The sequence below is a fragment of the Pinus tabuliformis genome, chromosome 6 (assembly GCF_031772625.1).
Source record: "Pinus tabuliformis cultivar Carrire ecotype Pingquan chromosome 6, CPIR1, whole genome shotgun sequence".
NCBI classification, from domain to species: Eukaryota; Viridiplantae; Streptophyta; class Pinopsida; order Pinales; family Pinaceae; genus Pinus; species Pinus tabuliformis.
In genome coordinates this window covers 1503759827-1503904005 of record NC_142292.1, presented here as the reverse complement: position 1 = coordinate 1503904005, position 144179 = coordinate 1503759827, and the positions used below count along the sequence as shown (strand labels likewise).

Below are 144179 nucleotides of genomic sequence, written 5' to 3'. Positions count from 1 at the left end.
TTATGGCTCGAAGTTAGCTTTAGCCAAAAAACTAGATATTTTAAAAAATGAACCTTGCGGCTCAAAGTTAGCTTTAGCCGAAAAACTAAATATTTTTCTCAATGTTTCTGATTTTCCGAGATCACACTAAGGTGCAGGGAAAAGAGCATACGCATGAGAAAAATCCTTCTTTTCTGTTTCTGATTTGCCCAGATCGCACAGAGTCGCAGGGAAAAGAGCATACGCAGAAATGAAAGGTATAGATCCGGTTAAAAAAAAAGCTAAATAAACCGAAACCGAAATAAGCAGATAGAAAATAACAGTAAACTGCAAATAAAGATTGTATACCTCCAGATCTTAAAAATGACGCAGCTAGGGCTACTGGAAACCTTTTCGCGTGAAACGAAAGGGGTTTCTCACTGGAACAGATGCTCCGAACACAACAGAGCAGTCCTCTCGGCCCGAAAGCAGTCAGAAACAGCAGATCTAGGAAATGGCAGTCGGATGCAGTTCTACCAGCTTCAGATTTGGATCACCAACGGACGCGGCCTTGTATGTCGACTTAAGAAATCTCTTTATGGTCTCAAGCAAGCTCCTCAGGCTTGGTATCCAAAATGGATAGCTTTCTTTTAGAGTCTGGCTTTTCTAGGTGCTATTCTGACAATACTGTCTACACCAAGAAAGTGGGCAACTCTCTTATCATCCTTGTTCTTTATGTTGATGATCTTATTCTTACTGGTAGTGATCCCAACCTTATAAACCATGTGAAGTCCAGAATTAAAAAGAAATTTGAAATGACAGACTTAGGACACTTACACTATTTTCTCGGTCTTCAAGTCTTGCAATCCAAGGAGGGTATTTCCCTTTCCCAGTCCAAGTATGCTTGTGATATTCTTCGTCATTTTCACATGGAAGACTGTAAGCCAGCCCCTTCTCCCTTTCAGTCTGGAGTCAAACTTTTGGTCTCTTGTACTTCTCCTGAAGTTGATGCTACCTTATATCGTCAACTTGTAGGAAAACTCTTGTATTTAACCCATACTCGTCCTGACCTTTCCTTTGCTGTTGGCCTTGTTGCTCGTTTTATGCAAAACCCCCGTGAAAGTCATTGGAAAGAAGCTAAAAGAATACTTCGTTATGTTTGAGGTACAGTACAATTTGGAATTCATTACAGTGCCAAAGCAGCTCCTCTATTAGTTGGTTTCACTGATTCTGATTGGGCTGGTGACCCTGATGATCGGAAGTCTACTGCCGGTTATGTCTTCACTCTTGGTTCAGGACCTATTACATGGGCTTGTAAGAAACAGGCTGCCATTTCTCTTTTGTCAGCAGAAGCAGAGTATCATGGTGCCGTGGAAGCTAGTAAGGAAGCCTTGTGGCTTCGTCAGATCCTATCAGAGTTTGGCTTTGAGCAGCAGCATCCAACCACACTTTGGTGTGATAATCAAAGTGCCATTCAGCTATGCAAAGATCCAGTCCAGCATCAGCGCAGCAAACACATTGAACTACACATGCACTTCATCAGAAAGCTCATTCATGACCATGTTCTTGAAGTGCAATACTGTTCAACAGATGATCAGGTTGCAAACATCTTCACAAAGGCTCTCACAGAGGCGAAGTTCACTAAACTTCGATATATGCTTGGAGTTCAGGAAGTTGTCACTAAGGGGGGATAGGCTCTAGTGCCTCCTTCCTTCTCCTATTGTGTCATATTTGTAAATCCTTCAATCCTATCCCAAGTTGTTCTTAAGGGGGGATGTTAGGATATTCCGACACATAGGAAATAGTTAAGTCCAACTTGGTCTAGTATAGAGTTAGGTATAGAGTTAGGTAAAGTGTGTTTCTTTACCGTTGTACATTTTGTAACTTACAATCCAACGGTCACGATATGTAGTGATCCAACGGTTCACTCTCTCCTCGGTATTACCGACACTTGATCCGTGGCTTGACACCCGATTGGTCCATGAGTTCTATTTAAAGCGCATGGAGGGTCATTTTTCGGGTAATCCGTGCATGAGAGAAGCTTATGTAAATTTTCATTCTTTGATTAATAAATTGCCTGTAGTAGCCACGTTGGCGCAGGCCGTGGACTGTTTCACTCTTTGAGGGTTTTAACCACGTCAAAAATACTGGTGTATTGATCTGTGATCTGGTTGTGAGCGGTGTCCTTTTGGTGTTCTTTCTGAGGAACTTACCTTGTAAATTCCTACATTGTGCAGTTGTGGTTCCCTGCTTCCTTTTGCTCAGTTTTATCTCTGTTTTTTGCAGCCTGTTATCAGTGTGTGTACCTATCTGAAACCCCTTTCTTTGCCTCAATTCCGCCTCAGTTGTATAAAGAAACTGTATTTGTTCTTTGTGTATTTGTTACATCATTTGCAATTTCCCATTACAAAAGTAAACTAGTCATACTGTCGCCCTTAGATCTAGACCTGTCATAAGTGTCGTTTTGATCTTAGGAGTGAGTTTGTTTGCTATTCACAGTTGATTTAGCTTTTACTTTTGTCTTTTGGTTTGAATTTATGCATTTCTAGTGTCGAAACAAGTATTTACTTCAAAATCATAAAGTTTCGTAATCGTCTTTTTGATTTCGAAAAATGAGCTTGTTTGTGCTTTTCACTTGAAATCGAATTCAAATTTGTACAACAGCTTTCTTTCTAGGCATCAATATTAAGAAAGTGAAAACAAATACATGCATATGTGCATTTGCATTTTGACAGTTTGTATGTTGATTTAGAGAAAAGTGCATTTACAGTGTGCTCTATGCTCTTTGAGAAAAGATGGTGTCTTTCTTTTCCCCTTGTAGCTAGGATTTTCATTGTTGAAAAGATATAAAAGCTTGCTTATCATCTTTAGACTGCATTTAGGAATTGTATCATACATCTCGTGGTGATCCAAAAAGGCAAACTTCTAAGAAAGATCAACCTAAAATAAATTGAATGAACTTACAACGCTTTGTAACTTAACGCACAACATAGAGGTCTAGGCTAGAGACGTGTTCCGGCGTCGTAAAACCTGGTCTCTGGTCGCCTCGCTGATGGTTGGGTGATTCCTCCTGAGAGACGATAAGTGCCAGTACGGATTGTGCTCCCACGTACTGTCGAGTATATATTGGGAGACCCCTATAGGCATAAAACCTTTATCCATAGGAAGCCGTGTCGGCCGCCCTACTGATCGCAATGCACTGAACACAACATTCGGGAAGATTGACTGCCCGTACCCTAAAAAGTATTCTGCGGTTTTGCGAAAAGTTTGGCACACCCTCTACCTAGAACTCCAGAGTAGTCCCTTTCGTTCCTTTTCAGACTCCTTAACGGAAAAGGTCCATCTGAGCACTTGTCACTTCAGGCTCATTAAAAATCGAAGGAGACTAGAGTCATCTTTTGCTTTTTCTTGACTCTTTAAAATTGAAAAAGCAAGTTGTGTCTAAAGCATCTAAAAATTCATTTAATTCGGAAACACACTTTCCCCTTTTGTATTTTGGTTGATCGAGTAATCCGCAATCGTGGAAGAAAGTCAATTGAAACCCCGTCGTTCACGGAGGCTTACGAGTCAACCGTCTTTGTCTCCAGAATCGAAAACAATACGGACAAAGCGAACTCATTTAACCGGTTCGAAATCTCCTATCAAAGTTAGAACAAGTGTTCCAACAACATCCGAGATTCCAGTTACTCCAAACATTTCTGGAAACCCTGCCTCTACAGAAGAAGTTCAACAGCCACAGAGGGACAGTGATACTGATCCTAGTCTGAGAGCAAAAACTTGTGTTATTGAACCAGTTCCATCCGCAACCGGTTCGGAGAGTCTTGCTCCTCAAACATCTGTCACTGTCGATTCAACCCCTTCTTCGGCACCAGAAATATTTTATGGACCTGACGGTCTTCCCCTTCCACCTGGTTTGATTGCGATAGAGGAAATTGTAGAAGATCCGCAAGCAAGTACTCCAACACATTTTGGAGTCGGGGTCACTCTATTTCCTTCGACATCAGAAGTTAGTCTACCACCAGTGGAAGTTCCTGTAGAATCGCTAGGTAATCTTTTGGATAGACTCAAAATGTCTGAACAACCGTCAACATCCAGGAATGTGTCGAATGACACAGCGACAGCAGAACTCCCTGCCGTCACTCCGACAATGTTTTCCGGCGTACCATCTGTCCCGACTAGCTCACAACCGCTAGGAGTCCATCCAGGGACTATTTCGACAGTATGGTCCGTTCCTGTTTGTTCCTCCGGAATAATATCCGGCAACTCTTATGTTGAGACTCGACAAATTGATCCATTTGGAGGTCAATTTGGGCAATCCAGTCCCCAAGGGCAGACAATCCCCTTGAGTTCCCGATTACCACCGTATGGGGGGCAATATGCCCTTTCATTACCCCCTCCGGGAGGATATCCATATGGGAGTTCTCAACAGTATTCAGGTTATACTGGAGTTATGACAAGTGGTTGGGTACCTATACTACCCCAACAACCAAGAGTTGTGTATTCTATGCAACAATGTGTACCTATGCCGAACATCCCGACGACACCAGCTATTGTAACAGTGTCACAAGTTCAAACGCTGTGTGTCGTATGTCAACCCCAGATTTCTCAGGTTGTAATGCAACACCCCCTTGACCCTGTGACTCAACCACAATCGCCGACTGGTGGGGCGACACAGGTCCAAACGGGTACAATTACCCTACACCTTGGTCCAACGGTTAGTATAGCACAACCGAACATGGCTTCACAACCGTGGCTGGTGCAATACCAACAACCACAATTCCAACAAGTGTACCAAGGTTCTGAGCAGCAGATCTTTGCGAACAGTGGACAACCGTACATTCAAAACGGTCAAAATCAACCACTTTATGGTGGTCATGTCCACCAACCGTATCAGTCATACCAGCATCAACTACATTATGCTGGTATGCAAAGGCCAACTGCTCAGGCAATTCCATCATATCCTGGGTATGCTTCACCTAACCTGAATCAACAGTTACCATTCGTGGCAACTTTAGAGTTACCCGATTTACACCGGTTAACAAACGATCAAATTGCTTATGCCCCTTGGTGGCCAGCGATTCCTCACAAACTTCCATCAGATATTCCTAAATTTAATGGAAATCCAAGTGAAGACCCATCGAATCACGTGATGACATTTCATCTATGGTGTTCATCAAACACCTTAAACGATGATTCGATAAGGCTTCGCCTTTTTCAGAGGACGTTAACCCATTTTCAATTACCGATAAGGTATGAAACGGGAACAGAAACCTTAAACAACTTCAAACAGACAACGGCCACTCACATATCTGATCATATACATGAGTGTCGACTTCGTCGTAAGATGGTAAAAACGTACGTTCCCGATCAGCTATTCGCTGAATGGTTTATCAAGTCGTTACTTCCTGCCATAACGGAATATGTGGTGAAGGGGGGAGTCGTAACGGAAGAGCAAGTTATCGCTCGTGCACAATATCTAGACTTGGTCTATACTGTTGAAAAGTGTGCAACAAGAAATTCTTGTTGAGATTGCAACAAGATGATGGAGCTTAGTGAAAAGAGTCGCCTTCACTAAGTGGGCCCGCAGGCTATTTTTGGTGCAAGTCTATTTTTAGACTATGTCTATTTTTAGACATATGGATCATGTCTATGTTTATGGATGATTGATCAAGTTGGGAAAAATAGATGGACTTCTATTTTTGATGAAAGTGTGAGTGATCAAAGTCTATTTTTAGACTGGCTGTCAAAATAGAAAAGTCAAATATTATTATCTCACAATAATATTTGGACTATAAACTTGATCTTATTCTCTTGGAGCACTTCAGTTTGAGCTACAGAGGTGGCACATGCAGCTGTCAGAAGGAAATACGCTTTTCTTATGAGTCAGTTGAGTTTTTGCATGCATGACTTCAGTTAGAACTCAAGTGAGTTGAGTTTAGGGGACTGGAGGTACAGTTGATGGAGTTGTGTTCAGTTTAGCTTTGTTAAACTAGTTGTATTTAGTCTAACTGATCAATAGACTAGAGATGAGTTGGGTGAATTAGTTATTAATTAATTCACAAGTTATTAACTCATAATACAACTAAAGAATACATCAGTTAACTCAGTTGCATGTCAGTGCATGTTCAGTTCAACAGGGACAAGTGGTAGAGAATCAGATTGCTATCAGTTGTGACTATAGTTGTGCATCAGATCTTGCACAATCAAGGGATTGAGTATGCCAATGAGTTTTCTCACGTATTTGGCCCACATTTTAGCCTTTTCTCACGTCCACAAAGAGTGAGTGACTATTTTGCAGGTGAAAAACGAGTTTGGGAAGCCATTCTCATCAGTTCTTGAGCAGGTATTGAGCAGTGGAGGCAGGCAAGCAGCGGGGGAGATTTGGAGATCAAATCTGAGCTGTATTGTGTGTAACAGGTGGAGATACTTGTGAGAAGTATTATGCTGTGTAATGTTACATGATTCAATCAATATAATATACAGATAGTTGGGGTTTTTAGCGAGATGCTTTCCCCGGGATACATACTTTGTTTATGAGTTTGATTGATGCTTCTATGTGTGCCTGTGGATGTTTCTGCTTCTGTAAATTGATGATCAACGTAGAGGAGATTATGTATTATACATGTTCCGCTTAAATTGTATGATCAGGATAATCTCTGTTGAATATGTGTTAAATTATTCAAAATTTCTACATGGTATCAGAGCTAGATAATTTGTAGAAAAAGTTTCTACATGGTATCGGAGCAGCTTGATTTGTAGAAGAGATTTTTACAGGATATCAAGCGAGGATTGATCATCAGATCTACTATTCAGGAAGTGGTTACATTCTATTTCTTCAGGCAGAGTCTGTAATTGGGCCAGGTAGCCTCTGGATTCATCCTTCCTTTGGAAGGTGAAATATCCGGTAAAAGCCCATACAGTCAATCTCTGTACGAGAAATATTTTGTTCTCACGAATTCTAGATCAGAAGCGGTTGAGTTTTGTGCTGGTGGAATTCGAATTTAATTCCAAAGCAAGAGATAAAACTCAGAAGCATTCAGTTCGAGAATGGAGATAGTATGCCCCAGTATCTCACGAGGTTCACTCAGTGTCGAGATGAGCTGGGAAGTGTGGGGGTTACTGTTGATGATGAGGATGGTGAGTCTAGGACTCCTTGACCTTCCTAAGAGTTGGCATAGCTACCAAGACTCAGTGAATGGAAGGGAGAAACTGCCAAATTGGGAACGAACATGGTCGGATTTGATGCAGGAGGAGATTAGACGGAGCACCAGAGACGGTTCTTCATCCATGCAGGATGAGGAGAACTGTGCCTTAGCGAGTAAGGCGAAGAAGGGGAAGGAGAAGGTTTCTCTTTTCGAATCTTGTTCTTCCAATGATGGGAAGAAGGTTGACAAATCGAAAGTGCGATGCTTTCGTTGTCATGATGGAGACTTGGTAGTTGAGAGGGAGCATACATTACCTCTCAACATGCAGAGCCAGAAGAAGTCTCAGACGATTGTGGAGGAGCCACGATTGGCGCAGCAGCTTCATGAGGTTGTGGAGCAGCCACAACAAGGGAAGCTGAAAGGAGATCGAGTAGAGACATCTACTCATCCAGAGACCTCCAGTAGGGGGAAACTTCAAGCCAGGTGGGCTGAGGGATCGCATGCAGCCATACCTCCAGGTAGGAGGTGGGGTGATATGGATTGATCGTCCCAAGGAGGAGGGGCAGGATCCTTGAGGTATCCAACCTCTTGGATGAGACCTTGCTACGAGAGCCCCGATGTGTAGTAGCAGGAACTGACTGATTGGGTAGAGACAGATGCGGATGGAGCGGCAGAGAGAGCGACAGTGCAGGGAATCCCAGGACAGCGCATAGCTAGCAGGCTGTAGCAATGCGAGAGGCACAAGTGTTTTGCATAGTGCTAGGTGGCACAGAGAGGTGTGCAATGGTGCGAGATGCATGGAGATGTTGCAGTAGCGCAGATGTCAGAGAGGGAGCACTTGTCAGCAGCAGGTAGAGCTTCAGCATCAGAGGATGTTTTTATCCCAACAGGGAGGTCAGTTGGGAGGTGCAGTGCAGATGCAATGCTGGGAGATAGAACCAGTAGCAGCACGGATGCAGTCAGAGATCAAAGTGACAGAGGCTAGAGCAGTCAGATACTGAAGAGGACAGAGATGCAGATTTTCAGTCGACAGAGGCAATAGCAGTCAGAGACTTTGATGACAGAGCAAGTGGACTGGCCAGATGTGTTGCATGGAGAACATTCCAGAGTTACAGGATCGGGTTTGAGAGGAAGCCTTTCTTGTTGAGAGGGAGTGTTGAAAAGTGTGCAACAAGAAATTCTTGTTGAGATTGCAACAAGATGATGGAGCTTAGTGAAAAGAGTCGCCTTCACTAAGTGGGCCCGCAGGCTATTTTTGGCGCAAGTCTATTTTTAGACTATGTCTATTTTTAGACATATGGATCATGTCTATGTTTATGGATGATTGATCAAGTTGGGAAAAATAGATGGACTTCTATTTTTGATGAAAGTGTGAGTGATCACAGTGTGAGTGATCAAAGTCTATTTTTAGACTGGCTGTCAAAAATAGAAAAGTCAAATATTATTATCTCACAATAATATTTGGACTATAAACTTGATCTTATTCTCTTGGAGCACTTCAGTTTGAGCTACAGAGGTGGCACATGCAGCTGTCAGAAGGAAATATGATTTTCTTATGAGTCAGTTGAGTTGTTGCATGCATGACTTCAGTTAGAACTCAAGTGAGTTGAGTTTAGGGGACTGGAGGTACAGTTGATGGAGTTGTGTTCAGTTTAGCTTTGTTAAACTAGTTGTATTTAGTCTAACTGATCAATAGACTAGAGATGAGTTGGGTGAATTAGTTATTAATTAATTCACAAGTTATTAACTCATAATACAACTAAAGAATACATCAGTTAACTCAGTTGCATGTCAGTGCATGTTCAGTTCAACAGGGACAAGTGGTAGAGAATCAGATTGCTATCAGTTGTGACTATAGTTGTGCATCAGATCTTGCACAATCAAGGGATTGAGTATGCCAATGAGTTTTCTCATGTATTTGGCCCACATTTTAGCCTTTGCTCACGTCCACAAAGAGTGAGTGACTATTTTGCAGGTGAAAAACGAGTTTCGGAAGCCATTCTCATCAGTTCTTGAGCAGGTATTGAGCAGTGGAGGCAGGCAAGCAGCGGGGGAGATTTGGAGATCAAATCTGAGCTGTATTGTGTGTAACAGGTGGAGATACTTGTGAGAAGTATTATGCTGTGTAATGTTACATGATTCAATCAATATAATATACAGATAGTTGGGGTTTTTAGCGAGATGCTTTCCCCGGGATACATACTGTGTTTATGAGTTTGATTGATGCTTCTATGTGTGCCTGTGGATGTTTCTGCTTCTGTAAATTGATGATCAACGTACAGGAGATTATGTATTATACATGTTCCACTTAAATTGTATGATCAGGATAATCTCTGTTGAATATGTGTTAAATTATTCAAAATTTCTACATATACTCAGTCTGGCACGCTCTACGACAACATACTCGACGCCCCTAGACCGGAATTCTCAATTCCTCCTCCTCCTAAATCAAACAATGACTCTCACGCCGGCAATGGCGTGATTGGCACGACAAACGCGAAATCGACAAAGGCTGCCTCCAAGAAAGCCCGTAAGATTTCAGATCAAAATGCAAAAGACGAAATTCTTGCTTCGGAAGTAAATGCCGTATCAGCAGATAAGGGCAAAGAAACCAAACAACCAGGAAGCAAGAAGAAGCAAAACAAAGGGAAGAAGAAGAAATAGGGTGAGTCATCTCCTGAAAAAACTTCTTCAAACCCTCCTGGAGATAGGAAACCACCCCCCTTTGGGTGTCAGATATGTGATGAGAATCACTGGACGAAAGAATGTCCATACAAAGCTGAGCTTAAAATATTCTTTAAGAGTTCGCAAACCTCAGCTGTGTTAACTGACCCGTTTCCAAATCCAGGCACAAATCTGGTTGATAGTCGAAATGCTTCCCCGTCGCAAGTGCTAATGTTGTCGATTTCCAAGCAACAAAATGATGCTTTGATTTCGACAAGGAACAAAGATTACGGGAATCCGCAGCTGTCAAACAACAAAGGTAAAGATCAACCAAGTAGTTCGACAACAACTTCGACAGAAGTTGTACCACCCATCATTCCTGAATTAACAATAAAACTGCCAAAGGGAGTAGTACACAAGTCGACATTTAATCCTCGTGCCTGAGCAGCGCAGCATTATAACATAGTGGAAGATTTGGCACAATCGCCGTCCGCTATGTCGACTCTTGAAGTACTGCAAAATTGTCCATCCCAAAGGCAGGCTTTGTTATCAGCCATTGGTGGGGTTGATCCTAAGGATTCCAATCTTGTATCCTTTGACCACAAAGGATACGATCCTCAGTTACCATCTCAACTAGCTTTCCTTATTCAAGTGAAAGCCCTCAACAAAACTGTTCATCGAACAATTATTGATGAGGGGGCATCTACATGTATTATGTCAATGAGTTGCTGGAAAAATTTAGGATCTCCAACCTTGTCGCGATCTTTGACGACATTAAAAGCATTCGACGGAAGGACATATACCCCATATGGTATCCTAAATAACTTGAAGGTTGAACTAGGGGGAAAAACAGTAGAAATAGATGTTGAAGTCATCGATGGGAATCTTGATTACAACATCCCACTAGGAAGACCATGGATCTATGCCATGGCAGCTGTTGTGTCGACCTATTTTAGAAAGATTGCATTTCCCTTTCAAGGAGGGATTACAATCGTCGACCAACAAAACTTCCTCCCCAATGGTTCACAAGTTGCAGGAAGCATTCCCATGATCCATGGAAGCCCCCATTCGCTTCAGAATATCGGAGTAGGCCTACTAAAAGATCCTATACTAATGGGAACTTTCGCTCTTCCACCTCCAATTGATTTGGCGGAAGTAGCGTCGATAGGTACCTGCAATATGATATCTTCCATGAAGATCTCAGAGGACGATATCAACATGGATCATGCAATGGTTTTGCCCCCAAGCCCAATAGAAATATTGTAGCAATCAATGTTTCTAGCATGGGAGTCCAACCCCGGTCAACACTCATCAAGCGTTTGGGTAGATAGGTCTAGAGAATATGGCACCCCTTCAGATCCTTGGTTGCGAGTGCATGGAACCGACGAAGGAATCATACAATCAATGTTGATTGAAGGGGCACCATGGAATGATTGCCACCATCATTCCCTTCTTCCAGAATATGAAGAAGATACTCAAGATGACCTTTATCACCCTTCAGTCTTTGAATTCCTATCAAATACTGTAAATACGGTGGATTCCGAGCGAAACTTATCCAATATTGATGAGACTATAGCCATAAATATCTCGACTAAAACAAATGTTGTAGAGAATATTTATGTCGGCAAAGGTTGTTCTCCTTCAGAACTAGAAATATATAACGCTCTTTTTCACGAGTTCAAAGATGTCTTTGCTTGGTCATATGATGAAATGCCAAGCATTGACTCGAGTATCGTTGAACACGAAATTAAGATGTATCCAGATGTCAAACCGGTACGACAACGGCTCAGGCAGGTGCACCCCAAGAAAGTCGCTACCATTAAGGCAGAAGTTGAAAAACTTCTCCATGCTGGTTTCATCTACCCGGTTCCTCTAACCGATTGGGTATCAAATATTGTCCCTGTTATGAAGAAACAAGGGACAATTAGAGTGTGTGTCGATTATAGGGATGTAAACCAAGCTTGTCCAAAAGACAACTACCCTACACCCTTCATCGACCAGATAATTGATGAATGCGCCGGATGTGAAATCTTTTCATTCATGGATGGATTTTCTGGGTATAATGAAATAAATATCCGCCCACAGGACCAGTCAAAGACTGCATTCATTTGTCTGTGGGGCACATTCGCATATCAAAAATTACCCTTTGGTTTAAAGAACACAGGGGTGACATTTCAGAGGGCAATGAATTATGCCTTCCACGACATCAAGAACATCGTTCAACCATACCTCGACGACCTTCCGGCTCATTCGCGAAAGCGGACTGATCATCCGCATCATTTAAGAGCGATATTTCTACGTTGCCGACACTACAAGATACGACTCAATCTGCACAAATGTGTGTTTTGCGTCAGTTCTGGTCGTTTACTTGGCTTTGTAGTCTCCAAGGATGGGATTCGTCTCGACCCTTGCAAGGTCCAGGCAATCATCAATTTGCCTCCACCTTCGAATTTGCTTCAGATTCAGAAACTCCAAGGGAAAGCAAACTTTCTGAGGAGGTTCATTCCAAATTACGCCGAACTTGCTAAAGGCTATACACGTCTTTTGAAAAAGGAGGTACCCTTCGTCTGGGATCAGGTTGCGCAAGCTTCCTTTGATGCTTTAAAAGAATCCTTAATAAAAGCATCATTAATGTACGCCCCTGATTATCAAAGAGATTTTAACCTGTATCTAGCTGCAGCAGATACAACCATCGCTATGGTTTTAGTTCAAGAAGTCAATGGAATTGAACACCCTATATATTATTTAAGTAGGAACTTAAATGATACAGAAAGCAAATATTCTTATGTTGAAAAACTAGCGCTTGCAGCTGTTCAAGCGATACAAAGATTTCGACACTATGTCCTCTTTCGGAAAAATACCATTCTGTCAGATTGCAACCCCATGACTTATATATTGTCGCGACAGTTGCTGGGGGGAAAATATTCAAAATGGATAGCAACCCTTCAAGAGTTTGATCTGGAATTTGTAAAATCCAAATCAAAGAAAGCTCTAGTTTTCGCAGAATTATTGTGCGATCTCCATCATCGTCCAACGATGAAACATCCAAAAAATCAATCGTGGATGAGAATTTGTTTCTGATATCTACAAGCAATGAGTGGTATGGAGATATAATAATTTATCTCCAAACCCAAAAATTCAGGCCAAATACCTCTCACTCTGAACAAAAACGTATATGATACCAAGCAAAAGACTACATGATCTTCGGTGATACGCTTTACCGTCGTGGTATCGACACAGTTCTGAGAAGGTGCGTCACCCATGAGGAGGCCGAAAAAGCCCTGAATGAGTGTCATTCAGGCGCATGTGGGGGACATCAATCTGGATATGCTACAGCACAAAAAATCTTACGAGAAGGATACTTCTGGCCAACCATGTTCAAAGATTGCATAACCGCAATCAGAAGTTTCCATGCTTGTCAAATTTTTGATAGCAAAACCAGAAGACCACCCGCACCTTTACAGCCGCTAGTTGCTGTTGGGCCTTCGCCAAATGGGGCATCGATTTCATGACATGTAACCCCACCTCGACCGGGGGGCATGGGTATATTATAGTCGTCGTTGACTATTTTACCAAATGGGCCGAGGCGATGCCTACATTAGATAACACTGGTGAAACAGCTGCCCTTTTCTTTTTCAATCATGTAGTCGCCAGATTCGGCGTACCACAGGCTATAGTTACAGATCATGGATCACATTTTCGCAATCACATGATGGTTGAGTTAGCTGCCAAGCTAGGGCTATCTCACGACAACTCTACCCCGTATTATCCACAAGCCAACGGACAAGTTGAAGCGATCAACAAGGTCCTGAAGCGTATGTTGCAAAGGATGATCGGAGTTCACAAAAGAAGGTGGCACCTAATCCTGTACTCAGCCTTGTGGGCTTACCGAACATCGGTAAGGAATGCGACCCCGTTCACACCTTTCCAACTGGTATATGGCCTGGAAGCAGTCTTACCAGTCCAGTGCGAAATCTCGTCTCTTAAACTCGCAATCGATCTCCTCCCCGGAACTTCAGAAGAAGAGGCCCGTTTCTTGGAATTAATCCAATTGGATGAAACCCGTCGTGATGCCGCTTTGGCTAACGAAGCCCATAAGAAACGAGTTAAGGCGCAGTTCGACAAAAATGTCAAACCCCGTGTCTTCTCAGAAGGCGACTTGGTCTTGCTTTACGACCAAGAATCCGATAAATTGGGAGCAGGTAAATTTAAATCTTTATGGATGGGCCCCTATATTGTTAAACGAGTGTTAGCAAAAGGAGCCTACGAGTTAATGGATTATGACGGAATTCCACTGGCGCAACCTCGTAATGGGTTGTACCTTAAGCGTTACTATGCTTAATTAGTACCAATATGCTTTTGTTGTATTTTGTTTTCGCTAAAGTGGTCGTTTTGGTCGAGTAATCCACCTTTTTACATTTATTGCAGATGTCAAATCTTTTGGAGACATGTGTGGGATATGCCGACAGAGCGAGTCGTAGTTCGCAGGAACCTGTCCTCCGCAACCTGGGCCATTTTTTATCCAAGCGGCGAGTTAGTAAGTTTCAGAGGTGTATGTATTGGTCAATCAACGAATAACATCGCTGAGTATAGCGCGTTGATAGAACTGCTCTCTGATGCCATCACCCATGGTATACGCCGACTAATCATCAGGATATACTCACAACTCGTAATACTACAACTCAATGGTATATATTTCGTCCGCAACCCAGCTATTTATCGCATGTTCCTAAGGGTTAAGATTTTGGAAAGAAAATTTGATTTAATTCAATACCAACATATTTCCATAAACTTAAACACATTAACCGACTCATTAGCAAACTATGTGTTAGATAGACATTTGCGACATTTATAAAAAGAAACACATCATCAATGTTGTACATGTGGATCATATAACTCAACCAAAATAAAACCCCGAAAATCATATATATATATATATATATATATATATATATATATATATATATATATATGCTGTTTATGGTTTACATATAATGTTCTGTAACCAAGACAAAATCGGTCACATGACCCAAAAACTCAAAAATGCTAGGGGGCACCCTAGTCTAGTGATGCTCATGATAGCACATCACGGCCTGTCCGATCATGCGTAAGAGACGAGTCCATCGTCTAGGCACACCAGTAGTATGCCGCTGCAACTGTAGAGGTAACTCGTCGATCCTCACATCTGGAATACCGAGAGTAAGGCTCTCAACCTGCTCCTGCACAGCTATGAGGGTCTCGGCCACATCAAGGTCACGAAGGATAAACCTCCCGGCAGCCTCTCCTGCTGGGGCAGCGGCTGGCACTCTCGGGCGAACTACTGGACGAACAAGACCAACATCTGCATGCACACATGAGTTTGATTAAAGTCTTGATAGAATAAAGCACAAGGAAATTATGAATAAAAACAACAAACAGTGATATGGTCGAAGATTTTACCAATAGCGCCCCACTGCTCGCCATCCGGCAGTACTAAATCCGAATCACCCGGAAGTCCATGCCAGCATATGGATACTCGGAATAGACCATCTCCTTACGATCAAACCACCTGAAGAAGGTATCAGAAAAAGAAATCTGAGATTGGCCAACATGCCTAGACATGTGGTCAACCCATCTCTGCATGCGTGGTTCAGTAGGAGAAGGCAAGTCGAGTGCAATGTACTGTGGCTGCATCAATGGTATCTTCTCCAAGGAAAAGGCGGTCAAAATAGAACCGAACCCAAAGTTCTTCAGCCTCCCGTCCTTTACCTTGGTCAACTGACTCTTCATCACAAGAAGTACTGCATCACACCAGTTGAATATTTTTGGTTAAAGGCACCTCCAAAGCTCCAACAAACCAAGTTCAAATGAAATGGTAAAATGAGAGGTAAAAACACTTTTTAATTGCTTTTTACTTAGTTCAAAGTGAAATATTAGTGTTTTAATCCCATTTTCAAGCAAATTTTATTCATTTCTAACTAGTTTGATGCAGCAATTGAGGGTACAGTACTATATTTGAAAAGGTCAAAGCTATATATGGTAAAAAATCAAAATTAGACCATGTTATCGAGCAGTTTTAGCACATAGTTCATGCTCGTTAAAAAATAAACATAATATCGAGCAAGTGTTTCAATCCGCGTTTAAGCTCGTTAAAAAATGAACTATCCTCCGGTAAATAACCACCGTGATTGTAACATTATTAGCCATTAAAGCCTTAGTCGTGTTTGCACCGTCACCTCCACTTTTCCATTGGCGGATCATTCACCTCCATTTGATTGTTTACCCATTTTGAGGAACAGCTGCGAAGAGTGATTTCACTAGCCATCCTTGTGACGCTGCCGTGATTGGAAAATTCCAACCCTTACCTAGAATCAGCTGCTAACCCGTTTTATCACTCGTTCCTCAAAAGACGAGTCTTCTTTAAGCTCTTTTCATCTGACTCGTAAAATATGAAAAGATTGCCGAGTTTTGGCCTTCCATCTCGTTAAAGCGACCGGAAGTGCTATCCCTCCTCTAGATTTTAATCTTTTTTGGACCTGAGGGATTATTGCTCAAAAAGATCGAGCGCTTGTTTTGTTCGGCTCGTTAAAACTATCGAAAATTCATCCCTTCTGTATTGTTTTATAATTTTTCAGACTTAAGGGATTAGATGATGAAAAAGGAACTTTGGAGTTATCTTTACGTACCTTTTCAGACTCTCTAAAAATGAAAAGGACCGAGTTATCTTTGTCGTTAGACTTGTTAAAAAGATTAATAGCGACAAACTTGTCTTTAGACGAGAACGAGTTTCACTATCGCTAGGCTCGTTAAAACATAGCGATGGGTTTGCCCGAAGGGAAAATTATAGAACAAGCATATGTTATCCTCCTCAAGCTTGACAAAAATAAAGAGGTACTGGTCAGAAATGACTGGGGAAAATTGGGAAGAAACTCAAAGAACTTTTATTGGTAGCAAGTCGCTCTTGAACATGACACTTCCACTCCGTGCCTGAGTCGGGATGGGTTGTTTCATTCACCGGTCACATCACCATGGTCTCGCCATACCATCCATCTTTGGGGTAAATGCTACCAATCCATCACATAAGTGTCGGCGATATGTTCAAGAGAAGTCATCCAGAGAAGTCAACCGTGTCCCATCCACTACCATACATTATCCTTCATCCTTTCATGACCGCCACCCTGAACCATATATCATCAGATCGTTTTCACCTCCATCAAAATCATTTGCTCCATTCTGTGTCACTGATGTGGGATACATTAAGGCCCTCCTTTGACGGATCACTTCTTGTCGACATCAGCTCATTATCCAAGAAGTTGATCTAGGAACACCCCCTTCAGTACTTTGAAGCTTGCATGCCTCAATGGCAAGTTTCTCACTTCCGGCGACAGGTATACATCAATGACCTTCGACCGAAAGATTTTGCGTGGTGTTCGACGCCAAGTCCTTTATTCACACCACGTGAATTGTACTGCAGTACCTTGAGGGTCATTATCATTATCGGTGATTCCTCTCGCACTTGTTAACAATTTACATCATTGACTGGTAATCAAGTGATGTCTTTCCATGTTCGACTTCAAAACAGTTCTCACATGGATCGACTTATACTTAGAGTGAAGATCGGACGAGATTGAAGACCCCGGATCTAGTTTCATCCATCCGAGCTGCAATATATATTCAGGAAAAATAAAGACATTGACATGTACAGCATTGCAGCACAGATAATCATCCTACCAAAAGGATGATGATTTCATCAAAATCATCAGTCTACCATCAGACGATTGTCTGTTCTATGTACAGAAAAATGAATTTATAAAGCTGAGCATGGGAATGCCCGCCTCAGCTAGATCATGAAAGTAGTATGAAAAATAATGTATTGTATTGTATCTTATTACAGGTCTCCTCCCAGCATTGGAAGAACTTCGGATCCTCTTAATAAAGCATTTCACCCGATAAACGACCTCATACTTTAGGGGGCAACTGTTATAGACATTTTTGTGCCTTACAGCATTGAGCATGAAATGTCCATAATCCAAGGGATCCAAAGTCCCTAAAAGAGTTGTTCCTACCCCTAAAGGAACAAGGTCAACCAATGACAGCTTCTCCCAGAAGTTCTCCACCAAAAACCACTCAGAAACAGTCAATTCAAGATCAATTCAGAAGCTCTTCTAGCTGCCTGCGTTGCAGTGCACCCCAGTACACTAGCTAGGTGCATTGCAACGCACCTAAATGCACTACCAGGGTGCGCTGAGCGGGGAATGATAAATGGCAAGCTCATTCAACGAGGTGGAAAGACCCTGGAAGCTTCTAGAATCTTCCTCAATGACACTTGCCTCAATGAATTCGACCAAGTGATGAGTAAGAGGCTCTCAGCCTCCAAGTGGAAACAATAACTGACAGAGAGAAGCCACAAGTCAAAACATAAGCTGACTCATCCTCTCTGCTTACATCTATATATGGATCCCTCATCCAAGAGATCCAGAGGCTGGAATTTTGTACTTTGCAGAGAATTGTTGTTGGTTTGAGATTGAGATTAGTACATTGGGTGATTTATGCTTTGTTGGAGGAGAGAAAGGGATTCCTTTGCTGGGAGGTAGATGCTGGATCGAGACTCACTTGGTTGTATCTCCTCTTGGACTTTCTTATCATATCAATAAAACTATTTGAGTTTCTCCTATATGCTTGTATATCAATGATGTTTTGTTGTATTTGCATATTTAGTTTATATCTGATCCTAAACTAGTTATTAATGTAAATTTATGTCTTTTGTATAGTTTTCCTCTCGTGATCTTGCAGGAACTTGGTGAAGCTAGACCAGTGAAGGAGCAGGCAGTGGGAAGCGAACAAAAGAGAGAGTGATTGGATCGACAAACTAGCGGAAGACACCGGTTAGTTACATCCTTCTTTCTCTATTTACATTTCATAAAGAAGAATATGAAGATAGTTTTCCTTGTTTTTTGCTAAGGCACTATCACACCTTAGAGTGGGATAGGGGCATTCCGAATGGATACTTTTCCCAACAACACGCGACAACTCAAACTTTTAGCAGTTTTAAAAAAAATGCTCTGTTAATTTGTCTGCACTGTTGAATTCATTACTGCATGACATTGCTGAGAGGCTGAGATGGTCCTAACACACATAAATAGTAGTTAGCCACCATTGTCTGATCAGGTTAATAGTTAACTATAACCTTGCTCAACGACAATCAACCTAGGATGATCTAATATTGGCCCTCGAAAGAGGTGTAACCCTGCTAGCACCTAACCCTGTTCCAAAAATAAAGAGGACTGCCCTTTTAGGAATCATACCTCACAAACACAGATGATCCACAAGGTAGAGGTCAAAACAGGGAGCGTCTAAAAATCTTCAAGGTAGCGCTAGTCAACCCATAGAATTATCTAGCCCAATAAGTGAACAATACTTGCAGCTAGAGTTAGAAGGACAAAATAATCTTGAATCAGAACTTGAGGAATGAATAGGGAATTCTTAAGATAAACAAAGAAACGAATTGGGACCTCCCCCCACACCAAATATGATCCCCCAAGATGATCTATTGCATGATTTCGAGATGGCCCAGGTCCTAGCCAACATGAATGTCTACATGCATCTCGAAGGACTGCTCAATCTTAACTTAATAGAAACCCAATCTCCTAGGAATTTTGGCTATACCAGAATTATATCTCCCTCAAAAGATGCAAGCCGCGAAGTGAAAACAGATGCAGAGGCCATTCGGGAATTAGAAAACTAATTTGGTGACATGCTCTAAGTGGAAAACAACCACGAAGGTCTAGACCCAGAAAACATAGGCCAAGAAGAAGAAGCAAAGACAAAGGTTATTCGGGAAGCAGATAATAAATCTGGAGACACGGTCTTATTGGTTCAAAGCCAGGGTGAACAACCAGGCTCTTTACAAATAGAATCTATTAATGAGACTATCAGCAGACCGGTTACTACTTCGAAAAGGTATAGAGCTAAATTGAAGAAGCTAAGAAAAGAACAGCAAAAGCTTCTCAAGACGATCAAAAGGCTCCATAGGAAAATAAAAGAAATCACAATGGGAAAGTTTCTGAACAATACCTTGAAGATAGTAAATGTGGTTGTGCAAACAAAATTATATGAAGGTAGGGCTACAGGAACTCAAACTGAGCCCATACCTACTCAAACATAACAACATGCAAGATAGAGGATGTACCCTCTTACAGCATGGCTACTCAAATAGTGGTTTGGACCTCCCATAATAAAGAAATATAAACAAAAGACGCCCCTTCTCATAGCATAAGCACTCAGACAAGCATACAAGCCAAGGACATCATGACACACAATGACCCCATTATATTGAATCTTCAGGAAGAATTGGCACAAGCTTAGCTCGCGGTGGAATGACTTGAACAAGAAACAGTTTCCCAACAGAAATATCAAGAGCTGTAGAGACAACTTTAGGAAATGAATGCAATAGAGAGCGAGAGTTTCGACAGATGTAGAAAGGTAGAAGAGAAAATAGAGAAGATCGAGCTCAAACTAGACATGGTCATAGGTCAAACAAACACCATCTACTCACTATATACAGATGTCTTGGTATGCAGGTCTCCCACCACCAATTATGCCTTGTTTTTGTTATAACGATAACTGTTGTTGAAAATTAAATCGGTAAGAGCTGGAAAACCGATTAAATTAAGAACAATTGAAGATTTTATAAATTGCTACAAAAAACATGGTGTAAGGGTGGAAAAGAACCCGAACCCTTTTGTAGGGGATGTTCAATTCCAGGCTTTTATATCATTTGCAGTTAACCAACTCAAATGGTTTAAATCTCATAATGCATTCCAAAGATAGGAACATGGATTGGATTTTTAGGTAAGAAGCGAACCTAAGCACCCTTTACAAATGCTTGCCAAACATAAGAGTCTGATGACATGAGAAGGGGTGATTAAAATTTTAGGGCCCATTCATAAGGAGATTGTACAGAAAGGAGTATCATATTTTCTCTCCATTCAAGAAAGATCTCTGGATTCATCTAAGCTCAGGTGGATGTTCTCCACTAGTAGTGTGCACGATAGGGAACTATTTAACTATAGAAATTTTAAAGCAGTTGTGACCCATTTTGTCACATATAGCAATCTTATTTTGAGAGGAGCTTATTGGTTAGGTTGTCAGTTTTAGAGCCCCATCAGTTGGTATCCCCCTAAAGGTTATCCAGCTAACTACGAATTGCCTAAAGGAAACGAAGGTCCTGCCTTTGCGCTCCTGGCTCAACGTCATGGTTTTAGACCAATTTTTGACACTCCTCTCCAGCTTACTCTTTAATTGCACTACATAAGAACTACTTACTTTTCATGAGGACATGAAATAGGGTAAGTAGGGGAGTATGTTGAGTTACTAAATGGGTATGTATTTACTCTTATTTTCATCACCTTTTTCCTCTTTTCTTATCTCTTTCATATCTTAATACGCTAACATATTGATGGATTATGATAAGAAATAGATGAACTACTCAAAGTTAAGATTTAGCCATCGTAACTAACTTTTACTCCTCTTTATTCAGAATAATGATGAAAGGAACAATTGTTGTTCCCTAACGATGGAACAACATAAGCCAAAAAAGGAGAAACGGAACGCGTTGATTGCGGACAAGTCAGAGGACGAATCAGGAGGATTAACGCGAAATAGGAAGGGTGTCTCAAGATAGAATTTAGTTGTGAATCCCTGAGGATCAGGAGATCCTGAGGGATCGCATTTATCTTTTACCTCTTTCTGACTATAAAATAAAATGATTGTAGGAGGAAAGGGGATAAATCTCTGTTATTTCAAATTGTAATTTTAATTTATAGACTCGTGCTGTTGGAGAACATGACCATATTATAATGCTACTTAAGTTCAATGATTAATATATAATTGAAGTTGTTGTTCATTCGTATTTCCTAAAGTAACTCAGTAGTTTTTGTTGGTGGCTAAGGGCCCGGCCTCTGGTGGATTAAAATGCTTCCTTGTGTTATATATTTCCGATTCTCGCAAGTTTGATTGGTTTGATAATTTTCCTATTTTCTATGAGTTTATATTATTCGCTATTTACCGTTTTCATGTATTGAGGTAGTACATTTCCTTTACATGTTTTACATCACTGTCATTTGATTTGATTTACGCTTATTCTAGATTCAATTATGTAGATAGTGAGTCGTGTTGATTCAATTAGTTGTAAGAGTTTGGTTATCACTATTGAACTCTCAGATTTACATCATTTCCATTTGTATTTCTTCATAGAGACTGAGTATGATTTAGATTGAATCAGCTAAGAAGAGATGAATTATTGCTATTGTTCTCTCAACTGATGCTATTATTAATTGAATTGCTTATGTGACATTTGATTACAATTTCAATAGAGGATTGAGTCTTGAAGCTTAGATGTCATATTTCCTTTAATGATTGCAATTTGAGTTTATTAGATGCATCTATTTACTCTTGTATCAAAGGTCTATACTTCATTTTAAGAAGCATTACTTTATGGATTTATAGCATGCACATCTTGTGTACACTCTTGGAATAAAAGGACTTGCCCAGGTTAATGATTAATGTGGGCAACTTAGGAGTTTTAAAAGACACCTTTTATCAACCAATAGTAGGTATGGCAAATGGACTCAAACTTTCTCTTTTTAGTCCTTTGTCCAACAATTCTTGGAATTCCTTCCTCACTTTCTCATTCTCTTTGGGTGTCATTCGATATGCAGCCTTGTTCAGAATACTTTCTCCCGATATCAATTCTATTTGATCATTGATGCTTCTTTTGGGTGGCAACTCACTTGGCAATTCATCAACTACAATATCATGAAACTCATGCAATATCTCCTGGACTTCAAGAGGTAAATCTACAATTTTTGTGTGCAGAAGTACTACCTTTGGCTTGAAAAACACTACATAGCTTACCTCTTCTTCTTCTATATGTTGTAGAAATTCCTTTCCAATAATTGGCAGTGCTTTTGGGTTGCTTGTTTCTTCTCTACCTTCCTCTTTCAATGGTACAATTGTGTGCTTGATGCCATCCTTTTCAAACTTATAATAATTTCTCTCTCCATCATGTGTCACCTTCCTATCAAACTACCATGGGCGACCCAAAATAATGTGACAAGAATCCATTGGCATTACGCCACAGAGCACCTTGTATTTATACCTACCTATCTGAAATGCAACTTCACTTTGTTCATGCACCAACAATTGGTGTCCTTTTTTCGACCATGATACCTTATAAAGTGTATGGTTCTTAATCTTTTTCAATCCCATTTTTCCACCATTTCTTGGGAAACTAGATTGTCTGTACTTCCACTGTTAATCACCGATTTGCAACATTTGTATTTTTCCTTACATAATGTCTTAAATAAGGATTTCCTTTGGATTGGTTTAGCAGTCTTCTTTGTTGGTTTTAAAAGGAATTTTTGCATCATCAACACCTCTCTAGTCTCTGGTACATTCTCTACCTCACATACTTGTGCCTCTACTACTTCAGTTTGAGCTACGTATGCACCTCATTGTCCCATATTATCATTTTTAGGACATTCAAAAGATCAGTGACCCAATTTGTTATATTTGTAACACTGATAGGTAGTCCCTTTGCCTTTCCCTCTACCTATACCTCTCTGATAAGGTCTTCCTCCTTTGTTGCCACCTTCTTTCTCTAACTGAACTTGCTGATTTGAGTTGCCTTCATCATTCTTTTGTGCATGAAACTTTCCTCTTCCATTTGTCTATCATTTCCCTTTGGAAAATCCACGTCCTCTACCAGAGCTTTTCTTCCTAGCTATCTTTTCTTCTACCTTCAAATCACACTAGTATGCTTCCTCTATTGTCCTTGGAGAAATTATATTGATTTCATCTTGAATATCTAGCCTCAAACCATTGATATATCTTGTTTTCTTTTTTGGGGTATCTTCTACATTGTCTGCTCTCAAATCCACCTTGTAAAACTCTTCAGTGTATTCTCTTAGTATCATTATCCTTTGTTTAATATTTTTCATCTGTTTGTAAAGAGTTAGTTGGTAATCCTTTGTAACTTACTCTTCATCTTTGCCACAATTCTATCCCAGATTTTGATCAATGGTTTGTCCTTCTTCCTTATTTCAGCCTGTACATTGTCACACCATAGTGCATCATGGCCTTACAACCTTGTCATAGCAAACTTGACTCTCTTATCCTCATCGATTTCCTCATACTCAAAATACCTATCCATCTCACTGATCCAATATGTTAGATTCTCATCTTTTAACCTTCCATCGTAAATAGAGATTTCAGGCTTTTGCCTTGGACTTGAGCCCAATATTGCTCTCAACAACTTAATCTCAATAGCTTCTTCAATAGGTGCTTCTCCTTCTCCTTCAAGTTCCTCTTTTACTTCACTAATACCACAAATTGATGGTTGTTATCTCAACAAACCATAGTGTTGTTACAGGATGAACAACAAATATTTACTCTCACAGCAAACTATAGTGCTATTACAGACTCTCACAGTAAACTACAGTGTTGTTACAGGCTCTCTCAGTAGACTACAACGTTATTACAAACTCTCAGAACAAACTACAGTGTTGTTATAGAATCTCAAAACAAACTACACTGTTGTTATAGGCTCTCTCAGCATACTACAGTGTTTTTACAGACTCTCACAACAAACTACAATGTTGCTACAAGACGAACAACATTGTTTTTTTCAGCCACGTAGTCTATAAAAACACAGTTTAAATATCCCTTTGTAACTCCAAAACAATGGACCTTTTTGGGAAATCATTCATCAATTACCAAATAGACCCTACTTTTCCCAAAACCCAGATTTCAAAATTTTGAAATTTGTCTTCCTTTGATCATAAATTGACTCGCAAAATTGGTGGCAGTTTTCCTTAACGAATGTTCTTTCTTTTGTTTGCTTGATACAAAGTGCTCTATATTCTTGAAAATGAAATGTAAAATGACTCTTTCCAATACAAAATATTGGATGCAAAAGTAATGGATTAAAATATTAAAAAAATTATGATTCTCTAGGTTCTCATTTAAATATAAATAGCAGAGAAAATACAGTGCAAGAATTCCTCATTCAACACAACAGTTTAAATACCAAATCAATTTTAATCTCTAGATATTAGTATTATGGTTCATAAACCTCACAAATACATATGAAAATAACTATCTCTCACACACTTACAGATTCTATTTGCTGATACAAAAAATCATTGATCGAAGAAATGTTGTTCAATTAACTTCAATCTCACACCAAAATTTCCAGCACTCAAAAATGTTCCTCCTCTCTCCTTCAAAACTAAACAGCCACTATCCAAGAAATGAGTTCATGGATGTGAACTAATTTCCCTTAGCCCTAAATACGTACTAACTATAAAAACATTTCTTTCAACTAGATATTCCTAACTAATTTTAACTGAATATCAAAAACCTTTTCAAAAATAAACTTTAAAATGTTCTATCCTTGACATGTAGTCAATCCATCACATTGCTAGGCTCTTGGTCTAACTTTAATAACTTATCATTTTTATGGGCTCGTCCTAATGCAACTGCATCAGTTGATATTATAAACCCAAGGGAATAATAAAACCAGGGGGATACCAGAAAAACCAATGGATTATAAACCGAAAGGAATAATATTCAACCCAAGGGAATAATATAAAACCCTAGGAACATGAATCCTTAAATTAATAAACCCAAGGGATTGATAGTGAGACATGGTTGACCATGTTTGATTTTCATATTGATACAACATTGTTGATCATGATTGATTTTCATATAGAGACAATCCTTGTTACAATGCAACGTTGGACCATGGTTGACCATGGTTGTCCATGATTGGTTTTCATATCAAGACAACCTTTGTCACAATGTCACGTTGGAACATGGTTGACCATGGTTGATTTTCATATTGAGACAATCTTTGTCACAATGTGACATTGGATTATGGCTAACCATGGTTGACCATGATTGAGCATGATTGATATTATAAGCCGAAGGGAATAATAAACCAATGAGATTAATATTAAAAATTCAAGGGATTATAAATCCAAGGGAATAATACTAAACCCAAGGGAATACTATAAACCTAAGGTATATAAACCCAAAGATAAATATTGCAATCCCTTAGATAAACATGGTTGGCCATGGTTGACTTTCATATTGAATCAATCTTTGTCATAATGCAGTGTTGGACCATGATTGACGATTGTTGAACCCTTGAATATTATAAACCCTTAAATAAACATGGTTGACCTCGGTTGACCATGGCTGATTTTGATATCAAGACAATCTCTCTCACAATGCGATGTTGGACCATGCTCGGCCATGATTTTCACATTGAGGCAATCCTTGTCACAATGCAACATTGGGACAACCCAAGGGACTCTAAAACCCAAGGGATTATAAACCCAAAAGAATGCAACAAGAAAGTTTTAACTTAAGACATAAGTAAGGTGAATTAACACATATGAGATTGGACAAAGAAAATTACATGCACATAACATGAGATTGAATATAAATTTAATTTTTAATTGTTTAATTTTTAATTGATATAATTTTATATGTATCAAATAATTTTAGAGGAGATTTATGTTTTTATATGATTTACTTTTATTATATATAAATTATTTTAATATATTAATTAAGAGGTGTAAATTAGTTAGCTTAGATGAAGTTTAATTTTCGTTAAATTTTATGTTTAATAATTAAGTCGATGTCTTTTTCATTCAATTTTAAAAGTATATTTAACCTAAATTTAATTTAATATACAAATAAATAAAAATTAAAAACAATGTAATAAGGAAAATTAATATGAAAAAATCATAAAAATTGTCATTATATTAAATTGTAATGAATAAATTTTATAATTCACAAATTAATAAAATAAAATAAAATTATGAAAATGATTTATATAATGTGGGCAATTTTTATAACTTACAAATTAATAAAAATATAATATATTTTAACTGTGCTTTTCATATATTATTATAAAAAAAAAAATATAATATATCATTTAAATATTTTAAAATAAATAAAAAGAACATATCTAAAAGTATGATGTATGCGGAGATTTTAAATTAATTTTTATTAATTAATTTTTTTAACTATTAAAAAATATTTATTAAAAGCGTAAATTTATATTTATTTTTTTATGGGTAAAGTAAGACTTTAGCAGATTTCAACTTTTAACCATAAATAATTATTCAATTTATTTTAAAAATTATTTAAAAAAATCAAAATTCCATCTATTAAAATGATTATCAAATGTCTCTCTCGCACATTTATATTATAATTTACATATATATAAAATTATAATATTATAATATTAATTATAGTTATTTTTTTAAAAGCACTTGCGTAAACAAATATGTTTCATTAATAATATATCAAGGGATGAAAATGAATTAACCAATTTGGCGAGGCCACGTCTCTCGATACAACGCCTCATGCGCGATGTGTAAAAGACGTTATGTTGAACGACGATCATTTCAAATAAAATATTTTATTTAAAATATTATTTAACCCGCCTTAGGATTATATTTCGGTATTTCCTCCTTAATAATGGTGAGAGGATGTTTTCAGACGCATTGGGACCAATTAGGCACATTTATGGATGCAAACTGACATTATGAAATCAGGGGGAGGATCGCCATTGTGATAATCTTGGTAAATTTGGACACTCTATAAGGTGAGGGCTCACAAATAATAATTAGGCTATGAAGGGGTTCATTTCGGTGTTAGAAGGTGGGTCATGTGCTGGAAGATTTCCTTCTCCCTTTCAGAGGAAGGAAATCTTTGAGACATGTTTGTTGTTTTCATCAGACCAAGAAGGTGGGTCATTAACTCTAGTCCATAATCCAGATTCCCCTTCCAAGGCCCATGAGGTGAAGGAAGCTAGCATAGAGCAAATAGAGGTAGATACATGTTTGAATGTGGGAGGACAACCTCCCATTGAAGTTGGAAATGTGTAGGAATTGACCCATATTTGTGAGGGACTGTAGATCTTGGGTACTACCTCCATTCCTATCTCTATTTCCTCTTTAGAAAACTCTTTATCTTTTTTGGCTATAGATCTGACTTTTCATTCTATTTCTTTAGTGTCTATGAGTGGTTCCCTCCTCTCTAAGAATATGCATATTTCCTATCCCATTCTTTTGTCATCCTTATTTATTCCCTCACATGTCCCTTCTCTTAGTCGATTAAAGGATTTCACCTCCTCTGGTTATTACCTTAGATCATCTGTTAGGAATGGATCTTTGGGTATTGTGGGTTTGGGGCAATCCTTAACTGCTAAGCCTCCAAGTGGTTAGAGGATGGATCTCATGTATCTCTCCAATGAAATTTATAACCCACCTTGAAGTAGCAGTGGGTAATCAACAAACCATCCTAGGGGTTCTTAGAGCATCACAAGCCCCTTCCTTCTCTCACTCATGATGTTTCTATCTTTCAATTTTTGAGATTTGGCTAGTGCCTATAAAAAAATAGAATTAAAGATATTGATAAATTTTGGTAGCCACTTACATTCTTTTCCTACAAGAGGCATAGGGTCCTAGTGAAGACAATGTTTGGGTATTGGAAATCCTTCTATCTAGTTAGATTTTTTGTGCTTCTGATGCAAAAGGTAGGTCTGGAGGTTTGGCATTGGGAATTAATCTAAAAACCATTAAGATTATTAGATATTGGAGCTTGGACTTGGTTTTGGGGTGGAAATTTTTTCATGGGAGTTGGGGATAACTCTGGAACTTTTTAACATTTATGGTTTGCATCAAGAGAAACCTGAGTTATGGAACTCTCTTTTCACCTGATCATTTATGAGGATACAAATGTTGTAATTGGAGGTGACTTAAACTTTTCAATATGTACTTTAGATATTTGGGGTCCTAGATTTCATCATAACCCTATTTATGAGTACTATGTCCATAAACTGTAGGAAAGTAGTTTTCTGATGTATTGATTGTTTTCTATTAGCAGGATCTTTGATGGAGTGAATTCCTTTGTTTCGACAATGTATGGAAGGGAGGGGAGTCGGATCACCATTTGATCTTCTTAGAATTAAAAGGTGATCAAAGCAAGTTGAGTAGTTGTTATAGACATATTTGGGCACTGCAACTCCAATCACATATGTCCATAAACCAAGGGCTTCTAAGTCCCTAAAAGTGTTGTTTCATACCCTAAAGAAGCAAGGTCAGCTGATTACATCATCTCCCAGAAGTTCTCCATGAAAAACTGCTTAGAACTAGTCAAAACTAGACCATACAAACTGCTCAGTGCTAAGGGTGTGATGCATCTCATCTGCCACATGCAAAAAGTGCAATGCATACTGGAAAACCCTTCTGTGGGGTGCGATGAGCGAAAGCAGACAAATGGCAGAGGCAGTTGGCTAGGTGGAAACCTAGAGAATCTTTTAGAACTCGCCCATTTGACACTTGCCTCTCTGAATTCACCCAGGGATGAGTAAGAGATCATGAATCTCCAAGTGGAACCAAGAACTATCATAGAAAGGACACTAATCAAAATCCCAGAAGCTGACTCACCCACATGCAAACATCTATATATGGATCCCTCATCCCAGAGATCCAGAGACTAGAATCTTGTATTTTGTAAGGAAGTGTTGTTGGTTTCTTGTGGAACATCATAGTGTTGGGTGATCTAGCTTTTCATGAGGTGAAGAAGGGCTTTCATGCTAGGAGGACAATGCTGGATCAAATCAATGGGTTGTAATCCTCTCTTCTACTCTTCTATAAATAAAGTTGTTTTAGTTTTCCTCCACATTATTGTATGTCTAAGTTGATATATGCATTTGTGTGGTCAATATATATCTAATACTATATTTCTTATGATTGTAGATCTCTATGCTTTGATGGTGTTATGTTGCTTTGACTCTATAGGTGTTCTTTGAAGCAGGACAAGTGAGGAAAGAGCGGCAAAGATCTGTCAAAGGGGAGAGGAAACAAGCAAGGAGCCAAGCGAAAGACTGAGGTTGGTACTCTCTGCTTCTCCCTCATCTACTTCTCATAGAGGAAAACATAAATAACTTTAGTTTGTTTGTTTCTAAGATAGCTACCCGTCTTAGTGGGACTAGCAGCTCTGAATGGACACTAGATTTCCCGATAAAAAAATGGCAACTCTACTGGGGATCGAATAGCTTGTTTGCTTGTTTATATTTTTTTTCTTTATAAACTACAGACGAAGCCTGAAGTCAAGCCAGCTAGCCTTCGAACTGCTTTTGCTATGCAACTGCAAAGTAGATCAATGCTGCTTTAGTCCATCTCTGGGTTTTGTTTATAAACTGAACAATTGATTTGCAAACATCCTAATTGCCCTGGTGGTGGCTCAAGTAACCTCATTAGATCAGCCCCTATGATTTGTATTTACTGACTATCATTAGCTCAGCCTAAATCCTTGAACTAAGCTGCAAACTGTGACCAAAAACCAAGTTAAAGTCTCATCCCTAGACCATCGCACTGTCTCCTTTAGGCAATCTGGATGCATCGCACCTCCCATGTGCAGTAGGTGAGATGCATCCCTGTTTCCCTGTGTTATAGGTGCGATGATCAGATAAGACTGTTTCTGCCTCCAGATTTTGGTTTTTCTTCACTCTCTTTAGCTTTATTTAGGAGTTTTGTTGTTTGTGATCAGTATACCACTGTTGAAACTCCCTTCCTTTGCATCATTCAACCTCCATTGTACAAAGAACTGTGAATGTTTTTATCTATTTTTCGCCATTTATAGTTCTCCTTTACAAAAGAAGTAGCTTAATCGGACTATCGTCTTTTGATTTGGAGGTGTCGCAATTGTCGTTTTCAGTCAAAGAAAAGAATCCTACTCTTTTTTAAGGTCGATTACACTGTTACTCTTGTATTTGATTTGAATTGATAGTATTTCAAGTGTCGAAAGCAGTTTTCAAATTGAAGTTGAAAGTGTCGTCTTAGTCTTCCTTTCGTTTTTTAGATTCGAAATCGCAAAGTGTCGTCTTAGCCTTCCTTTCATTTTCTGAATTTGAAATCGCAAAGTAGTCTTTCTTTCGTTTTTTGAGTTCGAAATCGCAAAGTGTCATCTTAGTCTTCCTTTCATTTTTTGAATTTGAAATCGCAAAGTGTCGTCTTTGTCTTCCTTTCATATTTTGAAAAGAAAATTGTTAGCACTGTCGCTTTGAGAGAAAAGATAGTTCAGATTTGTACTTAGCATTCTTTGTGCCATTCACACATTAAGAAAGCAGAAAACAAATACATGCATGTGCATTTTCATTTAGACTACTTGTTGATTTTGATTTAGGATAGTGCATCTAGTGTGCGCTCCCTGCTCTATGTTGAAAGAATCTCGCTTCTCTTTCTTTAGTAGCTAGGATTTTCATTGCAAAAAGAAGAGTAAACGACTGTTTATCATCTTAGATTGCATTTTTAGGAATTGTATACCTACATCACATGATGAACCTTAAAGGCAAACTTCTTAAGAAAGATCAACTATAAAATAAATTCAATGAACATAAAAACACTTTGGAACCTAATGCACAACATTTAGAAGTCTAGGCTAGAGACATATTCCAGCGTCGTAAGGCCTGGTAACTATCGCTTTCATCGTAGGTTGGGTGATTCCTCCTCTTTGAGACAAGTGCCAGTACAGACTTGTGCTCCCATGTACCATCGAGTATATATTGGGAGACCACAATAGGCTATATCCTTTATCCTTAGGAAGTTGTCCCGGCCGCCCTATCGATCACAATGCACTAAACACAACATTCGGGGAGATTGACTGCCATACCGTAAAAAGTATTCTGCAGTTTTGCGATTGGTTTGGTAATCCCTCTGTCTAGATTTCTAGAGTAGTCCCTTTTGTTCCTTTTCAGACTCCTTAAAGGAAAAGGTCCATCTGAGCACTTGTCACTTCAGGCTCATTAAAAATAGAAGGTGACTAGAGTCATCTTTAGCTTTTCCACGACGCTTAAAAATTAAAAAAGAAAGTTGTGTCAAAGCGTCTAAAACTCATTTAATTTGGAATTACATTTTCCCCTTTATTTTGAGTTGATCAAGTAATCCACAATCGTGGAAGAAAATCAATCGAAACCCCATCGTTCATAGAGACTAATGAGTCAACCATCTTAGACTCTGGAAACGAAACTATTTCGGACCAAGCAAACTCGTTTAACTGGGTCAAAGTCCCCTGGTTTGCTTGAAACTTGTGTTCCAACATCCTCAAAGACTCCAGTTACTCCAACCATTTTTGGTATCCCTGCCTCTACAGAAGAAGTTCCGCAGTCACAAGAGGACATTAGAACTGATGTAACAGTAAACACTTCTATTCCTGAACCAACTCCATCTAGGACTGATTCAGAAGGTGTCACCCCTCCAACATCTGTCGCTGCAGAGTCTACACCTTCTTCGGCACCAGAAATATTTTACGGACCTGACGGTCTACCTCTCCCACCTGGATTGATTGCTATAGAAGAGATTGTGGAGGATCTTCCATCCAGTACTCCATTGCATTTTGGAACTGGGATCACCCTATATCCTTCTACGTTAGAAGTTAGTCTCCCTTCATCGCAAGTTCCTGTAGAATCACTAGGAAATCTTTTGGATAGACTCGATATGTCTGAACAACCATCGACATCTAGGACTGTGTCATCTGACACAGCAGCAACAGAACCTCCTGCTGCTACTCCAACAATATTCATTGGTGTGCCATCTATCCCAACTAGTTCTCAACCACTAGATGGAGTCAACCCAGGGACTGTTTCGACAGTATGGTCTGTTCCCGTTTGTTCGTTCGGAATAATATCTGGAATCTCTTATGTTGAGTCTCAGCAGATTGATCCTTCACAACAGTATCAATTTCGACAATCCAGTCTCCAGAGTTCAATCATCCCTTTGAACACTGGATTGCCACCATATGGGGGCAATATGCCCTTTCATTTTTCCCTTCGGGAGAAAAACCATATGAGAGTTTACAACAGAATTCGGGTCATGCTGGAATTACATCTAGTGGTTGGGCACCAATATTGCCTCAACAACCAAGAGTTGTATACTCAATGAAACCAAGTCTACCTGTGTCAAATATCCCCACTATACTAGCTATTGTGACGGTGTCGCAAGTACAAGCGTTGACTATTGTATGCCAACCTCAAGTTTCTCAAGTCGTAATACAATAGCCTATTGTCTCCACAACACAACCACAATCACCGATTAGTGGCTCCTTAACCGTAGCGACCCAGGCTCAAACGGGTACTATTACCCCTCATCTTGGTCAGACAGCCAGTATTGGACAACAGCAAATGGCTTCACAACCATGGCTAGTACAATATCAACAACCGCAATTCCAACAAGCTTACCGAGGACTTGAGCAACAAAGCTTTGCAAGTAATGGGCAGCTATATATTCAAAAAAATCAACATCATTCATATCATAATGGTTATGCCCATCAGCCTTACCAAAGTTATCATCATCAAATACATTATGCTGGTATGCAAAGACCCACTGCTCAGGTGATCCCATCTTATCCTGGGTATGCTTCGCCAAACCTGAATCAACAGTTGCCCTTCATGGCAACTTTAGAGTTACCGGATCTAAATCAGCTAACAAACGATCCAATTGCTTATGCCCCTTGGTGGCCAGCAATTCGTCATAAACTTCCATCAGATATTCCTAAATTTAATGGAAATCCGGGTGAAGACCCGTCGAATCATGTGATGAACTTTCATTTGTGGTGTTCGTACAACACTCTCAATGATGATTCGATTAAGCTTCTCCTTTTTCAGTGAACATTAACTGGTCTGGCAGAAAAATGGTACATCGAATTTCCTAGAGCTTCATTCAATAACTTCAGTGCCCTTGCCACAAACTTTCTAACCCATTTTCAGTTACCAATAAGGTACGAAACAGGAACAGAGTTTCTTACCAATTTCAATCAAACGACAGCCACTCACATATATGATCATATTCATGAGTGGCAACATCATCGTAGAATGGTAAAAACATATGTTCCTGATCAGCTGCTAGCTGAATGGTTTATTAAGTCATTGTTACCTTCTATTACAAAAGATGTGGGAAAGGGAGGGGTCGTCACTAAAGAGCAATTCATTGCTCGTGCGTAATATCTAGACTTGATCTATACTCAGTCTGGCATGCTCTACGACAAAATCCCTGATGCTCCTAGACAGGAGCTTTCCATTCCTCCTCCTCCTAAATCAAACAAAGACTCTCATGCTGGCCATGGCGTGATAGGTACGACTAGCACAAAAACCATAAAGGCTACATCAAACAAAGCCTGTACAGTTTCTAGTCAAAATTCAAATGAGGAACTTCTCGCCTCGAAGGTTAATGCCATGTCAACCGACAAAGGCAAAGAACCGAAGCAACCAGGAGGCAAGAAGAAAAAGAAAGGGAAAAAGAAGAAGCAGGATGAGTCGTCTCCTAAAAAATCTTCTGCAAACCCTTTTAGGCAAAGGAAACCCCCTTCGGGGTTTCAGATATGTGATGAGGATCATTGGATGAGAGATTGTCCACATAAAGTTGAAGTTAAGAAACTCTTTAAGAGTTCAAAAACCTCAACGGTATTAACTGATCCGTTTCCAAACCCAGGAACCAATCTAGTTGCTAGTGACCATGCTTCCCCATCCCAAGCGCTTATGTTGTCCATTTCAAAACAACAAAATGATGCTTTGATATCGACAAGGAATAAAGATTACGGGAATCCACAGCTATCGAACAACAAGGCTACTGATCAACCTAGTAGTTCGACAACAACCTCGACCGAAGTTGTGCCACACATCATTCCTGAGCTAATGATAAAGCCACCAAAGGGAGTAGTACACAAATCGACATTTAATCCTTGTGCCAGCACAACACATAATATAATATAGTAAAGGACCTAGCCCAATCACCATCCACTATGTCGACACTTGAGGTGCTGCAAAATTGCCCCTCCCAGAAGCAGGCTCTATTATCAGCAATAGGTGGGATTGACTGAGCGAATTCCAATCTTGTGGCCTTTAGTCATAAAGGATATGACCCTCAGTTACCAGCTCAGCTTGCTTTCCTCATTCAAGTGAAAGCCCTCAACAAAACTGTTCATCGAACAATTATTGATGAGGAGGCATCTACATGTATTATGTCAATGAGTTGCTGGAAAACTTTAGGCTCACCACCCTTGTCGTGATCATCAATGACGTTAACATAATTTGATGGACAAACATACACTCCATATGGGATTTTAAGTACCTTGCAAGTCGAATTGGGGGGAAAAACAATAGAAATTAATGTTGAAGTTATTGATGGAAACCTCAATTACAACATCCTACTAGGAAGGCCCTGGATTTATGCTATGGCTGCTGTTGTGTCGACATACTTCAAAAAGATTGCATTTCCCTTCCAAGGATGAATTACAATTGTCGACCAACAAACATTTCTCCCCAATAGTTCACAGGTTACGGGAAGCATTCCGATGATCCATGGAAGCTCTCAATTTCTTCAAAATATCGGAGTATGCCTATTAAAAGACCCTACATTGATGGGTACTTTTTCCCTACCACCTCCAAACAATCTAGTAGAAGTGGACACAGTGGGGACCTGCAATATGGTATCTTCTATTTAGAAGATTTCTGAACACGATGTTAGCATTGATCATGACCAGGTATTGCCTCCAAGCCCAATAGAAATATTGTAGCAATCAATGTTTTTGACATGGGAGGCAAACCCAAATCAATGCTCATCGAGCGTTTGGAATAGGTTTAAGGAATATGGTACCTCTTCAGATCCTTGGTTGCATGTACATTCTACAGACGAAGGAATTGTTCAGTCAATGATGATAGAGGGGGCGCCATGGGAAGATTACCACCATCGTTCCCATCTTTTGGATTTCAACGAAGATTGCTCCATTGACCTTAATCATCCTTCAGTTTTTGCTTTTCTATCAAATACTATAAATACAGTGGATTCTTAGCAAAACCTGTCAAATATTGAAGAAACTATCACCATAAATATCTCAACCAAACTAGATGTTGTAGAGAATATTCATGTCGGAAAATCTTGTTCTTCTTTAGAACTGGAAGTATATTACACTCTCTTTCGCGAGTTCAGAGATGTCTTTGCCTGGTCATATGAAGAAATTCTAGGCACTGACTCAAGCATAGTTGAACACAAAATTAAGATGTATCTAGATGTCAAACCAGTATGACAACGGCTTCGGCAAGTGCACCTGAAGAAAGCCGCTACCATCAAGGCAGAAGTTGAAAAACTTCTCCATGCTGGTTTCATTTACCTGGTTCCTCTAACCGATTGGGTATCGAACATTTCTCCTGTGATGAAAAAGCAAGGAATGATTAGAGTGTGCATCGATTATAGGGATGTAAATCAAGCTTGTTCAGAGGACAACTACCCTACACCCTTTATCAACCAGATAATTGATGAATGGACTGGATGTGAAATATTTTCGTTTATGGATGGATTTTCCGGGTATAATCAAATAAATATCCGCACACAGGACCAGTCAAAGACTGCATTTATTTGTCCGTGGGGCACATTCACGTACTACAAGCTACCTTTTGGTTTAAAGAATGTAGGGGCAACCTTTCAAAGGGCAATGAATTATGCCTTCCATGACATCAAGAACATCATTCACCCATACCTCAACTATCTTCCGGCTCATTCACGAAATTGAAATGATCATCTGCAACATTTGAGAGCAATATTTCTACGTTTCTGACACTACAAGATACGACTCAATCCGCACAAGTGTGTGTTTTCTATCGGTTCTAGTTGTTTAATTGGCTTTGTAGTCTCAAAGGATGAGATTCACCTCAACCCATGTAAGGTTCAGGTAATCATCGATCTACCTCCACCTTCAAATTTGCTTCAGATTCATAAACTCCAAGGGAAAGAAAACTTTCTAAGGAGGTTCATTCCAAATTACGATGAACTTGCTAAAGGTTATATGCGTCTGTTGAAAAAAGAAGTACCCTTCAACTAGGATTAGGTTGCGCAAGATTCCTTTGATGCTCTAAAGGAATCCCTAATGAAAACATCATTAATGTATGCTCCTAATTATCAAAAAGACTTTAACCTATATCTGGCTTAGCGGATACGACCATCACAATGGTTTTAGTTCAAGAAGACAATGGAATCGATCATCCTATCTATTATTTAAGTCAAAAATTAAATGATATAGAAAGCAAGTACTCCTATGTTGAAAAGTTGTGTTAGGTCCCTATAATACTAGTGATTACCCCATTACTATTGTAGTTGTATCCCTTATTAATATTGTTGTGCCCCTATTGTCCCCATATTTTTATTACTGTGCCCCATAGAATCCCTCTATTATTATTTTTGTGGCTTTATATTATTATTGTTAGGTTGGCTGGGTTATATTGTGACTCCTTAGACTCCTATATATTGAAAGGAGGTTTTGTCATTTGTATGATCCAAGAATTGTTCATTTGTGTAATGAAAAGGAGGTTTCCCCCTTGAAGAGGCTGAATTCTAAGGCGTTGATCTCTCTTTTCTATCTTTTAGTGAGTTGGTTTCATAACATTTGGTATCAAAGATTTGGATTCTAGGTTTTCGCTACTACAAATAGGTCATCATGGAATTTTCGCTATAACTTTTTTTCTGTGATGTTTCAGAAGCTCAAAGAAAAATCCATTTGAAAATAAATCATGCTAAACATTGGGTCCAAATTTCATATCTTTTCGCGCTATATTTGCGGAGATATGATATGAGAAAGTGGTCTTTTTGTAGACACCTAAATTACATTCCAAACAGGTGACCATGGGAAAATCGTCATAACTTTCTCTCTGAGCATCGGATTGAAATTTCATAAGAAGGTATAGAACAGAATGGATTGTAGTTTCTTGTATATATTTTTCAGAGCCAAAGGTTGAAACAGTGACTCATGGCACGTTGTACAAGTTCGCTCTACTGAACTAGTCTATTATTGGGCCATTGTGGGAGATTTTGCATAACTCTTCCTTGGAGAATCCAATTTGAATCAGACTGGTCGCATTGGAAAGAGGACACAAAGGGCTACTGTAGGTCGCAATTTCAAAATTGGATGATCTGAAAGTCAGAGATACATCAGAGGCAATATCAATCTCCTACAAAGTGAAAAAAGGTGTGTAGATTCTTTTAAATTTTTGCTTAAGATTGGTTTGAAAAATTATTTTGAAAGAATTCAAAGGGCTAGTAGAGCATCATTATCAGTAATTGATGCCCCGAGGAAAGAAAATGCAAACACCTAGTAAGCAACCTGAAAGATCTAGCATGACTCATGAAGAAGAGGAAGAAATGCTACATGATATATCAAAATTACAAGAACAAGTGCAACAAGTGTCACTTGCACAAAAAGCAATAGAATCTAAGACGGATGGTTTAAGGAAAGATGTAGAAGCTAAGATGGATGGTTTAAAGAAAGGTGTAGAAGCTAAGATGGATTGTTTAAAGAAAGGTCTAGAAGCTAATATGGATGGCATGGAAGCTAAGATGAATGGCGTGGACACTAAAATTGATAGCATGGATGATAAGATGGAAGAATTGAAGATAAATATGAATAAGTTGCTACAAGAAATGGTCACTAATGGTGAAAGGGTACTAAAGGAAACTCATGATGAGAACAAAAGAAATGTTAATCATGATTCCATAGACTCTAATGTTGGATCGAAGACCCACCATATTCCAAAAATCAATAGGAGAAAGTTTGATGGCAAGGATCACGCAACATGGATATTACAGATGGAGCAATTTTTCGATCTCAATAATGTGAAAAACACACAAAAGGTACGTATTGCAACTTTGTATTTGGAACCAAATTAGTTTGTATGGTATCAATTGCTTTGCTCTCATAAAGAAATTATCACTTGGGCAATTTTTACGGAAGAATTGGCAGCACATTATGAGGATACAAAAAGCAACACTTTTTTTAGCCAATTGATAAGTCTCAAACAAAAGAGTTCAATAATGGAGCACATTGAGGAGTTCCAAAAATTGAACATAAGGGTAAAAGATATTCCAGAGGAGCATAGGATTGATGTGTTCATAGGGACTTTAAAGGATAATATCCAACATGATGTTCGTCTTTGGGAACCTGATTCATTAGAGAAGGCATTCAAGTTAGCAAGAAAAATGGAAAGAAAAATTATGGCAACCAGGAAGCATACCAGTCGCAACTATAAAGATGGAAGTGTTGTTACCCCGAGCCTTCCACAACCTATAATTTTGACACCACAACAATTGGAAGAAAAAAGAGCAAAAGGGCTTTGTTACAGTTGTGATAGCAAATACAATAAAGGTCATAAGTGTGCTGAAAAGAAATTATTCTACATAGATTGTGAAGAGGAAGAAGAAAAGGAGCAAGAAAGGTCAAAAGAAGAGGATATACTCCAAGAACAAAGCCTAGATAAAGAAGCGATGAATCCGACCATATCTTGTAATGCATTGGCTGGAATTACCACTACTCAAACCATCAAGATAGAAGGACAAATCAAGAAGAAAAAGGTAATAGTGTTGATTGATTCAGGAAGCACCCACAATTTTATTCATTCTAAGGTAGCAAAAGAATTGAATTGCTTCCTATATCTAGCACCAGAGTGTCAAGTGATGATTGCAAATGGAGGAACGATAAATTTCTCTAGAAAGTGCCATAATATCAAGCTACCCATGGGAGAATATGTATTGACCAGCCCAATGCTTTCCATTCCAATGGGAGGTGTTGATGTTGTACTAGGAGTCCAATGGCTACAATCCTTGGGTACAATAGCTTTTAATTTTTAAGAACTTTTCATGAAATTTTCTGCGGAAGGAAAGGAATTTGAAAATGGGTATTGCAAGGAAACCAGGAAAAATAATTAGCTCTAACGGTATGACATAAAAAATGAAAAAAGAGGTGTAATTTCACAATTATGATCGCTAGATGTTTCCACATCAGAATAATCTATTTCTCCAGATCTCCAAAAAGTCTTGGACAATAATTCCAAGGTATTTGAGACTCCCAAAGGTCTCCCACCTATTCGTGATCATGATCATGCTATTCATCTGATTCCAGGAAGTGTTCCTTGAAACATCAGGCCATACAGATATCCCTATGCCCAAGAGTGAAATTGAATGTATGGTTCTAGAAATGCTAGAGGCTAGTATAATTCAACCTAGTCAAAGTTCTTTCTCTACTCCAATAGTATTGGTGCACAAGAAGGATGGATCATGACGCATGTGTCTGGATTATAGGGAGCTCAACAAGCTCACTATTAGAGATAAGTTTCCCATTCCTGTCATTGATGAATTGCATGGATCAATTTACTTCACCAAGTTGGATCTTTGTTCAGGATATCATCAAATCAGAATGAAGACTAAAGACATTCTGTTATGAAACCAACTCAAGAAAAGATAGAAAAGATAGATCAACGCCTTAGAATTTAGCCTCTTCGAGGGGGCAACCTCCTTTACATTACATAAATGAACAATTCTTGGATGATACAAATGACAAAACATCATTTCTATATATAGGAGTCTAAGGAGTCACAATATAATCTAGCCGACCTAACAATAATAATATAAAGCCACAAAAATAACAATAGAGGGATTATATGGGGCACAGAAATAACAATATGGGGGTAATAGGGGCACAACAATATAAATAAGGGGTATAACTACAATAGTAATGGGGTAATCACTAGTATTATAGGGACCGAACATGCCCCTCTCCTTCAAAAAAGTGTTGTCCTCAATGCTTGAGTAGTTCTAGATACTTCTGCATAAAATTCTCATCCTCCCATGTGGAATCTTCAACAGATAAGTTCTTCCACTTGATAAGATACTCTGAAGTTGATAGATTTCGTAGTTGTTGAGTTCTTGTTTCTGTGACTGTTGCCGGTTCCAATATAATTTTCCCTTCCTCGTCAAGTTCTGGCAATATTGTTTGAATTGGGAGCTTGTCACCTATAACCTTATTTAAACATGAAACATGGAAAATTGGGTGCAATCGAGAAGCTGCAGGAAGCTCCAATTTGTATGCCATAGTACCAATTTTTTGCAACACCTTGCACGGACCATAATACTTTGGTGATAATTTATTATCCTTCTTAGCTTGATTTAGGGACATTTGCTTATATGGTTGTAGCTGTAGGAATACCCAATCACCTACATCAAAACTTCTTTCACTGCGATGTTGATCTGCCTGTTGTTTCATTCTATTTTGTGTCGACACGAGGTTATCCTTTAAGAGTTGGAGGACTTGTTGTTGATGTTCGATGTGATGTTCCACTGCCTGAACCTTAGAATTTTATCTTAAATATGATGTGATGGATGGTGGTTGATACCCATAAAGTGCCATAAATGGGGTCATTTTTGTTGCTGTATGGAAGGAAGTGTTATACCACCATTCAGCCAGAGGCAACCATTTGACCAATTGTGTTTGTTTATCAAATACAAAGCAATGAAGATATCCTTCCAAACATTTGTTTACTATCTCCGTCTGCCCATCAGATTGAGGATGATAAGATGAGCTATGAGCTAACTGAGTACCAAGACAAGAAAATAATTCTGTCCAAAAATTTCCAGTGAAAATGGGATCTCTGTCACTTACAATAATCTTTGGGTTTCCATGTAGCTTTTGAACTGTTTCCATAAATGCAGTAGAAACTGTACTGGCTTTAAATGGATGTGATAATGCACAATAGTGTGCATACTTGGTAAGTCTATCAACTACCACCATGATGACACTCCTTCCCTCAAACTTGGGTAAACCTGTGATAAAATCCATTGAAACCTCCTCCCAATGTTGGCTTGGAATGGATAAAGGTTTTAATAGACCCGGTGTCGTAATTGTTTCAACTTTATTTTGCTGGCAAACCAAACATTCTGCCACAAACTTTTGAATATCTGATTTAAGGCCATCCCAATAAAATTCCTTCTTAACCCTGTGGTAAGTTTTTAAAAATCCTGAGTGCCCTCCTAAGGGAGAAGTGTGCAATTCCATAAGAATCTTTTGTTTTAGCTGGGAATTCTTACAGAGGTATAAGCGATCTTTGTACCATAATGAATCATTTTTCCATCTAAATTTATCAGAAGTACTGGAATCTTGTTGTAGCTTTCGAATAAGTTCCCACACTTCTTCGTAATTCTTCCATTCCTCCCTTGCTTCGTTTATCCAATTTGGTTGGATAATAGAAATGGCACACAACAATGCTTCCACATCCTCATCCTTTCTTGAGAGTGCATCTGCCACCACATTTTGCTTCCCATTTTTGTAGATGATTTCGAAGTCATAACCCAACATCTTTGTGACCCACTTTTGTTTCTCTTCAGAGGATAATCTTTGTTCTAAAAAGTATTTAAGGATATTATGATCTGTTTTTACCTTGAAGTTTCTTCCCATTAGGTAGGGTTGCCATTTCTTAAGTGCATGGAGTATTGCCAACATTTCCTTCTCATAAATAGCTTTGCTTAAAAACTTTCCCTTGATTGGACGACTTTCAAAAGCAATGGGTCTTTCATCTTGCATTAGAACAACACCAATTCCATTTCCTGAAGCATCACATTCCACAATAAAGGTTTTTGTGAAGTCCGGTGTAGCTAAGACCGGTGCTTGGCACATTGCCTCTTTAAGATGTTCAAAGGCCTTTGTTGCTTCCAGAGTCCATGAAAATGAATCTTTCTTCAATAATGTTGTTAGAGGTGCTGCTATTCTCCCATAATTCTTAAAAAACTTGCGATAATACCCTGTCAACCCAAGAAATCCTCACAGATGCTTTATGGATGTGGGGATTTTCCATTCCTTAATGGCTTTGATTTTGCTAGGGTCTACCTTAACTCCTTCATGAGATACAATATGACCCAAATATTCCACCTCCTGGACTCCAAAGAAACATTTGGATCTTTTTGCATATAATTGTTTCTCCTCCAATAGTTGTAGCACCCTGTCAACATGTTCAACATGATCCTTCCATGACTTGTTGTAGATTAGTATATCATCAAAAAATACTAACACAAATTTTCTAAGGAATGGTTTGAAAATTGAATTCATCAAACCTTGAAATGTTGAAGGTGCATTGGTAAGGCCAAAGGGCATGACCAAAAATTCATAATGACCCTCATGAGTTATAAATGCCATTTTTGGAATGTCTTCAATCTTCATTTTGATTTGATGATATCCCGAACGAAGATCCAACTTGGTGAAGTAAATTGATCCATGCAATTCATCCAGTAATTCATCAATAACAGGAATGGGGAACTTATCTTTAATAGTGAGCTCCCTATAATCTGGACACATGCGCCATGATCCATCCTTCTTGTGCAGCAATACTACTGGAGCTGAGAAAAAACTTTGACTCGGTTGAATTATACCAGCCTCTAGCATTTCTACAACCATACATTCAATTTCACTTTACATAGGGATATCTGTACGGCCTGATGTTTGGAGGAACACTTCCTGGAATCAGATGAATAGCATGATCATGATCACGCATAGGTGGGAGACCCTTGGGAGTCTCAAATACCTTAGAATGATTGTCCAGGACTTTTTGGAGATCTCGAGAAATAGATGATTCCAATGTGGAAACATCTAGCGAGCATAATTGTGCAATTACACCTCTTTGCTCCTTTTTTTAGAAGCTTTGTCATACCATGAGATTTGATTATCTTTCCTGGTTTCCTTGCAATACCCCTTAATTCAACTTCCTTTCCTTTCATAGAAAATTTGATGAAAAGTTCTTGAAAATTAAAAGCTATTGTACCCAAGGATTGTAGCCATTGGACTCCTAGTACAACATCCACACCTCCCATTTGAATGGAAAGCATTGGGCTAGTTGTGGAGCACCTGGAAGGTATGCTTTTTGATAAGCAATCTAGTGGTTTTTCAATACTATTTCTAATCTTTTCTGCATTATGAGTCTAAAAATATAAGGGTTTTGGTGAATTGTGTGAAAATGGACAAACGAAGCTCAATCACTAATAATTGATGTTTTCTATGCAGAAGGATGCGGAAATGGGGAATTATCGAGTAAAAACGAGAAGCGAAAGGAAAGTAACTGCTGTCCCGACAACAGGGAACCGGATGCGGACAAGATCAAGTAAAATTGGAGCCGAATAATCCAGGAAAAGAACGCAGGATACCGTGACGGAGAACGCAAGAAGGAAAGAGAAGACCTGAACGATTAGCGAATCCCTCAGGATCTTCGATCCTGAGGGATCGCTGCTTTAAGCTTATCTTTTGTATCTAGACATCTCCGTCATTGCTGTTATATAAAGGTACCATGCCATCGAGCGTGGGGAGACGACTGTTGTTATAATTATAAACTCAGAACGATTTTGATCACTGAGCTTTTGTAAGATCTGGTTTTGTACACTTTTGTTATGCAATCAATATAAAGGATTTGGTGTTCACTTCGTTTCTGTATCTGAAGTAACTCTAAGCAGTGTACCATCGTAGCCAAGGGCCCAGCTCCGACGGTCACTTGCTGTTGTATCATACGGTGATTTGTGTGGTTTGCTTATTTCTCTTGTTTCAGTAATCCGATACATTTCTTATATGATAGACTATGCTTCTTAATTAATATCTGAATCTGAATAAGTTCTGTAATTCACGTCTCTGTATTACGCAAACTGAATCTATTCGAATTGCATCCATTTCTACAGCAAGTTATTGGTATGAATGTTATCATTATTGGATTCATATGAAATAAGTATTTGTGAGGCTTGAAGATAATATCACTTTGTTCAGAAACATAGTCGCATCATACATTGCTCTCGGATCGCTACAGTAGTATAGACCGTGTACATACTTCGGAGTTTGTTGTTCCATTTGAGTTTGCTGTTCCATTTGAGTTTGCTGTTCCATTTGGGTTTGCTGTTCCATTTGGGTTTGCTGTTCCATTTTATATGATTGACGTTTCCTGTTTATGATAGTTTGTTGTTCCATTTCATTACTGCTGTTCCATTTCATTACTGTTGTTCCATTTTAAGAATTGTTGTTCCATTTTACTTTCATTAATCTGCCTTTATTGCTTTCGCGTGATAGCAGGCCTAAGGCTGTCGTGAGCCCAGCAAGACGCTGCCTAGCTCCCTGACCTATAAGCCCATGCTTTGGTTTCCTTTCTTTATCAGTTTCTAAAGGGAAGGGTTATTGGTTCCGTACCCTTGACTGATCATTTGCCTTGTGTGATTTCATTTTCTGAATTGGTTTAGTTACAGCTTAGTGTTTGTTTCCTTTCAAGTCATTAGAACGCTATACTACCGAGCACTACTTGGACAGAACAGCCTCGGATTGAGTTACTCCTTGAAAGAACAAAACGATCCCGGATTGACTTAATAATGTGGAATAATTGGTGGTGTGAGAGACCCTAGTTATCGCTCTACATTTTGGCGCCGTTGCCGGGGAAGGGGTAATAGCCATTTGTCCTTTATAGAGTAGTGCGCAAATCTGCTAGGAGGGAGTTGGATTTTAAAAACGGAAGGTAAGAACCTGCGTACGGAGCATGTAAAAGCCCTGCTCCACCGTCCGCTCTCTTAGTAGAATTGCTGGTTAAATAGGATTTAGCAGTTTAATTGGAGTGCATGACTAAGCAGAAAAAGTTAGAAAAAGATCAAAAGCCTCCATCCAAAGCTAAGGGGCCGGTGACCCTTGGACGAAAGACCTTCATAGACGAAATCTATAAGAAAGCCGACTCTCAGCCATCAGTAGGTTATAAGAAAGTCAATTCTAAACAGCCTACTAGTTCCCTTCAGGCCTCGGGATCACCATCCGAAGCCTTTGCTGAGGTGCACAGTCGAACAGAGGAGCAGGATTTTCAAGAAATTGAAAATTTGACTCCTGGACCATTGCACGAAGGGACCCAAAGTAACCTTTGTGAAGGAGAAGGAGAAACAGGGGAAGTTGAGGAACCTAGATCTCCTATTGAATTGAACCAGCCTTTGAATAGCCCGGACAAGGGAAGCGCTGTAAAAATCCTTGTTGAAGGAATTCATTCACCGCAGACAGTTGGGGCCATTATCATCCCTGATCAAGGGAGTGGTGTCAAGACAATCCCTGTTAAGACTATCCCTCCTCAACCAAGGAACACTCTCTTGGAAATTCCTGAAGATTACTGGCATATATTCGATCCCATGGCGCAGAACCAGCCAAACACCCAGACCTCCACATTGCAATATCCGATAGTAGATTCTGCAGCAAATGCGCCCATGAAAGCCATCCCTCTCCAGCATATTCCCACATTTCATGGCCTCACATCAGAAGATCCGGACGCCTTCTTGTTCGAATTTGATGTATTATGTAGAGGATACGATTACACCACCGACCCCCAGAAACTGAAATTGTTCCCCTCTACATTAAAAGGGGCTGCGTTGAGATGGTTTATGGGCTTAGGTGGTGGGGTTATTAACAATTGGGATCAAATGAAATAAGCCTTTTTAAAGAAATACCAAGATTACTGTAGATCGAGGGAATTAAAAGATGAAATCTTTCAAATGTCAGCCAGACCAAACGAAACCTTAGAAGAATATGTGGAACGTTTCCAACATAACTTGCAAAGATCCCCTTATGCATCACTACCTCTGCCTGATAACGTGTTGAAAACTGCATTAATTAGAGGTATGAGAGAGCAATGGATCGAAACGTTAAACATCATGGGGAAAGGAGACATTTATCAGGAAAATTTCGCTGATATCATTGACCTGTGTATCAGGAGCTCAAGAGGCAGCACGAGGATAAAACCAGCGGAATATGATCGCTTCCCCAGAGATAACAGAACATTAACAGAGGGAGTAACACGGGTGGAACTTGGAAATTTGCTAGAAAATTTTAAAACTGATATCCTGGGAACATTAACTACACAACTTGACATTGTGCAGGCTAAACAGAAGCAAGCTGAGGCAGAGCAGAATCTAGCCATTTTTTGCCCACGATGCAGGAAGAAACACAGCCATAAGGAATGCCCGCTGGATACAGTCCAAATATGTGCTATCTGCACCAAGGAACACCTGACCGAAAGCTGCCCTTCACTGCCTGGTTTGAAGGCAGTATACAAAGAAGCAGAAGAGGAGTCAGAACCAGCATATTTTGTTAACCAGCGTCGTCAATGGTAGCCTAGGCAACCAGGTATGTTTTCAGATCCCTCCTCTTCTTTTCAACCCCCGCAGTTCAGTACACAGCAACAGAACATGTGGCAAAATCAGTCCCAACCCCCGTTTTCAAATTGGTCGCCTCAAATGTTTCCTACTCCGAATCCTTGGATGTCCCAATTTGGTTGGCCAAACTGCCCTTATCCTCCACCATATTGGCAGAATAGTTCCTATCCTCCACAGTGGACCCCTTCCACTTCGCAAGGCTCATCCTGGCAGACAAGCTGGCCAAGATCGACATATCAGCCAGCAGGATCAATCCCACTCCCTCAACCAACTCTGCCAGCCTTACAACAAAATCCCCAGTCTAATCTGAGACCGCAACTCCCAGCCCAACCCAATCCCAACCCTAATAATAGGCCAGTCCAATCTATCCAAATCATAGACACATCAGAGATTGAGTCTGACCTAAGGGAGTGTAACGATCTTCAGTTAAGATCGGGACGAATAATAGAAACAGAGGGAGACAAAATGATTCATATTGAAAATCAGTTACCAGTAGAACAACCCCCACAACGGGAGGATGAAAACAAAGAGCAAAACAATAAACAAGCAAGTACATCCTCTCCTCCTTTCCCAGAACGATTAGTCATATCTCGACCTATACAACCTCCAGACTTTGACATTTTGGGAGAATTACAAAATTTGTATATAAAGATTCCATTCCTCCAAGCTATACAAGATATTCCTATATATGCGAAAACCATAAAGGAATTATGCATAAAAAAATCAAGGAGGAATACAAATACTAACCCTAGAGTCCAAGTAGTTGGTACTTTATCCGACCTATTATCAGGAAAGGAGACACCTATCAAATATGAAGATCCCGGGAACCTAATTGTAACCGTTCAAATCTATGGCCAAACCCTGACTAACGCTCTAGTCGACCTGGGAGCTGCAATCAACATTTTGACAACCTCCACCTGCCAAAAGCTTGGCATTACGTCAGTAGAACCTACTTCTACTCTGTTAGAATTGGCAGATCGATCTGTAGTTCGACCAGAAGGTACTCTGAATGATGTCATGGTTTCCGTAGATTCATGGGAGTATCCCACAGATTTCCTGGTAATTAATCCTAAAACCCGACTACATGGACATCCGTTAATCCTAGGCAGACCCTGGCTTGCTACTGCCGATGCCTACATTGGCTGCCGGCAGGGAAACATGACTATAGCTAAAGGACCCGATGTTAAAAATTTAATTTTATATCCACCAGCTCAGCCAAGCCTGCCAATGATTAAAACTAACTCTTATCCTATATCATATCTTGCTAACAACATCAGATCTCCATTAACTATACAGAAGGCGTTAGACTTCAAGGATCAAACAGAAGACGACGCCATTAACAATTTTATTAGTCAAACTGAAGCTAGAAAACATATGCAGTGTCTTATGATAGAGGCAGCATTTGACAGTGAGCTAGAAGAAGATCCCTTAAAAGATCCGCATGATCAGACAATACCAGTAACTGTTGTTGCTAATAGTAAAGTAGTGGAAATTGAACCTGGTAAAACTTTGAATATTAACGCCAATCTTACACCAGATCAAGAGACAAAACTTGTTAGTCTGTTACAAAAATACAACGATGCATTTGCGTGGGATTACCCCGACATGAAGGGGATTGATCCTCAATTATGCACCCATCACATCTATATAGAGAAAGATGCAAGACCTGTCCGTCAGCCACAAAGAAGACTCAACCCTCACCTAAAGGAGATAGTGAAAGATGAACTTCAGAAGCTCTTAGATGTTAACTTTATTTACCCTATCTCTGACAGTAAATCGGTCTCTCCCCTTGTGGTGGTACCCAAGAAAAATGGAAAATGGAGGATTTGCGTCGATTACAGGGAGTTAAACAAGGCTACGCAAAAGGATCACTTTCCCCTCCCATTTATAGATCAAGTATTGGACATGTTAGCAGGGAAGAAATTTTTCTCCTTTTTGGATGGCTTCAGTGGATATAACCAAATCCAAATTGCCCCTGAAGACCAGGATAAAACTACCTTTACGTGCCCTTGGGGAACGTTTGCCTATCGTGTATTACCCTTCGGCCTATGTAACGCCCCTGCTACATTTCAAAGGGCTATTCTCAGTATTTTTGCAGATCTAATAAACGATGGACTTGAGGTGTATATGGACGACTTCACACCGTATGGGGATGAATTTGATCCAGCTCTGGATACCCTGGAAAAAGTTCTACAACGCTGCATTGCTACTAGACTCTGCCTGAGCCACGAGAAGTGCTACATGATGATGACGGAAGGGCTCATTCTAGGGCACTACATTTCAGCAGCTGGCATCCAGGTAGACCCTGCTAAAATTCAGATTCTTTTGCTCATCCCTACCCCCACTACTCAAACAGAGGTACGTAGTTTCCTTGGATTTTCTGGATATTACAGACGTTTTATAGAACATTATTCACGAATTGCAGCACCTCTATATGCTCTGACAGGTAATGTCGATTTTTTGTGGACAGATAAATGCGACCAAGCTTTTAAAGAATTGAAAAAGTTGCTGTCAATAGCTCCAGTCCTTCGAGGACCAAACTGGAATCTGCCATTCCAGATCTCATCGGATGCCTCGGATACAGCAATCGGGGCAGTCCTAGGACAAGAAGAGGATAAGAAGCCATACGCTATTTACTATATTAGCAAAAAATATCCTCTGCCGAGCTCAATTATACTGTTACTGAAAAGGAATTTCTCGCTGTAATTCATGCTGTTAATAAATTTAGGCATTATATTACAGGTTACCCTGTTGTGTTATATATAGGTCATTCTGCTATTAAATATCTAGCAAACAAACCTGTCACGAATGCTAGAGTAACTCGATGGTTGATCCTGTTGCAGGAGTTTGACATCACAATTAAGGATCGACCTGGCAAGGAGAACCCTGTAGCTGACTTCCTCTCAAGAATACCCAAATCAATCGAAGCAGCAGCCGTGGAAGATCAATTCCCTGACGAACATCTGTTTGCCGTTGCCACTCGAACACCCTGGTATGCTGACGTCGCCAATTACCTTGCAGTGGGTAAGTTACCAAAACACCTAACCCCTCAGGAACGAAAGCAAATTGTTCAAAAAAGCACACGATTTTCGTGGATTGGAGACCATTTATTCCATACAGGGGCAGACATGCAAATCAGAAGGTGTATTCGAGAGGATGAGATCCTAGACATTTTAAAGGCTTGTCACAGTGGACCATGCGGGGGGCACTTTGCCGACAAGAGAACAGCACATAAAATACTACAGGCAGGGTACTATTGGCCTACAATCTTTAAGGACGCAAAAAAGTTTGTGCAGGCCTGTGATAGCTGCCAGCGAGCAGGAAAGCCTGGTCAAGCTGATGAAATGCCTCTGAGACCACAAGTGGTTATTGAGCCATTTGAACGATGGGCTCTCGATTTCGTCGGGCCCATTAATCCACCATCAAACCAAAGGACATACATCCTGGTAGCAACAGACTATGTTATTAAATGGGTTGAGGCTGAATCATTAGCTAGGGCTATAGAAGATTCGGTAATACAATTTTTGTTCCATTTGTTTGTACGTTATGGACTTCCGAGAGAAGTAATTACAGATGGTGGACCACAATTTTTTGGAAACAAACTAGCTGCAACATTTAACAATTATCATATCCAACACAAGATTACTACCCCCTACCATCCGCAGGCAAATGGACAAGTAGAAAACAGTAACAAGATAATTGAGTCAATCTTAACAAAGACCATCGCATCACACAGGCGTGATTGGGCTGCTCGGCTACCTGAAGCACTGTGGGCTTATAGAACCACATGGAGAAGTACGACAGGCTATTCACCTTATCAATTGGTGTTTTGGAAACAACCAATCTTTCCTATCGAATTCGAGATCCAAACACTACAAACTGCACAAGAGGTTGGCCTAGATCTGAATGAGGCACAGATCAATCGACTACGACAAATCAACGAATTGGATGAGGTTAGGATCTCTGCATTACAAAACACAGCATTAATCCAACAGCAGCGAGCTAAGTGGCACGATGCACTTATAAAGAATAAAGTCTTCCATGAAGGAGACTGGGCTCTGCTATACGATTCTCGGTTCCAGGACTTCCCGGGGAAACTCCAGACTCGCTGGCTAGGACCATATGAGATCCAGAAGGTGCACGACAATGGGACCCTCACTCTGATCACGATTGACGGTTCTGGACATACGTTCAAAGTAAATGGCCACCGAGTTCGTCCCTATCGAAGACCTCTTACTCGGGAATCCTTTTGTCAACAGCTTCAGCAAGATACTGATTTGGAGATCCTAGCAGAGGAAGTGAAATCTTCCTCACCCATAACTTAAGCAATTTGTTTTTCATAATTTGTACATAACATCCTGTATATATGTTCTTTTCATCTTTGTTTTGTAGTATTTTGGTCACCTTATTTTGCACAGCACTCGTTTGATTTCGCTGTTCCTTTTTAAAAGGAACAGCACTCGTGTGATTCTGCTGTTCCTTTTCAAAAGGAACAGCACTTTTGGTGTTTTGTTGTTCCTTTGCAAAAAGGAACAGCACTTGTTGTTTTGCTGTTCCTTTTCGAAAAGGAACAACACTTTTTATTTTGCTGTTCCTTTGCGAAAAGGAACAGCACTTTTGTGTTTTGGAATTTTTGCTGTTCCTTTGCGAAAAGGAACAGCACTTTTGTGTTTTGGAATTTTTGCTGTTCCTTTGCGAAAAGGAGCAGCACGTTTGTGTTTTGGAATTTTTGCTGTTCCTTTGCGAAAAGGAACAGCACTTTGACGTTTTGGAATTTTTGCTGTTCCTTTGGAAAAAGGAACAGCACTTTTTGTTCTGCTGTTCCTTTGCGAAAAGGAACAACACTTTTTGGCTTTGCTGTTCCTTTGCGAAAAGGAACAGCCCGTGTGGATTTTTGTTGTTCCTTTGCGAAAAGGAACAGCCCGTGTGGATTTTTGCTGTTCCTTTGCGAAAAGGAACAGCCCGTGTGGATTTTTTGCTGTTCCTTTGTGAAAAGGAACAGCCCGTGTGGATTTTTGCTGTTCCTTTGCGAAAAGGAACAGCCCGTGTGGATTTTTGCTGTTCCTTTGCGAAAAGGAACAGCACGTGTGGATTTTTGCTGTTCCTTTGCGAAAAGGAACAGCACTCTTTGTGCTTTGTTGTTCCTTTGCGAAAAGGAACAGCACTCGCATATTTCTTTTTTTCAAGATGCAGAATTTGGTTTTTCTTTTCCGCAAGATGAGTCATTCGCATGCTTCGCTCAGAGAAGACACCATCAGAACCTTTCTGCTTCTATTTGGACGTTTTGCGATTATGCTCTCCTAAATCCTTTAGATATAGCAATGACATTATGCAATCAACATAAAAGCATGATATACCGAAACCTGCATATCACAAATCGCTATTATTTTAACAGTCAACATATATAAGAAGACAAGAGGAAGGACATTAACTTTCGTCTTTACTGTCATTACCTTGTTCCCGAACCATGGTTTGGTAATTTTTATCATGTCGATTTCCCTAAAAACTTTCTTGATCATTACTGAGGAATATGAGCAAACAATTTATATCTGTCTGTTGGGATTGTAAGACTTCTTCCACCATTCCCCGCTCTTAAGGAGTGCGGAACCACCCTTATGTGTAATCGAACAAAGAAAAAAGAAGTGTGCTGCAAAAGAAGAATAAAAAAGAAAAAAAATATATAAAAACAAGATATGAAATTGCCAAATGCAGGATAGGGGGTCTCATTCAGAGCCAGCCTACCATGATCATAAGGATGGAAGCGAAGTGGCATTCCCATTACGGCCACCACACCAGGGATATGGTCCAAAGGTAAAATAACAAGCAAACCTTGGAACAGGAGGTCTCATCACGAGCCGGCCTGACCACGTTTCGTGCCTACCTTGTGAATGGCATTATGGCTATCTGGTCACCAAGCCAGCATAATGGCCTGCATCTTGACAAAGCACTCTTCAGTAGATACACAAAGGATAATGATTCTGGAGGGTGAGATAAACAACTTTGCCAAGGTTATGAACACCTGTTGGCAGCAGAGCTCTGTTAATGGCATTGGAGTCGTAATATTTACACCAACATGTATGATAATTAGTCCGTTTGTCTTTTATATCCTTTGCATGTATCATATGTCACACCCTGATATAATTATCGCATGAGCATTATCACCAATCATGGCAACGGAATCGACAATGACTACTGGAGACTTGGTACAGTTGACAGACGTCCAACCCTCGGTTCCTCATTATATCACACTGGCTTATCTTAAAAGCGATCCATTTTTCTGCCTCGGTTTCGGTACTTCATTGTCCTTTTACAACATGGCATAATTTCCACCTGCTGTACTTTATGATTTGACTCCCGACTGGCTGCTGCTCCTCTCTTTGACGGCTGGGGGCAGCCTATCAGATCGCGGGGGGGGAGGTGACCTCATTACTCCAATGGTTACGTGGCTGCACACCATTCGGGCAAAATAATGACACGATTTAACGGTATGATGATCTCATTCTACGGACTGCCACCCACGGTCTTTCTCTTTGCTGCATGCTCTGCGAAAATCCTTCCTAAAAATAGCAGCGAGTACCCTCTCTGTTCGGTAAATACCACGGACAGTTGCTGTGTCATTCCCGAGTTCATTCCTGAGAGTAAGCTATGGGCGGGAAAACAATCCGAAGTGAACCACACAAGCTGACCGCGTCTGCTGCTGCCCGCGAAATTTTGGAAAATGCAGGTTGGTTGAATTACTTCAACCGCCTGCAAGAATCGAACGAGGCTGTAGCATTGGAATTCCTGCAAAATCTGCAGGAAAACCACTCTATAGTCGGAGGAAAGCGGATAGAAGTCACGGAGGACATTATTGCAGAAACCTCAGGATTACCAGCTGTTGGACCCAGATGGGAGCTGAAGAAGGAAAGACTGCAGAAAGCAATAGAAATTTTCCAAAGCGAACGCCAAAGTCTGACAGTCAAAGGGAAAGGAGTTCTGCCGACAACACTGGGGAACCCTGGACCGAGCTGGCAAAGATAGTGCAGAGCTATATCACCTGCGAAGGGAGAAAAGATGTGGTAAGGGCTCGTCACTTAAAACTTCTAGCTGTTTTGAAGGGAAAATGCTCTGTAAATCTCCCTGCCTTTTTAAATTCATTATTACATGATGCGGCCCAAAGTTTGAAGAAGGCTCAGCACACAGAGACGGTTGTTAGCCACCACGGACTGATTCGGCTAATAATAAGCCACAGTCTTGCCCAACAGCAAGACACCTGGGAGGAATTGGTCGAAACAGTTAAAATGGGACTAGCCTTACCTCGAACCTCCAGCACACTGGAACGTTCAGAAGAACACAAGGAGCCAGCAGCAGAAAAGCATGCTGTTTCAAAACGAAAGCAATCCTCTAGCACGCCGGAACAATCAGAGAAACGTAAGAAGCCGGCGGCAGAAAAGCATGCTGTTTCGAAATGGAAGCGATCCTCCGATACGCCGGAACGACCAGAGGAACCTAGAGAACCTGTTGGCACTCCCAACCTGCCTGAAAGACCCAGGAAGTCAGCTCGATTGGTTCGAATACGGGGAAGGTTGGAAAAGATTCAGAAAACTGCGGCCCAACCAATTGAAATCGAGGACGAACCCTCGGAAGAGGAAGGTGAATTACCCGAAGGAAATGCTGAGCAACTAGAGGCTGGAATTAACCAGCCAGAAGAAGAAATTGAGGAAGAAAACGCACAATCCATGGGGAGCCCGTTGCAAGACCATCCAGGAGAATAGGAATTGGCAGCAGTTCTGGCCAATATGGGAGAATACGGCCAAGCCTCTAGTCCAGGAGGCATCCTTGACGGTCCCACAGAAGAAGAATTACCTAAGGAAGGGCATGCAGAAGAGGCAGGGGAAGAAAACCTGCTTGTCTTTGGTAATGAAGCAGAAGACATCAATTCGGGACAATCTGTCCCCAGGGCGCCGGAAGATGTTCCAGGAGAGGAAGAAGAAGTAAGATTGAAGGCCAAACCCTCTGTCGAGGCTAGGGAAATTGAAAAATTGAGAAAGAAGCACCAGAGGATGCTGGGCACGATAGCCAGACTTCGGCAACAAATTAGAATGTTGAAAGCCAGTCTGAGAATACAAAAAACTGCAAGGAAGAGGAAAAGGACCACGGCACCAAGAACCCCGAGGGTTAGGGTTCGTTTTGATGGACGAAACCCCATCAGGAGATCTACTGTGGAGGAACAGTCCGCTGTTCCGAATGATAATGAGGAACAGGGTGCTGTTCCAATAGAAACTGCTGTTCCATCTGGCCCGGAGGAACGAATGGACATTCCAATGGAACAGCAAGAGGCTCCGGTGGTAGGAAGACCGTACCAACCCTTTGTTCGCATCAAAAAGGAGACGGATAGCAAAGAGGTTCAAACGGAAGCACCCCCCTCGGGTGTAATTCGGGTCCAAAATTCCAAACAACGCAATAGGAAGGTCCAGGTTAAACTTCCAGCTTCTACGGCTGCCTGGAAGAAAGACCCGAAAACCAGAACCTTGCATAAAATGATGAAGGAAGCCCAGCAGGAGGCCGAGCAGTTACGAGAACAGACGGTCCCCAAGGAAAAATACGAAGAGCTCCAACAGCAACTTCGAAACATCAGTCAGTCTGAGAGCCAGGCCTTTGAAGGATGGCAGAAGGAGCAGGAAAAGGTTGCTAAGGTAACTCGTCGACTAGATAGTGTTGTTAAGCAGATGGACACCTTGTGTTCCTTGTATACTGATGTTTTGACTTGTAGAGCCCCTGCTAAAAATTATGCTTTGTTTTTGCTTGAACGTTATTTGAGATTAAAAATAAAAGCTGTTAGGGCAGGAGCACCCATCCATATCAACACTGTTAATGATTTTATAGATTGCTGCAAGCACTATGGAGTTAAAGTTCAAAGGTTGTTATGTGAATTCTACTTGCACAATCTTGTCTTAGACCAGGAAACTGATTTGAATCCTGGCCCTTTCGTTGGCGATATACAATTTCAAGCCTTTATCTCATTTGGGGTGAATCAGTTAAAATGGCTTAAAGCTTACAACATCTTCTAGAGGCAAGAAAATAGTTTAGAACTTTGGGTACGAGCTGAACCTAGGGACCCAGCAGCATTATGGAGAGAGCATAGGAGTATGATGAGGATCCCAGGTGTCATGAAGATATTAGGTCCCATGCATGGAGACTTGATCCGAAATGGTCTGGAGTATTTCCTGACTATTAAAGACCAGGCCTTCCATGCTGCAAAGTTTTGCTACCGAACCTCTAACCTAAACATCCAGCTCAGGGAACCCTTTAACTTTGATAATTTTGAATTGGCTGCCAGTCGATTAAGTCTCTATGGGGAACGGATTCTGCGAGCAGGACCATTGTGGTTGGGGTATCGGTTTCGCAGCCCAATTGTTTGGCATCCTGCACCTGGATATCAGGCCCTATATGAGATGCCTGCAGATCAGTTAGACCAGTTCTTTGACCATCTAGTTGCTAATCATGGTTGTCGGCCTCTTCGTGAGATCCCTTCTCTGGCCTACTCTCTCACAGCCTTGCATGTCAATTACAACGTTTTCATGAGGACATGAAACAGGGTAAGCAGGGGGGTGTGTGGAGCACCTGGAAGGTATGCTTTTTGATAAGCAATCTAGTGGTTTTTCAATACTATTTCTAATCTTTTCTGCATTATGAGTCTAAAAATATAAGGGTTTTGGTGAATTGTGTGAAAATGGACAAACGAAGCTCAATCACTAATAATTGATGTTTTCTATGCAGAAGGACGCGGAAATGGGGAATTATCGAGTAAAAACGAGAAGCGAAAGGAAAGTAACTGCTGTCCCGACAACAGGGAACCGGATGCGGACAAGATCAAGTAAAATTGGAGCCGAATAATCCAGGAAAAGAACGCAGGATATCGTGACGGAGAACGCAAGAAGGAAAGAGAAGACCTGAACGATTAGCGAATCCCTTAGGATCTTCGATCCTGAGGGATTGCTGCTTTAAGCTTATCTTTTGTATCTAGACATCTCCGTCATTGCTGTTATATAAAGGTACCACGCCATCGAGCGTGGGGAGACGACTGTTGTTATAATTATAAACTCAGAACGATTTTGATCACTGAGCTTTTGTAAGATCTGATTTTGTACACTTTTGTTATGCAATCAATATAAAGGATTTGGTGTTCACTTCGTTTCTGTATCTGAAGTAACTCTAAGCAGTGTACCATCGTAGCCAAGGGCCTAGCTCCGACGGTCACTTGTTGTTGTATCATACGGTGATTTGTGTGGTTTGCTTATTTCTCTTGTTTCAGTAATCCAATACATTTCTTATATGATAGACTATGCTTCTTAATTAATATCTGAATCTGAATAAGTTCTGTAATTCACGTCTCTGTATTACGCAAACTGAATCTATTCGAATTGCATCCATTTCTACAGCAAGTTATTGGTATGAATGTTATCATTATTGGATTCATATGAAATAAGTATTTGTGAGGCTTGAAGATAATATCACTTTGTTCAGAAACATAGTCGCATCATACATTGCTCTCGGATCGCTACAGTAGTATAGACCGTGTACATACTTCGGAGTTTGCTGTTCCATTTGAGTTTGCTGTTCCATTTGAGTTTGCTGTTCCATTTGGGTTTGCTGTTCCATTTGGGTTTGCTGTTCCATTTTATATGATTGACGTTTCCTGTTTATGATAGTTTGCTGTTCCATTTCATTACTGCTGTTCCATTTTAAGAATTTCTGTTCCATTTTACTTTCATTAATCTGCCTTTATTACTTTCGCGTGATAGCAGGCCTAAGGCTGTCGTGAGCCCAGCAAGACGCTGCCTAGCTCCCTGACCTATAAGCCCATGCTTTGGTTTCCTTTCTTTATCAGTTTCTAAAGGGAAGGGTTATTGGTTCCGTACCCTTGACTGATCATTTGCCTTGTGTGATTTCATTTTATGAATTGGTTTAGTTACAGCTTAGTGTTTGTTTCCTTTCAAGTCATTAGAACGCTATACTACCGAGCACTACTTGGACAGAACAGCCTCGGATTGAGTTACTCCTTGAAAGAACAAAACGATCCCGGATTGACTTAATAATGTGGAATAATTGGTGGTGTGAGAGACCCTAGTTATCGCTCTACACTAGTCAATACATATTCTCCCATGGATAGCTTGATATTATGGAACTTTCCAGAGCAATTTATTGTTCCTCCATTTGCAATCATCACTTGACACTCTGGTGTTGGATATAGGAAGCAATTCAATTCTTTTGCTACCCTACAATGAATAAAATTGTGGGTGCTTCCTGAATCAATCAAAACTATTACCTTTTTCTTCTTGATTTGTCCTTCTATCTTGATGGTTTGAGGAGTGGTAATTCCTGCCAATTCATTACAAGATATGGTCGGATTTATTTGTTCTTCATCTAGGCTTTGTTCCTGGAGTATATCTTCTTCTTTTGACCTTTCTTGCTCCTTTTCTTCTTCCTCTTCACAATCTATGTAGAATAATTTCTTCTCATCACACTTATGACCTTTAGTGTATTTGCTATCACAACTCTAACAAAGCCCTTTTGCTCTTTTTTCTTCCAATTGTTGTGGTGTCAACCTTATAGGTTGTGGAAGACTAGGGGCAACAACACTTCCGTCTTTATAGTTGTGAGTGGTATGCTTCCTGGTTGCCATAATTTTGCTTTCCATTTTTGTTGCTAACCTGAATGCCTTCTCTAATGAATCAGGTTCCCAAAGGCGAACATCATGTTGGATATTATCCTTTAAAGACCCTATGAACACATCAATCATATGCTCCTCTGGAATATCTTTTACCCTTATGTTCAATTTTTGGAACTTCTCAATGTGCTCCATTACTGAACCCTTTTGTTTGACACTTATCAATTGGCTAAAAAAAGTGTTGCTTTTTGTATCTTCATAATGTGCTATCAATTCTTCCGTAAAAATTGCCCAAGTGATAAATTTTTTACGAGAGAAAAGTCATTGATACCATACAAACTGATTTGGTTCCAAATATATAGTTTCCATACGTACCTTTTGTGCGTTTTGCACATTATTGTGATCGAAGAATTGCTCCATCTGTAATATCCATGTAGCGGGATCCTTGCCATCAAAATTCCTCATATCGATTTTTGGAATATGGTGATTCTTGGATCCAACATTAGCGTCTATGGAATCATGATTAACATTTCTTTTGTTCTCATCATGAGTTTCCTTTACTACCTTTTCACCATTAGTGACCCTTTCTTGTAGCAACTTCTTCAATTCTTCCATGTCTGTCTTCAAATCTATCTTCAAATCTGCCATGTCTCTCTTCAAATCTGTCTTCGAATCATCCATCTTAGTTTCCATGCCCTTTATCTTAGATCCCACGCCACTTATCTTAGCTTCTGTTAGCTTTTTTGAGCGTGACATTTGTTGTACTTGTTCTTGTAATTTTGATATATCATGCAGCATTTCTTCCTCTTCTTCATGAGTCATGCTAGAGCTTTCAGGTTCCTTACTAGGTGTTTGCATTTTCTTTCCTCGGGGCATTAGTTACCGATAATAATGCTTTACTATGCCCTTTGAATTCCGTTAAACCAAGCTTACACAAAAAATTAAAAAAAACTACACACCTTTTTTCACTTTATAGAAGCCTGATATTGAATCTGATGTATCTCTGTAATTTCAGATCATCCAGTTCTGAAATTGCTACCTGTAGTAGCCTTCTGCTTCCTCTTTCCAATGCCACAAGTCTGAGCCAAATTAGATTCTCCAAGGAAGAGTTATGTGAAATCTCCCACAATGACTTGCTTTTAGACTGGTTCAGTAGAGCGAACTTGTACGACGTGCCACGAGTCACTGTTTCAACCTTTGAATCTGAAACCCACATAAAAGAAAGTATAGTCCATCCTCTTTCTATACCTTCTTACGAAATTTCAATCCGATCCCCAGAGAGAATGTTATGACGATTTTCCCCAGGTCACCTGTTTTGAATGTAATTCAGGAGTCTGCAAAAAGACCAACTTCCTCAAATCATATCTCCGCAAATATCGCACGAAAAGCTCTGAAATTCGCACCCAAGGTTCAGCGTGTTTTCTTCTCAAATGGGGTTTTTTTTGTGACTTCTGAAACATCACAGAAAAAAAGTTATAGCTAAAATGCCACGATGACCTGTTTGGAGCAGCGAAACCCTAGAATCCAAAGCTCTGATACCAAATGTTATGAAACCAACTCAAGAAAAGATAGAAAAGATAGATCAACGCCTTGGAATTCAGCCTCTTTGAGGGGGCAACCTCTTTTACATTACATAAATGAAAAATTCTTGGATGATACAAATGACAAAAACTCCTTTCTATATATATGAGTCTAAGGAGTCACAATATAATCCAGCCGACCTAACAATAATAATATAAAGCCACAAAAATAACAATAGAGGGATTATATGGGGCACAGAAATAACAATATGGGGGTAATAGGGGCACAACAATATAAATAAGGGGTATAACTACAATAGTAATGGGGTAATCACTAGTATTATAGGGACCAAACACATTCCCAAAACATCATTTAGAACTCATGAGGGTCATTATGAATTTTTGGTCATGCCTTTTGGCCTTACCAATGCACCTTCTACATTTCAAGGTTTGATGAATTCCATTTTCAAACGCTTCCTTCGAAAATTTGCGTTAGTATTTTTTGATGATATACTAATCTACAACAAGTCTTGGAAGGATCATGTTGAACATGTTGATAGGGTGCTACAACTATTGGAGGAGAAACAATTATATGCAAAAAGATCCAAATGTTTCTTTGGAGTACAAGAGGTGGAATATCTGGGTCATATTGTATCTCATGAAGGAGTTAAGGTAGACCATAGCAAAATTAAAGCCATTAAGTAATGGAAAATCCCCATATCCATAAAGCATTTGCGAGGATTTCTCGGGTTGATAGGGTATTATTGCAAGTTTGTTAAGAATTATGGGAGAATAACAGCACCTCTAACAACATTATTGAAGAAAGATGCATTTTCATGGACTCCAGAAGCAACAAAGGCCTTCTAACATCTTAAAGAGGAAATGTGCCAAGCACCGGTCTTAGCTACACCAGACTTCACAAAAATCTTTATTGTGGAATGTGATGCTTCAAGAAATGGAATTGGTGTCATTTTGATGCAAGATGAAAGACCCATTGCTTTTGAAAATCGTCCAATAAAGGGAAAGATTTTACACAAAGCTATTTATGAGAAGGAAATGTTGGCAATACTACACGCACTTAAGAAATGGCGACCCTACCTAATGGGAAGACACTTCAAGGTAAAAATAGATTATGATAGCCTTAAATAATTTTTAGAACAAAGATTATCCTTTGAAGAGCAACAAAGGTGGGTCACAATGATGTTGGGTTATGACTTTGAAATCATCTACAAAAAAGGGAAGCAAAATGTGGTGGCAGATGCACTCTCAAGAAAGGATGAGGATGTGGAAACATTTTTGTGCGCCATTTCTATTACCCAACCAGATTGGATAAATGAAGCAAGGGAGGAATGGAAGAATGATGAAGAAGTGTGGGCACTTATTTGAAAGTTACAACAAGATTCTAGTACATCTGATACATTTAGCTGGCAAAATGATTTGTTATGGTACAAAGATCACTTATACCTCTGTAAGAATCCGCAACTCAAACAAAAGATTCTTATGGAATTGCACACTTCTCCCTTAGGACGGCACTTAGGATTTTTAAAAACTTACTACAGGGTTAAGAAGGAATTTTTTTGGGATGGCCTTAAATTGGATATTCAAAAGTTTGTGGTGGAATGTTTGGTTTTCCAAAAAAATAAAGTTGAAACAATTAAGACCTCGGGTTTATTACAAGCTTTATCCATTCCAATCCAACGTTGGGAGGAGGTTTCAATGGATTTTATCACATGTTTACCCAAGTCTGAGGGAAAGAGTGTCATCATGGTGGTAGTTGATATACTTACCAAGTATGAACACTTTTGTGCATTAACACATCCATTTAAAGCCAGTACAATTTCTACTCCATTTATGGAAACAATTCAAAAGCTACATGGAAACCCAAAGATTATTGTAAGTGATAGAGATCCCATTTTCGCTGGAAATTTTTGGACAGAATTATTTTCTTGTCTTGGTACTCAGTTAGCTCATAGCTCATTTTATCATTCTCAATATGATGGGCAAACTAAGATAGTAAACAAATTTTTGGAAGGATATCTTCGTTGCTTTGTAAATAGACATAATGGATCAAATGGTTTCCTCTCACTAAATGGTGGTATAACACTTCCTTCCATATAACACTTCCTTCCTTTCAGAGAAAATTCTAAGGTTCAAGCAATGGAACATCACATCAAACATCAATAACAAGTCCTCAAACTCTTAAAGGATAACCTCGTGTTGGCATAGAATAGAATGAAACAACAGGCAGATCAACATCGCAACGAAAGAATTTTTGATGTAGCTGATTGGGTATTCCTATGGCTACAACCATATAAAAAATGTCCCTCAAGCATCCTAAGAAGGATAATAAATTATCACCAAAGTATTATGGTCCGTACAAGGTGTTGCAAAAGATTGGTACTATGGCATACAAATTGGAGCTTCCTGCAGCGTCTCGAGTGCACCTAGTTTTCCATGTTTCATGTTTAAAGAAGGTTATAGGCGACAAGCTCCTAGTTCAAACAATATTGCCAGAACTTGACGAGGAAGAAAAATTATATTGGAATCGGAAGCAGTCACAAAAACAAGAACTCGACAGCTACGAAATCGATCAATTTTGGAGTATCTCATCAAGTCAAAGAACTTATCCACTGAAGATTCCACATGGGAGGATGAGAATTTTATACAGAAGCATCCAGAACTACTCAAGCATTGAGGAAACACTTTTTTGAAGGAGAGGGGCATGTTAGGTCCCTATAATACTAGTGATTACCCCATTACTATTGTAGTTGTATCCCTTATTAATATTGTTGTGCCCCTATTGTCCCCATATTTTTATTACTGTGCCCCATAGAATCCCTCTATTACTATTTTTGTGGATTTATATTATTATTGTTAGGTTAGCTGGGTTATATTGTGACTCCTTAGACTCCTATATATAGAAAGGAGGTTTTTTCATTTGTATCATCCAAGAATTTTTCATTTGTGTAATGCAAATGAGGTTGCCCCCTCGAAGAGGCTGAATTCTAAGGCATTGATCCCTCTTTTCTATATTTTTGTGATCTGGTTTCATAACAAGCTGGCTCTCGCAGCTGTTCAAGCAGTACAAATATTTCGACACTATGTCCTCTTTCGAAAAACTACCATTTTGTCACATTGCAACCCCATGACTTACATCTTGTCATGACAATTACTTGGGGGCAAATATTCGAAATGGATAGCAATTTTGCAAGAGTTTGATATGGAATTCGTAAAATCCAAATCAAAGAAAGCCCTGGTTTTGGTGGAGTTACTATGTGACTTCCCATCTTCGTCCAACGATTCAACATCCAAAGCAACAATCGTGTATGAATATTTGTTTCTGATATCTTCAAGTGACCCGTGGTATGGAGATATAATCATCTACCTCTAGACCCAAACATATAGGTCTAATACCTCTCGCTCAAAACAACGACATACTCGATACCAATCAAAAGACTACATGATCGTCGGTGATACACTTTACCGTCGTGGTATTGATACAGTTCTACAAAGGTGCCTCACCCATGAGGAGGCCGAAAAAGTCTTGAATGATTGTCATTCAGGCGCATGTGGGGGGCAACAATCTGGTTATGCTACGACACAAAAGATTTTACGAGTAGGATACTTCTAGCCAACAATGTTCAAGGATTGCATAACCGCAATCAGAAGTTGCCATGCTTGTCAAATCTTCGATCGCAAAACCAGAATACCACCCACACCTCTGTAGCCAGTAGTTACAGTTGGGCCATTCGACAAATGGGGCATAGATTTCATGACATGTAACCCCACCTCGGCCGAGGGGAATGGGTATATCATAGTTGTAGTTGACTATTTTATGAAATGGGCTGAGGCGATGCCTACATTAAACAACAGTGGCGAAAGGGCTGCTCTTTTCTTTTTTAATCATGTAGTCTCCAGATTCGGTGTTCCACAAGCTATAGTCACAGATCATGGATCACATTTCCACAATCACATGATGGTTGAGCTGGCTACCAAATTAGGACTGTCCCATGACAACTCTACTCTGTATTATCTGCAAGCTAACGGGAAAGTTGAGGCAATCAACAAAGTCCTGAAACGCATGCTACAAAGGATGATTGGAGTCCATAAACGGAGTTGGTACCTAATCCTGTACTCAGCCTTATGGGAATATCAGACATTGGTGAGGAATGCGACTGGGTTTACACCCTTCCAACTGGTGTATGGCCTGGACGATATTACGAGTTGAGTGCGAAATCTTGTCCCTCAAGCTCGCAGTCGACCTTCTCCCTGGAACTTCAGAAGAGGAGGCTCGTTTCTTGGAATTAATCCAACTGGATGAAACCCGTCGTGATGTCGCCTTGGCTAACGAAGCACATAAGAAATGAGTCAAGGCACAGTTTGACAAGAATGTCTAACCCCGTGTCTTCTCAGAAGGTGACCTGGTTTTACTTTATGACTAGGAGTCCGATAAATTGGGAGTAGGTAAGTTCCAGTATTTATGGATGGGCCCCTATATTGTTAAATGTGTATTAGCAAAAGGAGTTTACAAGTTAGTGGATTATGATGGGATTCCACTATCGCAACCCCGAAACGGGTTGTACCTTAAGCGTTACTATGCTTGACTCAGTGTACTAACCTCTTCATATGCCTTTGTTACATTTTTATTTTCGCTAAGAGTAATCATTCTGGTTAGGTAATCCACTTTTACATTTGTTGCATAAGTCAAACCTATTGGAGTCGTTTGTTGGATACGCCGACGAAGCGAGTCGTAGTTCGCGGAACCTATTTTCTACGACCTGGGCCATCTTTGATCCAAGTGGCGAGTTAGTGAGTTTCAGATGGGTATGTATTGGTCGATAAACGAACAACATCGTTGAATATAGCGCATTGATAGAGCTCCTCTCTGATGCCATCACACATGGCATACGACGACTTGATGGCAGGCTAGACTCACAACTTGTCATTCTACAGCTTACCGGCATCTATTCCGTGTGGAATCCAGCTATCTATCGTATGTTCCTAAGGGTCAAGATTTTGGAAAGACAGTTTTATTCTATTCAATATCAACAAATTTCCAAAAAATTAAACACATTAACAGATTCATTAGCAAATTATGTGTTAGATAGACATTTGCAACATTTATAAAATAAAATCATTTCATCAATATTTGCATCGGGATCATATAACTTAACCAAAATAAAGCTCCGAAAATCAAAAATATATATAACTGTTTATGGTTTATGCATAGTGTTTTGAGCCCAAGACAAAATCGGTCATATGACCCAAAAACTCAAAATGCTAGGGAGCACCCTAGTCTAATAGTGCTGGTGATAACAAGTCACTGCCTGTGAAATCATGCGTAAAGCCTAGTCCATCAACTCGGCATGCTAGTGGTATGTTGCTGTAATATCAAAGGCAGCTCATTAGTCCTCACATCCGGGATACCAAGGGTGAGACCCTTGATCTGATCTTGCAACACCCCAAGAGTCTTGGCCACATCCAGGTCACGAAGGACAGCCCTCCCTATAACCTCTCCTGCTGGAATGGCAACTGCTACTCTCAAGCGCACTGTTGGTCGCACTGGTCTGATATATGCATGAGCACATGAATTTTGATTAGTCTCGATAAAATAAAGCACACGAACATTATAAAAGCAGTAAACAGGAATATGGTCTGAGATTTTTACCTATGACACCCCACTGCTCGCCAGCTGGCAGCACCAAATCTAGGTCACCCCGAAAATCCATACCGGCATACAGACACTCGGCATAAACCATCTGCTGACGGTTGAACCACTCAAAAAAGGCATCAGAGAAGGAAACCTACGACTGAACAACATGTCGGGCCATAAGGTAAACCCATCTCTACATCCGTGGCTCAATCGGTGGTGGAAAACTGAGTGAAATATACTGTGGTTGCATCAGTGGGATCTTCTCCAAGGTGAAAGCGGTCAAAATAGAACCATAGCCAAAGTTCTTGGATCTTCCGTTTTTCACCTTGGTAAGCTATTCTTTTATCATCGGAAGTACTACATCACACCAGTTGAATACCTTTGGTTCAAGACATCCCAAGGCGTACTGCATATAGGACCTGTTGGCTAAGTGAAGGGCTGCGCTACCAGCCAATCTAGCAAAGGTGAATAAAATAGTCCTCAAGGACTGGTCAGTGACATCTCAGATATTGATCTTTCCATCCCTGCTTGGTTGAGATCCTTCTCTACAGTATCGGCGAATACAATCCCTCATGGATTTGCCCCCATGGGCAGAACCTGATAGTGAGAGAGGGGCATGAGAGAGGGGCACCACGCCTTGATAAACCAATCAAGAGGTATATGTCCTCAATAGTCAAGAGGATGGATTTTCCTTTGATCTGGAACACATGGTTGGTAGGATCCCATGCATCGAGGAAATATTGCAACAAGTTGATTTGTTGCCTCATGCTAGATATGCGGAAGAAATTGAGCAAACCACAATTCCACAATGCAGTTACCGTACCTGGATCATGTAAGGCAACCATGTCCTCTTCTTCATGCTTGCATTATCACCATGTAACAACCATTTTTCTCCGATGAATCTCTGAAAAACAAACAAGAGAAGGATCAGGATCCTCATTTGGCAAAAAAGGGGCAAAATTTCCATGAAAAATCAGTACAAAGTTTTCGTCCTTGCGCCCATCGCACCCTAGCTGTGTAATGGGTGAGATGCATACTAACTAGCCAATGGCCAGCCCAGTATGCATCGCACCTTTCAATGTATACTAGGTACGATGGGGGCAGAACGAATTGTTCAAACTCCAGAGGCTCAGAAAAGCAGGAAAACATGCTCAGAATTAAAAAAGGAAAGAATGCAATTGAAGAGCTCAGGTTTAGCTCCTATTTGGTCCAGACAGCACCGAAAATCCTCTATAGAATCTCCCAGAATTAGCTAGTGAAAATCAAGGGGGAAAACACCTCCAGAGCTCCAACAATCCCAAATTCAAATGAAATGGTAAAATGAGGGGTAAAACTAATTTTAAATTACTTTTCACATAATTTGAGTAGGGTATTAGTGTTTTAACTCATTTTTCAAGCATGTATTCTCATTTATAGTCAGTTTGATGGAGCAATTGAACAAGTAGTACGACCGTCAAAAGAACATAGTGTTAAAGGTGAATCGAATATCAATAACCATTATCACGAGCAATTTTATGCAAAGTTCAAGCTCGTTCAAAATTAAGCCTAGTAATGAGCATATGTTCCACCAGAGTTTAAGCTCATTAAAAAATGAACCCACCTCCAGTAAATAACCATTTCTAATGCATTATCATTAGCTTTTGAGCCTTGGTCATGTTCTTACCATCATCTCCACTCTGTTTTAGCCGATCATACGCCTCCATTTGATTGTTTACCTTTTTGAGGAACAGCTGCGATGAGTGATTCTGTTAGCCATATTCTTTACACTGCCATGAGTAGGGAGTCCCAAACCTTACCTGGACCCAGCTGCTACTTGAAAATATCACTCGTTCCTCGAAAAACGAGTCTCCTTTAATCTCTTTTCATCTGACTCGTAAAATATGAAAAGATTGTCGAGCAATTGGCCTCTCCAACTCGTTAAAATGATCGGAAGTGTTATCCCTCCTCTAGATTTTAATCTTTCTAGACCTGAGGGATCGTTACACAGAAAGATCGAGTGCTTGTCTTGTTCAATTCATTAAACTATCGAAAATCCATTCCTTTCGTATTATTTTATACTTTTTCGAACTTAAGGGATTATATGACGAAAAAGGATTTCTGGAGTTTCCTTTCCATCCCTTTTTCAGACTCTCTAAAATTGAAAAAGGATCGAGTTATCTTTGTCGTTAAACTCATTAAAACCAATCGCGACAAACTTGTCCATGCAAACAAGAACGAGTTTCATTGTCGCTAGGCTCATTAAAACATATCGACGAGATTGCCCAAAGGGAAAATTATAGAACGAGCATGTGTTATCCTCCTCAAGCTTGACAAAAATAAAGAGGTACTGGTCAGCAATGACTGGGGAAAAATTTGGAAGAAAACTTGAAGAAACTTTATTGGTAGCAAGTCACTCTTGAACATGACACATTCACTCCATTACCATGATTGAGTCAGGTTGGGTTATTTCGTTCACTGGTCATATTACCATTGGTCCATCGTACCATCCATTTTTGGGGTTAACGCTACCAATCCACTTCAGTGTCACCGATATGTTCAAGAGAAGTCGCTCAGGGAATTCACCAACCCAGCTTGTGTCTCATCTGCTGCAATACCTTCATGCTTCATTCTTTCATGATCGCCACCCTGAACCTTATATCATCAGATCGTTTTCACCTCCACAAAATCAATTGCTCCATACCGTGTCGTAGATGTGGGATTCATTAATGCCCTCCTACGATGGGTCACTTTTTGTCGACATCAGCTCATTATCCAAGAAGTCGACCAAGGAACAACCCTTTCAGTACTTTGAAGCTTGCATGCCTCAATGGTGAGTTTCTCACTTCCGGTGACAGGTTTACATCAATGGCCTTCGACCGAAATATTTTGCATGGTGTTCGACGCCAAGTCCCTTTTTCACACCATGTAAATTGTACTGTCGTACCTTGAGGGTCATTATCATTATCGGTGATTCCTCTCGTGCCTGTTAATAGCTTTCATCATTGGCTGGTAATCAGGCAATGTCTTTCCATGTTCGACTCCAGAACATCTTTTCACATGGATCGACTTGTACTTCAGGCTAAGATTGAATGAGTTTGAAGACCCCGGATCTAGTTTCATCCATCCGGGCTGCAATATATTTAGGAAAATAAAGACATCAAATGTACATCATTGCTACACAGATAATCATCCAAGTCAAAGGATGATGGCTCTACCAGAATCATCAGTCTGCCACACAGACGGTTGTTTGTCCTATGTACATGAGAATGAATTTATAAAGTTGAGCATGGGAATGACTTCCTCAGCTAGATCATGAAAATATTATGAAGATAATGTATTGTATTGTATCTTATTACAGGTCACCTTCCAGTTCAAAAAAACCTCGGCTCCTCATGATAAAGAATTTCACCCGACATCAAAAGATTTACGACCTCATGCTTTAAGGGCAACTGTTATAGACATATTTGGGAACTGCAACCCCGATCACATATGTCCATAAACCAAGGGCTTATAAGTCCCTAAAAGTGTTGTTTCATACCCTAAAGGAGCAAGGTCAGCTGATTACATCATCTCCTAGAAGTTCTCCATGAAAAACTGGACCATATAGATTGCTTAGTGCTAAGGGTGCGATGCATCTCACCTACCACATTCAAAAAGTGTGATGCATACTGGAAAACCCTTTTGTGGGATGCGATGAGTGAAAGCAGACAAATGGAAAAAGCAGTTGGCTAGGTGGAAACCCAGAGAATCTTCTAGAAACTGCCCATTTGACACTTGCCTCTTTGAATTCACCCAGGGATGAGTAAGAGATCATGAATCTCCAAGTGGAACCAAGAACTATCAGAGAGAGGACACTAATCAAAATCCCAGAAGCTAACTCACCCACATGCAAACATCTATATATTGATCCCTCATCCCAGAGATCCAAAGGCTGGAATCTTGTATTTTGTAAGGAAGTGTTGTTGGTTTTTTGTGGAACATCATAATGTTAGGTGATCTAGCTTTTCATGAGGTGAAGAAGGGCTTTCATGCTGGGAGGATGACACCGGGCCAGATCAATGGGCTGTAATCCTCTCTTCTACTCTTTCTATCAATAACTCTATTTGAGTTTTCCTCCACATTCTTGTATGTCTGAGTTGATATATGCATTTGTGTGGTCAATATATATCTGATCCTATATTTCTTATGATTGTAGATCTCTATGCTTTGATGGTGTTATGCTGCTTTGACTCTACAGGTTTTCTTTGAAGCAGGACAAGCAAGGAAAGAGCGAAAAAGATCTGTCAAAGGGGAGAGGAAACAAGCAAGGAGCCAAGCGAAAGACTGAGGTTGGTACTCTTTGCTTCTCTCTCATCTACTTTTCATAAAGGAAAACATAAGTAACTTTAGTTTGTTTGTTTCTAAGATAGCTACCCGTCTTAGTGGGACTAGCAGCTCTGAATGGACACTATATTTCCCGATAACAATAGTCTTTCAAGTTTAACTCATCATGGCTAAAAGAAGGTTCCTTCCACAATTTAGTAACTGAGAATTGGTCACACTTTGATCCTAATTTTGATGGGGTGGTAGAAATCCAATTCACAAAACAATATTTAAAATATCAAATGAGCGGCCATGGAGTGGACTTCTAAAAAAAGAAGAGGGAAGAATAGGAGTTCATGTGAATCGAAGAGGAGCTAGAAATGTTGGAAGAAGGGGAAGGATGGGAATACTCCTATGATGAATCTAAGAAAAGAGTGATTCAATTGGAAACATCTAAACGAAAAATTTTGGGGGATAGGGAGGAAATGTGGCATCTCAAAAGTAGAGTTATATGGCTCACAAGTAGAGATGAGAACACCAAGTTCTTCCAATAGTATGCAAAGGGAAAGAAAATTCACAATACCATTTGGAAGTTACAAAACCTAGAAGGTGGTAGAGTTGTTTCTTATTTTAGATATCTTGATGAGCTTGGGATAAGTCATTTCAGGTGATTATTTGAATCTACCCTAGGGGCCTCTTTATAAAAATTCTTTGTGCTTTCTAGGGTATTTACCAAATTCGTGGTATAGAAGAAAATAAATCCCCGATGGAACCCATTACTCAGCTGGATTTACTCAAATTCCTCCACAGCTTTCATCGGGACAAAATTCCAGGTCCTTATGGGTGGTAGATTGAATTCTTCATGTAGTTGTATGATATCATTGGCCTAGACCCACTGAAAGTGGTTGATGAATCAAGGTCCAATGGTAGAACACATGAGTAATTCAAGAACACTTTTATTTCTTTGATTCTAAAATCCGATTCCCCAAAATCATTTGATGATTTCTAACCAATGCCATTGTGTAATGTTATCCATAACGTCATAGTGAAAATCATTGCAAACAAGCTCAACCTAATTCTTTCAAGGAATATGTCAAAGGAACAATTTTCTTTTCTGGAGGATCGTCAGATTCATGAGGCCATATGAGTCATGCAAGAAGGTATTCATATTTTAAAAACTTGGAATCTAAAAGGTCTGGAAATTTAATTAGATCTATAAAAATCCTAGACAAGGTTACTTGGATCTACCTATGCATTTTGATGACTCATACTAGCTTTGAGGTACTATTTATTAGCTAGATCATGAGATGCATCACTAATGTCTCATTTTCCATTCTAATTAAGGATGTGTCAACCTCTTTCTTACATGCTCAAAGAGGAATGCATCATGGATGCCCCTTATCCTTATTCCTTTTCTTACTTGTGGTTGAGGGGCTTAACATATTATTAGTTGATGCCAAGAGAAGGGGGGTTTTAAGAGATATTATTGCAGTTGATTTCTATCTCATCACTAATTTATTATTTGTAGATGATGTCTTAATTTTTTGTGATGTGTCTCACCAGATGTGGCATCCATTATAGAGGTGCTCTCTTTATTTCAAGCACTTATTGGTATGTAGATGAATCATTTGAAGTCTTACATTACTTTTATTGGTTTATCCAAGAAAAAACCTTGGAATGAACAACAAGTTTTTCCCTATCAGTTCAAGCCTCTTGGGTAAGGTCTTAAATATTTGGGTTTTAATCTTAATCCACATGATTATCCGAAGGTTAATTAGCCGTAGATTTTGGCTAAGATCAAAAACAGGCTTAAATCCTCGAGTTTCAGATGGATTTTGCTTGCTAGTAAATTAATTCTCACTAAATCGGTGCTTGAAGTGATCCTAGTTTTCTAAACATCTCTCACTTGGATTCCAAACGATACCCTCTCCTTTGTTAAAAAAATATGTTATCGTTATTTGTGGGTTGAAAAGGAGGGAAGATTATTCTCCTTGGTAAAATGGGACTAAATTTCTTTGCCAAAGGAATGGGGTTGATGGGGATTGAAGAAAATTAATTTATTTGCAAAGGCATTGACAACTAAGGTGGGATGTGATTAATATCCACCAACAGTATATGGATAGAATTTTTTTACAATAGGTATATAAGGCCATGTTCTATAATGGAATGGATATGTTCTCCTGAGCATGGATGACCAAAAATCTCCATTATCTGGAAGGAAATTGTCCAATCTTTCTAGGTGATTGAAAATTTATTATCTAGAAAATGGGTAACATTGAACTAGTTTACATTGGCACAAATCCATGGGTTGGGTGTGGACCTAATTATCGCCTCCCACAATGAGACAATCGAGCCTCTCCATGAAAATGGTTATTTCATTTTGACACATATTGTAAATGACACTAGTACAAAATGGCTAATTAGTTACTAAAAAATGACTAAAATTTGCATATAAATAACCATTTTTCAGTCAGTGACAAATAGTAGCTAATTTACAGTATCTTATAACGCTCCAACGTTTAGTCTTTTTAGCTTAGTCATTAATTGGTTATCTCCATTTTAACATTTAGTAGTATATTTAGCCATAGATTTAGTGTTATAGCTCCAAATCTCACTCTTATGGTTTGTGATGCTGCACTCATGGCCTAGGGCAACCCCTCCTTCCAGACCTGGTCCTAAAATTTAAAAAACAGTGTTTTATCCCTTATACGCGACATTTCCTTGAGTTAAACGCGTGTACACGCGGGTCTGTGTATACCCAACCCGCGTGTATGTATTAAAACACTTAAAAAAATAAATAATTCCTTATTTTCGGGCGGAGATCGCGGGTTTTACCTGCTGATCACCTGTTAGTGCCCGTGGCCCAACTGTTCCCAACCAACTCCTAAATAAAAAACTACTATGGAGATGGTATAAAAAGGCATCAAATGGAAGGCCTAAGGGAGAGAGAAGAGAGAGAAGAGAGAGCAAGATTATTATGCTGAGATTTTCCCCTTAGACCAGGTCTGAAGTCCTTGGTGCTTTCTGCACTTCCCCCATTTTGCATAGGAAACCCTTGTTTCCATGTGTATTGGTGATCATTCATCCTTTATATCACCATTGAGTAAGACTTGGAAGGAGCTCTTGTTGGAGGCTTGAGGCTGGAACGAATCCGGGAGGAAGCTTTGCTTGGAGCCTGCTGAAGGTGTTTCAGGTGAAATCTTTCCGTTATATGTACTTTACTTGCCTTTATATAAAGAAACACGTCTTGGTTCCAGAAACAATCTTTCTTTATGCTTATGAGATTCTTGTCTTGAATTCTTATGCAAGTAGTTACTTAAAGATTTTTATAACTAACTTTATAGCATGAAGATGGTCTATGTATAAGTATTTGTCCATGTATTGTTGTGTTCTTTGATTTGTTTATTTTACAGGTCAAAGGAGAAGAAGGGAACTCCAAGAAGGGTTTGGACCCTAAAGGCATTCTCGAACGTAGGACCTTAGGTACGTACCCTCAACATTAGAATTTGCTTACAGTAAAGATAATGGTTGTGTGTGTGTTTCTTTGAATAAGCAATTTTCAGTCTGGTAGAGTCTTAACCCAAAGGACCCTAGGGGTACTTTCCCCTCAACCAAAATTGGCGACTCCGCTGGGGAACAACACTCTTGTTGTTCCTAGTTTGGGTAGTCTTCAAGCCAATCAAGGCTCAGCCTCTCTGTTTGTTGGCTCTGACTGTCTGATCTGTTCTTGAACTCTAAGCTTTTCTAGTTTTTTCAGTCTGTATTTTTTATTTTTCTTGAAAATCTTCAGATACGCTGTTTTTCTGGATTACAAAAGTGTATATACGCAATTTGAACTAAGTGAACCCGCGTATACGCAGGTTTCCTCAGTTACAGTCGCGTGTACACGCATTCTGCACATCACTGCAGGCGCGTATATTACATAATTTTCAAGACTTGTAAATTTTCTTCTTGCTGAATGTTTATCTGGTGGTTTGGGTCAGTTTGAAGCAGTCATTTTCCAGTAACAGTCCTTTGTTTAACAGGGGGCATCTTGTTCTGAACTCTCTCTAGTTATAAGGAGTATTAGTCTTGTTTTCATTGATTGCAAGCATCATTGTTTTTGACACACAAGATTTCTGGTTAAGAATCTTGACTGCTCTGTTTTGGCAGAGTAGGAAGATTGGATTCAATATTTGTGTTCATTTTGTTTCGGTGACCCTTTTGTTTGCTTAACGAAACCATTTTTGTGACCATTTGCTCCTTCGTTTCGGGAAAGTTGCTTGTTACCATTTTCTTGAAACTTGTCTTTTGATCTTTGGACTTTCATTGCTGCTTTTGATTGACAAGCGCGAATTCAAACACATTTATTTTTGTTGGGTTTTCATTCACAAAAGTGTTTGGTTGCTTATTTATCAATCATTGGTGTCAGTATTTTTGAGAGCATTCTTTGAAAAAGACTTCTTGGCTTGATTGAAAGAAAATCTTTTGAAAGTTTTGAGTTTTGCTTTCTTAAACTTGCTTTTATTTGATTTCCTTTTTTGCGAAGTGAAAGTGCTTTGTGTTTATCTTAGAACTTGTTTTTATTGTTTGGACGAAATGATTGGTAACACATCATCTTCTATCTAAGCATCTTAGTGGCAAGACAAATTTGATAAGGCAACAACTTTCCTTCTTTGTTTTTAGAGTAGTCTTTAAATCTTGCATCCACATATAGTTCTTGCATTAGGATAGATTTGCATCTCTTTTTAGGCATATATAGTTTTGTTAGTTTTTGTGAGTGTGGAGTCTGAAAAGAAAAGGAAAATTTGTTTATATTAGAAGTACCTCTGAACCTCATAGAAATTGCTCTTCATCGAAAACAAAAAGTGCATGTGCATGTAGCTAAGTTTTATTAATTTCTTTTGCGTCCATAAAAACACCACAAGTTTCATCTCCATTACCTTGTGACTTAAAGAACAACCTAATAAAATCAAGCACTAATTAAAATCCACTAGAACTTTTTTATTTTAGTCAGTTACACCAACAAGTTTAGGATTTTAGGGCCTTGGATTAGGCGAGTGGAGAGTTAAATCTCCAAGGCCACATAAAACGTCAAACATAAGAGTCTGAATAACGAGAGAAAATCCAATAGCGTTAGGAAGACCAAGAAAGCTCCGGATCTGGGAGTTAAGAACGAGGGTCTGTGAAGACAGGGAAGAGAGATACCCCCTCTCCTACTTGTCCGAACTTACCTCACGACTGTTCTGCCTGGCTTTTGCGACGAGTTGGTACCCATAGTTGCCTCTCCTAGGGATCTACACAGGTGGCTGCGGAGGGGAATCCCATGGCACCTGAGGTTGACGTTGTATCACTCTCGACAATACTACTGGAGGGCACCCTTGCAAAGCTTGGGGGCTTGCACCGGTGCAGGCTGTTGTTAGGAGGTCAGCGTAACTTCCTCTGATACCTTCGCTGATAGGACTGGGACCTCATCATCCCAGACTATCTTCGGAAGGCCCCTTATTTCACTTTCTCGTATTTTGGTGCCCGATCCTAATCACCCGGAGCGGAAATACTTGGAAGTTGTTTGACTGGCTGTATCTTTAGGGACTTTATAGTGTGTGCTCTGTGCTCCTAGTTGGCCTAGCTTTCAATTTTTTGAGTCTTTAGTTAGATCATAACAAAAAATTCAAAGTGGCTGACCGATCTCCAAGATGGTCTCGAAGACTTCGTGGTCTCTCGCCACCAAGTTTAGAGCCTTCTCCTAGAAGGCGCAGAGGCAATACTACCGGTGGGGTTCGTCCCACGCCGGTTGACGCATCGGGGATTGATCCTCCTCTCGGGGACATTAGCGGCCAAGCAAGGCCTGGCACTTCTGAGCAAGAGAGGGACACTCCAGTCCTTTCTCGAGTTCGCTTTCAAGCGGAGAATAACGTAGAGGTAGAAGAATTTTCAGAGTCATTAGTGGCTCCAAATTCTCCACTACCATCTAGTCATCCAGACGTATTGCAATACGTTGGGACTCCGTCACATAGACCATCAAGTCCAGGTTACGCTACGCGCTTACCATTCATGACCACTACTGGAAGCATGGCTTCTACGAGTGCTACGACTATGCAAACCCCTACATCGGTGCAAGGGGGAGGAACCATTTCCATCCCCTCCGCTTCCTTGTTCGGATCTTTTGCTAGCACATCTTTAGTTGGGTCTACCTCCATTCCGTCCACGAGTGGAAATGCCCAAACCAATGCTTTTGGTACTGGACTCTTCCCTTTTGGCACCCAATCACAGGGTATTCCATCGGTTCCGTTTAGTGCCGCTACGTCCATGATGGGCGGATCGGCTTCATTCCAGGGTTTTCCTTTCGGAAGTGGTCATATACCACATTCCAACCCGACGGTAGGATACATGCCTTTTTCTTCTATAGGACAAAGCAGCAATCCTTTCCAGGGTTGGAATAACAACAGGGTTAGTAGCGCGAGAACTGGGAATTCGTTTAACGGCCAACAAGGGAATAGGCCGTACTCCACGGTTAGCATGTTTCAAAGTATTCCTCCCCTTGCTTCGGCTTGGAACCCATATCAGGGGTTATCAACTCCTTACCATTCTTTAGGAGGAAACTTTGCGGGTTATGGAGGTTATACGGCAGGAGTTGGTCAAACTCCGAATTTTGCTGGACCACAAGGCTTGCCTTTTGGTTCAGCCGGTTCTACTGGTCACTTCGGGCAGCCTGGTGCCTCCCAAATTCCAGGACAATCTTTTCAGAGCTTTGGGAGTTCTGCCCAGTCTGGGTGGAATCCCCTAGGTCCTCCTAGGCTTCCGTTTCTGGCAACGTTAAACTTGCCAGATCTCACTAAGTTAACAAATGACCCAATCAGATATAATCCGGCCTGGCCTACAGTCCCAACAAAACTCCCTTCGGACATTCCAAAATTCGAAGGGAAGAGTGGTGAAGACCCAGGCGACCACGTAACCACATTCCATCTGTGGTGCTCATCCAACTCCCTCATCGATGATTCGATTAGGTTGAGACTCTTTCAGCGCACCTTGAATGGTAATGCGGCCAAGTGGTATATAGAGTTTCCAGGGGGCAGCCTCACATCCTTCGCCGACTTAGCCAATATTTTCTTAAATCACTTTCAGTTGCCTATCCGCTATGACGCCGGAACTGAACTTCTGGCCACCTTTCGTCAGGATAAGGCTACTCACATTTCCGATCACATTCAGGAATGGAGACAGAGAAAGAGGCTCATTAAAGCCGAAATTCCTCCGGAATACCGTCTCGAGTGGTTTTTGAAGTCTTTACAACCCGAGATCTCCAAGGATGTCTCCATGTCTGGGGTCTATTCTGAGGAGCAAGCCATTTTTAGGGCCTAGCAATTAGAATTGATCTACTCTCAGTCTGGGATCCTACAAAAGTACTTGCCAGATGCTCCTGGATCTAAGGTTGATTTAGCTAAGCTGAAGCCAGGTCCGCACGCGGATGGTATCGTTGGGTCAGTAGACACAACTACAGTGAACTTGTTGAATCAATTGCAGCAGTTGTCTTTGCAAACTGCTTCCAATAACCAAGTCACATTGTCTAATCCTCCCACTTCCCAAACTTCTTCAATTAATGTCGTCCAATCCGATAACCCCAAAGGAAATCAAAGTTCCAATGGGAAAAAGAAAGGACGTGGTAAGAAGAAGAATTCAGATGGGAAGCCCGATGCAAATAAATCCGGTAACAACGCTGGTGGTGGTAAAGGCGAGTCGAGAAAGAAAGTTAAGTTTCCTTGCAAATTATGCAGTGGAGACCATCTAACTCATCTTTGCCCTAGGATTGAAGATGCTCAGCGCTTGTTAGGACAGCAAGGGACTTCTAGTTCGCAAGCTGTGTTAACTAACCCGTTTCCCCAAGGGCAGCAACTTCTTGCTGGCGCGAGTTCGAACCCTGGGACCTCCTTAGGGGGCAACCAGGAAGGGGAAAAGCATCAAATGTTTTTATGATGGGTTCAAATGTCCATGTGACTACTCGGTCACGTGATTATGGTGAAGCCGAAACATCTAAGGATAAAACTATTCCCGGAGGTACTGACCTTCATATTGAGCGACCCCCTGTTGAGACTATACCTCGGATACCGAAAGGTTCCGCCAAACGCGCGACGATTAACCCTAACGCTAGGGCTGCCCAGAATTACTCCATTGTGGAGGATCTGGCTCAAAGCCCGTGTGCTATGTCTGCTTTAGAGGTTCTCCAGTAGTGTCTGGCTTAGAGAAGTGCTTTACTCTCCGCAATTGGAGTAGTTGATCCGGCTAACTCTTTAGTGCTCACTTTTGACATGTTAAATGTCAAAAAGCGACTCCCTCATCATATGGCTTTTCAGATAAAGTCTACATACCGGAAAATCAATATTTTTCGCACCGTTATAGATGAAGGAGCTTCCACATGTGTCATGTCGATGTCATGTTGGAAGGCTATTGGTTCACCTTCGGCTGTTCCTTCACCAACCGTCTTGACTGCATTTGATGGTCATTCTCACAAGCCGCATGGGATTATCCCGGCCTTTCCTATATGTGTTGGAGGGAAGGTCGTTAATATCGAAGTTGAAGTCGTAGATGCTAACCTAGACTATAATCTCCTATTAGGAAGGAACTGGGTATACGAAATGGAAGCCGTCGTATCGACTCTGTTTCGTGTCATTTGCTTTCCTCATGAGGGGAAAATCGTTAAGGTTGATAAATTGGACTATTCCCCAATCGATCCTCAAGCAAGCTCCGACTCTACTGTTCCTTTGGTGGATAACCCTCGCCCGCCGACTGAGAATTTAGGAGTAGGGATGTATTCCTCATTGATGGGTACGTTTGATCTTCCCTCTCCTTTTGCAAAAATCAATGCTATTTCATCATCCAAGGAGTCTCCTCGAGAAGAGTTCTTCCGAACTCATCATTTTTCCGACCCTTGGACCTTGCCTTCACCTACGACCACATTAGTTGAAGGACAAGTAAATGGAATGGCGTTTCCTATATCTGCAGCTAAGATTAGATATTAGTCTATCGTAGACTCTGCAGATAACCATTCCACTCCTTTTTCTGAAGAAGAGTTGGATGGTCATGTGGCCCCAGCCTGGAGCCTACATTCTATCTCTACCTTGGATTGCTTAGATTCAATTTTACCTTCTGAAGAAGCAATCCTTGAAGCAATGATGGGTATAGATAAACCTTGGGAAGACTTACACCATCGTTCGTACTTTCTTCCTCCTTTGCAGGAAGTGGAATCTAGGTTTTCCGAGCTCTGTACTAGTGAAGTTGATATGGTGTCGAACCCTTTGGCTCCAACACACATTCACGCCGAAGGTAATATGTCGGTAATTTCAAAAACGATACCCATCAACATCTCTAGGGCCCCTAACATCATTGAGAATATCTTCATCGGAATCGAGTATTCCCCTGAAGAAATTCAAATCTACACCGACCTCTTTAAGGAATATCGTGACGTATTTGCTTGGTCTTATGAAGAAATGCCTGACATTGATCCTTCTATAGTTCAACATGAGATCAAGACATATGAAAACGCGAAACCTATTCGTAAAAGACTTCGTCCGGTTAACCCTAGGAAAGCAGCAACTATCAAAGCTGAAGTCCAGAAGCTACTAAAGGTGGGTTTTATATACCCTGTTCCTCTTACCGATTGGGTTTCTAATCCAGTCCCCGTAGATAAAAAGCAAGGAACGATCCGTGTATGCATCGATTTTAGGGATCTAAATAAGGCTTGTCCAAAAGACAATTACCCCACGCCATTTATTGATCAAATTATCGACAAGTGTGCGGGTAACGAGATTTTTTCCTTCATGGATGGTTTTTCAGGTTATAATCAAATTTCCATCCGTCCTGAGGATCAGCATAAGACAGCCTTCATATGTCCCTGGGGTACCTTTGCATATCGAAAGATGCCTTTTGGTCTTAAAAATGCTGGAGCCACTTTTCAGCGGGCCATGTCATACGCTTTCCACGACATCAAACATGTCATTGAAGCATACTTAGATGATCTCGCTGCTCGTTCTCGAAAGAGAACAGATCACCCTAGTCATCTTCGATTAGTCTTTGAGCGATGTCGTTTTTATAAAATCCGGTTGAATCCCAACAAGTGCATTTTCGCGGTTACGTCCGGTTGGCTGTTAGGGTTTATTGTGTCCAATGAAGGGATTCAGGTTGATCCCTTCAAGGTTGAGGCAATAATTCAGTTGCCTCCCCCGTCTTCACTTCGACAACTTCAAAGTCTTCAAGGGAAGGCTAACTTCTTAAGACGGTTTATAGCAAATTACGCCGAGATCACTAAAGGGTTCATGCGTCTACTACAGAAAGGAGTTCCATTTATATGGGATGACTTTGCGCAACGGTCGTTTGATGCTTTGAAAAAAGCATTAGTCTCTGCCCCGCTTTTGAGTCCACCAGATTATGGTAGAGACTTCCTTTTATATCTCGTTGCAGCAGAATCAACCATTGGTATGGTTCTAGTTCAGGAGGATGATGCTCTCGCCGAGCACGTCATTTATTATTTGAGCCGAGGCTTAATAGGCCTTGAGCTTCGCTATTCTCCGGTTGAGAAGTTGGCCTTGGCAGCTGTCCATGCTGTCCAACGGCTCCGTCATTATATTTTGCTACGTAAAACTTTTGTCTTAGCGGCAGTCAATCCATTTCAATTTGTCCTCAGTAGGCGAGTGATTGGGGGCAAATATAATAGATGGATAGTCATTTTGCAAGAATTCGATCTCGAGTTCTTGTCTGCCAAATCTAAGAAATCCATGGTTTTTGCGGAACTTATCTCGGAGCTACCTTGTGGAGATGATATTGTTTATGAGGAAAGTTTACCCGACGAACATATATTCCTCATCTCTGCACAAGACCCTTGGTATGGAGATATCATTGTTTATCTCCAGACTTCGAAGTGCCCCTCTACTTTCTCCAAGGATGAACGTCGCAAATTACGTCACCTGGCAAAACACTATGTTATTGTTGGTGACACATTATATCGTCGAGGGGTTGACTCAATCCTCCGGCGTTGTTTAACCTTAGAGGAAGCAAAGTCCGTGCTCAATGATTGCCACAGTGGAGCTTGTGGTGGTCATCTATCAGGGCTTGCTACAGCCCAACGCATCTTACGTGCCGGCTATTTTTGGCCTTCACTTTTTAAGGACTACATGGAAGCAGTCAAATGCTGCCACCCATGTCAAATTTTTACTCGCAAGATGCGTGCGCATCCAGCTCTTCTTTTCCCCGTTGTCACTGTCGGTCCCTTTACTAAGTGGGGCATTGAATTTACGACTTGTAATCCACCTTCAGCGGCGAATCACAAGTACATTATCGTGGCTGTAGACTACTTCACGAAGTGGGCTGAGGCCATGCCTACTTATAAGAACGATAGTGACACGGCAGCTTTGTTTCTTTTCAATTAGATCACCTCAAGGTTCGGTATCCCAAAAGGAGATTGTCACTGACCATGGCAGTCATTTCCAGAATCAACTGATGTCCGAATTGGCTCGTAAATTAGGCTTCCGTCAAGAGCATTCGTCCCCTTATTATCCTCAGGCCAATGGGCAGGTCGAGGCAGTTAACAAAACTCTTAAGACGATACTCCAATGGACAATCGATAAAAATCAGTCCAATTGGCACATTATGTTGTATCCGGCTCTATGGGCATATCGAACCTCCATCAAAGCGGCTACTGGTTTTACACCTTTTAAGTTGGTTTATGGGATGGAATCCATCTTCCCGGTCGAATGTGAAATTCCATCTCTTAAGTTGGCTGTTGAACTCCTTCCAGAGACTTCAAGTCTCGAAGAGCGCCTAGTTCACTTGGAATATCTCGATGAGCAGCGTCGAGACGCCGCCACGATGAATGAGGCTCATAAGAAAAGGGTTAAAACGCAGTATGATAAGTCTGTCCATCCTCGAGTCTTTTCTGAAGGTGACCTTGTCTTGGTCTACGACCAAGATAAAGACACCTTGGGGGCAGGCAAATTTAGGCCTATGTGGTACGGTCCTTTCATTGTTAAACGAGTTTTAGAAAAAGGGTCGTATGAGTTAATCGACTTTGAAGGGAACAAGCTGGCGGAGCCCCGAAATGGGCTCTACCTGAAGAAGTACTTTGCTTAGTTCAGGTTGGGCAATGACTTCTTTGTACTTTATGTATATATTTATACATATATTGTTGAGCGTTTTCTGATATCAGTGCTTTTTGGTCTGCTGTGGCAGGTGCTGATGGATGATTTGGTCTATTTTGGGTTCGCCGATGGTGCTAGTCGACATACTCGGAATCTTGCTTCCACAGCTTGGGTACTTTATTATCCAACTGGTCAATTGATGGTATCGAGAGGCGTGTGTATCGGTCCTGCTTCAAACAATATGGCCGAGTATACAGCTGTTATCAATTTATTATCCGAGGCAATCTCTTATGGGATCGACTCGTTGGTAGTATATCTTGATTCTCAATTGATAGTGTCTCAATTAAATAACATTTATCGGGTTAGGGATCCATCATTATATCGCCAATATTTAAGGGTGAGGTTGTTGCAAAGATCATTTATTTACATTGATTATTTGCACATTCCAAGATCTCAAAATTGGTTAGCTGATTCTATCGCTAATCAAGCATTAGACTGGCATATCAATCATTCATCATCATAAAATCATGCATCAAAAAGTCAAACTGTATATATATATATATATATATATATATATATATATATATATATATATGTCATAAAGCACCTCGAGTGTACATATGTGTGTCCAAAAATATACAAAATTGGGAATCAAATGCCCATAATCATGTCAGGCATATCTAACGCCTCGGCTTAGGATGAGCACCTAAGTATGTCACTATGGCATTGGCCACGCGCCGAAAGACGCGAACCCAGTCACGTGGCATGCCAACCACATGACGCTGCATATCCGGAGGAAGGTCCTCTATCTCGGCCATCGGTACTCGGCAGCTCAGTCTCGCCAAGTGTCGCTGGACGTTGTTTAGGGTCCGTTCCGTATCGGCAGCCGCCTCTTCAGCTCCTCGGCCACGCCGTCCATGCCGCAGGAATCCATCTGGTCGTACAGGCCCAATGTCTGGAACATGATCATCATATTAGTCATTTGAATCTCATCAAAAAATATTTTTCAAAATTCATCATTATATTTGAAAAATCCAAAAAATCATAAAATCATAAAAAATTCTTACCAATCTCGCCCCATGCTGCATCTGGTGGTAACACTAGATCAGGATCTCCTCGGAAATCCAACCCAGCATAGGGGTAGTCATCCACAACGATGATCTGCTGCTCCCACCAGGCAAAGAAGTCATCGTCAAATGCATTCCTTGGGACTTCCCCACCCCCCAGATGTTTCATCAAGTCAGCCCACCGGCCCATGCGCGGATCACGTGGACTACTGATGACAACTGCTACTCTGGGGCGGAGTGCGGGAACCTTCTCGAAGAAGAAAGTGCACAAGATGGTTCCAAACCCAAAGTTCTTGGTCTGTCCCCTCCTGATAGAAGTGAGTTGTTCCTTCATGTTGGCAAGAAGAGGAGTACACCAGTCAAACACAGTAGTGAGACAGTCCACTGCCACGCTCATGGTTACCCGTGACGCCTGATGTAGTGAGGATGATCCGTTCACTCGAGCTATGGTGAACAAGATTATCCTGAGTGACAAACTCGCCACATGTGGGATAGAGATCTGGCTCCCGACCTTCCGATGACCTGGGCAGTAAATCTGTACATAATCATCTACACTGAGGCTATTCCGTGTCCTGCCCAGGGAATGTACTACCTCTCCCCTTCAGGAAAGGCCTGTGATAAAATATATGTCTTCCACTTCTACCATAAGTGGCATCTGATCAATCACAAATGCTTCCTCATCGACATCCCAATAATCAATGAGCCTCTCGAGCAGACGCGTGTTCGCTTTCATATTTGGCAATTTGAAGAATTTAAGCAACCCGCATCCCCGTAGGGCATATAATGCCTCATCATTTCCCATAACTTCATTATCCACGGCTGAGTGCTCTCTTTCACGCCATGTGAGAGTCATCCTAGAAGAAAAAATCATTTTTATCCGTTAGTTTTGTTTATAAAATTAGTTCGCTGCGCACACGCGGGTTCCTATATACACAGTCGCGTGTAGGGCCGTCGTATACGCGAGTTCAATATTGCTAACCCGCGTGTACACCGCGAAAGAATTTTTTGCAAAAATCCAACGGTAAAACATCAACTAAAATTCCTAAAAACTATCACAATTAATTGCAAGAAAAGTTTGAGGCTTACCTGGAAGTTTTCGGCAAGTTTGAACGGTTGAATTGGTCACAGGGAAGTTTGCTCCTTTTGCTCCACAATTTTTTCTCTCCAAGTCAAACGGTGAAAATGGTGAGTCCAAAATGCCTTTTATAAGTTTTGAAAATGCAAATTTTTTTCAAAATTTTATTTTGTTTGGCCTCATGTGACTTTTAACTTGGGAGCTTGGAATGCCGAGTTTGGTTTGTTTTTCAGGACATTTTGGACATTTTTCGACAGTTCGAGACGGTTCCATGACCGCTGACCCGTCATGGTAGGTATCGTGTTTTCACTGGCATATAGGTTAGGGACACCATTTTTCCGTTGCATTATGCATACTAGCCTCCATATGACCGATACATCTGCCGTAGGGTCCACCCCATCGTGTTATGGTTCGTAAGCCATTTTCACTCGCCGATTCTTTAAATCATGACACGATGGTAGAGCCATCCCTTTACATGGGCATCGTAGTTAGCACCTCACTGACATTTGTTGCCCATGCTGCTTCGTTTTGAGTAGGCTCGGGAGTCCTCTGTAGTCCCGCCATGACTTATGCGTTGAAGACTCATTCCTCTTTGCTTCTTCGCTTCGTTCTGGCCTTATACCCTAGAGGCTCCTATGTGTGTCAAGTTGTACTTCTGCATTGCATGTTGACCATTTACACCTTTTGGCCTAGAGCCGGCTTCACTTGGAATCATGTTTAAGCCAACTTTTGACCATGACGTTTGCAAAATCAACCTTGCATACCTTTGACTTCTGCAGCTTGACATACCCAGATCCGTGGAAGGAACATACCTCTGAGTGTCACTGACCAGTTTTCACCTCCCTGCATTGAGCATAGGAACGTTCCTTTCCTAGGAACTAGATAATCTGTTTCACCGACACTCGTTCTTTCCACTGTACCATAGCATTCTTTTATTCTTTTTCCGGCTTAACAGAAAAAGACAAAAAAATTAAATATTCCAAAAAAGAGTGGGAACAGGGACATTATTTCCATTTATTGTTGGCAGCTAGAGTCAGTCGTGTCGCCCTTGAACAAAGCACTCAAAACAAAGTCTCCTCCGCATGGGTGGGATTTAGTTTGACTTAGGTATGCCATAACCTTTTTCTTGAGTCAGTTCTCCCCTGATTGGTTATCTCTTCCAATCATATGGAGGGTTCGTTCGTGCCTCCTGCATGGCGAACTTATACAGAGTCATCATATGCTGCCACATAGTCACATTGAGTCATGCTTTTGTTCAAGGGAAGTTAGCCTGAGTCGGCCTCTCTGCGGTGTCTCTTGACTCATTTTTCAGTCGACCATCCCTGGTTGTCAGTATCATGTCTATCATCACATCAGTTATATTGGTCCTTTACTCGTGCCGGTTTGAGAAGGTCCCCATTGACTTCTTGCTGGCGGGTCTTGTCCTTATCGACGACGACACCTTGCTCTGAGGACAGGCCTAGAGTCGCACCCTGGCCTTATTTTCATTATTGATAGGTCACCTTGTGCTCAGCATCGATCAGTATCATGGGTCTTTGACTGAGTGGTTTCCCTTGTGTTCGACATCAGCATACATTATCACACATTGGGATTCGTGCAGTACCTTGGTTTCCATTTGACCCTATTGGTGGATACCTCGCCTCTGTGTCAGCTTTCATTATTGGTTGGTTCAGAGGGTTTCTGCCGTGCGCTAGCCACATCTTGTGTACGCCGGAAACATACTTCGGTTGGGTTACTACATCTTTTTCGTCCGATTCCTTCCACATTATTGGCCTACGGGTTACACTCGCGCTAGATTGATGGAGGATGCCTTAATGCCTTCCTTCTAGTGGATCTTTCCCTATCGACTCTGACTCATTGCTATGGGCAAAGATCTAGAGTCCATTTGGCAGTACCTTGGGGTTTGCAGTCATTAGTGGCAGATACTTCGCTATCGACAGTGGGAAACCATCATTGTCTCCTGATTGATAGATTCTTACAGGTGTTCAACTTCAGGTCATCTATTCACACTTGTTAGATTGTACTGGGTACCTTGACGCTCATTATCATTATCGGTGAGTAGTCTCGCGTTTGTTAACGGTATACATCAATGACCGGTAATCAAACGATTTCTCACATGGTCGACTTCAGATCATTTATTCCCATGGTGTAGAAATGTACCACAGTGGTCGGTGAAGACCTCAGGTTGTATCAGCATTCATTGGTTCACTTGACAGTTGCTCCTGTTGCTGCTAGTTGATACCACTCCACTTTATATGTTGCAGTCAGTCATGGCGACATTCTATATGCTGGCACCTGAGTTTGCAGTGTAGTACCATCCTATTCCATCATGTTCAGTTGGTACCTTTTGGGATCAGTCTTTGATATCAGTGATCCGTTGCATCTTTCAGCATCATTGACAGTCTTATATGTGATATTCAGACATGTACTTGCTCCTTATGATCAGATGATCCATTATGTATCTTCCAGTCATTTATACTTGTATACTTAGTGGATCCGCTTGTACTTGATATGCGGACATGCTTTACTTATTCTGAGCATGGGTATGCCCGCCTCAGACAATGTTTCTTTCTGATCTCCTTTTGGTGGCTTGGCAGCCTGAATTCTGGTGCAGTCCTCCTCGGTTTCTCGACAGACTTCCTTTCCATGTACTTACATAATATATTTCGGCCATCATGTTCCCCTTCTGACCTCATATATTAGGGGGCATCTGTTATAGCTCCAAATCTCACTCTTATGGTTTGTGATGCTGCACTCATGGCCTAGGGCAACCCCTCCTTCCAGACCTGGTCCTAAAATTTAAAAAACAGTGTTTTATCCCTTATACGCGACATTGCCCTGAGTTAAACGCGTGTACACGCGGGTCTGTGTATACCCAACCCGCGTGTATGTATTAAAACACTTAAAAAAATAAATAATTCCTTATTTTCGGGCGGAGATCGCAGGTTTTACCTACTGATCACCTGTTAGTGCCCGTGGCCCAACTATTCCCAACCAACTCCTAACTAAAAAACTACTTTGGAGATGGTATAAAAAGACATCAAAGGGAAGGCCTAAGGGAGAGAGAAGAGAGAGCAAGATTATTATGCTGAGATTTTCCCCTTAGACCAGGTCTGAAGTCCTTGGTGCTTTCTGCACTTCCCCCATTTTGCATAGGAAACCCTTGTTTCCATGTGTATTGGTGATCATTCATCCTTTATATCACCATTGAGTAAGACTTGGAAGGAACTCTTGTTGGAGGCTTGAGGCTGGAACGAATCCGGGAGGAAGCTTTGCTTGGAGCCTGCTGAAGGTGTTTCAGGTGAAATCTTTCCGTTATATGTACTTTACTTGCCTTTATATAAAGAAACACGTCTTAGTTCCCGAAACAATCTTTCTTTATGCTTATGAGATTCTTGTCTTGAATTCTTATGCAAGTAGTTACTTAAAGATTTTTATAACTAACTTTATAGCATGAAGATGGTCTATGTATAAGTATTTGTCCATGTATTGTTGTGTTCTTTGATTTGTTTATTTTACAGGTCAAAGGAGAAGAAAGGAACTCCAAGAAGGGTTTGGACCCTAAAGGCCTTCTCGAACGTAGGACCTTAGGTACGTACCCTCAACATTAGAATTTGCTTACAGTAAAGATAATGGCTATGTGTGTGTTTCTTTGAATAAGCAATTTTCAGTCTGGTAGAGTCTTAACCCAAAGGACCCTAGGGGTACTTTCCCCTCAACCATTTAGACATTGATTTACTGATTAATTGTCACAAATAATGACCAAATACACAACAAAATATACTATTATATGATCACCTCATAAAAATAATAATGAACAAATAAATATGACCAAAATTTTGGTTGCGTCATAAGGTACTGTAAATTAGCTACTAATAGGCATATATATGCAAATTTTAGTCATCATTTGAAATCAATTAATGACCAAATAAATATGACTAAATATTGGTCATGTTATAAGATATTATAAATTAGATACTAATAGTCGTATATGCAAAATGTAGTCGTCATTTGTAATAAAAAATTTATCATTTATAGTAATCATTTATCTTTTTTTGGTAGTTTCATATTCAATATATAAACCACTAATTTAGTAATTTATATTCATTTCATTTACTTTCTTTAATAATCATTATAAACGACTAATTTAGTTATATATTCATTTTATTTTTGTTCGTTATTAATCAATATAAACTAATAATTTAGTAGTTTTAAATTGATTTTATGTGTTCATTATTAATCAACATAAATTAACCAATATGATTTTGTGACTAAATTAAAAAAATGACATACAATTTGTAGGTCCATCCAATATGAAAACACAAAGTTACATATGTTGATTACAATACTCAATAGTATCAAGTACAACTATAAATAATTTCAACCACATAAATTATATTATATGAAATGTCAAGTATTGCAATATGAGTTTCTAACTTCATATTGGTTGGACAACAATTTACACATGAAATATTGTTTCATCACTTCAAAACATTATCATTGTTTTTCCAAGGCATTGGAGGTGAATTCACCAACTCTAAAGACTTAACCATCAATTTCTATGTGTGTGTCTCATGTGGTATATTGGCTTTAAGGGTATCACTAGACCAATTCTCTTCTCTCTCTCTTTTTGCATTTATCAGTCCATTGTTAATGTTCTCGTCTTTCTTCAACTCCTGCTTCTTACCATCATACTGAGTTCATCTTTTGAAAACGAAAGAACATAAAATATAGAGTATAATACATGAAAGATGATAAATGCTAGAGTATAAAAATAAAGTAGATTATAAAGGATTTATACGACATATACCTCAACATCAATAATGGCAATGATATTTTTCCCTAGAAAATCAAGAAGCTCGAAGGAGTTTTCTTTAGTTGGGCGATAATGGCTACTATGTGGCCAATTGAACTATATAAACAAATTAAATAAAATTTTACCATAGAAAACAACACCTTAGCAACTTAGTATTCAACCTTGTAGGAAAGCAGCACAACCATGCGAACTAATTTACATGCTTGAAATATAAGACTGTAGATAACTTGTGAAAACAAATAATCTGAGGTCTAATGTTTAATACTTGTCATTTTATTCTCAACAATATTTCATTCTCTAATGCATGAACTTGGTCAATTATATAGACAATTTATGCTCAAATAACAACATGAAAGTAAACTTTTCTAATTGTCATGAAAATATTTTAACACAAAATAGCTAAAAGGATTTCAATAAATATCGTGTAATAATAATTTCATCTTCAAGCTTTCGATGTTGTTTAAATGGACATGATACCAATTATTTTCAAATTCATTATTAAAATAATAAACAAAATCAAGGGAAACGCTCAAATTATGATCAAACAATAAAGAGGGTTATCATGGAATGGAAATTGAATTTATAAAAAAATTGTTTACCTATCCACCGATGTTTGGAATTCCTAAAACATTTTCTTGCCCAAAATAACCATTAGGAGAAAGAATCACAACATTAAAAACCATAAGAATCCCTGCTAGAAACATTTCCAAATTTGATGGATCAGGTGCCTAAAGGATCTCCAATGGAAACAAAATCATATCTAAGGAATGCTCTACATTGTCTCCCCATCCTTTTCCTAATCACATTTCCTATAACCTACCCACACCAAATTCAAGTAACAATCAAGTGAAGACATTGACATTCTTTTTGTCTTTTATATCTATAAACTTTGAATCTGATTTGTTTCAGGAACATATTAATTCAATTTTAAAGCCTTCTTATCATGAAAATGTATCAATCAAATAGGACATCAGAAAAATAGACCTCAAATGAGGTCCTCAAAAAATGCCTACAATATCAATATTTTTCCTTTTATGATATCTTAGGTAGAAAAAATAACATATATGAAAAAGAAAAACCCATATAGTGCTTGTGTTAAAACTTTGTGTATGGTGTATTGTTAAGCAATTTTTAAGATGTTCCTCTTCCTTTAACAAAGGGAATTGTAGCTTGGTTATACTCTCTATCCTTTCATTCAGCATAAATTTATGCAAAATAAATGTCACACATTATTCTTTCACATTTCTCAACATGCTACAACTGATAAATTGAAAGTCACATAAAACCAAGAGAAAACCCTTTTCTAACCAAAACAAATAAACAAATAGTGCCTCAAAATAAACTTCACACCTTAGAAAATACTCTACCATGTTCTTAGGCTAAAGTTGATATTCTCATAATCATTTGTAGGCCATACTTAATGGGATATTAGTATTTTTACCGTGATGTCAATTTGGTGCTAGAAGAAATATGTAAATCGAGGTTATTATCAGTGAAATTCAAGTATAATTCTGAAAAATAACATTGCAAGGTAATGGAGATAGAAACATCTTCATAAGTAGGCTTCTCAATTTTAGTTTTATTTTGTAAAAAATAGAAACAAGAAATTCCAATTTAATTTTTCATTGAATTAAATTGTGAATTAAATCGAAATTCTATTCTCATAGTAACTTGTAATAGTTACTTAAGTTAAATTGACTTAATTGACTTAATTGACTTAGGAAATTTCGAGTTGGAAATATATCTAGAGTCATGTAGAATGATCCCTAGATTTTAGGGGCCTAGGTTGAGTTCTTTTGAGTTGTAATTAGATAACTCAGTCTAAATGTGTTATAATCAATTAAACTAGTTTTAACTATTGGAGGAACTAGTAGGAAGTCTAGTAGTGGGGACAGCCATAATTGCATCCTCAGTGCCATACCAGTTTATTGAATATTCACTCATAAATAACTCATGCATGTCAGTTTAGAGGAAGACCCAATTGAGATTATAGTTTAGGGACAATGTAGTATGAGTTGCATATTTTTCCAAGTTGTATAGATGGTTCATGCAATCAGTTGAGGGCCTATGGATGGATTACACATTTATGGATAGTGGTTTTCCCAATTAAATACAGGCTAATTCTCTCAAGATTTCTGTAATGAAGTAAGGGCTTGGCAGGCAACAAAATTGGCTAAGTGTTTGCTTGAGCTAGTTTGTGAAGGAGTGAGATAGATTGTACTAGTGTAAGAATTTTTTGGGTTGAACAAGCATTATATTTTCTTCTCAAATATTTTGGTTAATGCAATATAGATAGTCTTGGTTTTTAGCAATTGCTTTCCCTAGAGAAATATTGTGTTATGTGTGATTGATATTTTTCCTTTTCTTCTTATTGTTTTCATCGATTAATTTTGGTTTGCACTGAAGAGTAGAGTAGATTCTTGCCTTGTGTTTTAGCATATCACATAAGCTTTTGAATCTGCAAGTGAAAATATACATGGTACTAGAGCTTAAGATAGTATAGAAGAGGAGAATTTGAGTTTGGTGTGCAAGTGAAATCCAACTTGAAAGTTCATACTTCAGAGTTAGCAATATTTCATTCTATGGTTTGAGACTTGAGTATGCCCTGGAGGGCATCTCGAATTACATACCTTGGAAGAATAGGATGGAGGATGTGCTGGAAGAAAATAGACTCAAGGAATTCATAGATATGACATTCCTAAGCCTCCAAGATATGATGCTAAACATATGGTTGAATGGAGAAAGTGTGTGGAAAAATCGTGAAGGATTACCCTAAGAGATCGAGACCACATTTTCTCAAGTCTCCATGGTAAGGACACTCCATACTCATTGTGGAAGGCATTTACAGATCTGTTTCAAAATAGCAGTAACTATAGGAAGTTGGCATTGAAGGACAAGCTCAAAAATATCAAGATGGATAAGGGTGACTCAATTCCAATGTACTTGACCAAGTTCACCCATTGTCGGGATAAGCTTGGAAGTGTCAGGATTACTGTTGTCAAAAAGGATATGGTGATCCTAACTCTTATAGGACTTCCTAAGAGCTAACATAGTTACTAGGACTCAGTTAATGGGAGAGAGAAGCCACCAGATTGGGAGCGGTTGTGGTCCGATTTGGTACAAGAAGAGATTCAGCGGAACACCAGACATGGATCCTCATAAAAGCATGATGGTGATGATAATTATGCCTTAGTAGGTAAGGGAAAGAAAGGGAACTGGAAGTCATCCCATTCCAAATAAGATTCTTGTCAGGACAGAAAGAAGAAGAACATTTCGAAAGTGAAGTGCTTTCACTACTATGATATGGGACATTTTCCCACAAAGTATCCACTGAAGAAGGCCAGTAATAAGCCCTTGGGAGGAGCGGATAATTTAGGCCCTTGCCTTACAATTTGAACTAGACTTTACCTTCATTACTTTTATGGTGTCATCGATAATGGGTAGTGTGTGGTACTGTTGTGGTAAAACACAACCCCCCCATTTTTGACTTGTTCACTTCAAATAATGGGGACCCTTTCTATAAATTTTTGGCTAAACGCCTTTTAGGATTTTTATTTTATTTGATAATCCTATGCGATTGTTAATTTTTCATTTTCTTTGGATTTTTGTTTTGATTTTTTTGTTAGAATCAATTATTTATAAGCTTCTCATTGACGCTTATTTCGCCTCATTTGGTCAATTGGTTTAAAAATGGTACTCCTTTGAAGTCCTATCATTTATCTAGTTTGGGTTAAAAATGCTATTTGTATTCTTTTTATTTATCTTCGGAATAGCCGTAGTTTAGATAGACAAATTAGGTTTTAGAAAATTTCAGAGAAACTAAACATCATTAAAATAAAATAAAAATAAAAAACTGATTTTTAATATTAATTTTTAAAGTTAATTAAATTAGTTATTATAATAAAAATAATTAATTTAATTAAAATTAAAACTTAATATTAAAAAATATATATAATAAACAAAATTTATTACACTGGATCGCAAGATCGCATCGCAAAATTTCACTTGACACATTATAAAAATTGTGATGACCCTTACCTCCCGATGTGCAATTGCGAAAAGTCAAAGACATGTCCTTTTAACCAAAGTCTCATACAAGTTTCGTGGTTTGGTTTTTAGTTATTTGAATATAAAATTTAATTAATTAAATTAAATTAAAACAAAAATTAACAATACATTTCTCGCATCACAATAACATATCGCAAAAAAGCTCATCGCAAAACTCCTCTCACATAAACGACAAACCTTAACATTTTTGCGAAAACGCCGATGCGATAAAAACTTCACCTCGACTTTGGTTTTGTTTTCAAACACATTTGGAACTAATGGAAAATGTAATACGTACATGTTAATTATATTAATATAATTAATATATATTAAGTATTAATACATTAATATTTATTAAATTATTTTATTATAATTAAAATTAGTTAATATTTAAATATATAATTAATTTGATTTAATTAAAATAATTGTGTATATTATACATAATTAATTTAATTAAATTAAAATTGATTATTGGTTAGATTAATAAGCAATTTGTTAAATAGTTAGTTTGTTTATTATTAACCATTAAATTAGTATTAAATATTAGAAATTAGAATGCTAATTCAGGATTATATTTTTAATAAAAAATTTTGATATTTAGCCCAGCAACAGAATTCCCAGATTTAGGCCAGATTTGACTCATCAACTTTGGAAGCTCATAGAATGAATTGTACTTGGCCAAATGAAGTCCAGGACGGATCATTGGAAAGATAAAATCAAGGAGAACATTTCTAAGGAGATTTAACTAATAGATTTGGTCATTAATTGGGTCAAAAATCATGCAGAATATCAAGCTCCGAATTTCTAAAACAAAATCAATTCTCTGAGTTATTTTCTACATTTTTATTTGTTCTAAGTCTCTTCTAATTGCATATTTGCCCATCAATGATATCTTTGGCCAATTAAACCATCCCAGTCATCAATAGAGAGCTTATATTTTATTTTCAATGATTTATTTAAATTAAATTTGATTGGATTTGTTTTAATGTCAGAAATGTTATTTTGATTTTATTGTTACATTTTAATTTGTTTTGATTTCTTTTTGCAGGAAAATAGTAGAAGATATATGGAGAAAAAGATCTCAATCAATGAGAATGATCCAACAATTAAAGATGGAAATTTGAAGCAAATAAAATTGGATTGAACAGATTTCTCTTAAACAAACTTTCATCTCAAGAATTCCTTTGCAAAAATTATAAATAGCAGATTGCATAATGGAATAGGGGCTACTCTCCTCTGCAATTCTGGAATTCTAAAAGCAATTTTGTAATAGGGATTTAGAGTTGTAGGTGGGAGGAATAGAATCTCAGACCTGGAGATTATTGAGGTTTTTCTTTTACATCCTAAGTTATGTATAATGAACAGAGTTTGCAATATTATAGCTTTGCTTTTGAAAGCAGAAGCCCAGGAATTGTAAAGAACCATTAGAGACCGGAGCTAGAGAAATGGATTTAATAAACTGGTATTTTGAATACTATTGTTTTAAATGCTAGTTTCATTTTATGATAACAGGAATGGTGTCAATTTACTTAAATATTTGTGCACTTTTGTCGGTATGGGTAATTTGCTTCTATTTTATGTTGTCATTTATCTCTGCTCTTATGAGCTGAATTCTGATTTCTGAGTAACTATTTACTCATAAGTCTGCCTTTTAGTGTTGGATTAATAAATAGTGATATGTTGTGAACTTCTTTCGCATATTATTGTTTAATTATTCAAGTTACTGATTAAATGATCAATACCATTTTGTGAACTACTTCCTGAGTGTTGTTGATTGATTATTTCAGTTAAAGGGTCTCAATAGGATGTGTTTGGTATCCAAATGTCAGTTAATTGAACTACTTCATTAAATTGATATTCATTATAAACGACGCATTTTAATCCCAATATTATAAATACCTGCTCTTGGTTAGGTTAGATCTATATCTGCCTAATTAAGATAGAATTAAGATAGTTCCTTTTGCTTGCATCTTAGCATAAGTTTGCATTTAGATTAATTCCTGCATACATTTAAGTCATCTTCCCAAAGAGGCAAACTTTAGTAATGGATTGGTTGAGCCCTAAATCAACTTAAGGATCATTTTCTTGCCTGATCAGCAAGAAGGAAGATTTGATGTCTCTTTTCCATTGGTAAATGAAAGTCATATTTTAAAGCCATTGGAGATTGAGAGAAGGTAACTGGACCTAGTTGAACCAGTCGGAACCACCATTCCAAATGGAAAAGGAGCTGCTAACCAAGGTCCGGACCGGGTGGTCTCCCCCATGTTGCTGCAGCGATTTTCGAGGCTTCAACATAATGGCGCTAGAAGGAGGGCCTGAAACTCATTGTCTGTTGGAGTCTTTTCAATGTTAACGTTTTATTTAATTAAAATGGCTCCTCTTAAACTTCCAATTTGGAGTTGTATCCATGGACGTGCATCTTCCAATACTCCTCCCGAAGTGGTAAGACTCTTGTCTCAGGTAAAATTTAACGGTGAGAGAAATTCTTCTACTTTTAATCATGTTCTTCAATTTATTCAAAATGTTTCAAATTATGATTTTGAAGGAATTGATGAAGGCATCTTATGCAGAATTTTTACTCTCACATTTGCGGCAAAAGTTAGGAACTAGTGTAGAACTCTTCCAGTTGCCTCAATTCATAGCTGGGATCAATTTGTTACAATTTTCGTTTGTAAATTTGACTGCTATGATTATGATCAGCTATGTGATGAAATTGAATATCTACGAAATGAAAATGAGACTGTTAGAGATTTTAATATTCGATTTCATATGAATTGTTTAAAATTTAATGTCGAAGATGAACCTATGAAAGATGAATCACTAGATTGGTTTGAACATAATTATTCTCTTCCTCCTATTCCCGATCCATATGAAATTAGTTCAAGCTTTGTTCCATCCCCTTCTAACATAAAGGAGAATCCCAATTTGGATGTGCAAATAAATTGTGATGAAGAGGTTTCACAAAGCTTGGAAAATATTTCTGATCAAATACAAGAAGACAACAACAACAATTTTGGAGAAAGACCTGCATTGGAATCTGAAAGTTTCTCTGCATTAAATTCAAAAAATCAGATTGGAAATCAGCAAATGCAAGTAGCAGTCAAAGTAAATAATAAAATGCAAACAACTGTACAAATTTCTGAATCTTTCCATGATGAACAAATGCCCAAATCAGAGCAGTAAAGAAATCTTCTTCAAAAGAGCATAAGCACACAAAAGAATGATCTGGAATCTGAAATTTGCAATGATCAAGCCTTCATTCCTGTTCATAATCATAATTCTCTTTCTAGTTCACAAGTTGGAATTCAAAATTACTCAAATTCCATAATTCTGGCCAGTGCTTGTGAAAGAGAAATTATTTCAAAACGATCCCAATTGTGCTGTAACATTAGTTGTACAAATAGTGATTTCATTTTATTTTCGTTTCCTCACTTATTTTGTATAAAATCAGATTTATTTTCAGATTTTATTTTTCAGATTTTTGATACATTACGCTGGTATATTGAGCACTTGAATATCAAACATTCAATTGATACATTGCCTGATTGGAAAATCGAAGTTTCATATTATAATCGAGAGCATCAAAAGCTATTTCAATTTCAATTTCAATCAATGCTAATCTTTTATCAAAAGCTTCTATCTTCTAAAAGGAAATATCAACAAGAGAATATATTTTTATAAATCTGCCAGCGATCCAATTTAATTAATAATTTTCCATTTCATTTGAAAGATTTCCATCCATTTCTCATTAATTCATTTGGAAAATATTTGGAAACTTTTCCTTCATGGAAGATTGTTAATAACTTAACATTTACACATAACACTAACAGTTTCTTCTAGGCCTTTGAATTTAAAAGCTCATATCCACAATCTGGCATGTTATCTCTTCCTTTGAACATTTCCCAATCCTTAATAGAAATCCATCCAGATTTCTATGATCCAATTGGTACTCAATTGGAAAGAAAATTTCATGAGAATGAGATTTCAAATAAGCTTCTAACAATAGTTGTACATTCTGATTTCAGATTTAACTTTCTTAGTTCAATAAGATTTTTATTTTTATTACTAACATTTGAATTGTACATACATGCAGGGATTAAAATGAGGAAATGGTTACATTGGAAATATGACTATACCTAGTCATTTTTCATGTATATGGTTAGAATAGGAGTAGAGTTAATGTAGTTAATTTATTTTTAATAGTTCTGCAGATTAAAAATAAAGGAAGCAATTAGCCCTTCTCATATCATATACATGTTCAAGGAAATATTTGCCTCTCATCAGAAAATTTCTAATTCTTCCTTCCCATTTTTAAATCAAAATCTCTTGCAGCAATACCTCTACCCATGAATACATCTCTGCCTATTTCGAATAATGTATTGACAGAATATGCACCTGGCACACATCTAAATCTGTGTTGATATTCTTCCACAATTAGTGGCTTTATCCCATTCGGTCCTTTAGTTTATTATCTGATGTTGTAAAACGCATCATATTTATTTACTAAAGGCATTATTGAACAGTCACTATAACAATACAGATTTTTTTCAAGATTAATTCGGAATGAGCAGAGGTAATAAATCATTGTTTCAAAATGGAAGACTATTTTCATATTTAATTTTGGTAAATTTCAGATTTCCTGAATATGAATAAACAGATTTTATTTAGGCTAATTGCACACTCCGATTTAGAATAAATAATAAGATGATGTTGAACGAAGTCAGAATTTTGATAAATCCAAGGAAAGATTTGAAGATTTGTGAGGTAAGATCTGCAGACAATTTCCTTCAAGGTATGCATTTACAAGCTCATTCTCATCTCTTATTAAATTTTTCTTTTCCTTAGTTTATTTTTTATTCTTGTCTGTTTTATTTACAGATTTTCATTTGTTTTCTCAAAACTTGAAGTAAGCAGCAAACCTATTTTAAATTTGCAATAGGTTCATGGAAATTTTATGTTTGATTCATTAGAATTTGAATGTTTTTAACTTTGCTTTCAACCATCAGAAAACCCAATTGAAATGTCAAGCAATGTCATAGCATTCAACTTGATTTTTGTATTGTTGATACTTCAGTGAAAATGTTTGCAATATTCTCAGCACACTCATCTTCGTCAATCACATCATCCATATCCCATTTCACATATCGAAGGTTTGCAAGTGAAGTATACTTCCATTATCATGAATTGCTAATCTCCGATAAATGACTTTACCAATATTGCAATGACCACATAATTTCAGATCCGATATGAAATTCAAATCAAATTCATAAAAATATCACGTCCGCTCTTTATCGCATATCGACGTATTGAGAATTGTTACATCGTGCGCTTAAGATTGCCGATCGCGATCGCCGATTAGACATGTTATCCATCGCATCTCCGATATCGCAATCGCTTCATCGCATTTATATTTATGCTCACATCACACTTCCAACTTTGCGATGTACGATGTGCAATGTGGGAAGCACAATTTAAACATTCCCCAATTCCCAATAGAATATATCTTTAATGACGCGATCGCTTCATTTCATTTCACATGTTCTCATCGCCTGTTCTTATTAGCAAATTTCCATCGCAGCCTCCGATGCGATAGTTTCCAATGCATTCCTCTAAGCCATTGACATTTAATCGATATATGGCATAGCAACAAAAGTGAATTCTTTCATATTAAACTCGAAGCATGGTGAAGAAACATATGATGCGAATTATCTGATACGGCGATGTGTTATTTTAAAAAACGAGCTTGGGTAACCACTATGGTAAGAGAGCAGTTAATGACCAATTTGCAGCGTATTTAAATCATTTTGATTTCTCATATATTTCAGTTTTAAACAATGTTGCACAAAGCGCGATCGGGATTTAATCGGCGCCGGGAAAAAAGCGGAAAAAATCGACAAAAGCGGGAAAAAAGCGGAAAAAAGCGGGGAAAAAAGCGTTTGGCACAAAAATATTCATTTTTTTTCATTTTTTTTCAATTTTTTTAATATCTAAACCATCTACAACATAAAATAAATACATTGACACATAAATATGATAAAAAAACTAATATATAAGATGTTTAATATCATTTCTAGCGCTAAAATCACACATAACATTGAATCATGTCCTGAATAGTAAGTCCTGAGTCCCAAGTCCAACTCAGCCTCAAAATATCAACAAAAAATATGATAATGTATCTCATCATGTGATAATGTCATATACAATAAAATGAAAGTCTAATCCTATTGATTTCCTCTGCCCCTCTTGCGAGAAAATGGCACAGCTTTCTCTTTCCCTCTAGATGTAGAAGCTGGTGCCTGTGCTGGTGGAAATGGCAGTGGAGTCTGACGTGCTCTAGAAGCTGAAGAACTAGTAGTAGCAGCTACAGGAGGCTTAGGTGGACGGAGACCACGTCCTCTACTGGTGGTAGTGGTAGCCTGGGTAGCCCGGGTAGGCGGTGTCACCTCCTCCTCCTCCTCCTGCTCCTCCAACTCCTCCTCCTCCTGCTCCTGCTCCTGCTCCTCCTCCTCCTCCCCCTCCTCCTCCCCCTCATCCTGCACTAACCAATCCTCAGTGGGATCCATGAGAGGCCTCTCGGTCTCAACCCTCCATTCAGCAGTGGTGTCAATCCCATCCAATGAGATGGCTTCCGTATCAGGTGTCTTACTCTTCTCTAGTTGTCTCACCCACAATCGAAGATTGTAGTAGACATAGACCATGTCATTAAGTCTATGGGACTCCAACCTGTACAAAGTTCATGAAATAATAATTAATAATTAATATTGTAAAAAAAATATTGTTTAAAACTTTAATGAATTCAAAAATTTATTTGGAAATTTGCAATATTTTAAATGTTTAAGTGTTAACCTATTGCGCTTCTTGTTGTGTATTTTTTCAAATACACTCCAATTGCGCTCACATCCCGAGGAGCTGCATGTTTGGCTGAGAATGCGTACGGCAAGATTTTGCAAAAGGGGTACTTTGCCACCATACATCTTCCACCATGCGTCTACAACAAAATTACAAATAAAATTTTAAATAAACATAAGAAAAAAATGGAATTTGAAGAAACAATGAAATTTGAAAGTTGAAACAAAGTTACAAAGTACATACTACAAACTAAAAAATACCTGGCATTTTAATCGTCCTATCAATGACAGCCATCTCAAAGCCAAATGTGCCACCTGACAACTTATATTGCTCAATTTGTCTAGAGATCTCCATACATTCTTCTGGAGATCTCACCATCTTCTGGACACAGGTTAATAATCCTTCCACGACCTCAACATCAAAATTAAACCCACATGCATAAGAAAATGCAGGGTTCAGGAAAAGCCCAGCAGCATGAATGGGACGATGGAGTGTGTTGTTCCATCGCTCATCAATGACTTCCCATAGAAGGAGTTGTCTCTGAAACCCATCATCTCCCTTATCATCATAGTAGGACCGAATGGCTTCTTTGGCCCTGTCCATGGCTTCATACAAATAGCTCATTGCGGGCTTCTCACCATCAACCAACCGAAGAACCTTTACCAAAGGTTCTGTAACAGTGCACACCTCCTGCACTCCCGCCCAGAAGTCTTCCTGGTATGAAACTAGTCTGCAGACGGCCTCTCCTTCTGGTTTGCGGCTCATTGACGAAGCACGCCACTCCTTTGAAAGAAACATTCTCTTCAAATCCCACATAGAATTCAAGAGGGATTGAAGAGATATGAAACTCATCGCAAACCGTGTAATGGCGGGGCGCACCAACTCTTTGTTGTTGGTGCATTTTCTCATCAAGCTAAGCACAGATGTGTGATTGTAAATAAATTTTGTGATGCTTTTTGATGAGTCAACAACCTCTTTGACAAAGGGAATTTTCCCTATGTCCTCTAACATCAAATCAATACAATGGGCAGCACAAGGTGTCCAAAATAAAGCAGGATGCCTGTCCATAAGCATTCTACCAACAGCAACATAATTTGCAGCATTGTCCGTTATGACTTGGACAACATTTTCTGCACCCACCTCCAAAATAAACACATCCAGCAAATCACATAAAGTTCTTGCATCTTTGATTTGATGAGTTGCATCAACAGATTTGATAAACATAGTCCCCTTGGGACAACTAACCAAGAAGTTTATAAGGGTTCTCCCCTTTTGGTCAGTCCAACCATCTGACATAACAGTGCATCCTGTTTGTGCCCATGATGCCCTAAAATCCTCCAATCTTTGGGTGCAGTCACGCTTTTCATCTTGAAGAAGCCGACCTCTGAAATCATGAAGAGAAGGGATTTTGTACCTCGGGCCAACACTGGCAATAGCATCAACAGTAGGTTGGAAAAATGGATTACTCCTTACAATGCTGAAAGGAATATCACTCCAGAGGAGAAATTTTGTCATCAACTTGTCAGCTTGTTCTTTTTCAGTTCTTTTTAGCATTGAACCAATAGTTGGTTGTGAACCAGGTGTGGTTCGAGGAACAAAATATGATGATGCAGCTACCGGATTGACTGACGCTGCAGTAGAACCAGTGCCACTTGGCCCACTTCCTTCAACTGACCTTTTTAGTTGCCTTTTGAGTTCTTCTTTGGCATCTCTAGTGTGCTCTAATTCTCCCAATGCTCTCATGGCTTTTTGGATAATTTCAGCATTTGTATTTAGACAGGGCCCCACATCATGTCCAGGGATTTGTGCAAGGTGGAACTTCAACTTGTACACCCCCCCGAATATTTCCTTTCCACACAACTTGCAATACAAGTTTTGTCTATCATTCGGAGTTTTAGGGTCACCATATCCCCAGAAAGGATCCAATTTCCTTGGCATGTTTGTTTTTGAATTTTGAATTTGCAAACCTATGGAAAAATAAGGATTAGGAAATAGGAATTTAGGATTACATAATACAAATTACAATTTAGCATTTGCAAAATTACAAGTTAATTATTTCCAAAATCCCAATTTCTAAACCCAAGTTACCCAACCAAATGCCAATGGCAAATGCCAAAAAACAATGAAAATTCAAAAAAAATAAACAATGTTTAAAAAAAATGAGAAAATAAAAATAAAAAATTGGTTCTCATAGTCATAACAAATTACCCATCCCAAATCAATGAAAAATTTCAAAAAATTCTTTAAAAACAATGAAAACCAAAGTTTTTATAGAAGCAAAACCAAAAAAAATTAATCTACATACCTCTTTTATGGACAAATTGGTGATCTTGGCTTGGATTCCTCCTAAAAACGCTTGGATTCGCTCCCAAATCCGACGGAAACCCTTCAACTCCTCTCCCTCACCTCTTCTCCTCCTCCTCCGCGCGGCGACAGCACAATGAATTAAAAAAAAATCGAATTTGCCATATAAAACCCCGCTGCCCGCGCCTCCCACGATTTTTACGCAAAAAATCGCGATTTTTTCGATAAAAATCGGTATAAAAAAAAAGTGGCGATTTTTACGGATAAAAATCGCGATTTGATCGGGCAGAGGAAAAAATCGCGATTTTCCGATAAAATCGCGATTTTATCGTGATTTTAACAACATTGGTTTTAAATATATAATTCCATAATTAAATAAGAAATTCAAGACCTTTCTATCTTCAGATTTAAATTTTATCATCTTGGATTTGGTCTTGATTCTGGACAATTTACAAAATCATGGAGTTTATATGAAATTTATAATATTTTGAGAAAAGGTCATTATTGCAAATTCTCATTCTCATTTCTAATGCATTGGTTTTAATTTCAATTCCCTTGAGTAATAAGCATTCCATTTTTATTTTACTGCTTGCTTTAGTTTAGATAAAATAAATAATGATTTTGGGTTATAGGATTTTGGTTAGTTTGACTTCTTCAAGTTTTTAATGTTAATTAAAATAAGTCAGCTAGTTTGGAGAAACTGATACCTTTCAGGTAAGATCAAAAGCAATTATCCAATGGTAAGATTCATGTACCCACTTTAATTAATTTCCATTTTGTTAGTTTAGTTTCAGTTTTGTTTTCTGATATATAAATCTGTTTTGCAGCTCTTCATAAAAGCTTTCAATCCTCTACCAGATCATATTTTCGAAGTCCATACTCTTCTCCTGGCTTAATTTCAAGAAGCAACAATAATCCTCATTAAAACAGCTACACCAGGAAGTTTTAGAACCTTTAGCTTGTTTCTCTAAGCATTATTTTTATTAGAAAATGATTAAGTTGATGCTTTGAAACAAGAAGATTGATATCGGACAAGAAATTTTCATTGTGGCTGAATTTTATCATCACTGTTATCCAAAAAGCCTAAAAACACTTACAACCCTACAAGGTATGATTTTTCTAAAATCTCGACATAAGAAGGACTGATTACACGATTATTTTCTTTTTCTTCATATTGTTGAGACAATGGTATAACCATTCTTGTTAGAGTATGTATTTCAAAAAACTTGGATTTTCCTTTCACTTTTCAATTTCTTCATTTTTGTTTGCTGATTTCTTTTTCATTTTGGCTTAAGAATTCTTTTCCTTTGGTTTTTAGCTTTGATTTTGGTGACTTTGTCATGATTTATATGGAAGGCCTACTTGTTACCTAACAATGATTAGCATACATGGAGGAAAATTGTTAATAATCACCTATTAGCTTTTTTTTTAAATCTCTTAGTAAAGTTTGATTTTCTTATTATAAAAGTAGACATTAATTAAGGAAGAGATTACCAATTTAGAAAAGTTGGCAAAGTATGGCAAAGTCCACCCCACGACAATAAAGTGTATCTCCAATATTTTTGAATTGTTGGGATTGGAATCGTATTTTCCGACGCTGAGATCTTGAAATTTCAGGCTGAAAGGATTGGGTTTGGAGATAAACTATGATATCTCCATACCATGGATCAAGAGTGCTGATTAGAAACAAGGATTAGTCCGCAATGGGCTCTTCCGCCACAGTTTCAGTATCAGCACGCGGGAAGTCACACATCAACTCCGCAAAAACTAAAGATTTCTTTGACTTAGATTTTTCAAACTCCAAGTCAAATTCCTGCAGGATAAAAATCCATTTGGAATACTTGCCCCTAGCAATTGTTTGGTCAGAATATAGATCATAGGGTTGCAGTCAGAAATTACGGTAGTTTTGCGTAGTAAAATGTAATGACGAAAACGTTGGACAGCTTGAACAGCTGCCAGGGCCAATTTCTCCACATGTGAATATTTTAGCTTAGTCGAATTTAAGGTTCGACTAAGGTAGTAAATCACATGTTCACTAATAAATTCATCTTCCTGAACTAACACCATTCCGATGGTGGAATGAGAGGCGGCTAGATATAAGAAGTAGTCCTGGTTGTAGTTGGGAGGATGCAATAACGGCGCATGGGTCAACATGTGTTTTAGTGCATCAAAAGATTTTTCAGCTATCTCATCCCAAAAGAATGGAGTATTATGTTTCAACAACCTGGTAAAACCCTTTGTTATCTCGGCGTAGTTAGGAATGAATCGACGTAAAAAGTTTGCTTTCCCTTGCAAACTTTGGAGTTGGTGAAGAGTCGAAGGAGGAGGCAATTTGAAAATATCTTCAACCTTCGAGGGATCGACATGAATGCCGACTTTCGAAACAACAAACCCGAGTAACCAACCCATTTTTATACAGAAAACACATTTGTGTGGATTCAACCTAATCTGATAATGCCTACATCTAATAAAGATTTCTCGTAAATGAATAAGATGATTGGCTCTATGTAATGAATGAGCAGGTAAATCATCGAGATAAGGTTGCACAATGTGCTTGATGTCATGAAATGCGTAAGACATAGCTCTTTGAAAAGTTGCTCCGGCATTCTTCAACCCAAAAGGTCATTTGAAGTAAGCAAACATCTCCCATGGACAAATGAAAATCGTTTTTGGTTGATCAGTAGGTAGAGTGTTGATTTGATTGTAACCGGAAAAACCATCCATAAAGGAGAATATTTCACTACCGGCACAATCATCGATAATCTGATCGATATAGGGAGTTGGATAATTGTCTTTTGGACAGGCTCGATTAATATCCTTATAATCGATACATATTCTTATCATCCCTTGTTTTTTATTAATAGGAACAATATTCGATACCCAATCCGTTAAGGGAATTGGATAAATGAAACCTGCTTTAAGAAATTTTTCAACTTCTGCTTTAATTGCAGCAGCTTTTCGCGGGTGGATCTGACGCAAACATTTCCAGACAGGTTTAGCATCCGGGTAAGTTTTGATTTCATGAACAATAATTGTTGGATCAATTCCTAGCATTTCCTAATATGACCAGGCAAACACGTCGTGGAATTCTTGAAATAGGGCCTTATATGTTTGAAATTCATCTTCCGTACAGGAGGCACCTATATGAATGTTTTCAACAATTCCAAGTTTAATTGAAATGTCAATAGGAACTGTTGGAGAAATATTTCGTAAATGTAACTCAAAATCAAGATTTTGCAATAGATTTTGTGGTTCCTTAACATAATCATTCGTAAAAATGGATGAAAAATCTTTTTCAAAATGATCAATCTCAGGTAAGAACGAAGATCTATGATGAAAATCTTCCCATGGTAAATCATCAACCGACAAAATTTCACGAATTTGCTCATGTGTATGAACAAGTTTGGAAAATGTCGTTGAATCTGAGTTTGATGTTGAAAGTGATTCTTCATGGACCACATTCATTAGGTCAATTTCAGTTGAATAAGGGTCGGAAAATGACTATACACCCTGATACGCAACTTCATAGGGACTCAAAGGCATAGAATCACCAAATGAATCCATCTCAGACTCAGAAGGTATGATCCAAGGATCATCATAAACAATAGTGTCTGATGAAATCACATGAATGGTTGCAGTAGAAGGCGATACGTTAGGAGGAGGAAAGGAAAAAGTTCCTAGTAAACCAGAATCTTTAACTAGTCCTACTCCAACATCCTTATAAGGGATAGTTGTTTTGCCGACATGCTGGATACTTTCAGAAGAGGCTGGGTTGGGTGTATAATAAGTTAGCTGGTCTATAGTTACGATCTTTCCATTATGAGGAAACTTTATAAGCATAAGACCAACTGTGACCCAAGAGAAGGTTGTAATCTAGAGGGGCATCAACCACCTCCACATCTAGATTAACAGTTTTGCCTTCAACCCCTATAGGTAAATCCTATAGAATTCCAAAAGGATGGAACCCACGACCATAAAAAGCCTTTAGAATCGTTGGGGATTGATTAAGTATAGGAGAACCAAGCAATCTCCAACACTGGATCGACATAATACACGTTGAAGCTCCCTCATCAATTACAGTCCTATAGCAAGGTCTTTTTTTGACTAACACTGGAATCTGGAAACCCATTTGATGAGGTAAGCGAGGTGTACTATTTTATAAATAAAAAATTATAAGGTTCGAGTCCTGAATATCAACAGCTCCTATAGCCGACAATAGAAATTTATGCTGTGTTGGACATGATTGCAACACCTCCAAAGCTGACATTTCTGAAGGTGAAATAGCTAAATCTTCAACAATGTTATAGTTCTGAGCAGCTCTCACATGAGGATTGAAAGTTGACTTTCGAAGTATACCCTTATCGGGAGGTTTGATTACTAAGTCTGGGTTAGGTTTCTCAATCTGTAGCGGATTGGAACCGAGAGTTGAAGTTGATGGGTTCGAATTAGAAGATTCTGCTTCCTTACCACCAACAGGACTTTTACTTCCATAATCTTGCGATCGTGTCACAATCCTAACATGGGACATCATCATTATGGGTTCTTCTGAGGCATTTGAGGAAGAACCTATCATCTTACTGTCTTGACTAGGAAAAGGATCCTTCAAGACAGCAGGCGTTTGAGAACCTTTGACGATTTTCGCAACCACAGCACGATGAGGGCAGTCTCTTGTAAAATGTTCTTCGTCACAAATGAGACAAGGATAACGAGGTTTACGTTTCTCATCAGTAGATTCTATTTTATTTGGTTTCTCTTTCGAATTTTTATCTGATTTATTTTTCTTCTTCCCCTTCTTCTTACCGCTGGATTTTGATTTGGCCGTAGATGACTCTACGACATGAATATTGTTGGAAATAATACTGAGAGGGGGGGTGAATCAATATTATCAGAAAAAAAATTTCAATTTCATACTCAGAAACCTATACGCTACTTCAGTTAAGTGAACCAGCGTGTACACGCTACTGTGTCTAAAGCAACCAACGTATAACCAGAAATCTTAAGATTCAGTTAGTTTATCTTCAGTAAATGCATTAGGACATTATTAACCATATTAATAGTAAACAGGTGCAGTATAACAGAACAGATCATCACACAAAAACCACACACATGAACACCATGATATAAGGTGGAAACCCAATGTGGGTGAAAACCACCTGCTGCAAGTCGTCTCTACCTTTCTTTAATAAGAAACTTTAGTTTACAATCTTTTGTACTGGTGCAGCCTTATACCAGTACGCAGGCTACAACCTGCAGAAGACTACAACCTTCTCTCGTTTTCCAGACTCTCCTGGAAGGGAGCTCCAACCCCCTTGCTCTTGTACTAGCCAAGATACTAGTACGTAGGTGCTGGCCTACAATCTTCTTTCCTTCAGGTACCACTTTTCATACATTTTCAGACTGGATATTCCTGAAGCACAACATTACAATCTGAAGACCACAATTCATCAATTTTCATAACACATCACTGAAGCACAGAACAACCTTGATACAAGCATCATCAATCTTTGAATCACTGAACCACTGAAACCCTGTCAACACCCAATCACCAGAACACAGAGCAGACTACAGAACTCTGCAATAACAGTCAGACCCAACTGAAACCCCAAAAATTAAACTTCAAAAGATATACGCTAATTCAATGAGATCAACCCGTGTATACACGCGCTTTTACCAAAGACAACCTGCGTACAGATCTAAAAATAGTTTCTCATAACTTGCAGCTGTACCAGACATCAGTCATACCCAGAACATAACATTGCGTCAGTATTCAGATCTAAAAATACGCATAATCAACCATATACCGATAGTTCATTTCAAATCATTTGATCCCAATCTATCCTTAGATCTAGTCTTCCATCACCCGGTGTGATCTCTCCTTAGCTTAGATCAAGCAACCCAGAACCTGCATACTAGATCTCTTTCTTTATCAGATATTCAAGACTTTTTCTATGCACTTGCCTAATGATCTTCTTCTCCTTTTATAGTCTTAGGCCTTGCTCAATACCATGGGCCAAAACCATAGTAATCCAATACCAACAACTTCAAAACTAGAGATCAACACGTCTGTCGAGATACCTTGGTAAAAAACATAGGCTCAAGTACCGAGGACTAACTACCACGGACCAAAAGGAAGCTTCTCGACATGTACGCTCTTTTCTGTTCATGAAACTACGTGTATACGTGACTTCGTATATAGCGATCCTGCGTATCCGCGACTTATTATATAGAGTACCAACGTGTATACACAACTTGGGCTTAATGAACCTGCGTATATGAAAATTCTCTTCATTCTTGTAGTCTGGAATGAGATCTATCATCAAAGAGAGTTGCCATCAAGGACAACACCTGTATCGTAGCGCCACACCTGTGCCAAAATGCCAACAATCTCCCCCTTTGGACTTGATGGCAACCCCAGCCATCAAGGACAACACCTGTACCGTAGCGCCACACCTGTGCCAAAATGCCAACAATATCCCACTTTGGACTTGATGGCAACCCCAAGATCCAAGATCCTTAGAAACATTCTCCCCCTTTGTCATCAAGGGCAAAGGGCTGTGCTCCCCCTGATTTCATGCTGATATCTCCGCTCTGCTGTGCTGAACATGCTCCCCCTGACTGTAGGCAAGCTCTGCAAAAGATGTTCTTCAAAGAGAACCAAGACTTATACATCATAAAGGACCTTCCTATCACCAAAAGACTCAATACATACATCCATACTCCCAACCAAGAGGGGATACAATAGAAATTTACATATAACAACCAAATACATTACATCATTCATCCCAGGTGTTATCACAAAACCAGTACTAGGGACTGCAACCAAGCAAGGTCTCATGTAACTGTTTCAGACCAAACTTTAGATTAGGAATTAGCCTTCCTAATCAGAGAGGGCTCTCTCACAACTCTTAATAAAATCCTTCAAACACTAGATGGCTAACTCTTTATTCACTTATGAAAGCATAACTGGTTGGAAACACATCAAACTAGCTCTCATTGGGCTATGGAGTCTATAATATCAAGTAAACAAGGAAAACACAGTGACCTCATGGAAATCAAGGCTCTTAGCATTACATGTCAAACATATTCCACCAACACATAGCTTGCTGTATACACAGGAAGTCAGAGCATATAATTATGAATTCTGAGTGATTGCATACAACAAAACCATAAAATAACATAAAATATAACACATCATCACCACATTTGATCATGACAATCCTTCGAGAATCTTGAGAAGAGAATAACTCTGTTTTACTATTACTGTCAAAAAAGGTCTTACAATGGCCCAAAACAACACTGTTTTTCTATTAAGTATCCAACCCTTTCTACATTCTAACTTTTTCTATTTATATGAATACATTCCTCCCTTTCTAGAGGGAGCTCGAAAACCCTATTAACTACTCCTACATGCTACTAACTAATGCATTAATTACAAACATGCTGGGCTGTAATTACATAAAGCCCTAATCAAACTAAAACACTAATTCTTTTCTCCTCGCAGGCTTGATGCTTTCTTGGATGCTGGACAGCTGTATGATTTCCATTATGGCTAAGATATGTTAAGGGAGCATTCACCGAGCAAGCTGGTCTCGGATGCTAGCTGTAAGACAGCTTATTAATTGATAAAATTAATCATCCTATATCCACGGTCCCCTGTCTTCCATTCCTCTTCATCATTTAAAGACCACACTCCAAGTTCTTTGAACCTTCAATTAACAACGCATAATCACCATATGCTATATGATCTGGATACTTCAAGGACCAACAGGTGTATCAACCGAACATTCTGGTAACCCCACCAATACCCTAGTAGCTCGGTCATAAATTGCCTTTGAGAAAACTTTATGAAAATAAACAAAATATTTTATTTTCCCTTCAAGACCTACACCTGTCACTGTTTGAGTTGGTATGAAACCCATGTATGATCTCCCTGCCTGAGTTTGAGACCTTCTTTTACCATTAACTGACCTCATCATCAAAATTCATTGTTTTTCCACAAAACAACATTCTACAGCAGTTTCGTAGCGTGCTACGAAACTGCTGTAGATGTCAAAACAGAACCTATATATCTTTGAAGCGTTTTCTGCTTAAATTCATGATCTCTTCAGACATTTTTACAGCTATTAGGAACCTAAATAGTTTTAAGAAGATGAAGCTTGCTTCTATCATTACATATCACAGCCAACTTGATTAGCATCAAACCAATAAAAAGCTTCATAAATCCCAACTGGAACATAAAGTCACTGGAGTATTCCTTGCTGTCTTCAAATCTTCAAATGAGGTGGTCTTTTTCAAAGTACAGATCTTAAAGTTGGAAGAATTCAACACTTGGACATTAAGCTCCTTAGGATTATCAAACCAAACTATCTCACCCTTTGCAATTTGACTGGGTCTACATATATCAACTTCGGCTTGTCTGTCAGAATCAGCTGCATCTTTTTGTTGTAAAGTTTCCGAATTTTCTTAACCAATGAAACCATCACAATGAACTCCCCTGGATCTAGAAATTTCTCCCATTTAGAGTCAAAAGCATCGATAGTATAAAATTTAGCCTTGTGCTCCTAATTCTCTACTGTCACTGATTTTCTTTTGGATGAAGGATTTGATGAAGATATAATTCCTACAGGGACTCTGTTTTTTATGCATAGAACCTAGAAATCAAAGCTGCAATGTGGGCACTAGCAACTTTATCTCTCAATGGATCCACAATAACATCAGAGATATTCTAGATTGAGGCAGCGCATGTTATAGAACTCAAAAGGCTCGGCAAAATATCCTTTAAACCAATCTCGCGAATAAGACAACAAATTGCTGAAGTTCACACTGAAGTTCAGTACTTTGCATCTCCATTTGAAGTAGCATCTCCATCTTTGCATGTTAATACTTTCCTAACTGCATTTGCGAGGTCTGTCACGTAACTGTCATTGCAACCTATCTCAAGTAGAGCTGTCTCTAGTTGAAAGAGATATTCAATGTTAGGCCTGGAAGGACTCACAGCTCCAACAATTTGATGAGCCATCATTTCCAATGGTACAGGGTCCAGGTAATTTTAATTCGAATTCTTGTCTGTTGATGCAATGTACACAAGGACTCCAGATATAGCTGGCTCTATTGAATCCTTTTCAAAATAGAAATCAACGTAGGCCTTTTGGTCATATTCCTTCTCTCTCACTTCTAGATAAGATAAAGCAATATCTTCAGCTTCCTGTCCAGAAACCCTGTAAGCAACGCCTCGACTGATGTGGCCATCGTGAGGCTCGAGTGTAACAGTCCTGCCGGGATTGGCAGGGGTTCCTCTATGGTATGTGCTCCCTTGATGGAAAAGACGACGGTAGCCTTTGATGAAACCAACTCGTTGTTTGTCATAGTGGAAACCCGCCTTCCATATTATGGAACCGTAACCAAACACCGACAGAACCATCTTCTCCGCCTTGCCGTCAACCTCCCTCAATTCTACAGCCTCCAGGGGATGCCATTCAATCTTTCACGGATGCCATTCACTAGTGCACTTATCTTTTAACGACATCAATCAATATCATTCCAGCTTTTGCGCCACATCTCTATCCCAGTGTCACTAACCATGGCGGCCTTATGGCAATCAAATTCTTTATAAAGCTACTTGACACTTGGCATTAATCGCTTAGGACTGGGTGTGTTTTCTGCAGCATCAACCATATGAATCCGGTGATCTCCACTATTCAATTGTGGGCCCACCCTCTTCTTCTCTACTGGCCGGCCATCGATCTAGTAGCCAAAAGTATTAGTGTAGCACCTGTAAATTCACAAACTGATGTCCGCGTACCATTATCTATCAAACCTTCTCTGCTTTTTCTAACACTGGACCATCCTTTGTTGCTGCTTTGTCCAAAAACCTCAAAACCGGAGTATGAGCAATGGGGAATCTGCCTTTAGCAACATAGGCTTTGGGGTCAACCTCATGAAGTTCCGTGGGATCCGACGGCACATTAACTCTCCATTTACGAACTACTGCAACAATTACTTGAGCCATGCGATCGAATGGATTCCCATTCTGAACTTTGTGTCTGTAAAATGGAGTACCTATTAAGAATAGTATGACAGATATAATCAATCCCACCGTGGGAATAGCATAACCCACAGAGAATCCCACACGGTCCTGGAACTTGGAAGCTTTCTGACCGAAGTTGGAGCCCGGTGTGCATTCTGGCGGTCTCAGAGATTGCAATGAAACCGCCAATGTCAAAATTACCATCCCCGCAATATAGACGAATGAAAACACTGTGAATGTCCAATAGCGTCCCCAGTGAGTATCTGCAATATAGGCGCCGATGATAGGGGTGATCCAGATTGTACCAGACCAGTTAGAGACATTCGATGACGAGCTCACAGTATCTTCATGCAACTTATCTGTCAGGTAAATCACCAAATTGGAGGCAATCCCATAATAAGCCATCCTTTCGAAGACCTCATAGGCAACGACGAAGGAACAAGCCTTCCATCTTCCAGTTTTGGACCTGAGAACGGGCCTGCCTTTGAGATCGACAGAGCCATCCAATGCAATTAATCCCTGAGACTCCATATTAAAACTCTCTTGGTTTTCATCTCCGGCCATTGCTGCTTTGATGAGCGATGTTCAACAGAATCTTCAGTGTTCACTCCTGCTTATAAGTTTTCTCTGTGTATGACTCACGTGCTACTCCATGTTAAAACTCTGTTATTTTCATATCTAGCCATTGCTGAATGCTTGCACTAATCAGCTTGTAAGCTTTTATGAGTGATGGAGGCCAAAAACTTTGAAGTGCTCGCTCCTCCTAATACTTTCTTTTGTCGGTGTGGACCATGTGCCCCTTCACACCCAGATGCCCCTTCCTACATTTTCGCTGGGGTTTACAATATCAATATCAGATATAGCTGGCCATGACTTCTTAATTAGTTGAAACTTGCCCATTGTTATGGTCATGGGTGTGTAGCACCCTTTAGGTTTTTTACTACATGGAATAAGGATAAATTTTACCTTCAGAATTGGTAATATTGATGAGAATACCAGCATATGAATTCGGTCTTCTTGTGTTTTAGCAATTGTCATTTGGGTCTCCTCTGAGAATTCAAACAAATCCCCAGTTTCGTAGCACGCTACGAAACCACGCAAACAGGTAGCGCTGCGAAACTGCTAAACAGAATTCAGGCGCTGCGAAAACACCCTGCCTTTTAGATATGCTAAAAATTTTTGACAACAGCATTTTCAGTGATAACACCAGGCATAGTGGGGAAACCAACAAAGGCCGTTACATGACCTTGACACCATAAAAGAGATATCACAAAAGAGATACATGACATAGAGACGAAGAATCTAGACCAAGACTTATGAAAGTCATCAGCAGCATCTGATAATCATCTTTTAGATCAGCAACCAAGATTTCCTTTTGTGCTCCTTCTCCTGAAACCAAAAATAGTTGTGGACTAGAACCAAAAGCATCTAAATGTCAACAATGCTTTATTAGACTTTAAGCTCCTCCCCCTGAAACTGTGCCTACTGCACCCCTTGAAACTGTGCCTGAAGAATTCTAGCATACCCATCTCAGACCTTCTCCAACCAGAGTCTGCCCTTGCTGTTCAGAATTCCATATACGCGACTTCACCTGCATAAATCAGCGTATGTACGCGGATATCCCTTATACAATATGCGTATACCAACTTTTCTTTAGAACAAACAAGCTTCAATAGCAGGATGAAGCATCAACTACTCCCAGCTTTTGTCTGAGATATTCAAAAGTCTCTCTGGGCAGTGGTTTTGTGAGAATATCAACAACTTGTTCTTTAGAAGGAACATACTCCAACTTGACCTTTTGTTCAAGCACTTGTTCCCGGAGGAAGTGATACTTGATTGGTATGTGCTTGGTCTTTGAATGCATGACTGGATTCTTTGAAATGCTGATTGCACTTGTATTATCACATAAGATAGAGACAGGAGGAGTGCAAGTGATTTTAAAATCCTGCAAGGTCTGCATCATCCAAAGAAGTTGTGTGCAACAAGATGCCGCAGCCACATATTCTGCTTCAGCTGTAGATAAAGCAATCGAACTCTGTTTCTTGTTGAACCAAGATACTAATCTGGATCCCATGAAGAATGCACCACCACTTGTGCTTTTCCTGTCATCCACACTTCCGGCCCAATCTGCATCTGTGTAAGCATGAAGAGTGAGATCTGTATCTCTAGGATACCATAAGCCATAGTTTTGAGTCCCTTGAAGATTCTTTTGACTGCCTGAAGATGAGTTTCCTTTGGGTTGGCTTGAAATCTTCCAACAATTCCAACTGCATGCATAATATCTGGTCGGGTACCTGTCAAATAAAGCAAACTCCCAATCATGGATCTATAAGTTGGTTGATGAACTGCTGTTGATTCATCATTTGCACTGAGGCTGCATCCTGTAACCATGGGGGTACATACTGGCTTTGAATCTTCCATGCCATACTTCTTCAAGATCTGCTTGAGGTACTTGGTTTGAGACAAGAAAATACCTCCTTCATTTTGTTGGATTTGCAATCCAAGAAAGTATGTCAATTCTCCAAGTAATGACATTTCAAATTCTTTCTGCATAACCAAGGCAAAGTTTTGACTCATAGCCTCTTCATTGCTGCCAAAGATAATATCATCTACATACACAACAAGTATTAGCAATTTGTTATTTTCAACTTTTATATAGAGATTGCTATCTGCTGACCCTTTTGAAAAGCCTTGTTGGTGAAGATATTTGTCCAACCGATAGTACCAAGCCCTTGGAGCTTGTTTGAGACAATAGAGAGCCTTTTTCAATCTGCATACAAGGTTTGGATCATTCCCAAGAATGAAACCATCTGGCTGCTCAATATATACTTCTTCTTCTAAGTCTCCATTCAGAAAGGCTGATTTCACGTCCATTTGAAATACCTTGAAGCTTTGAAAGCTTGAGAGAGCAAGGAACATTCGGATGGCCTCAAGTCTTGCAACAGGAGCAAAGGTCTCTTCAAAATCTATTCCTTCTTGCTGCGCATACCCTTTACAAACAAGTCTGGCCTTGTTTCTAATTACTTCTCCATTTTCATTCAATTTATTTTTGAAGACCCATTTTGTCCCTATGACATTCTTATCTTTTGGTCTAGGAACCAATTCCCAAGTGTTGTTATTTTCGATCTGCTCAAGTTCTTCATCCATTGCTTTGACCCAACATTCATCTTTGCATGCTTATTTCACATTTTGTGGTTCAGTGGAAGAGAGTAATGCCAAATAGCTTGAAGCTTCTGCAATTGTTCTTCTTGTTTGTACTCCTGCTTCTTTCTGCCCCACAATCTGAGATTCTGGATGATTCTTCTGAACATACCTGGATGGAGTCTTCTCTTCTATTCTTGTCTGCTCCTCTGGTTCTTCTTGAGGTTCTTCTTCTTCTTGAGGTTCTTCTTCTTCATCATTCTGTCTTTGAGGGTAGCCTTCATCTTCTTTGATGTCTTCATGATGAACTTGCCTAGGAATGTATCCCTTCTCATCAACCACAACATCAATGCTGTCAACAATTCTGCCAAGTCTTTTATTGTAGCACTTGTATGCTTTGCTATGAGGAGAATAACCAAGAAGAATGCCTTCATTTTCTCTTGGTTCAAGTTTGCCAAGTTGCTCATCAGTATTCTTGATATAACATTTGCTCCCAAAGATTTTGAAGTGCTTCACTGAAAGTCTTACCACAGCAGAGCTCATGAGGGGTTTGAGTGTTGTTTACTCGGACATTTGTTTTGTTGAGAATAATAACCGCAGCATGTGCAGCTTCACCCCAGAAAGTTGCGGGAGTACCTGATTCATCAAGCATAGCATGAGCCATTTGTTGGACTGTTCTGTTCATTCTTTCCACAACTCCATTTTGCTGAGGAGTTCTGGCTGTAGAGAATTCTCTTCTTATCCCATGTTCTTCACAGAAATCGAAAAATTCATTCGAGGTAAACTCCCCACCTCTGTCAGATCTCAGGCACTTAATTTTGTGTCCTGATTCATTTTCAGCCAAGGCTTTGAAGGATTTGAATTTTTCGAATGCTTCATCTTTGTGCTTCATAAGTCATAACCAGACAAACCTGGAGAAATCGTCAATGAATAATATCAAATATTCTTCTCCTCGAGGTGTTCTTTTTCTGAATGGACCACATGTATCTGTATGTACTAGCTCAAGAGGCATGCTAGCTGATCCTTCCTTCTTAGGAAAATTAGTTCTGGTTTGTTTTCCAAACTGACATGATTTGCATATGGTGTTGTCTGGAATTTTGATATCTGGAAGATCACGAACTGCCTGATATTTGCATGCTTTCCTTATTTTTGAAAAGCTTAGATGCCCCAACCTCCGATGCCATAGCCACTGTTCATCATCCTTTCTCAAATAGCATTGTTGTTTTTCTTCAAATATGTATAGATTATTTGGAGTCCTTCTTCCTTTGATCACTGTTTCACCTGTATCAAGATCACGAACACAACATCCATTTGATCTAAATATTACCTCTGTTCCTTGATCGCACATCTGACTGACACTCAGAAGATTATGCTTCAATCCATCAACATACAAAAAATTTCCAGATTTGACCTTCTCTTTCAACTGAGCAACGCCTTTTCCTTTTATGGCTGCAGAGATATCGTTTCCAAAAGAAACTTTCTTTCCCTTTTCTAATGTGGTATATGATTCAAGTTTTTCTTTGTCCCCTGTCATACGCTTCGAACATCCGCTGTCAATGTACCATAGACTTTCTTGACCTTCTGCATAAAAGGCTATCCCACATCTTTCTGGTTGCGGTTCCTTTATTCTCCATGTTCTGACATTTGAGGTTTGTTCCTTCTGAGTTGTCTTCCAGAACCTGCTCCTGCATTCAGAGTCTTCATGACCAAAGTTATTACAAATAGAGCATTCAACTTCATTTTCAAGAACCGAAAAGTTGTTATAAGTCCTTTTCATGGTTCCTGTCATACTTCTTTGCTTTTGAGCTTCTCTAGTCATGATTGTCTTGTAGGCAACACATTGAGCTGCTTTGTGACCGAAGTTATGACAAGAAAAACATTGGCCATTAAAGAAATTTCTGCGATAATCAGATCTATCATCCAACCGATTGTAGCTTCTATTGGCATCCATTCTTGGGGCAAATTGGAAAGATTTTACCTATGGCTGATTGTAGCTTCTGTTTGTCCTTAAGGCAGCTTGTCCCCGAATTTCTTGATAGTCTTTATTTTTTCTTGAGGTAAACTGTCCCTGATTCACCTGATGACTTTTATTTGGTCTTTGCTCACTCCTCCTTGCTGCATCAAGATAACTTTTAGAGGTAGAAGCTTGAGATGTTTCTCCATTATATCCCAGACCTGTCTTGATCAGAGGAGAACGCTGCACATTGATAATCTCATCCAAGGTTTCAAATCCTTTAACAAATTTAAGATTAATCACTTTTGTTTTCTCAATCTCCTTTCTAAGACAGACAATCTAACATTCCAATTTTTCAAGATGTTTTTCCTTTTCAGCCAGTTGACATTGTAGAGAATCAATAATAACACTTTTCTCTTCTAAGCAAACTTTGAGATTATTCATTTCTTCACAAAAACCTTCTACATCTATAGCATCCATGTAGTCATCATCTTCAAAAGCCATTAAAAGTTTATATCTATTACCCTGTTCATCTTCGTCACTATTTGAAAGACCATCACTATCTTCATGAGTGTAATAGCTTTTCTTCTTTTCATTCTGTTTCTTGTTCCATCTAACAGGTTCCTTTCCCTTGTCATTCATATCTTTGTGAGGACATTTGGCAGCATAATGACCTACTCTTCCACAAGCAAAGCATTTAAAAGGTAACTTACCTCTGAATCTTCCAGAACCCCTTTGAAGATTTCTGACAAAATTTGATTCTTCTTCTTCATCTTCTGGCACGTGACTTGCTTCATAATAATCTTCTTTGCCTGAAGCCTTGAAAGCAGCTTCTCTTCTGTCTGATGGACCTCCCTTTCTCATTTCATAAGCAGTTAGAATTCCGTGAAGCTGAGACATAGTAAGAGTTCGTAGATTTTCCTTTTCTTCTATTGCAGACACTTTAGATTCAAATTTGGGGGACAATGATCTTAGAAAATTTTCAACCACAATAGCCTCTTTTATTTCTTCTCCCAAGTTTTTCATGCAATTAACAATCTCATCTACCCTAAGGAAATAGTTAGCCACACTTTCATCATTATACATTCTGAGAGTCTTGTACTTAATCCTGAGAGTTTGAAGTTTAGCATGCTTTACCTGTTCGTCTCCTTCATAGCTCGTGACAATTTTGTCCCATATTTCTTTTGCGGATTTATAGTGCATTACCTTCATGAATTCCGATTGGGATATACATCCCAATAGAGTACTGACTGCTTTCGCATTTGTTTCATATTTCTTTTTCTCGGCTGGATCTGTAGGAGTAGCTGAAGGAAAAGTGTAGCCTGTCTCTACGATATCCCAAACTTCTGTACCAAGAGATTGAAGATAGGCAGTAACTCTTACCTTCCAATAATTGAAGTTTGTCCCATCAAAAACCGGTGGCCTGATTGATGCTTCTCTCTCGTAGTTTCTCATGATGAACGATCTACCTTCAAGCGATCAAGCTTCTTTGAAGGACCTGCTCTGATACCAATTGTTGGAAATAATACTGAGAGGGGGGGTGAATCAATATTATCAAAAAAACTTTTTCAATTTCATACTCAGAAACCTATACGCTACTTCAGTTAAGTGAACCAGCGTGTACACGCTATTGTGTCTAAAGCAACCAGCGTCTAACCAGAAATCTTAAGATTCAGTTAGTTTATCTTCAGTAAATGCATCAGGACATTATTAACCATATTAATAGTAAACAGGTGCAGTATAACAGAACAGATCATCACACAAAAACCACACACATGAACACCATGATATAAGGTGGAAACCCAATGTGGGTGAAAACCACCTGCTGCAAGTCGTCTCTACCTTTCATTAATAAGAAAATTTAGTTTACAATCTTTTGTACTGGTGCAGCCTTATACCAGTACGCAGGCTACAACCTGCAGAAGACTACAACCTTCTCTCGTTTTCCAGACTCTCCTGGAAGGGAGCTCCAACCCCCTTGCTCTTGTACTAGCCAAGATACTAGTACATAGGTGCTGGCCTACAATCTTCTTTCCTTCAGGTACCACTTTTCATACATTTTCAGACTGGATATTCCTGAAGCACAACATTACAATCTGAAGACCACAATTCATCAATTTTCATAACACATCACTAAAGCACAGAACAACCAATACAAGCATCATCAATCTTTGAATCACTGAACCACTGAAACCCTGTCAACACCCAGTCACCAGAACACAAAGCAGACTACAGAACTCTGCAATAACAATCAGACCCAACTGAAACCCCAAAAATTAAACTTCAAAATATATACGCTACTTCAATGAGATCAGCCCGCGTATACACGCGCTTTTACCAAAGACAGCCTGCGTACAGATCTAAAAATAGTTTCTCATAACTTGCAGCTGTACCAGACATCAGTCATACCCAGAACATAACATTGCGTCAGTATTCAGATCTAAAAATACGCATAATAAACCATATACTGATAGTTCATTTCAAACCATTTGATCCCGATCTATCCTTAGATCTAGTCTTCCATCACCCGGTGTGATCTCTCCTTAGCTTAGATCAAGCAACCCAGAACCTGCATACTAGATCTCTTTCTTTATCAGATATTCAAGACTTTTTCTATGCACTTGCCTAATGATCTTCTTCTCCTTTTATAGTCTTAGGCCTTGCTCAATACCACGGGCCAAAACCATAGTAATCCAATACCAACAACTTCAAAACTAGAGATCAACACGTCTGTCGAGATACCTTGGTCAAAAACATAGGCTCAAGTACTGAGGACTAACTACCACGGACCAAAAGGAATCTTCTCGACATGTACGCTCTTTTCTATTCATGAAACTGCGTGTATACGCGACTTCGTATATAGCGATCCTGCGTATCCGCGACTTATTATATAGAGTACCAGCATGTATACGCAACTTGGGCTTAATGAACCTGCGTATATGAAAATTCTATTCATTCTTGTAGTCTGGACTGAGATCTGTCATGAAAGAGAGTTGCCATCAAGGACAACACCTGTACCGTAGCGCCACACCTGTGCCAAAATGCCAACAAATATCGGCAGAAATTTTTGCGGAAGAATCTCTTGTCGGGGAATCTGGTAAAGTTATGATAGGAGAAGAATTCTTGGAAGATTTCTTCTTACTTTTGGTGTTAACTGTACCAATCATACCATCAGCGACATGAGACCCTGAAGGAGCTGCAGTTATTTGATTTTGTTTAGGAAGGTCGGGGATTTTCTCGTGTAAAGTACCCAACTGTGTATAAACGAGGTCAAGGTACTGAGCTTGAGCAATTACTTGCTTTTCAGTAACAACTCCTGCCTTAGCTACATCCTCAATGATTTTAGGTAATAATGATTTAACAAACCATTCTGCTAAGATCTGATTTGGAATAAAAACTTTCACTAAATGTCGTCAACGTCTCCATTCATGAATGTGATCTGAAATATAAGTGGACTTTGACTATTTTAATGAAGTTAATAATTCCGTGCCATTGTCATATCTGACAGGAAACTGAAAATGAGTTAAGAACGAAGTGGCTAGCTGACTAAAATTATAAAAAGTGGCTCGCAGTAACACAATGTACCACTTGGCTGCAAGACCAATTAGAGTGTGCTGAAAAAGACATAAACGAATTGAATCATCTGAAATGGAGTTAGATGCACACCAGAGGTGATAAGTCATCACATGGTTTGACGGATCCTCTCCTGATTTACCTTCAAACTTTGGGATGTCACTGGGCAACTTATTCGGCATTGGCGGCCAAAACAGAAGATAATTAATCGGATCGTTCGTAAGGCGTGACAATTTAGGAAAGCCCAAAGTTGCAATGAACGGTAACTGACGATTAGGGTCTCGAAAACCCTGGGTCATGACACCAGCCCCAGGAGGAGGATATCCAGGATAACTAGGAATTGGAATTGCATCTGGGATATTATATCCTCCTGGAAAACCAGGATTAATTGGACCATACTGGGGTTGTTGAGGTTGCTGATAAGTATATCCAGGGTATGGTTGATACTGATAGACTGGAATCTGCACAGCAGGACCAAATTGGTACTGTCCCTGGTATGTTTGATAAGTAAATTGAGGTTGACTTTTGACAAACGTACTTGGACCAGGTTGTCCTACAGGCATTTGAACCGAAGTCTGAATTGTAGGTCTAGACTGAGGTAAAGATGCTTGAGGAGTTGATACAGGAATAGTAGAAACTGGAGTTGCCGATACTCTAGAAGTAGGTGGGGTAGATGGAACAGATGTTGTAGCAGTTGCAGCAGTTGTTTGAGGCGGAGTTCGAGGAAAACTAGGCCCAGGCTAAGAAACTACAAAAGGTGAAAAAGTTTGAATAGTAGGCTGGACAGGTTTTTGGGTTGAAACAGAAACTAAGGGTTGTCCAGATTGAGATGACAACTGCACATTCGATTGCAAGATCTGTTGAGATTGAGATGGATCCCACACTACGTTCCTTCCGGGGTATGGACCCATAGAAGGTTCAACATATTGAGGACCATAACCGGGTTGAGGGTAGGGTTGATAATTCAAAGGTACATTTCCAGCTCCTTGGACAAATGATTGACCTGAAGGTGGTTGGAAACCTTGGGTTGGGTATTGACATTGAGGTTGATAACCTTGAGGCACGTACTGAAACTGGGGTTGACCTTGAGGTACATATTGATACTGGGGTTGACCTTGAGGTACATACTGAGTCTGGGGTTGACCCTGAGGAATGTACTATCCCGAAGGTATGTACTGTCCTTGAGGTTGCCCCCCAGGCAATAATTAGGTACCTTGAGGTTGCCTCCTAGGCAATAATTGAGGACCTTGAGGTTGTCCCTAGGTGGTAATTGACTACTTTGAGGTTGTGGATTTGGAATGATACCTGACATCATAAGAATATCTTCTACACTCAACGGCTTAGTTCCGTTATTACCAGTTAATAACCCTTGTTCAACCGGTTGAGGAGATGCTCCTGAAAAAGTACCAGTAAGTGACTGATACCGAGAGGGAATAGAACGCCCACCATATAAAAATGTTTCTGGAGATTGAGAAAACATGGATGACTGTCTCGACATATTCAAAGGAGGATAATAACCTCTAGGTGTTGGATGAAAAGAAATGCGAGGTGGTGAAAAACTTAGTCCCGGGTTTTCCAAAAAATTGGTCTATGAAAGATACCAAACGTCCCTCCTAGGTGGACTGTAAAAGATTGATTCACGCTCCCTAAGTTCTATAATTGGTTGATTTTCAGGGATAGATATATCTTCTTCTAGAGTGACAAGTTCTTCAATAGCAATAAGTCCAGAAGGAAGATTTTGGGTAATCACTCTTTCTACCCTGCGTGAACCAGGACCACTGGAAGTTGGAGAGGCAAATCCTAATGATGGAGTAGCAGCAGGTTCAGTTTCAGGTTCAGAAATTTCAGGTTCCTAGGCTAATTCACTAGTAGAAGAAAAACTACCAGTAACTTCGGAAAATGAAATAGGTTCAATAATATACTCTGGTGCTTGAACTTGATAATCAAGATGTACAACGAAAGAAGATTCTCCTTCTTCGGGTGACCCAACTCTATTGTCATGTTGTGCCCTACAACAACCCCCCACTTTCATATCATAATTATATTTACAAAATTATTATATGAAATGGGTCCCTTTAGAAGTTAATTGGTATCAATATTGCATTATTTGAAAAAGGTCCGCAAACCAAATGAAGACATTATATTAAACCTTTTGAAAAACCCATTTTTGATCAAATAAAACAATCTTTTATCATTGCGATAAAGCGATCGCAAGATCGCATATCGCAATGACATAGACAACACAAATAAGTGACATATGGGTTCCCGCCGATGCGATATCGCTATCGGCAATACTCTATGCAAGTCTTAAAGCACCCCAAGCCTTTCACCTCGATGCGATACGATATCGCAATCGGCAATATCCTATGCACAATAATAAGGTGCCCAGGTCATACCCCCGATGCGATGCGATATCGGCAATCGGCAATCGGCGATACACTATCTATGCACATTGTTATGCCCATTCACTCCGATGCGATGCGATTTCGCTATCGGTGGTCGGTGGTATGCTATCCATATGGTTATATAACACCAATTCTCCCGATGCAATGCGATATCGCTATCGGCTATCGGGGTTTCAAAATTGTCAACATAAGGATTTAGGTGTTCCCGACGCCCGATTATGATATAGCGCGGGTTTCAAAAAAGCCGTTAAATGTAGGGATATTACGATCCATGCATATTTAAAGATTGATCTCTTAAGTAATCGGTCACCTGCACTCAACCGCCAAAATATCCATAGCACGCTTAAGCGGGCCATTCAGCCAAATAATGGTATAATGAGCATTTAAGGGGTGGAAGGTCTTAAACGACCATTTAATGTAATTGTAAGATCTTCCCATGGATTGTATCCGCAACCATTTTTAAGAGTTAATCTCTCAGCACGCTTTGATAAATATATCTTTCCCATATTGGATTTTCATTGGCATATCTCTGTGTTACGTTTATTTTCGCCACTGTGCAGAATTCATCCAAAGGAGAAAGCTCAAGCAAAATGGGTAAAAAATCCAAGAATACCACAGGCGCTTCCGCCACATCAGCTGCAGGACAAACTCTCGTGGATAAAAATAAGGGCTTGATATCTGATACTACATTTACGGGTCTCGTCAAAGTTACTTGGCAAGGCACCTACAACCTGATTGAAGCCGAAGAACCAGCAAGGACAATAGTAGAAGCTACTGTGGATTTAACTCGGAAGTCTGAGAGTACTCTCAAGGATTTAGCCGACTCTTTCCTTCACAGGATAGCGGCCAGGGAGAAAATTCTCCCATACACAGACGTAGTGCGATGGGCGATTGAAGAAATCCCAATCTTGGATAGAACCTTCAGCACCAGAGACGGGAGAATTTTCGGGTCATTCAGGGCGGATGATCTAAGGCAAATGTATCATTTGCCCGAGCCAGAGAAGATATATAATAAGGCTTTCCTGGAGAAATTCGCAAACGAAAATGAAGTTGAATCCGAACCCATCCGGGATTGGAGACAAAATCTAGCCAAGCACAAACACGAATCTTCCGGTAAGTACTCGGTTGATTCTTTGGCTTCTCCTTATTGCTATGCTGGAATAATGATGTGTAGATTATGGGGATTGCATGACTCTGCTAATTTTACCATAGAAATGGTTCCTCTAATGGAAGCAGCATGCAACAATATAATTATGGATTGGGCCACTATCCTTTCTGACAAATTAGCACAAGCTGTGCTTGAGTTTAGAAGCAAGACCTGTATTTCTGAAAGGGTAATTCCCCCGTTCTACTACAGTGCCTATATTTTAGATACCCTGTGTTTTAACTCTGAATTCCCCGCACTCGGCTGGAGGTGGACTGCACAAGACCCCACGCCTATTCATATATATCATCAGAAATTATGGAAATCTTCTTATAAACATCATCTATACCAAGTCGGTAATGGCTTCATGTTGCCTATTTATTATTCCATTTTCGATAAACCTGCTCCCAAGATTTCCTATCAAGCCGGAATTGATTTAACCAGAATAGGTAGATGGTTCGGAGAGGAGAGATTTACCTACATAAGAGTTTTTGGTAGCCAAGCCCGACATCATGTCCTCCCTTTGTACATACCGGATAAACTGCTAGCAAGGGAAATTTCTTACCAAATCATTGCAGAGAGTGTTACATAAACGCTCAAGAAAAATAAGAAACAAGGCTGGCCCTCTTTTCCTTTGAAGTGTGGTGTATATACCCTGCATGATCTCAAACATGTAAAAAAGGAAGCCACAAAAATTCAATCTTTGACTCTGGCGACTCTCCCAAATAGGCATTTCGATCCAAATAAAGTTGCCTATAATGCATTAGAACAGACTAAACTGACAAGATTTGATCATAAGGAAGATATTTTTGACGACCTGTTCTCTTCAGCTGAGTCAATAAATCAGGTTAGATCATTCGCCCAAGCGAAATATAATGATGAAGGGTTGACTGAATTTAATAAACTTAGAGAACAGAGGTTGCAAACTCTGCCTCTAGATTTACTAGCAACAACCCCAGCGACATCATCAAGCGAGCCTAGTTGGAAACAGTCAAAGGAACCTCCGGTTATAACAAAGGATCATAATAAGGAACAAGAAAAAAAGCAGAAGAGAGCAGAAGAGGAAAGGCAGAGGAAAGAGAAAGAGGAACAACAAATGAAAGAGCAGGAGGAAAGACAAAAGAAAGAACAAGAGGAGCAACAAAAGAAAGAGCAGGAAGAAGTGTGGAAGGAGTCCCAAGCCGAAAAGCAAAAACAAACCACCATTGATGTCAATATAGATACTCGTATTGACCCTAAATTGCTCCAGGAATGGAAGCAATTTGACTCTATCATCAGTGGGTTGGAATGTTCCAAGGATACAGACACTTCCAAGACAAACGATACACAGGACATCACTTCACCTCAGGTTCTAAGTGGAACCAGCGGCCCACCCATTTCTAAGGATGTTGAGGTAATACCAAAAGACCCCTCCGACCAAATCATTCTCCAGGTAGAAGATATTCCTCCCCTGGATGTTTTCTACAGCTCGAGGCATAGAGCAGTGGTAAAATGACAAAGGAAAAGAAGGAAGATTGATCAACCTTCCCTTTTCCCAGAGCAAACTGTTACGAGCAGCGTGGTTTGGAAGGAGGAATTTGACCCCTCCGATGACCTGACAAAACTGTCGCAGTATGCGGGAGCCTATTCGGCAGTGACAATCGATAAGACATCGGAGGTAAGTCTTCTACTGAAAACCAAGGATCAAGAAATTTTCACATTACAAGCAGAGTTGGCTGAGACAAAGCAGAAGGCAGAGCAGCAATTGTTGACACAATAGCAAGTGAACAGTCAATTAACTCAGCAATTGCAGGCAGAAAAGCAAAGGATCGACCAAAGCGCGATCCAGAAACAGAAGGAATTATCAGAGGCATTAACACAATTAAGGGCAGCAAACGAGCAAATGATGAAAACAAAGGATGAGCAAATCGCTCAATTGTCATCGCAGCTCGAAAAAATAAAGGGCGCTCCACAAGTGGATGAATTCAGAGTAGAAGAATTACAAATAAACACTGCATTAATATCCCAAATTAGGCTCCTGTGTCAACAAATCGCTCAGGCAGAGCCACTGTGTGAGTTAACGACATCCATAAATCAGCAAGTAGAGAAGGCCAGGAATGAATTAGATCAAGCCGAAGAGATCATAACTGCATTTCTTGACTGGTAAGATTCTGATCAAGGGAGAGCAACAAATTTTCCCAGGATCTTAGAAACACATAAAGATATACTCTTCACAGAATGGCAGTCTCAGATGATGAAAGCAGAGAGGGCGGCTTCAAGATGTAAATCAACTTCCAGCAATCTAGTTGAACTAGTTAACAACAGTCTCTACTTATCAAATATGATTTCCCAATGTACACCAGGAAAGTTGACAACAACAAACACATTGGAGCAATCATGTTATCCTGATTTAGAGGAAAAGGGGAGATTAATCGATGGGATTAACAGTTTAACCATGGAAGCATACTGGCTCTTCCTGATTAAGCCGCATACACAGAGAGCCGCCCTTAAGTGCCTAATAGATGCGATCGGGTATATAATTCCCGATATTCAGGATGCCACCTATGCCGCCCAGCTCAGTTCGCGCCTCAACAAACCTCCTGAAGTAGAGCCAATGCTTGCGATAAGTCAGCTCATATTTAAAGGCAAGCAGCCTACTTGATGAATCATGCCGCCGATTGCCATATCGCTAAGGAAAATAGGATCAAGATTTATTAATACCGATTTAGTAGGATTTCAGCTTAATAGATATTTAGATTAATTTAGTATTTATAGACCCTTTCATTGTTTTGGAAAGGGTCGTAAAGTTTTGTACCAGACTTAAAAGGCTGAAGTTTGCACTATCCAAACAAGAAGAAGAGGGATCAACAACCACTGCTCAAACCCATGATACTCCAGAACAATTAAGTCTTGAATCACCTGAAGTCCAGTCTCTTATCCACAAACTTCAGAGCTTCTCGATTTCACCACAGAAATCTGAGGTATCACAAAGTAGTGCGACTTCGCAGTTCAATTTACCTCACCCTCTCACCAGACTTCAGAGCGAAAAGCTCGGTATTGAACCCACTGAGTTCCCTTTACCCAAAAGGAAAAAGGTGAAGAAATATACTGAAGGATCTGACAGTGAAGAGCTTTCATCCATATCCTCCATTGCATCTTCTCCTCTGCAAAGTCAACCATCCACTCCCCATTTACATATCGTTGTTCACCAGGTATTAGGAGCTTCAGCATCCCAACCTGCTCACTCTTCAATATTACTTCCTTCCCAGACATCTGTAGTCCCGACAGTAGTATCAACCACTACGGCTATTATAATGGCAGATCCATGGACCAGGCCTGGTGCAGTCAATATGCCTGCACCATTGCATCCATTACCAGATGCTCCTGAAAAATGGCTACACAAGTTTAATCCAGATGATGGGAACCAGGCTGAGGAACACATAAATAATTTCATGTTGGCAGTCAACTTGAAAGGAGTAATAGAACAAGATGTTGTTGTTAGACTTTTTCCTTACACCTTGCAGGGATCAGCAGGATCCTGGTATTTTTCTCTACCCTCCGGTTCCATTACCAGTTGGAACACTTGCCAAGAGCAATTTCTTACCAAATATGGAGATGATAGGTCTTTGGCTACTTTAATAAATGACCTCTCCAATTTGAGAATAGAGCATAGGGAACCAATTAAGGAATTTAATGCTCGCTTCAATAAACTCCTAAATAAAATCCCTACAGCCTCCAAACCAAGTGAACAAATTCGGAGTGGATGGTATATAACAGCTCTGCCTGCCAATATAGCCATCTTTGTAGATAGAGCCGGGAAACCTACCTTAGCCGAAAACATGAAAGAAGCGCTTGCTATGGAGAAACGCATCAATGCCCTGGAAAAGAAAGCTGCCCTGGAAGACAGAAAAGCCAAAAAGGTCTCTTTTAAAGATGACTCAAGAAAGAAAACCTCAAAAGATCCCTATGACATGGAAGGTTTGCAAAAAGGTCTCTTTTAAAGATGACTCAAGAAAGAAAACCTCAAAAGATCCCTATGACATGGAAGGTTTGCAAAAAGTCCTAAAAGCTTTATCAAATGAAATGGTTGAAATAAAGAAACAGGTAGCTGAGACATCAACCAAAAGGCCCTTTAGAACTTTTAAGAAAAATGAATCAAAGCCACCAAATGTCATATCTCATGCTGATTCGGAACAAGAAGAGGAAGAGGAATCGATTTCACAAACTAGCGATGAAGAAGAAGTAGTAGAATGTCATGGAATGTGGGATTTTATACTCCCCAAATCCGATACCGACAACGAAGGAGAAGCATTCCCGGTCACTACTAGAAGAAAAAATACTTCTGAACCTGTTCAGGTAACATCAAAGAAAAGGAGTGCTGGTGCCGCTACAACCAAAGAAAAAACACCTGCAAAGAAATCACATGCAGCTGTTCCCCAAAACCAGCCTTCAACTTCTAATACTCCTTCAACATCTAAAACATTAGTGGTATCAGATTTAATGGAGTATAATATTGTTGATGACATGAAGAAAACTAAAGCAAACATTACTATGTTTGAACTTAGTAAATTAAAGCATCAGCAGAAATTACTTCTTAAAGAATTGAATGTTGTTCCTTCTACACCTCTTCCCACTGCAAAAGCTGCTAATGATTCAGGCCAACCTCCTCCTGGAATGGTTGAAGCTACCGATTCAGTTCTGATTGGAGATAGATCAAATTCTCATACTCCACCCTTCCTTCTAACCTATGAGATTTACAACAGAAACTTGCACAACTGTTTAATTGACTCAGGGGCATCATCTAACATAATGCCAGCTTCAGTTTGTTCTAAACTGAAAATTGAACCCCAAAAGTCTGCTATTCATATTGTACAGTTGGACAGGACCAAAGTACAGGTTTTAGGAGAAATTAATTCTGTAACCATTAGGTTATCTGCTGATCCAAGAATAGTGCAGAGGATTGCTATCCTAATAGCTTATATACCTGAATTTTACAGTTTAATTTTGAGTAGGGATTGGTCTGAGAAATTGCATGGGTATATTTCCACTGATTGGTCACATATGTGGCTTCCCTACAAGGGCAAGCCAAATCAAATAAGGATCGATCGAGAGAAACATATGACCCATACAGTTACAGAATTCGAACAAGAAAACCAGCCGGTAGCATTCAACAACAACATTTTGGGGAATTATTCATCAGAGTCATTCTTTGGCAACTTCGTTGCCCAACCCTCTCCGTTCTCAGTAAACCATTCTACATCTCAGATCAAAATTTTTTCACAAACAGATCAATCAAGATGTTTCAATGATACTGAGAAGTCTGTAAATGCATTTGTTAATACCTCTTTATTTTGGTCTTTATATTTCGATGGGTCCAAGTCTAGCGAGGGCTCAGGAGCAGGATGTATTTTGGTTAGCCCACAAGGAGAAAAGACAATGCTGTCCTGTAGACTAGAATTTGAATGCACTAACAATACAGCCGAATATGAAGCCTTAGTCCAAGGATTATATAAAGCAATCGGTCTTGAAGTGCAATATCTAAAAGTATTCGGCGATTCTGAAATTATTGTTAAACAGGTGAGAAATGCAATCCATTGTCTTTCAAATCACCTCAAACATTATCAATCGCTAGTACAGGAACTTACCTCGCACTTTTCTACATTCAACATTTCCTCCATTCTCAGGTCTCAAAACTCGGCAGCCGATCTCCTAGCTAATGTAGCTTCCAAACTCCTACCTTCTGAAGACTACAACCCAGATAGATTTTCCGTAGAATTGCTTTTTAGGCCTTCAATTCCAGAAAATGTCACTAATTGGAGAGTATTCAACCATGATGATGATATTTTACAGTTCTTAACTTCTGAAAAGTCCTATGATAATCAAATCATTGAGGAAGATGAGCATGACTCCCAAATGAGAGAAACACCTCAGGAAAATGCCGAAGCCTGTGGTAAAGTTGGAGGATCTTTATGATATTCAAGACAGGTTTAAACCTGTGACTAATGCAAAACTCCAAAGTTCTACCCTTAGGTTTGAATTGATAAATCTTGGCACCGAGCAAACTCCTCAAAACATTAACTTAGGACTAGGACTTTCTTTGGAAGAGAAGGAGGCATTCATTAGACTGTTAAGAAAAAACAAACAGGTCTTTGCTTGGAAGTACGATGATTTGAAGACTTATGATACATCCATTATCCAGCATACCATTCCAATGCTTCCTGACTAGAAACCGATTCAGCAAAAGTTAAGAAAAATACATCCAAACTTGGAGAGCCAGATAAAATCGGAACTTAACAAACTCTTGAAAGCCAAGATTATTTTTCCTATCCGACACTCAAATTGGGTCTCTAATATGGTGCCAGTCAGAAAGAAAAATGGCGACATTCGAATTTGTATTGATTTCAGAAATTTGAACAAAGAAAGCTTAAAAGACAATTTCCCATTGCCTACTATGGAGCAAATACATCAATCGGTAGCTAGCTCTGAATTAATGTCCTTTCTAGATGGTTTCTCAGGATATAACCAAGTCCTGGTTCACCCTAATGACCAGCTTAAAACTACATTCAGAACAAAATGGGGAACATATGCATATCAGAAAATACCTTTCGGACTTATAAATGCAGGAGCGACATTCCAAAGAGCTATGGATATAGCTTTTAGAGGGTTGATTAATAGAACAGTAGTCGTCTATCTAGACGATATTACTGTATTCTCTAAGGAGAGGTATAATCATTTGCATGATCTAAATCAAATCTTTCAACGTTGCAAAAGATATGGTATTTCTCTTAACCCTAAAAAGTCTTTCTTTGCTCTTGATCAAGGGAAGCTCTTGGGTTTTATTGTGTCCAAAAATGGCATTTATATTGATCCTGATCGGATCAAAGAAATCTCTGAAATCCCTTTCCCGCAAAATAAAAAATTGATGCAGTCATTTTTAGGCCAGATCAATTTTGTTAAAAGATTTGTTCCAGATTTTTCTCAAATTATTTTACCACTTCAAACAATGATTAAGAAGAATTCAGTCTTTAAGTGGGGATCAGTAGAAAAAGAAGCTTTTGATCTAATCAAGCAATCAATAATCAATGCCCTAGCCTTAAATACTCCAAATTTTTCTAATCATTTTACATTGTATACCATCGCATCCAACTCCTCGTATGCTGCAGTACTCACACAACTAAATGATCACAATCTGGAAGCACCCATTTCATTTTTTAGCTCAAATCTTCAGGGTGCTGAATTGAATTACTCCGATGTAGAAAAAAAAGCCTTTGTTGTATTTAAAGCAGTCAAGCATTATAGACCCTTCCTTTTGAAAACCCACACAAAAGTTATAATTCCTTTCCCGGTAGTTAGGCAACTATTAATCCAAAAAGAACTGGGTGAAAAAAGGCCAAATTGGGTCACAGTGCTTCAAGAATATGACTTAGAAATTAAACCAGCAAAGATTGTTAGGGGTCAAGGTTTTTGCAGGAGATTGGCAGGAGCATCCAACATTCCAGAATCAAGCGATACAGATCAAATTGAAGAAATCAACCAGATAAGTGTTACTGATTCTAAATCTCAATATGCAGATTTAATCTTTTATTTAAAGAATGGTTATGCACCTCCAAACCTGTCTTAAAAGAACAAAAGGGCCATTAGGTTAAAAGAAAAGAATTTCACAATTATTGATGATGTGCTTTTTAAGCAGAATTATGATTCTATTTTATTAAGATGCCTTGAGAAACTTGAAGCCCAAAAGGTTTTGCAGGAGTTACATGATGGACCAGCAGGAGGACATTTTGGAGCTGACACAACAGCTCACAAAATTATTCATGCTGGATACTATTGGCCTACTCTGTTTAGAGATGGTGAGCTCCAGTATTGTAGCAATAATGCTACAACTCCTGGGGCTTCCTGTCTCTCATTTTATCAACCCGGTAGTTCGTACAAACTTGGAAGCGACTGTGCTATATGCACAAGTACTAGCTCTTGTCGCAGCTGTCACTTGGTCAGCTGGCACAAGTCCGCTAGGGCTCAAGCCAACTTCTATAGGCTCTCAGAAGAAGCTTGCTAATTGATGGACGAAAGCTAATCTCAAAGGAAAGCTACTTTACTTGACAAAAATGAACTGAAAGCAAATCAAAGCATGTAAACCTAGGAAACCCTAATTTGACTAGTCTAACCTCTACAATGCAACGAATGTAAATGCAACTTCTACCAATGCTGTCATTACCTCTAATAAGTGAAAATGCATGGATCTAAGCTACTTGCATCATAAAAGACATGTTTTTGTATTTTTCCTTTAAGTGTATGGAATGATTGTGATTTTGTGCTAACTAGGGTTTGGTTGTGCAGATGGGATGGAGAAGGAAGGAAAGCGTGGGACAGGTTGGCGAGGCTAGGAGAGGTCCCTAGGGATCCTTAGCATCCATCCACAGAGGTTCCTCACATTCAGAAGCTCAGCAACCGAGTGAGTGGCCTCCTACAGGATGTCTACAGGGGATCCTACAGGATACGCAGAGGTTTCTACAGGATGTCTACAAACTACTACAGGATGACCTACCGTGAGTGTTTGAAGTGATGGAGGAGTGATGGAATGGTAGGGGGAGATGTGTAAGGTAGGAATAAGGCTGGTGATGGCTCAGAAGTGGAGGAATAGGATGGGGAATGAGTGTAGGAAGTAGGTTGGAAGATAGAGGGCTATGTCAAAGAAAGGGCTAGAGAATGAAGTTACGTGAGGAGTGGAGGCCTTTGGGAGTTAACAGAATGGAGCAGAGGTCAAGGATGTGGTTGCATGCGTGATCAAGACGAAGGAGGAGGTAATGGAACGAGGGAGAGCAGTGTAAAGGAAACAAATGGCTTATGACTGTCACCAAGACAAAGATTCATTAACCTAGGCTATCTGTGCTATGAATTCAATGAACAGCAATCCAAAGCGTGAAGAGAAATGTGCATGAAGCTGTGATGAAGGTGTGTAGTGCAGGTGTGAAGTACATGAAAGAATCTAACATAACCGTGACTGTGTTGCAGCAAGCACAAAGTAAAGAAATGCGTATTTTTGTGGTTGGTATAGGCTGCACTCCAATCTCCAAACAGAGATGGCAGTGGAGGCTTTCTCAACCATTTTCCTTGGAGCTCCAATGTATTATCAACCTGCTAGTCTAACTAAACAACCGAAAGCAATTCAACCATAAGCTGAACTCATTCAATCTCATAAAAACTAACTCAGCAAACCTGTAATTTCGAATTGCATGGTAAAGCAATGAACTAAAGTGCTGAAACAAAAAGAAATTAACATTACAAAACAGAGGAGGTCTATTGCTCTCTTAAAAACTCAGAATTAGATCAAAAGCTGCCTGTCTTTATTGAATAATCATGAATCTAATGACATGCCAAAACTGGCTTACAAGGAGCAAAAACCGAGCTACAACATGACTAACCAAATTGACTAACTAGCTATCCCCAAATTGACTAACTAGCTACACAAAATGACTACCCACTAGCTCACCAAAATGAGGCCCCAAGCCTTCTTATTTATACAATTTGAGGACCCAACAGTCCTCCTAAAAGTTAGGGACTTGGCTGCCCAAGACTTGTAGTTAACAGCAGTCCAACTTGACTTGCTTGGCTGCCCTTGAGCTGATTGATTCGGTGGCCCTTGAACTCCGAGCTGATGGTGGAGAATTCGAGGTAAGGGCCCATAAATGAGGGGGACACCTTCCTACAAATCCTCTAGCTTTTTCTCCCACGAATTTGGCTGCCAAGTGCTCATTAAGACCTTCCATTTTGTCTCCAAGTTGACCAAAAAGGCTACACAAAGCACCCATTAGACTTGTTGGCATAATGACTAACCAAATTCACTCTATTAACATAAAAATAATAAAAAACATGCAATAAACAAATGAGAATGGTGGACTAAGCCAAATTAGGAGGTTGAATGAGCCCAAATAATTGTGCATTTTTGGGGCTCATCATCACCCCCCTACTGAAAGTGTTGCTCATCCTCTGAGCAACCAATCTCTCTCCTCGTCTTTGATGGCCCTGGTGGCTTCTTTGGCTAACATCTCGGCAGATTCCTCCTTTGGCTTCCCTCTTTTCAAACTTCCTGTAGAAACAGTTTGCTGGCTTCCTGTAGAAACAGTCCTGTAGTGGCTTTTTCTGTCTTCCTGTAGAAACAGTCCTGTAGTGGCTTTTTCTGTCTTCCTGTAGAAACAGTATTCACTGTTTTGGCCTTTTTCAGTCTTCTCTACTCGTGCTTGCAACCGCTTCTCCCTTGGCATTTGTGTTTTTACTTAACCCACAGCTTTGGCTTCAGCAGCTTGTCCTCTTTCTTGCTTTTCCTTCTTGCTTTTTCTGTGGTTTTTCCTGTGATGGCTTGTCCTAGGTTTTCTTTCCCTTAGCTTCCTTACCCTTAGTTTTCTTCTCTGCCTCACTATCTTACTTCCTCATGCTCTGTTTTGGCTTGTGCACTGACCAGAATGGGAATTCTGTATATGGCTTCCTCCCTAGAATGTGGAGGACAGTATCCCTCAAGTGCTTGTCCTTTGCAAACCATTCAACTAGTCCTGTCATGTTTTTCACTCTATCGAGTCTTGCCATAGAAAAGATAATGGGCTTTTTACGGTCATTAAAAATACATATGTGTTCAGCTGCCTGTTCAGGATTGAACAAGAGTTCCTCAATTGAACCATGTAAAGCAGTAAGATGGTGCTGCTTCTCTATATAAGGGAAATAAATCTGCATGTCTGCTCCAGGAGAAACAATGTTGAATCTGGGATCAAAAACATCAATTCCATGAACCACACGATAAAGACTAGGAAGGGTGAAAACAGTGTGGCTCTCATACTGTCCCACAGTATCCTTGCTTCCAGCAATGTGCTAGTGATAATAAAATCTGCATGATTCATTGCAATTAGCTCTGCAGTAATTGGCAAGAGAAATGGTATTTTCCTTCATATTGTTTCACTATATGTCTGAATATGGGTATTTGGTCTTCTCCAAAGCATGGGCTATGTTGCACTGAGTGATTTCTTGTCTATGTGAAATCAGAGATGCAACCAAATTTCCATCATTGTAATTGCCAATGATCAGATCAGGTTGACCTTTTAGCTCTGCCATTACTTCATTTAATACATCCTCTGAAAATCTTTCCGAGTAAGGCCACACACCAAATCGAGAAACCCATTTCTGCAGAGCTCATTTTGCTGTTGTAAAGGGTACCCGGAGTATCCTTGAATGTTGTGTTCCACGAATTCTTTCAATTCGTTGATTGCATGTTGTACCATAGGCCTCAGGAATCAACCGAGTCACCACAATAATTTCAGGTTTGATCTCCAATCCTTGATGCTTTATCTTTAGCAACCTTTCATTCTTCAATGCATGGTAAAAAAAACTCTGTTTTCGTTGTTCTGAACTCGCCTGCTTGTGAACAGAAGGAGGACTTCGGGATTTCTCTACACAGAGCGCAGAGCTACGTCTCTGTTATGCACACAGTCATATAAAATTCACAATTTTTCACCGGTGAGCCTTAACTGTGCCTCAATTTTTCTACAGGAGGGATTTTAATTGAAGACCCTGAAGAAAATCTCACATGCAGACCACGAAGACAATTCCAGGTAGCAATAAGAAAATGGATTTTGAATTCATAGAAAGACTTGCATACTTCAGTTGAGAATGCCACAAATGCAAATTAATCAGCGGATGGTGAGGGCATTTCACGGTTGCGTTCAATTGGCTGTTTATGGAAGCTTCCACTGATGGAGGGTGAGCTGGCGAAGTGCACGTTGGCCCCATGCAAACTGTAGTTCTGCAATGGCATAAGAGTTTCCTGTAGCAATCTTGATGGCGGCTGCTCTTGTGCTAATAAAAATTACCAACAACATCCACACTTCCAGTTGTGTGCAAGTTGACTAACAGTTGAGCGCTCATTCTGCGTGATTTTTGGAGTGAGGTGGCACATACGTGCGTTGGCCCATGCAAACTTTGGATCTCCATTGCAGTGTTTAACTATATGTTCCCTGTTTGTGATCACATTCATCAATCACGCTGCAGTTTAAACGGTCACCACCACCTGATTTCAATTTTCTTCTTTGAGATGGCTGAGCGCACGTGTCTCATTCACCCACCGAGTGCTATTGAACTAGATGTGGGTGGCTAGTTAGCTGGCCACCGATTTTTTAATCCTAACCATCTCATTCATTCATGCAATGCTCAGATTAGATTCATGCAAACAGAGGAGTCGGTTTTGTCACGTACCTGAAGCCAAACGGCTGCTTGTGAAGCTTCTTGCTGCATGCATGTGTTGATCTTCATTTGCTGCATGTATGGTGGCTTGACTGATGATTTATGGCTGTTTTTTCTTGTGCAGGTGCCCTCTGGACGGATCTAAGCTGCACGCGTTCATTTCCACGTTCAAATCTGCATCCTGAAACTGCTGCCATTGAATTTCCACAGGACCAGAACTTCTTTTTGCCATTTCTCCCAAACGGCAAACCGGATTGAGCTGAAACTCGGTGGGCATGTTCCTACCATCATGATGCATCTCCCATAGCAAATTCGTGATCAATGGATGCACGGATTTCGAGAAAATTGGAAAATGGCTGAAGATTTTAGAGCTCGATTTCTCGGAAACCGTGCATCAGAATTGGCTGAAACTGCTTGGGTAGGCTACTATCACCCACGTGCATCTCCCCATGAAACAGGTTTTGAAACGGATGCACGGTTATGGAGAAAATGCAAAAATGGCTGATGGTGATGGAGGCTGATTTCTTGGAAACCGTGCACCGGAATTGCATGAAACTGCTCAGGCATGTTGTCATCGACCTTGTACAATCCCCCATAAAACGGTTTGTCAAATGGATGCATGGTTCTCAAGTTATGGCAAAAACAAATTCTGCTCTATGTGTTTTTGGCTTCAAGGCATTTTGCATGTGTTTGCATGGTATGACAAAATGAATTTTTGCTGTGATGCAGGTATGGAGATGATGGAGGAGGAGTTGGAAGATTGCATGAGGACTTCTGAACCTTTGAGGAAGCTACCATGCTCGCCAAACCAATTTTTGAAATGCATGCCTAGTTTCCCACAATTTCTACAGGAAGTTCCTGTAGAAGCACAAGGAGGTGAAAAAATGATGGAGAAAGGCAAGGGATGGACACACAAGTGCTTGCAGGCCTGATCAACAGATTCCCACCATTAGATTCATTTTTGAAATTGTATTTGGCTCGTCTAAAGGTTCTACAGGATGTTTCCTGTAGAAATACAGAGCTTCCTGTAGAAAACACAGTTTTGAGGAAAGAAGCATAATGACATGAAAAAATGATGGAAAAGGGGTGAGGAGTGGAAACATGGATGAGTGTAGGCCTCAGGGACATATTCCAAGCCTTCAGGTCCTCTTTGGAGATCAATTTGGCTTTTTTGTAAGCTTCCTGTAGAAGATACGAAACTTCCTGTAGAAGGCACAAAAACTCCTTTGACCTTGATTTGAGTGCTCCTCCTGCCATGAAACATCCTTCTTGCAACCTGAAATGTCATTGCTGCAACATAAAATTATTCAATGATGATTAGCTTTATTTTTCTTTTTCTTTTTTCTATTTTTTTTTTTTTGAAAAACAACTAGGGCGCCTCATGGAGGTTTTCACCCTAATTGCCTGCCTTGGGCACCTCCAAGGGAGGTTTTCACCCAAAGATCTTTTTCTCTTTTACTTTCTTTTCTTTCCAACCCATTGACCGCCTCATGGAGGTTTTCAATCAATGAGCCAATCTAAGGCGCCTCCGAGGGGGTTTTCACCTTAGATTTTTATTTTTCTCTTATTTTCATTTTTTCATTTCTTTATTTTTTTTTTTTTACTTTTTTTTTTCTACCCTACCCTACTTGAAAAACAAAATCATTTTCAAGTATAAGCATACTTCCAATGGAGCCATGTGCACATCGAGATTAGAGAAAAAATGATGTGAAGGCTCGAAATGCATGCTTGGACAACTATCCAACTTTCAGAGACAAAATGATCTGACTTTGAGAGTACAAAACATAGCTGAGGAGGAGAGTGCTGCTGCAACTTAGTGACCTTCTGAAACCATATCTCAATATAGCTTTGATATCCTTGGTCATCTTGCTGATTTGGATTATTCTTCATGTCACCTTCTATCATGACCTTCTGATCTTCCTCTTTTTGCTGATCTTTCTCTTGAACACATGGAAGATTTGATGGTAACCATGAGGGAACTTTCTCCATCTCTGATTCTGATCTCTTCTCTTCATTAAGTGCAGCCCCTGGTTCTTTGATCTCCTCTCTGGAATCTTCTTTTGCTTTTGGTCCTTCAATGTTGTCAATAGATTCCCTCTTTTGCAAAATTCTTCCTGAGCTTTGGTGAACATCATTGAGCTCACGAGGAATCATTTGCACATGTTGTGCCTCAGATTTGCAGTTGGGTTGAGCTGCTCCATTGCATGGTTTTGGAAATGGAGGTACGGGTAGCTGAGTGGAGGTGTGAAATTGAGATGGAGATGGATGGCATTGTGGTTGGGTAGGCATTTGGGGTTGCCTTGGTGGAGGAGGAGGCGATGGTTGTGGATGAGCAGGTGGTGGAGGAAAATGAGCGGGATGAGAGTTGTACTGGGGCCTCCACTCCTGATAAGGTGCATTCCACTGAGGTTGTGGCTGAGCATAAGAGTGAAACGAATGAGCAACTGGTTGGGCATAATATGGATCTGTGAAGGAATAAGGAGGATATGACCAAGGAGGAGGTGTAGACCAGAAAGGATGAGCAGGGGGACCCCAAGAAGGCATGAAGGTGGCTTGGTAAGGGTCATAATAGGTCTCGGGTGTCCCTTGTAGTTCCTACTGGTAGGGTACGGGTCCATGTGGCCTCCTTTGGTTCATATAACAGAGTGATTCAGTGGCTCCCTTGGCTCTTTGATATGTAGCTTTGATTCTGGGCAAGGAAGGGCACTGATCTGTAGGATGGTATTCTTCACAGATGAAACACACTTCTAGAGAGCGCATTGGACATTCGTTCCAAGGATGCTTTCTAGTGCACCTAGGACAAAAAATGGCCAAAGCCCTCTTGGCTTCTTCTTGCTTCTTTTGGATCCGCAAGGTATCCAGTTGCATGGCAAGAAACTGCCTCATATCACTCTTGAAACCTTCGATCTGATTTTCAAATTCATCTTTGGACAAGGGACTGCTCCAATCATTTCTGCTTGTAGCCATTTGCTTCAGAGGAGTGTTTCTTTCTTCTTCTCCCCTAGAGGTTCTTCAGATATGTCTTGATGTCCACCCAGGGGTTCTTTCATCACAGCCATCGAAGAAGTACGTTGGCTGTGTGAAGCAGTGGGGGGGTTGTGCAATCATTTTTCTAACTTATCTCTACTCCTACAAAGCATGAAACGAAATCTTTTTGGTTTTTTTCTTTTTTTCTACTTCTACTTGCAAAACTGAAAGAGATTGAACTGCAACTAACTATCTTGCTGAAATGAAAATGCGGAATTGAAATGAAAGCAGGAAAGGACTAATCTATTTTGCTCAAATGAAATTGCAGGAATGGAAAGGCTAGTCTACGCTTGCAGAATTGAAATACTAATCTACGCTTGCAAAATTGAAATTGCGGAATTGAAAGGCTAATCTAGGAAAGCAGGAAATGCTAATCTATGAAAGCAGGAAAGGCTAATCTATGAAAGCAGGAAATACTAATCTATGAAAGCAAGAAATGCTAATCTACTTTTGCATAAATGAAATTGCATAAGGGAAATGAAATAAACTACTTAGCAGAAGGTTGTAAAGGAAAATAGAAGAATAGCAACAATCACCAATACTCTGCCGCTTCCCCGGCAACGGCGCCAAAAAGATGGTGAGCTCCAGTATTGTAGCAATAATGCTACAACTCCTGGGGCTTCCTGTCTCTCATTTTATCAACCCGGTAGTTCGTACAAACTTGGAAGTGACGGTGCTATATGCACAAGTACTAGCTCTTGTCGCAGCTGTCACTTGGTCAGCTGGCACAAGTTCGCTAGGGCTCAAGCCAACTTCTATAGGCTCTCAGAAGAAGCTTTCTAATTGATGGATGAAAGCTAATCTCAAAGGAAAGCTACTTTACTTGACAAAAATGAACTGAAAGCAAATCAAAGCATGTAAACCTAGGAAACCCTAATTTGACTAGTCTAACCTCTACAATGCAACGAATGTAAATGCAACTTCTACCAATGCTGTCATTACCTCTAATAAGTGAAAATGCATGGATCTAAGCTACTTGCATCATAAAAGACATGTTTTTGTATTTTTCCTTTAAGTGTATGGAATGATTGTGATTTTGTGCTAACTAGGGTTTGGTTGTGCAGATGGGATGGAGAAGGAAGGAAAGCGTGGGACAGGTTGGGGAGGCTAGGAGAGGTCCCTAGGGATCCTTAGCATCCATCCACAGAGGTTCCTCACATTCAGAAGCTCAGCAACCGAGTGAGTGGCCTCCTACAGGATGTCTGCAGGGGATCCTACAGGATACGCAGAGGTTTCTACAGGATGTCTACAAACTGCTACAGGATGACCTACCGTGAGTGTTTGAAGTGATGGAGGAGTGATGGAATGGTAGGGGGAGATGTGTAAGGTAGGAATAAGGCTGGTGATGGCTCAGAAGTGGAGGAATAGGATGGGGAATGAGTGTAGGAAGTAGGTTGGAAGATAGAGGGCTATGTCAAAGAAAGGGCTAGAGAATGAAGTTACGTGAGGAGTGGAGGACTTTGGGAGTTAACAGAACGGAGCAGAGGTCAAGGATGTGGTTGCATGCGTGATCAAGACGAAGGAGGAGGTAATGGAACGAGGGAGAGCAGTGTAAAGGAAACAAATGGCTTATGACTGTCACCAAGACAAAGATTCATTAACCTAGGCTATCTGTGCTATGAATTCAATGAACAGCAATCCAAAGTGTGAAGAGAAATGTGCATGAAGCTGTGATGAAGGTGTGTAGTGCAGGTGTGAAGTACATGAAAGAATCTAACATAACCGTGACTGTGTTGCAGCAAGCACAAAGTAAAGAAATGCGTATTTTTGTGGTTGGTATAGGCTGCACTCCAATCTCCAAATAGAGATGGCAGTGGAGGCTTTCTCAACCGTTTTCCTTGGAGCTCCAATGTATTATCAACCTGCTAGTCTAACTAAACAACCGAAAGCAATTCAACCATAAGCTGAACTCATTCAATCTCATAAAAACTAACTCAGCAAACCTGTAATTTCGAATTGCATGGTAAAGCAATGAACTAAAGTGCTGAAACAAAAAGAAATTAACATTACAAAACAGAGGAGGTCTATTGCTCTCTTAAAAACACAGAATTGGATCAAAAGCTGCCTGTCTTTATTGAATAATCATGAATCTAATGACATGCCAAAACTGGCTTACAAGGAGCAAAAACCGAGCTACAACATGACTAACCAAATTGACTAACTAGCTATCCCCAAATTGACTAACTAGCTACACAAAATGACTACCCACTAGCTCACCAAAATGAGGCCCCAAGCCTTCTTATTTATACAATTTGAGGACCCAACAATCCTCCTAAAAGTTAGGGACTTGGCTGCCCAAGACTTGCAGTTAACAGCAGTCCAACTTGACTTGCTTGGCTGCCCTTGAGCTGATTGATTCGGTGGCCCTTGAACTCCGAGCTGATGGTGGAGAATTCGAGGTAAGGGCCCATAAATGAGGGGGACACCTTCCTACAAATCCTCTAGCTTGTTCTCCCACGAATTTGGATGCCAAGTGCTCATTAAGACCTTCCATTTTGTCTCCAAGTTGACCAAAAAGGCTACACAAAGCACCCATTAGACTTGTTGGCATAATGACTAACCAAATTCACTCTATTAACATAAAAATAATCAAAAACATGCAATAAACAAATGAGAATGGTGGACTAAGCCAAATTAGGAGGTTGAATGAGCCCAAATAATTGTGCATTTTTGGGGCTCATCAAGAGATGCCCACGAATATGTAAGGAAATGCCTTAATTGCCAAACTTCTAGTGGAAGACAACGTAAATCAGCTTTCCTTCTGCAACCAGTTAACATTGAACAACCATTTGAGCAATGGTGATTGGACATCATTGGGGAGATTACTCCACCTTCTTCCAAACAGCATAAGTATATCCTTACTACTACCGATTATTTTACTAAGTGGGTGGAGGCCATTCCTTTGAAGACAACAAATTCTGAAGCAATCATTGAGTTCATAGATCAATTCATCATTACCAGGTTTGGTGTCCCAAATGCTCTTGTTTTTGATAATGCATCTTATTTCTCAGGCAATGCTATGTTCGATTTCGCTATTAAAAGAGGGTTTAAATTGAAGTATTCTGCTAATTACTATCCCCATGGTAATGGTTTAGCAGAATCTACTAATAAGAATCTGATCAAAATCATTAAGCGAACTATAGAGCAAAATCATAAAAACTGGCGCAAATCCTTAATGTTTGCATTATGGGCTGATAGGATAACACAGAAAGCTTCTATAGGATCTTCCCCATTCAATCTTGTGTATGGAAAAGAAGCAGTATTGCCCACAAATCTTGTTCTTCCTTCTTTAGCCCTAGTACAGTACATTGAGGAAACTCCTTCTTCTTCTATTCAACTTAGACATGATCAAATTCTAAAATTAGAAGAGGAAAGAGAAAAAGCCAAGGTTATTCATGTCAAACATCAGCAAATCATCAAAGCAGCTTTCGATTCAGTCTCATCCGGTTCAAAACAATTTCAAGTCGGTGATTTAGTTCTGAAATGGGACAAAGCCCATGAGGATAAGGGAAAACACACCAAGTTCCAGAAGATGTGGCTTGGACCATTTTAGATCTGTGAAAAGATAGGCCATTGGACCTTTATATTGCAAGAATTATCAGGGTTGAGAGATTCTCTCCCTGTTAATGGCCTTATCTTGAAGAAATTCTTTAATTGAGGAGGTAATCCCTTCTCCTTTTAGTTTGATAGATTTTTGTAGTTTGTAGGATTTGTAGAAAATAATGTTGTAAGGTATCTACTATTGACCTTTGCTGTGTTTGAAAATTTGATCTACAGGAGTACAGTGATATTTGCTTTTAAAATAATAGAACTCTTAACCAAAAGGGATAATTTCTAGGAAGTTAGGTATCATTGTATTCTGAAACCACATTTCAAGTTTTGTGAACTCCTCTCAAAAGTTTAAAAGTATTGTAAATCATTTTCTATTTTCAAATTGGTCTCAAAAAGTTATCAATATCAAGATAGAAGCTAATCCAATTTCAGCATCTTCAACTCTTACCCTGTCATCCATTTACTCTTAAGGAGAAGATTGTTCATCCCATTCACTAAAGTTTATGATTACTCAGAGTGTAATTCTAAAATATCTGATATTAAAGAAGAGGTCTTATTACAAGCCTGATTACCATGTTCATAGGAAATAGTTTAACCGACATTACCAATACTGCATACCAAAACAGGGTAATGGCTTGAAATTATAAGACAAGGGGTCTCATCACGAGCCAGCTTGTTCGGTTAGATTACTACCAGTGAATGGCATTGTCAATAGCTGGCCACCAAACCAGGACAATGGCTTTTTATCTTATCATATCAAAAAAGAAATGAAATAAAAAAAATACAAAATATGAAAACATGTTTTGAATTCGTTCTGTTAATCACACTCTTAATTGGATGGAACAATGGACAATAGCATGGTTAAAAGGTATCCCTGTCGAAACTATAAACGTTTGCTTGCAGCAGAGGCTCTACCTATGACAGAGGAGTTCACTTTAAAAGCTGATTT

The 144179-nt window shown here is 39.5% G+C and overlaps 2 pseudogenes; both read right to left on the bottom strand.

Annotated features, from left to right (window-relative positions):
* Positions 1 to 111033: 111033 nt before the first annotated feature.
* On the bottom strand, positions 111034 to 111624 carry LOC149264365 (gamma-glutamylcyclotransferase 2-3 pseudogene; annotated as a pseudogene).
* Positions 111625 to 112014: 390 nt separating this feature from the next.
* Positions 112015 to 112794, bottom strand: LOC149264364 (protein NRT1/ PTR FAMILY 5.1 pseudogene; annotated as a pseudogene).
* Between the last annotated feature and the right edge of the window lie 31385 nt (positions 112795 to 144179).